Raw genomic sequence first — 121,896 nt, 5'->3', positions numbered from 1 at the left:
GCTCCTGCTTTTTTTCCAACCAACGTGGCTCCTTCAAATGTGGAAACGGCCGTGGAGGCGCGCCAGGGTTGGGGGGGAGAGAGGGGAGCGGGACGGCGAGTGGGATCGAGGGAAAAAAAGGAAAAAAGATGGAAAGCAGGGGACAAAAAAAAAGCAAACGAGGGGTTTTGTGGAGTTTTGAGGGTGTCTGTGGGTCGGGTCCCCCGTGGGATGCACTGGGGGCCTGGTGCTCATGACCTTGGCCTTTGAGCCGTGTTGGGGTTTGGTAAAACCATCTTGGGGTCCTGGTGGGGCGGCTGGGTGGGCGCTGGGTGCAGGGATGGGTGATGGGATTTGGGGTTCACAGGTGGGGTCAGGCGCTCGCGGTGCCCCCCGACCCCTCGGTGCCGCATCAGGCGTTGCGTGGCACCGGGGTCCCCGAGGTGCCACGTGCCACATCGCTCATCCCCACCCTTCCCAGCCACATCCAGCCCCCCAAACACCTCAAGATGTGCAACACCCCCTCCCCATAAACCCCCAAGCCACCCCTAAGCCCCCATCCCACCCACCCCAGCATCCCTCGCCCACCCACCCCCCAGCCCCACTGCGTGTGCAGGTCTGTGTGTGCGTGTGCAGGGATGAAGCGGGCGGGGAGGGGGGGTTCGAGGGGTGCCCCCCGACTCTCCGGGTGCCGCTGATTGGCCAAGGGGCTGTCCAAAATTCCCCGGTCGCGATGGGTCCCACCTCTCGCCGCTGCCGCATCGTATATAAGGGGAGGCGAAGGAGTGGGCAAGGGCAGTAGGAAGTTTCTGCTGGGGTCTGGGTTTGGAGCTCCAGAAGTCGGATCGGCCCCGTATGACCCCAACCTAAGAACAAAAAGAGACCCCAAAGAGTCTACATGTCTAATATTTAGACATGTTCAGCTTTGTGGATTCTCGGTTACTGCTGTTGATAGCAGCGACTGTACTACTCACCCGTGGGCAAGGAGAAGAAGACAGTAAGTGCTCGGCGATGGTCTCACTGCTGGTGGGATGGGGGGTGGTGGGCAGGGATGGGTCTGGTGGCATCTTCGATGCTTGGTCCTGCTGCCATGGGTTGGGTGAGGATGAAGGGGTGGTTGGCATCTGGAAAAAAAAAGAAATCGAGTTAGGTGAAATTATAGGGGGAAAAAAAAAACCCGAGGAAAAAGTGTGAGGGGATTTGGGGTGGGGGGTGAAGGGTCTTTTTTGGGGGGTTCTGTGCTGGTGTGGAGAGTCGGGGCGCCCTGCCAAGAGTGGGGAGGGAGGGAGCGAGGAAGGGGAGGAGGAGGCAGGGAAAGGGGGGAAAGAGCGCGGGAGAGAGAGCGGCGAGGGGGGGAGAGGAGGGGGGGGCCCAGCTCTGGGCTCTGCAAAAGCCATCAGGAAAGAATTAGAAAAGTCTTGGATGATTCATAAGGAAAATGTTTCGGCAGCCCGTAAAGCCGGGGCTGCCAGACGGCCCAGCTCGGCCACTGCGGGACAGGGATGCGCCCCACGGCCTCCCCGCGGGCACAGGGGATGGGGGGCTTAGCTGGGGTCACCCCCCTGCACCCCACAGGCGAAGGGACGTGGGGGACCCTGGGGAGCCCTTGGTGGTTTGTCATTCGTGGGGCAATAGGTTTTGTGCATTTTTCTTTTCGTTTGGTATTTGATGACATACTTTCTGCATTTTAGACCTTTTACATTCTGCGTTTAGCATTTGAAATCCTGCATTTTGCAGTTCATATTTTTGCTTTTTTCCACCCTCACCGAGGGGCGCTCCAAGGGCCGGGACTGCCCCGCGCCCCCTCCAGGACCCTTCCCTCCACGAGGCAGCCCCAGCCCCTGGCGTGCTGCCCTGCCCTCTCCACGTCACCCTTGCCTGCCTCCTGTCTCCCAGCTCTTACTCCCCTTCCCATCTGGCTCAATCCAGCCCCATCCCGCAGCTGCCTGGATTTAATTTCAACCTTGACACTGGGGCAAATCCACCCGGCTGCTCCTCAGTCCCAGCCATCCCATTCCCACCTTCATCCCCGTCCCATCCCATCCCATCCCATCCCATCCCATCCCATCCCATCCCAATCTCATGTCCATCTCATGCCATCCCATTCCAATCTCATGTCCATCTCATCCCATCCCACACCATCTCATATCCATCACCACGCCATCCCAATCTCATGTCCATCTGATCCCATCCCATTCCATCCCAATCTCACATCCATCCCATCCAATCCCATCCCAATCTCATGTCCATCTGATCCCATCCCAATCTCATGTCCATCCCATCCCGTCCCAATCTCATCCCATCTCATCCCACACCATCTCATATCCACTCCACTCCATCCCATCCCATCCCATCCCATCCCATCCCATCCCATCCCATCCCATCCCAATCTCAATCTCACATTCATCCCATCCCACACCATCTCATATCCATCTCATCCCACACCATCTCATATCCATCCCATCCCACCCCATCCCAATCTCAATCTCATGTCTATCCCATCCCATCTCATCCCATCCCAATCTCAATCTCACGTCCATCCTATCCCATCCCATCCCATCCCATCTCATCTCATCCCATCCCAATCCCAATCTCATGTCCATCCCATCCCATCCCAGGCACCGCCGAGCCCCACTCCAGCCCCCTGCCCTCCGCGGGGGCTTCTCCTCAGCCCCGTCCGCCGCAGGACGCAGCGCCTGGCTGGGGCGTTTTGTTTAAATTCCAGTGTATGTGGGAAGAGTTTATTGTGGAACTTTTCCTGTGTCACTGCGACGGGCTGATGAGAAACAGATGAAGGGAGAGAGGCTGCAGGAGCAACGGGGGGAGCAGAGGGGGGAGAGCAAGAGAAGGGCTGCGTGCGGGGCTGACTCCCTCACGCTTCCCTCCACCCCGTCGCTTTCTCCCAGTCCAAACTGGAAGCTGCGTACAGCATGGACTAACATATAACGACAAGGATGTGTGGAAACCCGAACCCTGCCAGATCTGCGTGTGCGACAGCGGCAGCGTCCTCTGCGACGATGTGATCTGCGAGGACACCTCCTCCGACTGCTCCAATGCCGAGATCCCCTTCGGAGAGTGCTGCCCCGTCTGTCCTGACACCGATGGTACCGTCTCGACCCCCTCGTCCCCAGCCTGGGGGTCCTTGGGGAGCAGCGGGGTGGGACCCTCCCCCGGCTCAGCATCCTTGGGTGTCAGGGTGTCACGTCCTTGACACGGGGTTGGGTGGGATGGTGGGCGATGCTGGGCTCCTCTCAACACGCATCCTTTCTCCCGCAGAGTCCCCTGTCTACTTAGAAAGAACTGGAGTAGAGGTAAGGGCCCCCTTGCCCCTCCAAGACCCCTGACATCCCCCACCTATTTTTGGAGAACCCCTTTTCTAACCCCCCATTCCACCTCTCCCTCGCAGGGTCCCAAGGGAGACACCGGCCCCAAAGGAGACAGGGTGGGTATCACCCCCACAGAGTCCACTGGTCCACCAGGATCTCCATCCCACTGGGACTCACGCTCTTCTTCTCCCCCTCTAGGGACCCCCCGGCCCCCCTGGCAGAGATGGCATCCCTGGACAGCCTGGCCTCCCCGGACCCCCAGGCCCTCCAGGTCCTCCAGGCCTTGGCGGAGTGAGTATGGGGGGGGTCCCGGTAGGGCAGACCCCCATGGGGATGCCCGTGCCCCGCTCACCCCCTGCTCTCCCTCCTGCCCACAGAACTTCGCTCCTCAAATGTCTTATGGCTACGATGAGAAAGCTGGTGGCATGGCCGTGCCCGGACCCATGGTGAGCATCGGGGTGGCACCGGTCCCCGAGGGGGGGACACAGTGGGGACAGGGGGAGGTGTGAAGCCAGGAGAGACACTGGAAGTGGTTCCAGGGCTGGTGATGCTGAGGATGCTGCTGAGTGCTAGGAGGGATGGGGAAGGAGGGTGGTCCTGCAGGTGATGGGGACAAGGATGGGTGGCCATGGGGACAGGGATTGGGTGGTGATGGGGACAGGGATGGGGTGGCCATGGGGACAGGGATTGGGTGGTGATGGAGACAAGGATGGGTGGTGATGGGATGGTACTAGGGTAGCAACGGTGTGGACAGGGATGGGATGGCAGTGGGGACAGGGAATGACTGGTGATGGGGACAAGGATGGGGTGGTGATGGGGACCGGGATGGCAATGGGCACAGGGAATGAGGTGGTGGTGGGGACAGGGGCAGGGAGGTGATGGGGCAGCAATGGGATGGTGCTGGAGTATCGATGGGTAAAGCAATGGGGCAACGGTGGGGACAGGGATGGGGACAAGGTGACATGACAACCACTCATCTCCTCTTTCTCTTTTCCTTGCCAGGGCCCAGCTGGTCCCCGTGGTCTCCCTGGCCCTCCTGGTGCTCCTGTGAGTAACCCCCTCACCCCAACTTTCTGGGAGTTCCCTTGGGTGGGAGAGGCTGGGTGGATGGGAAGGGGTGAGGGCACGATGGGGCATCCCACCCTTCCTGATGAGGGCAGGAACATGATGGGCCATGCGTCCTCGTGCCACCGTGTGGAGCTGCCATTGCCAGGGGGGGCTTCAGGCCCAATCTGCTCATTTTCTAATGTGTCTTTTCCCTTTTTTTTTTTTTTTCTTTTCTTTCCACACCAATTCACAGGGTCCTCAAGGTTTCCAAGGTCCCCCTGGTGAACCTGGAGAGCCTGGTGCTTCTGTGAGTCCTGCCACCTCCTCCTCCAGCCTGACACCCTGTGCAGATGGGGACAAGGCTGCGGGTTCCCAGCCCAGGCCGTGCTGTCCCCTCTCCGGGAATCTTATTTGGGAGCTGTGGGAATGGGGCAACCGGACCCTGCCCAGCCCAGGTGGCAGGTGACAAGGGACAACCGTCACCCACAGCATCCTCATCCCTGCCCTGCCTCTCTCCTAGGGTCCCATGGGTCCCCGTGGTCCTGCTGGCCCCCCTGGCAAGAACGGAGATGATGTAAGTGGCCTCAGGATGGGGTCTCCCCCTGACTTTTGGGGCATGGTGGCCCTGCCAGCCCCCAGGTGAGCAGCAGCCACCCGGCCTGGGAACGTGCCACCAAGCTGGTGTCCTTCTCCTTAGGGTGAAGCTGGAAAGCCTGGTCGTCCTGGAGAGCGTGGTCCCCCTGGTCCCCAGGTGAGATGCTCCCTGCCAGGATGCCCTCCTTGGGTGGGCAAAGAAGGGACACCCCCAGAGTGGCCTTCAAGAATGTGATACCCGCTGTCTGCCCCCCAAGCATCTCCATCACCACCTCTCCTTTTCTCCTAGGGTGCCCGTGGTCTTCCTGGAACCGCTGGTCTGCCAGGCATGAAGGGTCACAGAGTGAGTCCCCCCTCCTGCGCCTGCAAGATTTAGGGGGTGGGGGAGCCCGACCTCCCTGTGAGGTCCCCTCTTGACACCCCCTTTCTCTCTCCTTGCTCTGCAGGGCTTCAGCGGTCTGGATGGTGCCAAGGGTGAGCCTGGTCCTGCTGGCCCCAAGGTGAGGAGTGGTGGATAACATCACCGCTGTCCTCCAGGTAAGGTCCCCATGGAGCAGGTCCCCCAACGCTGTCCTCTCTCCTAGGGCGAGCCCGGCAGCCCCGGTGAGAACGGTGCCCCTGGGCAGATGGTGAGTGTGGGGTCTGGCTTTGGCCACGAAAAAGGGACAGGGATTGGAGGGGCAAGGCTTGATGAGGAACAGCTAATCCTCAGGGATGCTTCCCCAGGGAATGGGGCAAGGAGGGGGGTCAACCCCGTGGAAATGTTGCTGCAGGCAGGAGCAGAAGGAGTGGGGGGACACAGGGATGGGGCGAGGCCACAAATAGGCTCTACTGGTAACCAAAACATGTCTTTTCCCTTCCCCAGGGTCCTCGTGGTCTTCCCGGCGAGAGAGGCCGTCCCGGTCCATCTGGCCCTGCTGTGAGTCTCTGGTTTGGTCAGGGCTCTGCATCCCCTGCCCTGGGATGCAGGGGTGCTGGGGGCACCTCTTATGCCACCAGGCATCGCTAACGGGAGCCTCCTCTCCTGCAGGGTGCTCGTGGTAACGACGGTGCTCCTGGTGCTGCCGGTCCTCCCGTAAGTAACCCCCAAACCTGCTCCCCAGCACCAGCTCCAGCTTCTCCAAAGGCTGAGCCCCTCCTGGCTCCACCACAACCAGGAAATCCTGGCCAGGGGCCAGAGATCTGCTGCCCGGAAAACTTCTCGGCGCCAGATGTGCGAGGTGGGATCTCTCCTCTGACGTGTGCCTTCTCTCCCTTCTAGGGTCCAACTGGCCCCGCTGGTCCCCCTGGCTTCCCTGGTGCTGCTGGTGCTAAGGTAGGACCTGCCTGGCCATCTCCTTCCAGGTGGCATCTCCCAAGCTGGGATAAACTGGTGGAAACTGGGAGCTGGTGAGGGGAGCAAGACTGAGTATCCAGTGGCTTCCAAAATATGGCCCAGAAATGAGAAAACCTAAAGTGCTGCAGGCTCTGGGCTGTCCAGGGCAGGTGGGGACATCCCCAGCCCAGTCCCATGGGCATCTCTCCTGGCTTTGCCCCCGCAGGAAGGGAGCTGCAGGCAGAGGGAGCGTCAGCAACATCAGAGTTTCAAGGCAGACTCTGTGCTCATGGCTCTTCCTCCCTCCTCTTCCTCCCCAGGGTGAAACCGGTCCCCAGGGTGCTCGTGGCAGCGAAGGTCCCCAAGGTGCCCGTGGCGAGCCCGGTCCCCCCGGCCCTGCTGGCGCTGCTGGTCCTGCTGTAAGTGGCATCTGATGCCTCCCTGCCCTTCGGCCTCACCTCTCATCGGCCCTGGTGTAACCCTCCTCCTCTTCTTTCTGCAGGGAAACCCCGGTGCTGATGGTCAACCCGGAGCCAAGGGCGCAACCGTGAGTGTCACTCGCCCCTGACGGGCTCTGATGAAGGTCCGTGCTGCTCCCTCACCGCCTCCTCTGCCTCTCTAGGGTGCTCCTGGCATTGCTGGCGCTCCCGGATTCCCCGGTGCCCGAGGCCCCTCTGGACCCCAGGGTCCCAGCGGCGCCCCTGGTCCCAAGGGTAACAGCGTGAGTATCCTGGGACATCCCCATCCGCCTTCTCCTGGGGTGGGATCTCTTCTCCTTCACCAAGCTGCTGGTCCGCCTGGAGATGTCTCCTCTAGCATCCCCTGTCCTCTCCAGCCCTGCAAGTGCAGGATAGTGTGGGATGGGCTCACAGATGCTGAGCATCCCCCGTTCCTGCTAAGGGGCCAGGCAGGATGTGGCTCAGGGCTCCCTTTGCTCATCAGTGTGGTGTAAAATGGCTTTTCCTCCTTCTTCCACTTCCAGGGTGAACCCGGTGCTCCAGGCAACAAGGGAGACACTGGTGCCAAAGGCGAACCCGTAAGTGACCCCCATCTGTCTCCTTGGGGGCTCAGCCCCTCCTGGCTCCCACACGCCCCATGGATGCTCATCCCTTCACCTCCATCTGCAGGGTCCTGCTGGTGTCCAAGGTCCCCCCGGCCCAGCTGGCGAGGAAGGCAAGAGAGGAGCTCGTGGTGAGCCCGGCCCTGCTGGGCTTCCTGGCCCCGCTGGCGAACGTGTGAGTAGGATCAGTCCCTGTCCTCATCCCCAGCCTCCTGCGTCCTGACATCCTTACAGGTGCTTGGGGCAGGAACCCACTGTGACCACCTCCCCTGCCCCTCGCAATGACCCACCGAGGTCTCCAGTGGAGCAGGGACCCCTGGATGCTCCCACTGGTGGCCAGGTCCAACCTGGGAGCATCCATCCCCTGCATCCCAAACTCCCCAAGCTCACCCCTTGTCTCCACACTCACCTCTCACCTGTCCCCCCTCGCAGGGTGCTCCTGGCAGCCGTGGCTTCCCTGGCGCTGATGGCATCGCTGGTCCCAAGGTAGGTGCCACTTCTCCCTCCTGCCTGTCTGGGCCAGAAAAACATGTCCTCAGTGGGGTGATGGGGACACCGTGTGTGTGTCACCCGTCCCCACATGGTGGCGAAACCAGTTCAGTGCCACCACCACCAAGTGTCCCAGCTCTGGTCCCCATCCCTACATGATGTCCTGCAGCTGGGGTGACCTCTGTCTCCTCTCCCCAGGGTCCCCCAGGCGAGCGTGGTGCCCCCGGCCCCGCTGGCCCCAAAGGATCTCCTGGTGAAGCTGGACGTCCTGGTGAACCTGGTCTCCCCGGTGCCAAGGTGAGCGCAGCAGGGTGAGGAGCCACAAGCCACCGTGCTGGTGTCCCCCCCTGCAGCAATAGACACTATCTCCTGCGCTCTCTGTGGTGGTGAAGATGATGCTCTCCAGGATGCTCTCGTTGGCTGGAGCATCTCCTGGAGCCCTGACCTCCTAACTCGCCTTGCAGGGTCTGACTGGAAGCCCTGGAAGCCCTGGTCCTGATGGCAAGACTGGCCCACCTGTAAGTTGCACCCGCTGATGCCGCGTTGCTTCCCAGCTCTCACGGGCTCTGCTAACGGGACACTCGTTCCCCCCTCCCAATAGGGTCCTGCTGGTCAAGACGGTCGCCCTGGCCCTCCCGGCCCCCCTGGAGCCAGAGGTCAAGCTGGCGTGATGGGTTTCCCTGGTCCCAAAGGTGCTGCGGTGAGTCTGAATGGGAGCCGTAAACCCTGGGAGCTACTGGAGCAGGGGGGCAGAGATGATGCTGCCTGGTGGATGCAGGAGTCCTGGTCCATGAGGGATTCTGGCCCGCTGGCCACTGCCACCACCCAGAAGAGTGGGCTGTGGGCACCCATGGAGCAGGCACCCAATGAATCATAGAATCATAGAATCACCAGGTTGAAAAAGACCCACCGGATCATCAAGTCCAACCATTCCTATCAAATACTAAACCATGTCCCTCAGCACCTCATCCACCCGTCCCTTAAACCCCTCCAGGGAAGGGGATTCAACCCCCTCCCTGGGCAGCCTCTGCCAGTGCCCAATGACCCTTTACATGAAAAATTTTTTCCTTATGTCCAGTCTAAACCCCCTCCAATGGAGCTTGAGGTCATTCCCTCTCGTCCTGTCCCCTGTCACTTGGGAGAAGAGCCCAGCTCCCTCCTCTCAACAACCTCTTTGAGGGGTGGCTTGGGCCACATGTCCCCCCAGGGAGAGCTCTGCTGCTGTGCCTCCAGCCTGCAAAAGCCCACAGGCTCGTGCTCATCGCTGTCAAGGTCCCGTGGGTCTCATCCTGCTCTCTTGCTTTCAGGGTGAGCCCGGCAAACCTGGCGAGAGAGGTGCTCCTGGTCCCCCCGGCGCTGTTGTGAGTATTCGCCAGAGCTCAGCCAGCGTCACCCAGCGTGGGGTGGCAGGAATGGGATGTGGGGCAGCAGGGATGGGGTTGGGGAAGGCTCTAAGGATGAGGATGGCAGGTGGAGGTGGCTGAGACTCCTGTGCCGTGGCTGCCAGCAGCTTTGGAGCATGGACAGCGGGGAGATGACGTGGCTGTGGGCAGCTCTTCCCGTCCTTCGAGGGATGCTGGGGCTGCATCCAGCCTTGCACCCTGTCTGAGGGGGCACCAGGTCCCACGGGGACACCGCTGGGCTGCAGGTTGGGGCCATGCTCTGAGCACCCTCTTCTCCTTCTCCCACAGGGTCCTGCTGGCAAAGATGGTGAAGCTGGTGCCCAAGGTCCTCCTGGCCCCACCGTGAGTATCAGCGAGCCCTTGGCCACAGGTAGCCACACTCGGTCGCTGGAGAAGGGGCTCAGAGGCCGACTGCCCCCACTCACGCTTGTCCCCTCTCCCTCAGGGTCCCGCTGGAGAAAGAGGTGAACAAGGTCCTGCTGGTGCTCCTGGTTTCCAGGTGAGGGATGTCGCCTTCCCTCGCAAGGGGACAGACCAGCCAGGCTAGGGGTGGTGTTGCCCCTTTGGTCACCCACCTCGTGGTCTCTCATGGCTCCTCTTCTCCCTCCCCAGGGTCTGCCGGGTCCCGCTGGCCCCCCCGGTGAGGCTGGCAAGCCCGGTGAGCAGGTGAGTGTGGATAAACACAGCTACGATGCGGGTCCATCCCTGTCCCCCACCATCCCCTCTCTCCCAACCAGGGTTGGGGGCTGCTGATGGGGCCCCCTCAGAGCACAACGTGGCAACGTGCTCTGCGCAGCCTCTACCCTGGGTGCAGCAGGGACCCCAGTCCTGCTCCATCCCCCCAGGACCCCTCCTTGCCCACCCCTGGGGGAACTCAGGGACCCCCTGCCCATCCCCAGGGCCACCCCCTCCCGCACTGACTCTGTCCCCTCTCACCCCAACACAGGGTGTCCCCGGAGATGCTGGTGCTCCCGGTCCCGCTGGTGCCAGGGTAAGTTGAACCCCTCTTGCTCTCAGCTGGTTTTTGGCTCCCCTTGGGTGTCCAGCACCCCCTGACGGCCTTGGCCCCTCTCCTGCCTTCCCTCCCCAGGGTGAGAGAGGCTTCCCCGGAGAACGCGGCGTCCAAGGTCCCCCCGGTCCCCAAGGTCCTCGTGGTGCTAACGGTGCTCCCGGTAACGATGGTGCTAAGGTGGGTGAAGCTCTTGGCTCCTGCAGCCTTGGGTTGTGATGGGTGACAGGTGACTGTCCCCAGCCGGTGGCTCTTGGATGCAGATGCAATCGGGACTGGTTTGGCTTCACCTCCTTTTGCTGGGGGTGGGGAGCGATTTGCTGTGCGGTCGAGGTGTTGGGTTCTCTCTAACACCCACTTTCTCTCCTGCCCAGGGTGATGCTGGTGCTCCCGGTGCCCCCGGTGGCCAAGGGCCCCCAGGTCTGCAGGGAATGCCCGGAGAACGCGGTGCTGCCGGCCTGCCAGGCGCCAAGGGTGACAGAGTATGTGTGCCCCCCAAATTCTGATTATGTCCCCTCCGGTTCTCTGCTCCTGACCATCCCTTTCCCACCCCATCACCCCTTCAGAGCTGGGTGTGCTCTCCTGAGCCAGGCTGGTGGGTGGCAGCTGCGGGAGGGGGTGCTCTGGTGCCACCTCTGTCCCCATCCAAGCGTGGCCCTTGGGGATTGTCCCTCGCCACCAGCTGGGAGCTGAGCTCAGCTCTTCCCCTGGAGCCCGGCAGGAGGAGGATGGTCCTAACCTTTCCCAGTGAGGATGAAGAGCCAGGGATACCTCGATGCTGCTGTGCAAAATGGAAAGGAGAGGGACCCTCCTGGAGGGGACCTCCCCAGGTAACCCACCATCCTCCTCCTCTCCCAGGGTGACCCAGGTCCCAAAGGTGCTGACGGCGCTCCTGGCAAGGATGGTCTCCGAGGTCTGACCGGCCCCATCGGCCCCCCCGGCCCTGCTGGTGCTCCTGGTGACAAGGTAGGGCTGGACCACATGTGTCCACATACCCATTGCCACCTCCATGCACAACCTTGACCTGTATTTTTGGTTTTCCTCCCCTTTTCCAGGGTGAAGCTGGTCCTCCCGGCCCTGCTGGTCCCACTGGTGCCCGTGGTGCTCCCGTAAGTGTCCCCCCACCCTGGCTGATGGTCCTGCCACAGGTGGCTCTCCTTTGGTGGCCACTCCTGGCTTGAGGTGACACCGTTCTTGCCATCTCTCCTAGGGTGACCGCGGCGAGCCCGGCCCTCCCGGTCCTGCTGGATTTGCTGGTCCCCCTGTAAGTGCGATGGCCTCGCTCCTCCCTGCTCTGGAGGCCTGATTCTGATCTGCTGGGGCATCTCTGTGCCCTCCACTCTGGCTCACTGAGTTCTGCTCCCCCGCAGGGTGCTGATGGCCAGCCTGGTGCTAAAGGTGAAGCTGGTGATGCTGGACCCAAGGGTGATGCTGGTCCCCCCGGCCCTGCTGGCCCCACTGGTGCTCCTGGCCCTGCTGTAAGTTGTCCCCCCACCCCAAACCCAACCGTGACCTGCTCAGGGTCCAGCCCCACAGCACAGCTCACCCCTCTCCTCCTCTTCCTCCTCCACAGGGCGCTGTTGGTGCTCCTGGTCCCAAAGGTGCTCGCGGTAGCGCTGGACCCCCTGTAAGTACCAGGTTTAGGATGGGGAGGGGGTCTGGGGACTCCAGGATATCCCCTCATACACGAACCCCGGGTGGTTTGACCCCCTTCTGTGATCCATCCTGACGCCATGGGGCAGAGGGAGCTGCGGGTGTTTCCAACCCTGCACCCCCAAAACCATCTGAGGGGAACGGCATCAACCGGGGGATGGAGCAGAGGGGAAAAGGCAGGGTTTGCCGTTACCCCCACCCCAAATGAGCCCTGGACAGATGCTTCCCTCCTGGCCACCAGCCCCGGGGCTCCCTGTGGTGCCCCCGCCCCGGCCCAGCTCCATCGGAGTGGCGGTGATGCCTGGATGTGGCCCCTGCTGACCAGTTTCCTCCCCTCTAGGGTGCTACTGGTTTCCCTGGTGCTGCTGGAAGAGTTGGTCCCCCCGGCCCCTCTGTGAGTACCTGCGCTGGGGCGAGATGCGGGGGGCTGAGAGGGTGGTGATGGAGGGGGGGGACACGGGATGGGAGGTGCTGGGCACCCCTCCAGGCAGCTCTGCGTGGCCACCCTGTCCCAGTTGGCACTGGGCTCCCCTGGCCGCCCTTCAGCTGGCAGCTGGGGGGGTCCTGACGGCATCACCTCCCCCTCGCCCAGGGAAACATCGGTCTCCCCGGCCCTCCCGGCCCCGCTGGGAAGGAAGGTGGCAAAGGACCCCGCGGTGAAACCGGCCCCGCTGGCCGCCCCGGTGAGCCTGGCCCTGCTGGACCCCCCGGCCCCCCTGGCGAGAAAGGATCTCCTGGCGCTGACGGCCCCATCGTAAGTGCCCCCCCAGCCAGACACCCTCTGCGGAGCCAGGGACGCTGGGCAGCATCGCTGCCCCCAGCCTCGCATCCCTCGCCATCCCCTCCATCGCCCCCACCCTGAGGTGCCGCTTGTCCCCACAGGGCGCTCCTGGCACCCCCGGACCCCAAGGTATCGCCGGCCAGCGCGGTGTCGTCGGTCTTCCCGGACAGAGAGGCGAGAGAGGCTTCCCAGGTCTTCCTGGCCCCTCTGTGAGTACAGTGGGGGCTGAGATGATGCTGGGACCCCCCCAGGGTTTGACTCACCCGTATGTGGTGTCCGACACCTCCTGTCCTCTCTCCTCCACAGGGTGAACCTGGCAAGCAAGGTCCCTCTGGTTCCCCTGGCGAGCGGGGTCCTCCCGGCCCCATGGGCCCCCCTGGCTTGGCCGGACCCCCCGGTGAAGCTGGACGTGAGGTGAGCAGCCGTGGGCGACCACTGGGGTTTGAGGGGAGCAGATCCCCCGATGCCAGCGTTGTGTTTGCTGTGCTGAGGACTGTCCAACTCGTGGCACTCACAGATGTTGCCGCAGCCAACGGGCTGAGTGGAGATGGTGCCATCCAGGCTCTCGTTAGCCCCTGACTGTCCTAACGAGGGGGTCTTTGCTCCTCCACAGGGCGCTCCCGGTGCTGAAGGTGCCCCTGGTCGTGATGGTGCTGCTGGTCCCAAGGTGAGTGGGCTGGGGAGAGGGCTGTGGGAGGGGGTGATGGGGCAGCACTGGCTCACTCTGACTGCTCCTCCTCCTTTTCTTCCTCCTCTTCCATCTCTTCCTCCTCCTCACAGGGTGACCGTGGTGAGACTGGCCCTGCTGGCCCCCCTGGTGCTCCTGGTGCCCCCGGTGCCCCTGGCCCCGTTGGTCCTGCTGGCAAGAACGGAGACCGCGGTGAGACCGTAAGTGATGCTCAACTCAGCGCACCCAACCTCACCTGCCCCCAGCTCAGCCACTTACAGAGCAAGGACTGAGCCTGCAAACCCGCACGAGGGAGCTTCCCTGGGAAGACACACATCCCACCACCCTGCTCGGGTGATACTTCCCCCTGACAGGGGCAGCAGAAGGTGGAGGATGCTCTAACCTGTCCCCTTCTCTCCTTCCCAGGGTCCCCAAGGTCCTGCCGGCCCCCCTGGCCCTGCTGGTGCTCGTGGTCCTGCTGTGAGTTGATGTTCTCCTCCATCCTCCTTGCTGCTTCTGCATCCCTGTTGTCACAGGGACAGTAGCTGCCCTGGACCCCGCTCAACACATCTTCCTCCTCCAGGGTCCCCAAGGTCCTCGTGGTGACAAAGGTGAAGCCGGTGAACAGGGTGACAGAGGCATGAAGGGTCACAGAGGCTTCTCTGGTCTCCAGGGTCCACCTGGTCCTCCTGTAAGTCCCGTGGGGTGACGGTGGGTGCTGCCACATGTCCCGGGAGCAGAGCAGGATGCTGATGGGACCTTTTCTTGTTCTTTGCTTTGCACAGGGCTCTCCTGGTGAACAAGGTCCTTCTGGTGCATCTGGTCCTGCTGGTCCAAGAGTAAGTTCCCAGCTGAGCCACGACCTTCATCCAGGGCTGGAGCATCCTCGGGGGAGCCAGGGGAGAGGGTCCCCACCGCAGGGCTGTGTCCTGCTGGCACTGGGTTTCTCACGGGGACATGGATTGGGGCTGAAGGGGATGACTCTGCCCAGGCAAGGTGGCCACGCTCACCCCTTCTCCTCTCCCGCAGGGTCCTCCTGGCTCCGCTGGTGCTGCCGGCAAAGACGGTCTCAACGGGCTGCCCGGCCCCATCGGCCCCCCTGGCCCCCGCGGTCGCACTGGTGACGTTGGCCCTGCTGTACGTATCGGCCCCTCTGCCTCCGCCCGCCCAGAGCCAGTTGCCTTCATCGCCTGCTCACCATCCTCCTCCTCCTCCCACAGGGTCCCCCCGGCCCACCTGGCCCCCCTGGTCCCCCCGGACCCCCCAGCGGCGGCTTCGACTTCAGCTTCCTGCCCCAGCCACCCCAGGAGAAGGCCCACGACGGCGGGCGCTACTACAGAGCTGATGACGCCAACGTGATGCGCGACCGGGACCTGGAGGTTGACACCACCCTCAAGAGCCTGAGCCAACAGATCGAGAACATCCGCAGCCCAGAGGGAACCCGCAAAAACCCTGCCCGTACCTGCCGGGACCTGAAGATGTGCCACGGCGACTGGAAGAGCGGTCAGTGTCCCCCTTCCCTCTGGGATGCTTTCACCTTCATCCCTCTGTCCCCTCCACCTGCTCCTCACCTCTATGCTTCGTCCACCCCTCCCAGTTAATCCTCACCTTCATTCCTCCGTTCTGGCTCTCATGGCTGCTCCCACCTCCATTCTCTACTTCTGGTGGCTGCCCCTCACCTCCAACCCTCTTACCTGCTCCTCACCTTTGAATCATAGAATCATAGAATCACTAGGTTGGAAAAGATCATCGAGTCCAACCATTCCCATCAATCACTAAACCATGTCCCTCAGCGCCTCGTCCACCTGTCCCTTAAATACCTCCAGGGAAGGTGACTCAACCCCCTCCCTGGGCAGCCTCTGCCAGGGACCAATCACCCTTCCCGTGAAAAATTTTTCACTGATGTCCAGTCTAAACCTCCCCTGGTGGAGCTTGAGGCCATTCCCTCTCATCCTGTCCCCTGTCCCTTGGGAGAAGAGCCCAGCTCCCTCCTCTCCACAACCTCCTTTCAGGGAGTTGGAGAGAGCAGTGAGGTCTCCCTTTGTCTTCCATCCGTCCCTTCATCCTCTATTTTTCACAGTTGCTCCTCAATTCCTTCCTCTGTTCCCCATGTCTGTTGCTCCACTCCATGCTCCATACACCAGATCCCTGATCACTTTCCTCCTCCACCTCTTGTGGCTGCTCCTTGCCTCCCCCTCCATCTGTCACAGCTTTCCCTCACCTATCTCTCCATCCTCCATCCCTCCCACCTGCTCCTCACCCCATCCTCCGTCCGCCCTTCGCAGCTACCTGCCTGCCCCCTCCCTGATCCCCCTCCTTCCTTCTTCTCCACAGGTGAATACTGGATCGACCCCAACCAAGGCTGCAACCTGGATGCCATCAAAGTCTACTGTAACATGGAGACGGGCGAGACATGCGTCTACCCGACCCAGGCCACCATTGCCCAGAAGAACTGGTACCTCAGCAAGAACCCCAAGGAGAAGAAGCACGTCTGGTTCGGCGAGACGATGAGCGACGGCTTCCAGGTAAGCAAAAGGATGATGAGGGGAGACGACAGGGGTGGACAAACGGCTTGTGCGGTGCCTAACAACCCTTCTCCAACAGTTTGAGTACGGTGGTGAGGGCTCCAACCCCGCCGACGTCGCCATCCAGCTGACCTTCCTCCGCCTGATGTCCACCGAGGCCTCCCAGAACATCACCTACCACTGCAAGAACAGCGTCGCCTACATGGACCAGGACACCGGCAACTTGAAGAAGGCTCTTCTCCTCCAAGGAGCCAACGAGATCGAGATCAGGGCTGAGGGCAACAGCCGCTTCACCTACGGCGTCACCGAGGACGGCTGCACGGTGAGTGGTCTGGGTCCACGGTCCTTGGTCGTGGTGGTCGGTGGGGTTGATGGGGACGTGTTATGAGGATGGGGCTGATTCTGATTCCCTGCAGAGTCACACCGGCGCTTGGGGCAAGACAGTCATCGAGTACAAGACGACGAAGACCTCTCGCCTGCCCATCATCGATTTGGCTCCCATGGACGTTGGCGCTCCAGACCAGGAATTCGGCATCAAGATCGGCCCCGTCTGCTTCTTGTAAACTGGACGCCCCACGCGTGACAGGAGAGAGTAATAATAATAATAATAATAATAAAAAAAAAACAGCCAAAAAAAAAGGAGAAAATTTTCACATGGACTTGAATTTGTGTCGGTTTCTGTCCAGCGCCTCCGAACCATTCGCGTTGCCGGAAAAGAAAAACCAAAAAAATCTCCCCAGAAAAGCATTAAACAGAAAAAAAATAATAAAAAATAAATGACTTTTTCAAACAATATCAGTGGGAAGTGGGTTCGCTTGCTTGCCCCCCTCTCCCCACGGGGTCGGGCGCAGCTTGGCTCCCCGAATGCACCCGTGCCGACCCCCGGTGCCGAGCCCCTCACTCGCTCCTCTGCTTCTCGCATCTCATGAGCACATGAATTTTTAGCTGCAAGGAAGATGTTTGACCCACTCTAACCCACTTTGTGTTGTCGCCCTCTTTCCCCCCACCCTCTGGTTTTGGTTTATTTTCCCTCTTTTCTCTCACTCAGGCAGCGAACCCCGATCCCCCAGCGCATCGGGAGCCGCTGCCGCCGCAGAGCAGACCCTCACTCCCTTGCTGGAAGGCTACCTCACCGCTGCGCTTTGGGTTTTGATTCCTTTTTGTTCATTTTGGGGTTATTTTTTTGTTCCTTTTCCAGTAGTTCTAGCTCCGTTTGGGGTTTTTCAGCCGTGCCGGGACTTTCCTGCCAGGTTCAGAGCAAAGGTGCTAATTTTTTTTCTCTTATAACCCCCCCCTCCCTCTGTTTTGTTGCTCTGTTGATCCCTCGTTTGTGTTTTCCTCCGTTCAGGGTCCCTCGGGCCTCGCTGGGGTTTCTTCCCTGCAGGATTTTTACCCTGCAGGGGTGTTTTATAATCTTTTATTTTGGTCCCGCACCACCCGAGTCTGGGACCGCCTGGTGCTACAGCCTCCGCTGAGGCAATTCAGCTTCATTTAGTTGAATTTCTCCCTATTTTGTTGATTTTCCTCTCGCTTTCCTTCGCTGCCCAGCTCCACTTGTGAATTTTCTAAAGGTGCTATTTACCCCATCCTCAAGCAAATCTCAGAGCAAACGCAACGCAGAACCCAAAGAACTAAAAGCCTCGAAAGAGGAGAACAGCCCCGCTTTCCAGGTGGAACTTCAACTCTGCTTTCATCCATCTTCCAGCAGCTTTTTCTCTCTCCATGCATCATCCATCCATGCATCCCATCCCTCCCTCCACCTCTCCATCCCTGCATCCCTGTCCTGGCACCGAGAGGCGCGAACCCACCCCACCATCCCGGCGAACGCTCCGGGCTCCGAACCGAGTTCGTGTGTGTATAAAATAATTAGAAATTGTGGGTTATTTGGGTTTTTTTTTTTTTTAATTATTTTTTTTCTGACTGCTGAAATAAAGCATGTGAAACGATCCAACAAACCTGAGGTGCTCTGCGCCGGCGGCTCTTGCTCTCGGGGTGCGGGGGGTCCTGGGTGGATGGGGGGGTCGCTGGGGTTGGGAGTCCCTCGTCCTGCTCTTGTCCCTTCTGCTCCCTCTGAGTGTCTGCGCTTGGGTTCTCTCCGTCCTCCCACCCCAATGCATCCCCCCCCTCCTCCTCCTCCTCGCTCAGCCCCCCTTGCCCATCGGGGGGTGGGGAGGAAGGAAGGGGGGAGCCCTCCCCCCCTCAGCCACGAGCTGAATGGTGAAGGGGACTTTGTTGTGCGTCGCCTCCCCAAACTGGAGAAGAAGAGGAGGGGGATGTGGAGGGGCAGCAGGAGGAGGGGGTTGGGGGGCACTCGGGCTGTGCCAGGCTGAGTGCAGGGTGCTCCCTCCCAAAGGGAGATGTGGGGAGGGACTGAGGGCATGGAGAGGGACACAGAAATTGGGGAGCGGGGGAGTCGTGCTCATCCTGGGCTGCAGGAGGGGTGCATGGTGCTGCGGTGCATGTGCCGCGATGCGTGTGCCATGGTGCATGTGCCATGGTGCATATGCCACGATACGTGTGCCACAACACACGCCCATGTGCCACAAGCCCCCTGTGCCCCAGTGTGTGCCCCCCACCCCGTGCCAGTGCCATCCAGCCCCAAAACCCCCTGCACCCCTCGCACCAAGGGCACCGACAGCCCCTGCGTGCGCCCAGGTTGGGCTATGTCACCATGTGCCACCCTCACCCAGCCCAGGGCACCATGGCGGGGGGCACAAGTGGGACCCCAAAGCGTCCAGAGTGCGCTCGGGCAGCGGGATGGGGCCTCAATGCCTCTTTTCTCCTCGCCCATCAATGGGTCCCCTTGTTCCGCCAGGGCCCCCGTGTTTTCCTAACCCCCACCCTGGCGCCTGCCCCGTGCGAGAAGGCGGGGGGGGCTCAGTCAAAGAGGTTCTTTCTTTGGAGGCGAGGGGCTGGGATGGGCTGGGGACCCCCCGGTGGGGCGGGGAGGGGTTAGGGGGTGCTGAGCGGGATGCTGAGAGGGATGCCCGGGTCTGCACGGTGGAAGGGGTGAGTGGCTGGAGCAGCCAGGGGATCCGGGAGAGACCCAGCCAGACACAGGCACCCAGGTGAGCCGGGGGGGGATTGGGGTGCCCTGGGGTGTCACTGCGAGCCCAGGGGACTGAGCTATTGCTCCTGGCCCCCATCCTCAAGCTCCTTCCCCTCCGTGAGGCTGAGGGCCAGCAACAGGGTCAGCCCAAGCCCCTCTGGGGGTGCAAGTCTTTGGGGAAGGGGGGCATGTATGGAGTAGGGTGGGAGTGGGTGCAAGCGGGGTGCCCAGATGGAGCAAAGCCGCTGAGGAGGGGAGCGGGACACCCCAGCAGAAGGAAGTGCTCCCCAGTAAGACCCCTGCCCCCCAGTAAGACCCCAGCTCCTCAGCAGGACCCCAGCCCCCCAGCACATCCAGCTTTGGAGAACTGACAAACTCAATGCAGTCTTTACATCCAGAAGGAGCCCAGCACCCCAAAACCTCCCCTATCCCCACCCCGACCACCACAGCCACCAGGTCCAGGCTGGGACGCTTGCAGAGGACAAAAAAATAAAGTGGAATACAGCACAGCTCACTGAACAGCCACTTTATCAGCCCCAAGCCACCCTGCAGCCCCCTCCCCACAGCAGGGATCTCAGCAGAGTCACCCCTGAGGGGAGGGCAAGACACACTATTTGGAAAATAAGAAGAAAAGAGCTTATTCCACCCCAAAAAGAGGTTTTATCGGGGCAGGTGGGACAGAGGAGAGGAAGGGAATTGGATGGAAGTGTTCTGTGTTGTCCCACTGATGCACACGGATGCTGATGTCGCACAGAGACACAAAACCACACACACACTATTTGTACCCCCAAAATATTCCAAGCAGAGCAGCCGGCAGAGCCCAGGAGGATGGGAGGTTGCCCACTGTTAGGCTTTGTCCCCTGCCAAGTGTCCCCAAAGAGCCTTGTGACACGTTTTTCCCATCCCCATCCCTGGGATTCTTCCCCTCGGTGTCATCGCGGTGTCACCTGGGTCCCCCCTAGCCGGGTCACTGTGGGAGAAGGGGGACGTGGGCACCGTCCGAGGGACCGGGCATGGGGTTGATGCGCTGACCCGTGCGGACGTTGAACATGGGGAGGGTGGAAAGGGGCCGTGGGACATCGCGGCTGCCGGCCATGTGCCTCAGCTCCTCCGTGTCGCCGTGGATGGTGGTGTGGTGGACCAGCTGGATGCTGAGGGGGAAGGACAGGTGGGTGTTGCGCCCCGCGTTCCCACCCGCATCCCTTTGCGGAGGAGCTTGGGGGGGTCTACACCCCATTGTTAGGGTCTGTCCTCATCATTGGGGCTGCCCACCCATCACTGGGGTCTGCACCCCATCATTAGGGTCTGTTCCTCATCACTGGGGGTTCATTTGCACCCTTATCATGATGGTGTGACCCTCATCATCAGGGTCTGCTCCCCATCTCAGGGGTCTCTCCCCCATCTCAGGAGTCTCTCTCCCATCATGGGGTCTGTCCCCCATCTTTGGGGTCTGCTCCCCATCTCTGGGGTCTCTCCTTCATCTCTGGGTTCTCTCCCCCATCTCTGGGATTTGTCCCCCATCCCTGGCCTCTCTCCCCCATCTCTGGGCTCTGTCCCCCATCTCTGGGGTCTATCCTCTATCTCTGGGGTCTGTTCCCCATCTCTGGGGTCCTCCTTGCTGTCTCTGTGTCCGACTGAGAACTAAAATCAGCTCTTGTGCTCCAGTTCCATCTGAGCAGGGTTACTGGGGGGCACTCAGGTGTGGGGAAGGGAGGAGGGGGGCTGAAGGGGGGCCCTCTGTGGAGATCTTTGGGCTCCATCACCTCTGTAACAGCTGAGTGCTCACTGTCCCCCTCTCTTTCCCCATCCCTGCTGGTCCACCTCGTCCTTAGTCACGACCAACCTCCCCCTCCAGCAGCCCCCCAGCACCCCCACATCTCGACCCAGGTGTGGGGACTCACTCAGATGTTGCCAGGTCCCGTTTTTCCCTATGAACCAGAGGAAAAAACATAATAAAGATGGTGGGAATAGCTCTCGCCACCCCCAGGGTGCCCAGGGCCTTGACAGCGTGGGGAAGGGGCACCCCATGTGGGGTTCCCATGCCCTGGTTGGGGACTCCCACCCTGATTGTGTCCCCCCAACTCACACTCCCTCCCTGCGGCAGCACATGAGGTGACCCAGGAGCAAGCAGAGCAGCGCGGCCACCGCCAGCGGCACCAGCAGCGTCACCAGGTACCCGGGCAGCAGGTCCAGGGCGGGGGCTTGGGTGGGAGGCTGGAAATCTCCTTCATCCTCCAGCACCCCAGAACCCCACACCAGCCCCGGCATCGTGGGGCTGGGCCAGACCTGCAGCTGCAATGGGGAACTGGTTAGGGGGTCCCCACGGTGGCGTGGGATGTGGGGGGGACACACGAGGGTCTCACCAGGGTGAGGTTGCACCAGCGGATGGTGAAGCGGGGGGCGAAGGTGTCGTAGCAGGAGGCGAGGGGCTGCTGGCCCAGGCTGCAGCGGACGCGGCTCTGCGGCGAGGCAGCTGATGCCAGGCACGGCGAGAAGGCTCCCCAGGACCCCACCTTCATGTACACCCTGCAAAGGTGTGGGGAGACAGCTAGAGGTCACCCCAAACTCCATACCTAGAGGTTGGGGGGAGCAGACACAACACCCCAGCTCTGCCCGTACCCCTCCTTGCGCCCCTCGATGGGCAGTGGGACGCGGCCACCGCGGTCCAGCGCAGAGGTGATGTTGATGACACGGAGGTCATCTCGCTCCCAGACGCCAGCCGTGTCCTGGAGGAACATCTCCTGCGTGGCCACTGGCAGCAGCTCCTCCACGTTCCGGTTGCCCACCAGGAACTCAGCCTGGAACGGCGGCTCCCCACCTTGGGGTGGGGGGGGACATGTGGCACCCGTGGGGACCCCTAGTGCCCATCTCAGGGGGCCCCGGGGCAGCTCGGTGTGATTTGGGGTGCACAGCCCCTACCTGGAGCAGGGGTGATGGTGATGATGAGGCTCTGTGCTGCTGTCCCGTAGGTGTGTCGGTTGTACGCCAGCACCTGCAAGCCGAGGAGACCCCCAAGATGCAAGTGTCCATCCCCCCCACCCCTCACTCTGTGTCACCCACTGGCTTGGGATCAAAGAATCATAGAATCCCCAGGTTGGAAAAGACCCACTGGATCATCGAGTCCAACCATTCCCATCAATCACTAACCCATGTCCCTCAGCACCTCGTCCACCCGTCCCTTAAACCCCTTCAGGGAAGGTGACTCAACCCCCTCCCTGGGCAGCCTCTGCCAGGGACCAATGACCCTTTCTGTGAAAAATTTTTTCCTGATGTCCAGCCTAAACCTCCCCTGGTGGAGCTTGAGGCCATTCCCTCTCGTCCTGTCCCCTGTCCCTTGGGAGAAGAGCCCAGCTCCCTCCTCTCCACAACCTCCTCTCAGGGAGTTGCAGAGAGCAATGAGGTCTCCCCTCAACCTCCTCTTCTCCAGGCTAAACACCCCCAGCTCTCTCAGACGCTCCTCTTGTTCTCCAGCCCCTTCACCAGCTTCGTTGCTCTTCTCTGGACTCGCTCCAGAGCCTCAACATCCTTCTTGTGGTGAGGGGCCCAGAACTGACCCCAGGATTCGAGGAGCGGTCTCACCAGGGCTGAGTCAAGGGACAGAATAACCTCCCTGGACCTGCTGGTCACGCCGTTTCTGATCCAAGCCAAGATGCCATCGGCCTTCTTGGCCACCTGGGCCACTGCTGGCTCATGGTCAGTCGCTGTCAACCAACACCCCCAGGTCCTTCTCCTCCAGGCAGTTTCCAGCCAGACTTCTCCTAGTCTGGAGCTGCTCGGGGTTGTTGTGCCCCAAGGGCAGGACCCGGCATTTGGCCTTGTTAAACCTCATGCCGTTGGTCTCAGCCCAGCGGTCCAGCCTGCTCAGATCCTGTACAGATCCCATGAGGGTGGTCACCTACCTCAATGACGTGGGTGCCCACCTCGGTGGCCGTGGGGCAGCCATAGAGGTAGCCCGGCTGGTGGGGGTCGCGCTGGATGAACCGCAGCCACCGGGGCAGGTCGGGGTGGTCCCGGAGGTGGGTGTGGAAGGTGATGGGGGCAGCCACTGGGTGCCGGGACACACAGACAGGTTGGGGATGGACACAGGCATGGGAACGCAGATGGCACCAGGCCACCCGCCCAGCTCTTCCCCAGCCAACTGGTCCCAACAAGGAAGCGTGAGTGGTCCCCGCACTGGCTGCGCCACAGGTGGGTCCTGTCCCCCTGGATGACCCCAAGTGGAGGTGACCCCAATCAGTGACTCAGCAGTGGGGAATGAAGGGATCTCGCTCCCAGGTGGGGTTAACAGCGTGATGGGAAAGGGGTTTGGGGCTCCCCACATGGGTGGAGAGGTGGGCGAGGGGATGGAGGGAAGGATGGAGAAGAGGATGGATGGAGGGATGGATGGATGGATGGATGGATGGAGGGATGGATGGATGGAGGGAGGAAGGGAGGGAGGGAGGGAGGGAGGGAGGGATGGAGGGAGGGAGGGAGGCAGAGAGTACAGAATCATAGAATCATGGAATCACTGAGGGTGCCCCACCATGCCAAGTGAACCCCATCTTGATGTGCCACATCTGCACGACCCCTCCCGGTGTGGAGACTCCCCTATTGCCCCCGGCAGCCTCTGCCAGGGCTTCCCCACTTGGTCAGTAAAGACATTTTTCCTGATATCCAGTTTAAGCCTTTCCTGGTGCAACTTGAGGGCACGGAGGGATGGAGGAAGGGACGGGAAAATGGCCCAGCTGTGGTGGTGCCCGGTGGGGCAGGTGTTAGCCAGCACCCCCAAACAACCCCAACAACAACAACCCCAGCCCAGTGCTGCTCACCCCTCGTCCCCGCTCCCCTCCGCCCAGCCCTCACCATCATCATCCTCGTACTCGTCAAGGAAGGCCTCCTGGAACAGCTCCTGCTCCAGCTCGTGGACGAATACGGCTCCCATCTCAGAGGAGACGCGGTGGTCGGGGAGGACACGGTGGTCGGGGAGGTTGGCCCAGGATCCCCCTAGGGCCACGGCTGCAGCCAGGCACAGGGCTAGAGCCAGGGCTGGGGAGCACGGCTCCTCCCTGCCTCAGTTTCCCCTTTGCCCAGAGCCCCCGGGATGACTCACTGGAGCCCACAGTCCCCTAGACACCCAGCTGGGACAAAAATGTGTCCCCACCAGGTGTCCCGAGGCAGCAGGGTGGGTTTTATGTAGGAGGAGGTGGGGATGGAGACAGAGATGGGGACAGGGATGGGGACAGCAGCGGTTCCTCTAGGTCCCCCCTGTCTCTGCTGGCACCAAGAACGGGACGGGACGGCTATATTTAGCTGGGTCACGTCTCAGCCCTGTGCCCCCTGTCCCCTCCTGCCAGCACCCCCTGTCCCCACCCCTCCCTGGGGTCCCCCATCCCCTCCCCACCAGCGGGTCCCCCAGCCTGTCCTTGTCCCCCCGGGGGTGACGCGGGTGCCACTCGCCTGCCAGCACCCAGGCTCGGAGCAGCGCGGGGGCCTCCATCTTCGCCAGCGGGAGCGGGGCCAGCGCTGACTGACGGAGACAGCGGGGCTGGCCAAGAGGGGGGGCCCTGGGGGGGCCCCACGGGGACACGGGGTGGGGACAGACCTCGCCACAGCCACCTCCTGCCACCAGTGCCCCATGGCACCCATCGGTGCCAAGGATTCCCGTGTCCCTGGGGGGGTTGGTCCTGGTGTCCCCTTGGAGGGGGTCTCACTGGGGACAATGGGGGGGGACATCTCACTGGGGACACGGGGTGGGGACATGACCCCACCATGGCCACCTCCTGCCACCAACGCCTGGTGGCATCGAGCAGCAGAAGTGCCGAGGGGCTCCCGTGTCCCCTGGGTGGGCTCATCCTGGTGTCCCCTTGGGGGAGTCTCACTGGGGACAACTGGACGGGTCTCACTGGGGACTATGGGGGGGGATATTTCACTGGGGACAACGGGGGGTGGGGATGTGACCCCACCACAGCCACCTCTTGCCACCAATGCCTGGTGGCACCAAGCAGCAGAGCTGCTGAGGGGCTCCCGTGTCCCCTGGGGGGTGCAGTGGGGTCTCTCTGGGTGGGCTCACCCTGGAGCCCCTACTCGTGGTCATGGGGGGCACAGATGGGCACAGAGGTGTGGGGGGACACGTGGGGACAGCTGACCCCCCCCTCCCCTGTCTGGTGTGGCACACACACACCAGTGCCTTCGTGCGGCACGGAGATGGGGGGAGATGGGGGGATATGGGGGGATGCAGGGGGAGCCGGGGGGGATTGGGGGGGCGGCCAGCAGGCCCTGCAGTGGGGTTCGGGGAGGGGGAATGGCGGCGGTGGAAGGAGAAGGGGGTGGCCATGGGGGAGACGTCGTGCGCCACGTCACATCACGTCACGCCTCGTCACGCACAAAGGGCCAGGAGGCTGAGTCGGGCGACATGGAGCATCTGCAGGGTCCTGGTGACTGTGTCCCCCCCAGCTTTGGGTGTCCCCCAACCTGTCCCCCACCCCCTCGGGGTGCTCCTCCCACAGCAGGGACCCCAGCAAGGTCCCAGGCAGCCAACTCTGCCCCCCGGCATTGCCTCATGTCTGGAGGGGAGACAGCAAACCCCCATAGAACCCCCCAAAACATCCCCTGCAGGCACAGGGAGGAAGGGGTCCAAGCACCTCGCCCCCCCCCAGTCATCCCCCTGCCTCAGTTTCCCTGCCTGCTGGCCCCCAGGGGGAGGCATTTGGGGGTGCTGGGCCTATTTATGGGGACAGAAAGTAAATAGGGGACGTGTGGGAACACCCCGAGACACCCCAGGACAGAGAAAGCCTGGGGTACACATGGAGAGGAGGGGCACATGGGGGTAAAACTGGGGGGATACAGGGAGAGGAGCAGGGGGACATGGGGACAGAGCCAGGAGAGGTGCAGGGACAGGATGGGGGATGTGGGGACAAACCGTGGGGGGACGCGGGGACAGGATGGGGGGGAAAGAGGGACAGAGCTGGGGGAGATGGGCAGAGGGACAGAGCTGGAGGGGGATCTGGGGACAGAGTTGAGGGGGACATGGAGACAGAGCTTGGGGGGAGATGGGGATGGACATGGGGGGGAATGGGGACAGGGACTGGGGGGTTGAGCTGGGGGGAAATGGGGACAGAGCTGGGGGAGAGATGGGGATGGAGGTGGGGGGAGAGGGGCAGGAGCAGACAGGGATGGGGACACAACGACAGAGGCTGGGGAGAATGGGGACAAAGCTGGGGGTGACAGGAACAGATGGGGATGGAGACGGGGGCACAGGGGTGGGAGCAGGTGAGTATGGGGGGGATAGAGATGGGGGAATTGAGGACGGGGGGAGAAGGGCAGGAGAAGGCGGGGATGGGGGGACAGAGCTGGGGGGAAATGGGGACAAAGCTGGGGGTGACAAGGACAGGAGCAGACGGGGATGGGGGGGGACAGAAATGGGGGAAATGGGGCTGGAGATGTGGGGCAGGAGCAGACAGGGATGGGGGGGGACAGAGCTGGGGGGAAATGGGGACAAAGCTGGGGGTGACAGGAGCGGATGGGGCTGGGGATGGAGACGGGGGCGCAGGGGCAGGAGCAGACGGGGATGGGGGGGACAGAGCCGGGGGTCCGTGAGGCCGGAGCCGGGGGCTCAGGGAGGGGGTCCCCGCGGCGGCGGCGGCGGAGGAAGAGGAGGAGGAGGAGGAGGAGGAGGAAAAGGAGGAGGAGGAGGAGGAGGAAGAGCGAGCGCGCCGCTAAGCCCCAGCGGGCTCTGCGGGCAGCGGGGCGGGCGCAGCGGCTCCATCGCCGCGCGGGGAGCGGAGGGGAGGAAGGAGAGGAGGGAGGGGAGGAAGGAGAAGCAGGGGAGGAAGAGGAGGAAGGGGAGGAAGGGGAGGAAGAAGGGGAGGCGCGGGGGAGAGGAGAGAGAAGAGGAAGAAGAGGCAGCGGCTCCATCGCCGCGGAGAAAGGAGGAAGAGGAGGCGCGGGGCGTAGCGGCTCCATCACCGCGCGGGGAAGGGGAAGAGGAGGAAGAAGAGGAGGAAGAAGAGGAGGAAGAAGAGGAGGAAGAAGAGGAGGAGGAAGAGGAGGAAGACGAGGAGGCAGCGTCTCCGCGGAGGAGGGGCCCGGGCATGGCCTGAGCATCCCCGCGGGATGCGGTGCGGGATGCGGCGCGGGGCGGGATGCTGAGGGCAGGGGCCGGCGGGGGGGGGGGAGGCGCCCCCCCCGGGGGGCTTCGCAGCGCCTCCCCCCACCGCAACGCCTACGAGGCCTCCATCCAAGCCCTGGCGCCCACAAAGGAGGCGGCGGCGGCGACGGCGGACGGCGAGGACGCGAAGAAGAGCGGCCGCGGCAAGAAGTATGGCTCCAACGTCCACCGCATCAAGAACATGTTCCTGCAGATGGGGACCGGGCCTGAGGGAGCCTGCGACCTGGCCAAGGGCAAGGAGAAGCCCGTCCGCCTCTCCCTGCCCCGCGCCGGCAGCCTGGGCGAGAGCGTGGACCAGGGGCACCTCCTCAAGCTGGGCACCAGCGTCTCCGAGAGGGTCAGCCGCTTCGATTCCAAGCCCGACAAACCCTTCTCCAAGCTTCAGGAGACCCGCAAGATCTTCGAGAGGAGCCCCCAAGAGAAAGCCTCCAGCGCCAAGCTCCTGCTGCGCAAGGAGCGAGCCGGCTTCCAGGACCGCAAGCTGGACGTGGTGGTGAGGTTCAACGGCAGCACCGAGTCCTTGGACAAGCTGGACGCCGAGGCCGTCTCGCCTACGGTCAGCCAGCTCAGCGCCGTCTTCGAGAAGGCCGATCTCCGCAACAACCTCCACAAGGCGCCGGGAAGAGCAGGAGGGCCGCTCAACGCCAAGGTGGTGGGCAAGCGGCCGCGGGTCTTCGTGCCGAGCACCGAGGCTGGACGGGTGGGCGATGGCCACGCTGCCCCGGCGCGCGCCAGGCCAGCCGAGGAGGAGAAGGCGTCGGGGAAGAGCGTCCGGCCAGCGGAGAAGGAGGCGGCCACGCCGCGGGTGCAGGAGGTCTGCAAGATCAAGCCCGTAGAGGTGGAGGAGAGCGGCGAGGCCGAGGAAGAGGAGGAGGAGGAGGCGACGGCGGAAGCGGTGCCCGCGCCTCAACCGGCCAAGGAGGCTGAGGGTCCAGCGCCTGCCGCCCCCCGGCTGGACGGGGACTCCGGGGCGGCCGCGGGCGAGGAGGGCGTCAAGGGTGAGCGGGCGGAGGAGAGCGATGCCTGCGAGGAGGCCAAGAAGGAGGACTTCTCCGAAGCGGACCTGGTGGACATAAGTGCCTACAGCGGGCTCGGGGAGGACTCGGGGGGCAGTGGGCTGGAGGAGGAGGAGGAGGCCGAAGGGCTGTACGAGCCCGAGTCGGGGTGCGTGGAGATCCCCGGGCTGTCTGAGGAAGAGGAGCCTGTCCCCAACCGCAAGATCCAGTTCAGCACGGCCCCCATCCAGGTGAGAGCGCCTGGGGATGGGGGGCGGCTGGGACAGGGGTGACCCCAGTCAGGGGAGTGCAACCCCAAAACCAACCCCTGCCTGGGGCTGGCAGGGTTTTGGGGTGTCTGTGCCCGCTGCCCCCCGCCGTGGGACATGGCATCCCGCTTGGCCGTGCCCTTGTGGTGGGGATGGAGCTAACGAGCCAGCTGACGAAGGGCCCTGCCTTAGCACGGCCTGGACCCCGTGGGGACAGAGTGATGGTGGCACTGGGACCCACTGGGGTGTCCCCTGCACAGCACCCAGTGCCATCCCACCACCCTGCCGGACACGGGTGAAGACCCTCCCCGTATTTTTGGATGGGGATGCCCAGAATATCCGGATACGGGGTGCTGGGTGCGGCACCCGCGCTAACACCCTCTCCCCTTGGTCCCCAGGGGTCCCTTGGTGCCGGGGTCCCCTCAAACTGGGGGGTCTCGGGGATGAGATGTCGCTGGGCGGGGAGGATTTTCTCCCCACCATGGGTGCCCAGGACCGTTTGGGGAAGTGGAGGAAGGGAGGAAGGGGAAGTGGCACAGCCGGGTGTGGGGTGGCATCGCTCGTTCCCTGCTCGTTCCCTGGTGGGGACCCCGCTGGGTTTGGGGTCCCCATCTGGGACACGTCCCCGAGGACAGTGCGAGGGGAGACAGGGCCGTACAGCTATTTCGGGGTGCTCTCCTGCTCGAGTCCCCCCAACCGGAGCGGCAGCGGTTGCTTTGTGCTGGAGCTGGGTTATTTTTAGCGCCCCGGCCTATATTCTGGCTCTGAGTCAGAGCGGGTGGGTGGCCCCACCTGGGACGGGGGGACAGGGACTGTGGTGGCCGGGGCAGGGGACAGCGGTGGCAGCGTGCCGGGGGGGCTGGGCACTGGCGGGGGTCACGGTCCCGCGGGAATCTGCCCTGAGAAGAGTGTCCCCCCACCCATGGAGAGGCAGCTGGGCTTTTTGGGGGGCTCTGCTCCCCCCAGCACTGCCCTTAGCCTCTCCACAGGGTGATGGGGAGGGTCTCAGGTGCGTGGGTGGGGAGGGGATCCCAGTGTCCCAGCGCCCCAGCTCCTCCCTGGGTGCACGGATGATGCTGAGACCCCCTACCTGCTGTAGGGGTTGGGGCTGGAGCGCTGGAGACCCTCACCCAGCCCCAGCGTGGACCCCGAAGCGGGCACCCTGTGCCCAGGATGGGAGCCTGTGCCAGCACACACTGGCTCCAGCTGCTTCTCCCTCAGAACCCAATCCAGGTCCCCAGCTCATCCCCGATTCCTCAGGATCTGGGAACAGAGGTGGGGGCCACAGCAAGGCGAGCCCAGCCATGCACCCGCAGCCCTCCAAAACCACGTGTAGATGGGAGGATGGAGGCTCGTCCCTTGCCCCGCTCGCCCCTGGCACCCCTAGGTGCCACCCAGGAGGGTCCTGCCCATCTGTGGGTGTCACCGGGCTTTGTGCGATGGCCCCTGACACTCATCCCTAATACTCTTTGTTGCGAGGTTTAGTGCTGTGGTGTTAGCCCTAATCCCCCCGCCCCGGCGGCATCGCGGGATCAGGGCCCCCCCGGGACATCTGCCAGCCCAGCTCCATAGGGATAGGAGTGCTGGCAGCCTGCGGGGGGCAGGGACACGGCACCCCGATCCCACTGGGGACACCGTTTGGTGGCACATGCGCCTCAGTGCCTGGTATGGGGGCATCAAGCCCCAGGGGGAGCGTGGGGCTGCCCCCAGCCTCTCCTGAGCTAGAGGATTTGGGGCTGCCCTGGGCTGGGGATCAGTGTCCCTAGGGATTTGGGGCATTAAGGGACCAAACATGTGTGGTCCCAACCTCCTCTGCCTCTTATCATCCCACTCCAGGCAGCTGCTCCCGCTCGGGTTCCCTCCCCGGGGGCTGCCACGAGGCCCCAGTGATCCCAGCGCTCCCTGTCCCTGCTTCCATGGGACTGGAGGTGGCTGGGGACCTCGGTGTCCTCAAACCCACAGGAGGACAGGGCAGCCCCGGTTCCGAGGCCAGGCAGTTTGGACCACGAGAGGGTGGTGGGATGAGAGTGGAGGAGCCTCTGCCTGGGGAAAGATGAAGGGAGCCCTCCCTAGACTGTGTGACTCAGAGCAACCAGTGCTTGTGAAGCCCATCCATCCGTCTGTCCTTCTATCCATCCATTCATTAGGGATCTGAGCAGGCTGGATCACTGGGCTGAGACCAATGGGATGAGGTTTAACAAGGCCAAAAGCCGGGTCCTGCACTTGGGGCACAACAACCCTGGGCAGCTCCAGACTAGGAGAAGCCTGGCTGGAAACTGCCTGGCGGAGAAGGACCTGGGGGTGTTGGTTGACAGCGACTGACCATGAGCCAGCAGTGGCCCAGGTGGCCAAGAAGGCCAATGGCATCTTGGCTTGGATCAGAAACGGCGTGGCCAGCAGGGCCAGGGAGGTTCTTCTGTCCCTTGACTCAGCCCTGGTGAGACCATTCCTCGAATCCTGGGTTCAGTTCTAGGCCTCTCCCCGCAAGAAGGATGTTGAGGTTCTGGAGCGAGTCCAGAGAAGAGCAATGAAGCTGGGGAAGGGGCTGAATAACAAGAGGAGCGGCTGAGAGAGCTGGGGGTGTTCAGTCTGGAGAAGAGGAGGCTGAGGGGAGACCTCATTGCTCTCTGCAACTCCCTGAGAGGAGGTTGTGGAGGAGAGAGAGCTGGGCTCTTTTCCCAAGGGACAGGGGACAGGACGAGAGGGAATGGCCTCAAGCTCTGCCAGGGGAGGTTTAGGCTGGACATCAGGAACAAATTTTTCACGGGAAGGGTCCGTGGGCACTGGCAGAGGCTGCCCAGGGAGGGGGTTGAGTCACCTTCCCTGGAGGGGTGGACGAGGTGCTGAGGGACATGGTTTAGTGACTGATGGGAATGGTTGGACTCGATGATCTGGTGGGTCTTTTCCTACCTAATGATTCTATGATTTCTCCATCCTGCCATCCCTCCCTCCAACTTCCCTTCAATCCATCCTTCCTTCCATCCACCCCTCCATCCCTCCTTTTATCCATCTGTCTGTCTGTCCTCCATCCCTCCCCCTGCCATTCCATCCCTTCCTCCCTTCATCCACCTCTGTCCATCCACTCCCTCTCCCATCCATGAAGTGCCGGGCACGATGCTCTCTCTGCTCCCAAACCTTCTGTGCTTCCTCGCCCTCCCTCTCACTCCATGACATGAGGGGATTCTCTGGTGTCTCGTAGGCTCAGTAACCTCCCCCTGTGCCCCTGCCCGGGGCTCCTCCAGCCCTGGGATGCCCCCTCGGCCACAGTGTTGCCGGTGCCAGGGTGGTGGGTGCCCAGGGCGCGTTCTCAACCCATTGCTGAGCAGCTCCCTCTGTCCCAGCAGGTCTTCAGCACTTACTCCAATGAGGACTACGACCGCCGCAATGAAGACGTTGACCCCATGGCTGCGTCGGCTGAGTATGAGCTGGAGAAGAGGGTGGAGCGGCTTGACCTCTTCCCTGTGGAGCTGGAGAAAGGTGGGTGCTCACCCTGTCCTTCATCCGAGGGCTCCATTGTTGCCTTGGGGATGGGCTGGAGGGGATCCCTGTGGTGCTGGGTGGCTGCTGCCACCCCTCCAGGATGTGGCTTTGTCTCCGCAGACTCCGAAGGGCTGGGGATCAGCATCATCGGCATGGGCGCAGGGGCTGACATGGGCCTGGAGAAGCTGGGCATCTTTGTCAAGACGGTGACGGAGGGGGGTGCAGCCCACAGGGATGGCAGGTAAGGGCCCCGAACGCCCACCTGGATCCCCCTGCTTGGTTGGTGATGGAGGAGCCCGTGCAGGAGCAGGCAGATGTGTCAGATGTTCCTCAGGGTGGGAGATCATGGAATTATAGAATCACCAGGTTGGAAAAGACCCACCAGATCATCAAGTCCAACAATTCCCACCAATCACTAAACTATGTCCCTCAGCGCCTCGTCCACCCATCCCTTAAACCCCTCCAGGGAAGGGGACTCAACCCCCTCCCTGGGCAGCCTCTGCCAGGGACCAATGACCCTTGCCGTGAAAAATTTTTTCCTAATGTCCAGCCTGAACCTCCCCTGGTGGAGCTTGAGGCCATTCCCTCTCATCCTGTCCCCTGTCCCTTGGGAGAAGAGCCCAGCTCCCTCCTCTCCACAACCTCCTTTCAGGTAGTTGTAGAGAGCAATGAGGTCTCCCCTCAGCCTCCTCTTCTCCAGGCTAAGCACCCTCAGCTCTCTCAGCTGCTCCTCTTGTTCTCCAGCCCCTTCCCAAGCTTCGTTGCTCTTCTCTGGACTCGCTCCAGAGCCTCAACATCCTTCTTGTGCTGAGGGGCCAGAACTGACCCCAGGATTTGAGGAGCGGTCTCCCCAGTGCCGAGTCCAGAGGGAGAAGAACCTCCCTGGCCCTGCTGGTCACGCCGCTTCTGGTCCAAGCCAAGATGCCATTGGCCTTCTTGGCCACCTGGGCCACTGCTGGCTCATGGTCAGTCGCTGTCAACCAACACCCCCAGGTCCTTCTCCTCCAGGCAGTTTCCAGCCAGACTTCTCCTAGTCTGGAGCTGCTCAGGGTTGTTGTGCCCCAAGTGCAGGATCCGGCATTTGGCCTTGTTAAACCTCATGCTGGGGAGGTGGGTGAGGGGTGACCTTACTGTGACGGCCCCTGTGTCCCCAGGATCCAGGTGAACGACCTCATCGTGGAGGTGGACGGCACCAGCCTGGTGGGGGTGACGCAGAGTTTCGCTGCCTCTGTCCTCAGGAACACCAAGGGACGCGTCCGGTAGGGCATTTGGGTGGGGGCTAGGGGACTGGGAGACCCCCTGCAGCACCCCATAGCCTGACCCAGAGCACCCAGCTCCCAGCCCAGGCTGTCCCCCTGCCCCAAACAAACCCACTGCATGCCCTCTGACCCCCAAAATGCCCCCACATCAGCCCAAGACCCTTCTGATCCCCAGCTCATCCGTGAGCTGCATAACATCCCCCCAGATTTGCCACTCCCCAGGAGCACTGCCTGTCCCAGTAGGGATGTCACCTGTCTGGGCCACCTCGGTTCCCCTCCAGGCTCCCCTCGTTGGAGCCTCATCCCTGGCTGCACCCCCATCCCTGGCTGAGCCCCCCCATCCCTGGCTGAGCCTCCCCATCCCTGCTTGAGCCCCCCATCCCTGGCTGAGCCCCTCATCTCCAGCTGAGACCCCCATCCCTGGCTGAGTTCCCGCATCCCTGGCTGAGCCCCCCATCCCTGGCTGAGCCCCTCATCTCCAACTGAGCCCCCCATCCCTGGCTGAGCCCCTCATCTCCAGCCGAGCCCCCCATCCCCGGCTGAGAGCCCCATCCCTGTCTCAGCCCCCCATCCCTGTCTCAGCCCCCCATTCCTGGCTGAGCCCCCCCATCCCTGCTTGAGCCCCCCATCCCTGGCTGAGCCTCCGCATCCCTGGCTGAGCCCCCCATCCCTGGCTGAGCTCCCCCATCCCTGAGTGAGCTCCCCCATCCCTGGCTGAGCCCCACCCCGATCCGCGGCTGAGAGCCGCATCCCTGTCGCAGCCCCCCATCCCTGGCTGAGAGCCCCATCTCCAGCTGAGCCCCCCATCCCTGGCTGAGCCGCCCCATCCCTGGCTGCACCCCCTGTCCCTTGCTGACCCCCCCATCCCCACAGGTTCCTGATCGGGCGCGAGAAGCCCGGGGAGCAGAGCGAGGTGGCGCAGCTGATCCAGCAGACGCTGGAGCAGGAGCGGTGGCAGCGGGAGATGATTGAGCAGCGCTACACCCAATACACCGAGGACGATGAGGAGGTGAGGGCACAGCACCCACCCAAGAGGGAGCAGATTGGATTCTCCCCCCCAAACCAGTATGGGACTGGGGGCTCAGTTTCCCTGTATGGGACGGGGTGGGGGTGCCAGGCTGGGGGCCGCCGTGAGCCAGCACCGCTCCGTGCCCTCTGCAGACGGGCGAGTACGCCACGGATGAGGAAGAGGAGATGAGCCCCATGTTCCCCAGCAGCGAGATGGCCATCGAGGTCTTCGAGCTGGCCGAGAACGAGGACGCGCTCTCCCCTGTGGAGATGGACCCCGAAAAGCTGGTGCACAAATTCAAAGAGGTGAGAGGGGACGGGGTGGGGTGCCCGGGGAGCGTGGCCGCCCGTGGTTATGCGTGTGCCCCATGCCAACGCCCGGTGCCTCTTGCAGCTCCAGATCAAGCACGCCGTCACCGAGGCTGAGATCCAGCAGCTGAAGAGGAAGGTGAGTAGGTGCCTGGCTCCCTGCGGGCACGGGAGCCCCTTCCATCTCCCCACGACCCCTGGGTCTCCTTCTCCCCCATCCCCTCCTGGGTCCGCACATCTCCCCATCCCCAGACCCCTCATCAAACCATGCTTTACCGTGCCCTGATCCTCTGTCCCCAGCTGCAGTGCCTGGAGCAGGAGAAGGCGCGTTGGCGAGCCGAGAAGGCCCAGCTGGAGCAGAGCGTAGAGGAGAACAAGGAGCGGATGGAGAAGCTGGAGGGTTACTGGATGGAAGCGCAAAACCTCTGCCAGGCGGTGGACGAGCACCTCAAGGAGACGCAGGCGCAGTACCAGACCTTGGAGCGCAAGTACAGCAAGGCGAAAAGGCTCATCAAGGAGTACCAGCAAAAGTGAGGGCAGCGCCGGGGGTGGGCACCGATCCTCCCAGGGTGTGGGGTGTCCCCCGGCACAGGGCCATCCCTGGGGCACCGACCCATCATAGAATCATAGAATCACCAGGTTGGAAAAGACCCACCAGATCATTGAGTCCAACCATTCCCATCAATCACTAACCCATGTCCCTCAGCACCTCGTCCACCCGGCCCTTAAACCCCTCCAGGGAAGGGGACTCAACCCCCTCCCTGGGCAGCCTCTGCCAGTGCCCAATGACCTTTCCCGTGAAAAATTTTTTCCCAATGTCCAGCCTGAACCTCCCCTGGCGGAGCTTGAGGCCATTTCCTCTCGTCCTGTCCCCTGTCCCTTGGGAGAAGAGCCCAGCTCCCTCCTCTCCACAACCTCCTTTCAGGGAGTTGTAGAGAGCAATGAGGTCTCCCCTCAGCCTCCTCTTCTCCAGGCTAAACACGCCCAGCTCTCTCAGCTGTTCCTCATAAGGCCATCGCGGCATCCCTGTGCCCTGGGCACAGAGCCTGGCACCAGGCATGGGATGTGCCTTTGCATAGACCCACTTGTGGGGCACCGATCCCTTCCTGGGCACCCTTCGTGCCTGGGCACGGACCCTCCTCTGGGCAGAAACTCACCCCTGGGGCACCAGATCCTTCCTGGGCATCGTTCCTGGGCATGTGCAGGGACCATCCCAGGTCCAAGGACCTTCTTGATGTGAACTCCCTGAAAGGAGGTTGTGGAGAGGAGGGAGCTGGGCTCTTCTCCCAAGGGGCAGGGGACAGGACGAGAGGGAATGGCCTCAAGCTCCACCAGGGGAGGTTTAGGCTGGACATTAGGAAAAAATTTTTCATGGAAAGGGTCATTGGTCCCTGGCAGAGGCTGCCCAGGGAGGGGGTTGAGTCCCCTTCCCTGGAGGGGTTTAAGGGACGGGTGGACGAGGTGCTGAGGGACATGGTTTAGTGATTGATGGGAATGGTTGGACTCGATGATCTGGTGGGTCTCTTCCAACCTGGTGATTCTATGAACACATCCCAGCTCGTTCCTGGGGATTCCTCATGCCCTGGGATCACCAGCCCATGGAGCACAGTCCCTCCCCAACACCCGAGTCCCAGGATCCCCTTGGTACTGGGCAGGGGGGTGACGTGCTCCTACATTCTGGCCCCGCAGGGAGATCGAGTTCCTGAAGAAGGAGACGGCGCAGCGGCGGGTGCTGGAGGAGTCGGAGCTGGCGCACAAGGAGGAGATGGAGAAGCTGCAGGAGAAGGTGGGCACCAGTCGCCGGGACGCGGGCTGCCCCTGAGCCCCGCCGCGCCGCTCGTGGGATCCCGTCGCCGCTGGATCCCAGATGGATCGCAGCAGATCCACTCGTGCCAGCTGCAGAGCTGCGTGGGGCGCTGGCTCCGCTCCGGACTGAGCTCTGGCTGTTGGATCCCACACCGGATCGTGGTGGATCTGCTCCCACCGGACTGCGCTCCTGCCACGGTGCCAGATCGTGCTGGATCTGCTCGGGTGCTGGCACATCCCGATCCTCCTGGTGCCGGATCCCACACTGGATTGCAGTGGATCTGTCTAGGATTTGGGTCGCAGTGGATCCTGCGGCAGGCTCTGACATCCCATAATGGATCGAAAGAGACCTTCCTGGGTGCTGGATCCCGGCTTGCCTGCTGAGGATCCCGCCGTGGCTCCCAGTAGATCGAGGGTCGCACTCGATCCCCTCTTGGAGTGGATCCCGTGCTGGTCATGCTGGATCCCACCGGGGATCACTGATTCCGCTGGCTCGCAGCAGATCCTGGCGGCATCACCGGATCCCGCAGCGCCCGGGGTTGTGGGGGAAAACGGCACGCGCCGGGCTGGGGGGCACCAGGGCGCAGGCGGGGGTCCCCTGGCACCCAGGCACCCCCTTGCATCACCCCCAAACACCCCACAGAGACCCACGCCTGCCTGCACCCCCTTCTCCATCCCTGTACCCCCTGCCCCCCACCCCCAGCCCCACGTCTCCCCCCCCCGTGTCCTGCCCCTCTGTGTCTTGTCCCCCATAGTCCAGTCTGATCCCCACATCTCACCCCCCACCCCCGTTACGTGTCGCCCCCCCCCGTCCCCGTGTCCCCTTGTGTCCCCCTCGCCCCCCCTCTGAGACCTCTCCCCTTTCCTGTTTTTCAGATCTCCGAACTGGAGGCCAAGCTGCAGACTTTGAAAAATTCCAACCCGACTTAAACCACCCTCAAACCGCAGCGATTCGGGGGTGGGGGACCCCCCCCCTCTCCCCCAGACTCATTCTCCCCCCCCTCTCCCAGCACCCCTGCCCCACTGGGGAGGGGGCGCGACCCCTGCCAAGGCGTCCTGGTGCCCCCCCTGCCCCTCGGGGGGTGCAGAGAGCAGGGTTGGGGGGGGGGTGCAGGGTGCATCTCGGGGGCTTTGGGGGGTCGGGGACCCCCCCGTTCGTGTCTGTGTCCAGTGTGAGTCTCGTGGTGACGTGATGGACTGACTGGGGGGGGGGGGAGGCTCCCCCTTCCCCAAGCGCCCCCTCCCTTCGATGTGACCCCCCCCTTCTGCACCCCGACACAGAGATGGCACCCCGGTTAGACACTGGGGGGGAGGCAGAAATGCCCTTGCCCCCCAAATGTGAGCCATATTTGGGAGCAAAGAGGGAGGGGGGGCACTCTGGAAGCCCCCCCACCCCCAGCTCCTCCTCCTGGGACTCTCCTGGAGCCGCAGCGTCGTTGCGGGGGGAGGGGGGGCAGCCGCCTTTGGCCCCCCTGGACTCAACCCCAGTTCAATGCCATGGAGGGGGACCCCAAATGCCCCCCCAGTGCCACCACTGCCGCCCAGGAGGGACCCCTCAGCCTTTGCCAACCCCTGCGGCGGGTGTAGGGGGGGCATTGCTACCCCCCTCCCCCCGGGATGGGGGCTGCCTGGCACCCCACTGCGGGGACACAGCTTAGGGGGGGCACCCCCAGTGCCCCCCAGCACCCACCACTGCCCTCCCCGAGCCCAGGGCTTTTGCCTTCCCTGGGCAGACGGGGGGCACACGGGGGTTCCCTTTTCAGGGTGGGGGCCATGCCCTCACCCCCCCTCTGTAAATATTCCCCCCCCCTCATAAATCACAGTATTTCTCTGGGGCTGGGACACCCCCCACTCGCCAACCCCAGCCGGGTCGGGGGTCCCAACCCTTTGGCTCGGGGCCCCCCACTTTAGTTTTTGTTTCTGTTTTGCTCCCCCCACCCCGCCCCGAAATTCCGAGTCTCCGACAGTAACTGGATGTGGGGGCAACTGGGAGCCAGAGCTGGTTATACTGGGAGGGGGAGGAGAGGGGCACGCGGAGGGGTGGGGGGGATGGGGAGGGGGGGTCCGACTGGATTGGAGCCACTTGGGGGTGGGGAGGGGGGTATTTAAGGGGGGGCGGAGCGGGAGCCCCGGGGGTGCTGGGTTATTTAATCTCACCCGTGTACCTGTGCTGTATATACTATACATAAATGTACCTATGTACCCCCGCGCCCTGCTGCCCCCCGCGCCCCCCGCCGTGTGCCGGCCGGGCACTGGGGGTGGTGGGGGGCACTGGGATGGATTGGGGGCACTGGAAGGAGTGGGATGGATTTAGGGACACTGGGGGGAGTGGGATGGATTGGGGGCACTGGGGGGAGTGGGATGGATTGAGGACACTGGGGGGGGTGGGATGGATTGGGGACACTGGGGGGGGTGGGATGGATTGGGGACACTGGGAGGTGGGGGACACTGGGGGAAGTGGGATGGATTGGGGACACTGGAGGGAATGGGATGGATTGGGGACATGGGGGAGTGGGATGGATTGGGGACACTGAAGGGAATGGGGTAGATTGGGGGCACTGGGGGGAGTGGGATGGATTGGGAGCACTGGGAGAGTGGGATGGATTGGGGACACTGGGGGGAATGGGGTGGATTGGGGACACTGAAGGGAATGGGATAGATTGGGGGCACTGGGGGGAGTGGGATGGATTGGGGACACTGTGGGGAGTGGGATGGATTGGGAGCACTGGGGGAGTGGGATAGATTGGGGACACTGGGGGGAATGGGGTGGATTGGGGACACTGAAGGGAATGGGATAGATTGGGGGCACTGGGGGGAGTGGGATGGATTGGGGACACTGTGGGGAGTGGGATGGATTGGGAGCACTGGGGGAGTGGGATAGATTGGGGACACTGAAGGGAATGGGATAGATTGGGGGCACTGGGGGGAGTGGGATAGATTGGGGACACTGAAGGGAATGGGATAGATTGGGGGCACTGGGGGGAGTGGGATGGATTGGGGGCACTGAGGGGAGTGGGATGGACTGGAGTCACTGGGAGGTGGGGGACACTGAGGGGAATGGGATGGATTTGAGGGCACTGGGGGGAGTGGGATGGATTGGAGACCCTGGGGGGAGTGGGATGGATTGGGGACACTGGGAGATGGGATTGATGGGGGACACTAGGGGGAGTGGGATGGATTGGGGGGCAGTAAGGGGAGGCGAAGGGGCTAGGGAAACTGGGAGGAGTGGGAAGGATGGGGGGCACTGGGAGGCAGATGTAATCATCGGGCTGGGGGAGGCTGAGTGTGCTCACGCATGTTTGCACGGGGGTTGTGCGTGTGCAGTGGGTGCCGTGTGCACGTGGAGTGTCTACATGTGTGAGCACGAGTGTGCATTGAGGGGGGGTGCAGTGTGCGTGTGCTTGGGGGGCGGATACATGCACTGTGAGCATGCACAGGGGCTGTGTGCATATGTGTGTGAGTGTGCACAGGTTGTGTGTGTGCATGGAGGTACGTGCACAGCCTGTGCGTGTGCACACAGTGTATATGTGTATAGGTGTGTGCACAATGTGTGAGCACAGCCTGCGTGTGAGTGTGAAAGCGCATGAGGGTGTGTGCACAGCCTGTGTATGAGTGCACAGCTTCTGTGTGAGTGTGCATGAGGGGGTGTGTGCACAGCCTGTGTGTGAGCATGCACAGAGGTGTGTGCACAGCCTATCTGTGTGTGTGTGTGCGCGGGAGTGTGCACAGCCTGTGAGTGTGTGCACAGGGCTGTGTGCATGGGTTTGCAGAGAGGTATGTGCACAATGTGTGTGCGCACAGGGGTTGTGTGCATGGGTGTGTGTGTGCACAGCCTGTGTGTGAGTGTGCACAGAGTTGTGTGCACAGTGGGTGTGTGTGCATGGAGGCGTGTGCACAGCCTGTGAGTGTGTGCACATGGCTGTGTGAGTGGGTTTGCAGAGAGGTGTGTGCACAATGTGTGTGTGCACAAGGGCTGTGTGCATAGGTGCGTGTGTGCACAGCCTCTGTGTGTGTGTGTAGGTGCGCACGGAGGTGTGTGCACAGCCTGTGTGTGAGTGTGAAAGCGCATGAGGGTGTGTGCACAGCCTGTGTATGAGCGCACAGCTTCTGTGTGAGTGTGCACGAGGGCGTGTGTGCACAGCCTGTGTGTGTGCATACAGTGTGTATGTATGGGTGCACTGGGGTTGTGTGTCTCTGTGTGTGAGTGTGCACAGAGGATGTGTCTGGGGGTGCACATGGCGTGTGTGTGTGCACAGGGGCTGTGTGCACGGGTGTGTGTGTGCACAGCCTATGTGAGTGTGCATGGGTGTGTGTGCACAGCCTGTGTGTGAGCATGCACAGAGATGTGTGCACAGCCTATCTGTGTGTGTGTGTGCATGGGTGTGTGCACAGCCTGTGTGTGTGTGTGCACAGGGCTGTGTGCATGGGCTTGCAGAGAGGTATGTGCACAATGTGTGTGCGCACAGGGGTTGTGTGCATGGGGTTGTGTGTGCACAGCCTCTGTGTGTGTGTGTGTAGGTGCACACGGAGGTGTGTGCACAGCCTGTGTGTGAGTGTGAAAGCGCATGAGGGTGTGTGCACAGCCTGTGTATGAGTGCACAGCTTCGGTGTGAGTGTGCACGAGGGGGTGTGTGCACAGCCTGTGTGTGTGCACACAGTGTGTATGTATGGGTGCACTGGGGTTGTGTGCTTCTCTGTGTGTGAGTGTGCACAGAGGATGTGTCTGGGGGTGCACATGGGGTGTGTGTGTGTGTGCACAGGGCTGTGTGCGTGGGTGTGCAGAGAGGTGTGTCCAGTGTGTGTGTGTGCGCACAGGGGCTGTGTGCATGGGGGTGTGTGCGCAGCCGATGTGAGTGTGCATGGGGGAGTGTGCCCAGCCTGTGTGTGTGCATGCACAGAGATGTGTGCACAGCCTATCTGTGTGTGTGTGTGCGTGGGAGTGTGCACAGCCTGTGTGTCTGTGTGCACAGGGCTGTGTGCATGGGCTTGCAGAGAGGTGTGTGCACAATGTGTGTGTGCACAGGGGCTGTGTGCATGGGTGTGTGTGTGCACAGCCTGTGTGTGAGTGTGCACAGAGTTGTGTGCACAGTGTGTGTGTGCATGGAGGCATGTGCACAGCCTGTGAGTGTGTGCACATGGCTGTGTGAGTGGGTTTGCAGAGAGGTGTGTGCACAATGTGTGTGTGCACAAGGGCTGTGTGCATAGGTGCGTGTGTGCACAGCCTCTGTGTGTGTGTGTAGGTGCGCACGGAGGTGTGTGCACAGCCTGTGTGTGAGTGTGAAAGCGCATGAGGGTGTGTGCACAGCCTGTGTATGAGCGCACAGCTTCTGTGTGAGTGTGCACGAGGGCTGTGTGCACAGCCTGTGTGTGTGCACACAGTGTGTATGTATGGGTGCACTGGGGTTGTGTGCTTCTCTGTGTGTGAGTGTGCACAGAGGATGTGTCTGGAGGTGCACATGGTGTGTGTGTGTGCACAGGGCTGTGTGCGTGGGTGTGCAGAGAGGTGTGTCCAGTGTGTGTGTGTGCGCACAGGGGCTGTGTGCATGGGGGTGTGTACGCAGCCGATGTGAGTGTGCATGGGGGAGTGTGCACAGCCTGTGTGAGCATGCACAGAGGTGTGTGCACAGCCTATCTGTGTGTGTGTGTGCGCGGGAGTGTGCACAGCCTGTGTGTGTGTGTGCACAGGGCTGTGTGCATGGGCTTGCAGAGAGGTGTGTGCACAATGTGTGTGCGCACAGGGGTTGTGTGCATGGGTGTGTGTGTGCACAGCCTGTGTGTGAGTGTGCACAGAGTTGTGTGCACAGTGTGTGTGTGTGCATGGAGGCGTGTGCACAGCCTGTGAGTGTGTGCATGGGTGTGCAGAGAGATGTGTGCACAGCCTCTGTGCATGTGTGAGTGTGCAAGGAGGGGTGTGTGTGCACAGCCTGTGAGTGTGAGCGTGCACAGGGTGTGCATGGGGGCTGCGTGCGTGGCTGCTGTGCGTGCAGTGAGTGTGTCCGTCTGTCCGTCCGTCTGTCCGCCCGGCGCTGTCCGTTCAGCACCGACCCCCCCTCCATCCCCCCCCTCCCCGGTCCCGGTGCCGGGGGAGCCGCGCCCGGTCGGCTCCGTTCGGGGCGGGGCGGCGGCTGCTCCCGGCTCCCCCCGCCCCCCCCCCACCCCCTTCCCAGTCGGTTTCCGGGTTCCTGTCGCCCCCCCCCGCCCACCCCCCAACCCCCCCCCGAGGCCCCCGGCCCGGCGGGGCGGCCCCGGCTCCGCAGCGCCCGGCGAGAGCGCAGGATGCCCCGGGAGCGGGGTGAGTGCGGGGAGGAGGGGGGGGTGGCGGGAGGAGGAGGAGGAGGGGGGGGGGCACCCACCGGAGAGCGGCCCCACCCCGGGCATCCCGGATCCGGGACAGGCCCCCGCCCCCCAGGGCAGAATCCCCGGTACGGACCCGTTCCCGGTACAGCATCCCGGTCCAGCTCCCCCTCCCCCCCGGTCCAGCCCCGTTCCCGGTCCAGCATCCCCGGTCCAGCATCCCGGTGCAGCCCCCACCCCCGACCCAGTTCAGCATCCCTGGTCCAGGCCCCCCGGGCCAGCCCCAGCATCCCCGGTCCAGCCCCCACGCTGCCGGTCCAGCATCCTGGTTCAGCCCCGCTTTCCCCCGGTCCAGCATCCCGGTCCAGCTCCCCGGTTCCCGGTACAGCATCCTCGGTCCAGTCCCGCCCCCCCCGCCCCGATCCAGCATCCCTGGTCCAGCCCCGTTCACGGTCCAGCATCCCGGTCCAGCCCCGCGCCGTTCCCGGTCCAGCTTCCCCGGTCCAGCCCGCACTGTTCCCGGTCCAGCATCCCGGTGCAGCCCCCACCCCCACCCCGGTCCAGCATCCTCGGTCCAGCTGCCCCACGTTCCCGGTCCAGCATTCCCGGTCCAACCCTCCCTGCTCCGGTTCAGCATCCCCGGTGCAGCCTCCCCTCCCCCCGGTCCAGAATCCCCGGTCCAGCCCGCCCGGTTCTACGGTCCAGCATCCCGGTCCAGCCCCCACCCGTTCCCGGTTCAGCATCCCCGGTCTAGATCCCCCGCCCCCCGGTCCAGCATCCCGGTCCCGCCCCGGTCCAGCATCCCTGGTCCAGCCGCTCCCGTTCCCGGTCCAGCATCCCGGTCCAGCCCCTCCTCCCCCCGGTCCAGCACCCCTGGTCCAGCCTCCCCCCAGTTCCCGGTCCAGCATCCCGGTTCAGCCCCTCCTCCCCCCGGTCCTGCATCCCTGGTCCAGCCCCCCCGGCCCGGTTCAGCATCCCCGGTCCAGCATCCCTGGTCCAGCCCCACCCCCGCATTCCCGGTCCAGCATCCCGGTCCAGCCCCTCCTCCTCCCGGTCCTGCATCCCTGGTCCATCCCCACTCCCGGTCCACCCCCGCTCCCGCCCTCCCGGCCCCGGTTCAGCATCCCCAGTTCTATTCCCACCCCTGGAGGGAGGGAGGGGCCGGGGGGGGGGTGCAGCTGCCTTAGCTCTGCTCCCCCTCCCCCACAGCCCCCCCCCCCGTTCGGATCGACCCCCCCACCCCCAAACGAGGGAGGGGGGGTTGGGAGGGAGAGGTGTTAACCCCTTCCTGGCTGCCCTGCGAAGAGCATCCCCAGTACCCCCTGCCCCATTCTGCTGACCCCCCCACCCCCGGGGGACTGACACCCCCCCCCCCAAATGTGGGGGGTGATGGGTGCTGTGCCTGCTCCCTCCCTCAAATCCTGCCCCCCCTCCCCACCCCCCATTGCTGCAAAGCTGAGGGTGTGGGGACACTGGGATCCCTGGGAAGATGGGGGGACACCCGCGCTCTCCCCCCGTGCGTTGGGTCTGGGGGGGCTGGAGTCGGGGTCCCCCCCCTCCCTGACCCCCCCCCCCCCCTCTGTCCCCAGCTCTGTCCCACCATGTCGGTCTCCAAACTGCAGGACGGGGATGAGGTTTTTGGTGAGCGCGGGGGGGCCATGGGGTGCAGACACCCATGGGTGCAGCCCCCCCGGCCCCATAGCAGCTGAGCCTGCGGACACCAAGGGCTTGGGGACACGGGGATGGGCGTGGGGGATGGAGACACCACAGAGGGACACGTGTGGGGTGGGGGCAGGGGGGGTGGGGACAGACAGAGTGTTGGGGGACATGGGGACACACATGGGGACACATATGGGTACACGCAGGGGGGAGATGGGGACACCCAGGGGGACATGGGGACACCCAGGGGGACACCCATGGGGAGATGGGGACACACATGGGGGTAGATGGGGACACAGATGGGGACACCCAGGGAGGAGATGGGGACACACATGGGGGGAGATGGGGACATGGAGGGAGATGGGGACACATGGAGGGAGTTGGGGACACACATGGGGACACCCAGGGGGGAGATGGGGACACACATGGGGACACCCAGGGGGGAGATGGGGACACACATGGAGGGAGATGGGGACATGGGGGGAGATGGGGACACACATGGGGACATGGGAACACACAGGGGGGAAGATGGGGACACCCAGGGGGAAAATGGGGACACACAGGGGGGAGATGGGGACATGCAGGGGGGAGATGGGGACACCCAGGGGGGGAGATGGGGACATGCAGGGGGGAGATGCGGGCACACATGGGGGAAGATGGGGACACCCAGGGGGGGAAATGGGGACACACATCGGGGTGACCCCTGGTGATGGAGATGCTTGGGGACACCCCACTGCCCTCTCCCCATGCCGGGGCAGCTCTTTGAATGCTTCTCTCTGTCCCTCTGTCCCCTGTCCCGCCCCACCGGGTGCCCCATCCGCCCATGTCCCCAATGCCCTCTTCTCCCCATCCCCCTCTCCCATCTCCTCTGGGACCCTCACCCTTTGACGCCTGCCCCGTCCCTGCGCCCCCATCCCTGTCCCCTCCCCACCGCGCTGGCCTTCTCCTCCCGCCCACCTCCCCTTCCCTGTCTGTCTGTCCCTCTACCTGGTCGTATCCCCTCTCCCCATACACCTGTCTGTCCTCCCTGCCTCCTTTTCCCTCCCTGTCTGTCTGTCCATCCATCTGCCTGCCCATCCATACACCCCTCCCTCCTGTCTCCTTGTCCCTACCCTTCTGTCTCCTTTTCCTTACCTGTCCATCCGTCTGTCCGTCCATCCATCCATCCACCCACATCTTCCCTCTCCTTACCTGTCCATCTGTCATTCCTTCCCTCCCTTGCATATCATTGTCCATCCCTCCATCCCCATCTCCTTTTCCTTACCTGTCTGTCCATCTACCTGTCCGTCCATCCATCCATCCATGCACATCTTCCCAACCTGAACGTCCATCCATCCTTCCAACCATCCCTCCCGCGCATCTCCTTCTCCTTACCTCTCCATTTATCTATCCATCTCCTTTTCCCTGTTCCCATCCATCCATATCTTCCTTCTCCCTGCCTGTCCATCTGTCTGTCCGTCTATCCATCCACATTTTTCTTCTCCCTGCCTGCCCGTCCGTCCGTCCATCCATCCATCCATCCATCTCTTCCTCCTCCTTTCCTGTCCATCTATCCATCCATCCATCCACCTCTTCCTCCTCCCTGCCTGTCCATCTGTCCGTCCATCCATCCATCCATCCATCCATCCATCCATCCATCCATCCATCCACCCACCCACCCACCCACATTTTCCTTCTCCCTGCCTGTCCATCCGTCCGTCCATCCATCCCTCTGTTCATCCATCCATCCATCCATCCATCCATCCATCCATCCATCCATCCATCCATCCATCCATCCATCCATCCACCCACCCACCTTTTCCTCCTCCCTGCCTGTCTGTCCATCCCTCTGCACCTCCTCCTGTCCTGTCCGTCTGTCCGTCTCTCTCTCTCTGCCCCGGTCTCTCTTTCACCCCCAGATTTTACCGCTGTGGTTCCAGAGACGCCGCGCCTGGACAGCAGCCTGCAGAAGGCCCGCGCGCGGCTCCTGGCCAAGGGACGGCGGCACCGGCCATCGCGCTCCCGCCTGCGAGACAGCGTCAGCTCCACCGAGGGCGACGAGGGGCCCGAGGCTGGGGTGAGACGGGGGGCTGGGGGGAGCTCTGGGGCCCTGAGAGCGGTTTTGGGGGGACGCCGGGGTGGGAGAAGGGTTTGATGCTGAGGGGAGACCTCATTGCTCTCTACAACTCCCTGAAAGGAGGTTGTGGAGAGGAGGGAGCTGGGCTCTTCTCCCAAGGGACAGGGGACACGACGAGGGGGAATGGCCTCAAGCTCCACCAGGGGAGGGTCAGCCTGGACATTAGGAAAAAATTTTTCATGGAGAGGGTCATTGGGCACTGGCAGAGGCTGCCCAGGGAGGGGGTTGAGTCACCTTCCCTGATTTCTCCATCCTGCCATCCCTCCCTCCATCTTCCCTTCAATCCATCCTTCCTTCCATCCTTCCATTCTTCCATCCACCCTTCCATCCCTCCCCCTGCCATTCCATCCCTTCCTCCCTTCATCCACCTCTGTCCATCCACTCCCTCTCCCATTCATGAGGTGCCGGGCACGATGCTCTCTCTGCTCCCAAACCCTCTGTGCTTCCTCGCCCTCCCCCTCGCTCCATGACACGAGGGGATTCTCTGGTGTCTCATAGGCTCAGTAACCTCCCCCTGTGCCCCTGCCCGGGGCTCCCCCAGCCTTGGGATGCCCCCTCGGCCACAGTGTTGCTGGTGATGGGTGGATGAGGCGCTGAGGGACATCGTTTAGTATTTGATAAGAATGGTTGGACTCGATGATCCAATGGGTCTTTTCCAACCTGGTGATTCTATGATGCCCCCCGTGCCCCCAGCGAGCCGAGGGTGATGCCCCCCCGGCCCTCTCGCCCTTCTCCTTGGAGGCGGGGGCGTCGCGGCGGGCGCTGGGGGATCCCCTGGCCCCCTCACCCCCCCTCAGCCGGTACCGGCCCCTCACCGAGGCCTCGTCCCAGGAGGGGCTGGCGGGCACCCCCTCGCCCAAGTCCTGCCACAGCTCCGACAGCTCCCCCGGCTTCGCCCGCCGCGACGCCTGGCCCCAGCGGCACAGCGAAGGTGAGACACCCCCTCCCCAAACCCCAGGGACCCCAAACCCTTGGGAACGGTGGGTGACAACACCCCCATCCTCATCCCGCAGACGACAGCCGGGATATGAGCCCCCCCGAGCCGGCCAGCCCCACCGTGGGGCTCGACAAGAAAACAAGGAGGAAATTTTTGGATTTGGGGTGAGACGCGGTCCTGGGAGGGAACGGGGAGAGGGATGGAGGGGATGGAAGGAGCAATGAAAGGAGGGATAGAGGGAGAACAGAGGGAGGGATGGAAAGAGGAATGGAGGGGAGAAGGATGGGGATGGAAAGAGGAATGGAGGGGAGAAGGATGGGGATGGAGGGAAGGATGGAGGAGAGAAGAAAGGATGGATGAGTGTCAGAGGAAGAGGCTGGAAAGGTGATAGAGGAGTCTCAGGACACATGGAAGGGGCACTGGAGAGAAGAAAGGATGGATGTGTCAAAGGAAGATGCTGGAAAGGTGATAGAGGAGTCTCAGGACACATGGAAGGGGCACTGGAGGGAAGAAAGGATGGATGAGTGTCGGAGGAGGAGGCTGGAAAGGTGATAGAGGAGTCTCAGCACGCATGGAAGGGGCACTGGAGGGAAGAAAGGATGGATGAGTGTCGGAGGAGGAGGCTGGAAAGGTGATAGAGGAGTCTCAGCACGCATGGAAGGGGAACTGGGGGGACTTGGCCATCAGGACACCCCGCTCCCCCCTTGAATCCATCCCTCGCTGCCAGGGTGACCCTGCGCCGAGTGTCCTCCAGCAAGAGTCGGAAGGAGAAGGGCACCAACCGCTTGTCCATGGGTGGCAGGTGAGGGTCCCGCTGGGCTGGGGGGCTGCTGGGGTGGCCCATGGGCCCTGACGCGGCTCTGTCCCCAGGGAGGTGGCCGAGGGTCCCAGCCGCCCCTCGGGGTCCCCTTTCCTGCCCTTCTCCTGGTTCTCGGACAGCGCGAGGGGCTCGGCGTCCCCCGGCTCTGCGTCACCTGCCGGCTCGCCCCGGCACGAGGGGCTCAGCCCTGCCAAATCCGCCTCCCAGGTCAGTGCCTGGGACGGGGGTCCCGGTCCTGTGGCAGCGGGTAGGGGAGGGCATGGGAGCCCTGTGGGGCCAGGGGCTCCAGGGAACGAGGGGGTGCTCTAAGCTATGCACCTATAGGGCCAGGGGACACAGCCTCATGGATCTGGGGGTCTATAGTGGCAGGGGACACAGCCCCATAGATCTGGGAGTCTATAGGGCCAGGGGACACAGCCCCATAGATCTGGGGGTCTATAGGGCCAGGGGACACAGCCCCATAGATCTGGGGGTCTATAGTGGCAGGGGACACAACCCTATGGACCTGGGCACCTATAGGGCCAGGGGTCACAGCCCCATAGGGTCAAGATAGCTTTAGGGGGCACCAAGGTCTGGTAGCCCCCCTGAGGAGCCTGATGCCCATGGGGAGGGTGGCTATGGGGCGGGTGCGGGGGCTGCCATGGGGCAGCGGGGCCAGCCCTGCCCTCGCCCTCCCGCTGCGCCAGGACTCGACGCTGAGCGAGGACTCCCCGCCGCCCAGCGCCAGCCCCCGCCTGCCCGGCCCCACGGCCACCAGGTGCTCCTACCCCTACCACACGCTGTCCCAGTCCTCGGACGAGGTGAGTTGGGGCGCGGGGTCGGGGTCCTCCTCCCTGGGCACCAGGGGGACCCCGTGATAACCCCCAGCTCCCCATTCCCAGTTCCTGGATGAGCCGCCCGGCGCCGCCATGGGCTGGACGTGCCAGCAGGTGGGACAGTGGCTGGAGAGCCTCAACCTGGAGCGCTACGCTGAGGAGTTCTCGGCCCACGGCGTTGATGGTCCGCGGCTCCTGCACCTCGATGGCGCTAAGCTCAAGGTACGGGGCTGGGGGGCTCTTCTGCTGGGGAGCAGGGGTCCTGGGCACCCCAACAGGCTCAGTTGTAGGGTAAGAGGTTCTAGGTACCTTGCTCCATGGGGCAGGAGGTCTAGGTACCCCAAGGGGCTTGTCACGAACCATCTAAAACCTCATGTCCTAATTGGTAGCTCCATGTAGCAGGAGGTGGGAAGAGGTTCCAGATATCCCAATGGAGACAGATGGAAGGTTCTAGGTACCCCAAAGGGATGCCTCATGGTGGGACAGGAGGCCTGGATAGGTTCTAGGTACCCCAAAGGGCTCGTCACGAACCATCTAAAACCTCATGTCCTAATTGGTAGCTCCATGTAGCAGGAGGGTGGAAAAGGTTCCAGATATCCCAATGGAGACAAATGGGTTCCAGATATCCCAATGGAGACAGATGGGAGGTTCTAGGTACCCCGAAGGGATGCTCCATGGTGGGACAGGAGGTCTGGGTAGGTTCTAGGTACCCCAAAGGGATGCTCCATGGTGGGACAGGAGGTCTGGGTAGGTTCTAGGTACCCCAAAGGGATGCTCCATGGTGGGACAGGAGGTCTGGGTAGGTTCTAGGTACCCCAAAGGGATGCTCCATGGTGGGATAGGAGGTCTGGGTAGGTTCTAGGTACCCCAAGGGGCTGTGTGGGTACCTCAGCAGGATGATCCTCGTGCCGGGGAGGACAGGGTGGTCCAGGTGAGCCAGTTCACACGACAGGGGGTGCTGGTGCCCCATGGCTGGGGGTGTGTCCCACGGCCTCGCTGCCAGAGCCCGGCTGTGCCAGCAGGCGCTGGGCGTGGGCAGCTCGCAGGACCGCGCGGTGCTGAAGCGGAAGCTGAAGGAGCTGAGCTTGGCCGTGGAGAAGGAGCGCAAGGCCCAGGAGAAGGCGGAGAAACAGCGGGAGAAGCAGAAGAAGAAGGACCAGGAGCAGCGGCGGAGCTAAGGGGGGGCTGGAATGCCCCTGCACCCCCTCCCCACCCACAGACCCCAGACGAGCACCCGGCACGGGATGCGGTGCCGCGATGGCACTGCCAGGCTGGGATGGGCACGGAGAGGCATGTGCCCCCCCACCAGCCACCCCCTCCCCACCTGCACCCCCACACCTCACGGGCACAGTCTGGGCCCCCCAGGCCCTCCCTTTCTGGCTGCAAATGGCACGGTGGATCCCTCCTTGCTGTCCCGTCCCCCCCTGAGGGGGTCACAGCCACCCCCAACCTCGGCCCCCAAGCCTGGGGAGCACACGGCCTGACCCCCCCGACACGCACAGCCCCCCGGCGGGGTGCAGGGAGTAAATGCTGACCCCACCCCCAGCCCCACAGACGGCGCCCCAGGGGACCCCCCCAGGAAATAAAAGGGTATTGAGGGCCAGTGCAAACGAGTGCCACCAGTGTGAGCCTGAATGGGATGGAGCTGGGGGACAGGGTGGGGTGGGGGGAGCTCTGTGCCAGGCTGGGGGGCAACCAGAGTGCCCCCCTCACCCCAGGATCCAGCCCCTCCATCCCCGACCCCCTCTGTGTCCCCAGCTACCCCCTGTGAGTGCGCTGGGGTGGGTAAACTGAGGCATGGAGGGGTGTGAAAGGCAAGGAACCTCAAAGCAGCACACAGGGAGGTCAGTCAACATCCACTTTACTGACTGGGGGGGCCCGGGGGAGCGGGAGGTGCTCCTGAGCATGTGGGGACCCCTCCGGGGTGCAGGGAGCTGAGGGGCACACGCGGTTGTGGGGCGGGCACACGTGGGTGAGAACAGCTCAGTAGTGCAAGACCGGGGATGGCAGCAGCAGTGGGGGCCGGGGGGAGCGTGCTCAGGCCTGGTGTCCCCCCCCCGACCCCATCAGGGGCTGGGAAGTGCTACTGGTCGTACTGGGAAAGGACCAGTCCCTGGTTGCCCTGGGGCGCTCCCTCCTGGGGTGGGTGCCAAGGCAAGGGGGGGGACAACATGGGCTCTGCCCGCTCCCTGCTGCGCCAGTGCCACCCCCAGCTATGGACCTAAGTGCCACCAAGGTGCTGGGACCCCCGCAAGGTGCTGGGACCCCCCCCACCATCTCCCACACTTCCCAGTGAACCGTAATAGCAGCAGGGAGGGTAGAACTGGGGTGCTAAAAAACCCCACACCGGCATAAAAACCCCTCACTCTGGGGTGCTGGGGGACACCGGGGGGGGCAGGGTCTCCTGTCAGGCTTGGGGGGGCTGCGAGCCCCCGGGGGGGGGCCCTAGGGAACGCGGTAGGTGGAGGTGTTTTTGGGTTCGGTGCTGGGGACGCACCAATCCCCTGCCTCCTGGCTGGCCTGGTAGTGCCGCCACGCCGACTTGTTGTAGACGGGCAAGCGCTCCACCGAGTCCGTGGACAGAGCCTGGGGGAGAAACGGTGCTGGGGAGGGCCCTGCGCACCCCCCACTTGGGGCCATGGAGTCCCCCAGCCCCACGACGCAGACCCACCTTCAGGTAGATGACGGCATCGGTGCCGAAGCCCTCCATGGAAAAGAGCTGTAGGTCCCCTTGGAAGTACTTGGCGTAGAGGCGTGAGATAGGCAAACCGTAGCCAAAGCCGGCCTGGAGGGGGGATCATCACTGGGGTTGGTGACCCCAGGGCAACCCATGCCACCCCAAAGTGGCCCCAAGCCACACCAAGAAGCACCATGTCCATCCAGCAGTGTCCACAGGCCACCTTGAGGCTCCTTCAGTGGTCCACACGCTACCTTTGGACCCCCATGCCACCCTAGCACACCCAAATGTCCCCATGCCACCCTAAAGTGTCTCTGTGACACCCCTAGGCACTCCCAAAATGTCCCCAGGCCACACCTAAATGTCCCCAAATGCCCCCATGCCAAGCCCAAACCTCTGCAGACCACCCCCAGGCATCTCCAAACCTCCACACGCCACACCCAGGCACCTCCAAACCTCTGCACACCACTCCCAGGCACCTCCAAACCTCTGCACACCACTCCCAGGCACCCACAAATCTCTCCATGCCACCTCCAGGCACTTCCAAAGCTGTGCACGCCACACCCAGGCACCTCCAAAGCTGCGCATGCCACCCCCAGGCACCTTCAAACCTCAGCATGCCACCCCCAGGCACCTCCAAACCTCTGCACACCACCCCCAGGCACCTCCAAACCTCCGCACGCCACACCCAGGCACCCACAATCTTCCCATGCCACCCCCCAGGTGCCTCCAAACCTCAGCATGCCACCCCCAGGCACCTTCAAACCTCTGCACACCAGCCCCAGGCGCCTCCAAACCTCCGCACGCCACCCCCAGGCACCCACAAATCTCCCAATGCCACCCCCAGGTGCCTCCAAACCTCAGCATGCCACACCCAGGCACCTCCAAACCTCCACACGCTACCCCCAAGCACCTCCAAACCTCCATACGACACCCCCAGGCACCTCCAAACCTCCGCACGGCACCCCCAGGCACCTCCAAACCTCTGCACACCAGACCCAGGTGCCTCCAAACCTCCGCATGCCACCCCCAAAGCACCCCCTATGCCACTCCAGCCACCCCAGAATGTTCCCATGCCACCCCCAGGCACCCCCAAATGTCCCCACACTCCCCTCGGAGCCACATCGTCATGCCCCTTGCCCCGAGGGGTCCCCACGGTGCGTCCTCAGGGGTTCGGTTCATACCAGGGGGGCCCCGCCGGTGCCGAGCTGGGGGGTGGGCGCGGTGGAGTACATGTAGCTGAAGAGCCGCTCGATCTTGCGCAGGGGGACTCCCATGCCACGGTCGCTCATCTGCAAGACGCCATGGAGTGATCCCCCCATCCCAAACCACACATCCCCCTCAGCGGGCTCGGGGACCAGATGGAGCCGGTGGTCCCTCACAAACCTTGATGGAGAGGTCCTCCTGGCCCAGGGCCACCATCACCTTGATGGCCGGCAGACGCGGGCTGTTCTCGTGGCTCTCCACCGTGGCTCGCATGGCGTTCTGCGGGCACGGAGCGGCTGCGGGTTAGCGGAGCCCCCTGAAACCTCGCTCCCGTCACCCCCCTGCGATGGGGCTGGGGTTACCTTGAAGAGCTCAAAGAGCATGTGGTAGAGGTGCGAGGGGACGTAGACGATGCTGATGGGCTGCTGGGCGTTGCTCGCTGCGAGGAAAAGAGAGCGGCTGTCAGCATCGTCACCCATAGAATCATAGAATCATAGAATTACCAGGTTAGAAAAGATCCATCAGGTCATCGAGTCCAACCATTCCCATCAATCACTAAACCATGTCACTCAGCACCTCGTCCACCCATCCCTTAAACCCCTCCAGGGAAGGGGACTCAACCCCCTCCCTGGGCAGCCTCTGCCACTGCCCAATGACCCTTGCCGTGAAAAATTTTTTCCTAATGTCCAGCCTGAACCTCCCCTGGTGGAGCTTGAGGCCATTCCCTCTCGTCCTGTCCCCTGTCCCTTGGGAGAAGAGCCCAGCTCCCTCCTCTCCACAACCTCCTTTCAGGGAGTCGTAGAGAGCAATGAGGTCTCCCCTCAGCCTCCTCTTCTCCAGGCTAAACACCCCCAGCTCTCCCAGACGCTCCTCTTGTTCTCCAGCCCCTTCCCCAGCTTCATTGCTCTTCTCTGGACTCGCTCAACATCACCCTCCCGAACCCCAGACAAGCCACCTGAGAACCCACCTCCTCCCAGACCACCCCTTCCACGGCCTCACCGTTCACCTCCTCGATCTCCAGGTCAGGTGAGGACATGTAGTACTTGTCACACAGCAGCTTGGCCATGTTGTAGGCGTCTGGGGGGGGCAGCAGGGGGGTCAGCACCCCTGGCATGAAGCCCCGAATGTCACCCCCCTGCCCCCAGTGTCCCCCACCCCACCCCAAGGTACCCCAAAATCTCCTAGTTGGATCACACGTCTCTTCACACATGTACCCCACCGCTCCCATCCCACCTCACGAAGGGAAGGGGAGGGTTTGGGGGTCCCTTTCCACCCCCCCAATTTTTTTTTTATTCTTCCAGATCCAGGTAGTTTTGGGATCACCTGGAATTACCCCAAAGCCCAGGACATGGGTTCTTGGCTGAGCACCCCTGAACTCGTGACACGAATGGCTCCCTAACAGTGATATCCCAGGGCGAGGGAAAGATCAGGGGGGTCTCCAGCCTCTCCCTCGCACCCCCACAAACCCTGCACCCCCCCAATCCCCACAGACCTCTGACTACGTTGGACACGTTGCAGTGGGGGTCGATGCTCCCGATGTGCTTGGGGTGCGCGGGGTTGGTGCTGCCATCGAAGAGCAGGGCTGGGGAGGGGACGGGGGGACAGCGAGCGGTGGGGACCCCACCCCAGCCCTGGTGTCAGCTGGGGACACCCCCCCCACCTCCCCCAGGCTGTGTGCAAGACCGGGCTTAGTGTCACCCCGGGGGGAAAAGGGGACACGGGGGTTAGAAACATGAATAGAGGCAGCACTGGGGGGTGATGAGGACAGGGGGTGCCAGGGGGACACACACCAGGGGCTGAGGCAGATCCCCGGGGCTGGGGGGGAGGGTATTAGGGCTGGGGCAGATCCCCACAGTTGGGGGGAGGGGGGTATTAGGGCTGGGGCAGATCCCCAGGGCTGGGGGGGTGGGGGTATTAGGGCTGGGGCTGATCCCCAAGGGCTGGGGCAGATCCTGGGGGCTGTGCAGGGGTTGGGGGGGATCAGGGCTGGGGCAGATCCCTGTGCTGGGGGTAACACTTGGGGTTGGGGAGGATGCTTGGGGCAGGATGCTCGGGTTGGGGAGGGGGGACATTTGGGACAGGAACCCTAGGATTTGGGGGGACATTTGGGGCAGGGGGATGCTCAGGGCAGGTTCCCTGGGGCTGGGGGGGGACACTGGGGGCAGAGAGAGGAACCCCCAGGGTTGGGGGGGACACTGGGGATGGGGGCAGGATCCATGGGGTGGGAACCCTCAGGGAATGGGGCTGCTCAGGGGCAGGAGCCTGGGGCTGGGGGGATGCAGGAGGATGTTCAGGTGGTCGAGGGGGACGCTCGTGGCTGATGGGGACCCCCCAGGACAGAGCAAGGGACGCACCTGGGGCCCCGGGGCAGGGCAAGGGACGCACCTGGGGCAGGTAGGGACCCCAAGGCAGGGCAGTGGGGCACCCAGGGTTGGGAGGGCCCCCGCACTCACTGTGCTGGTTGATGAGCATGCGGATGGAGATGCGGCTCAGGTAGAAGCGGTCAAGGAAGTACTGGATGTTCTGGTTGGAGACGGGGTCGTCCCCGTAGGCCTCCTTGTACTCAATGACGCCCTGGGCCATGGTGGGCACCACATCGTTGTGCCGGTTGCGGATGGTGACAAGGGCGTTGGTGAATCTGGGGAGGGGAACGGGATGGAGCTGGGGGGCACCTGCTCTGCACAGAGCCCTGATCCAGGACAGGTTCCCACAGGAGCTGGTGGCACCAGGGAAAAACCCCCAAGCAGAATTCGGTGGCCCAGGACACTTGGAGGACACCATGTGGGGATGGTCTGGGGATGATGTGGGGTGCAGTGATGCCAGCACGAGGTCACAGAATCATAGAATCACCAGGTTGGAAAAGACCCACCGGATCATCGAGTCCAAGCATTAAGGTCAGGAGGAGGTGACACTGTGATCAGGGACAAGAGGCGTCACAGACCCACTGTCACCCCAACTTACTGTCCCAGGGTGGCCTGGTCCTCGGGGTCCCGCTCGAGAAACTCCATGATGTCCAGCAGGCTCTGAACGTACCTGAGGACGGAGCTGGTTACCCACACCCAGCGCCCCCCACAGTGAGGGGACACCCAGGACCCCACACCAGGAGCACGGAGGGCGCGTCACGCAGGGAAAGGGGTTCAGCACCTCCTAACTAGGACCCCCCCACCAAAAGCTGCCGCCCCACAAAACTATCCTGTGCTTAGCAGGGGCCCAAGCTTATCCCACCCCCCAGAGGTGGCCCCTGGGGACACTTGGGGACGCAGCCCAGCAGAGTTGGGGGCAAAGAGGTCCCTGCCAGCCAGGGTTCCTGCCCACAGGTTGTGGGAGCGCAGCACGCAGGACCTGCTGCCACCGGCGCTGGCCGAGGATGCAGCACAAACAACATCACGTGGTGGCAAAGGAGAAGGTCCAGGCTGGAGCTGGCAGGGGACCCGACGCTTAAAGGGACACCCAGAACCTAGGGACAACGTCCCCGAGGTCAGAGACCCCCAGATATCGGGGCTGGCTTGGGCCTTTCAGGGGCTGGGAGGTGGAAGTGGCACTAGTGACCTCTAACAGCTGGGGACACTGTGCTGGCACTGCCCCAAAGGGCCTCCTGCCACGCAAGGGCACGTGTGGCACCAGCTGGTGCTGCCCTGCCAGCTGTCCCTGTCCCACCCGGCAGCTCCTCTGGAGCAGGACCTGCTGGGGAGGCAGCCGGTGGTGGCAGTGGCACCTATGTTGGGAGCAGGACACCTCAAGCCATGGCAGAAGCCATAGTAGCAACAGGAGCCACGCAGGTGACAGTGGCATGACCTACGGTGACGGCAGTGGGACCCCTCTAGGTGACAGCAGTGAGACTGGCAGTGGTGGGACCTCGGGAGCAGGACCTGTGGTGGCAGCAGGACCTGTGGTGGCACCAGGACCTGTGGTGGCACCAGGGATTGGGCAAGTGCCAGAAGTGGGACCCCCAGCACCAGAACCCTTGGTGGCAGCAGGAACCCCAGGCAATGGCAGAAGCCATGGTGGCAATGGGAGCCACACAGGTGACAGTGGCATGACCTACAGTGATAGCAGTGGGACCCCTGTAGATGGTGGCAGTGGGAGCTGTGATGGCAGCAGGACACCCCAAGCAATGGCAGAAGCCATAGTGGCAACAGGAGCCACGCAGGTGACGGTGGCATGACCTACGGTGACAGCAGTGGGACCCCTCTAGGTGACAGCAGTGGGACTGGCAGTGGTGGGACCTCGGCAGCAGGACCTATGGTGGCACCAGGACCTTTGGTGGCACCATGGAGCCCAAGTGCTGGTGGTTGGACCCCCATAAGTGACAGAAATAGGACCCCAGCAGCAAGACCCAAAAGAATGATGGTGGCAGCACATCCCCACCCATCGCCATGTGGGACCGGGTGGTCCTGGAGGTGACAGGACCCCTGGAGGTGACAGGACCTCCCTCCATCTCACCAGCTCTGCACCAGCTGGACAGAGGGCGTGCGCAGGACGCGGTCTGGCAGCAGGTTGATCTCCTTCATGATGTTGGAGAGGCGGACGGGGAGCTCCTGCCGCAGGAAAGCGAAGGAGGTCTTCTCGCAGGCATTGGTGGATCCTGGAGGAACACAGGCTGAGCCCCTGCTCCGTGTCCCCCCAGCCCCAGGGCTGCCTCTGCTCCTGCTCCGCTGCTGGGAGGGACTGGTGGGGACTGGGAAGACTGGAGCAGGTCCCTACCCTTGGCTGGAGGGGTAGCCGGACGGGCTAGGAGGGTGGGGGGTGCACGGCTCAGCCTGCTGGGGAGACAGGAGGGGTGTCCAGTGCAGCCCAGTACAGCCCAGTAGAGTCCTGTATGGTTCAGCGCAGCCCAGATGGAGGCTGGAACCCCCTCTGCCAGGCAATCTGGGCACCATCAGAGCCGGGGACATTGCAGAGGAGCCCCCTCCCCACCCCGATGGGGACACCCTGCAATGTCCCAGGACAGGGACACCTCCAGCCAGGAGCCCCGGGAGGGAAGGAGGGGGGCACAAAGCTGCCCCACGCCCCCCAGGGGGGGATCCCTGGGGCTGGGGCTGAAGTGTGGGGAGAGCTCGGGGGGGGCACTTGGTGCTGGGGGCCAGGCAGGGACTGGGGACTCGCAGGCACAGCCACCAGCTCAGTCATGGGTAAATATAGCAGTGACATTAAACACCGCAGGGAGAAGCCGGGGGGGGGACACTACTCCCTGGGGCACCTACTGGGGGGGATGCCCAGGGGGGACCCTGTCCTCACCCTAGGGGTGCTGGGGAGGAAATGAGGGACACTGATCCAGCTGGGGGGTGCAGGGATCCCCCAGCTGGGGGTCTCACACAGGGGATTTTACCTTGGAGACAGGGACCCCATGGAGGTTGAGGTTCAGGGACCCCAGGGGGATGGGGGACAGGGACCCCAGGGGGGTTTTAACTTGAGGGGGACCAGGGGGTGCACGGAACCTGCATCCAAGGGTCCTGCAGAGGGATTTCTTGCCTGGGGGAGCCCGGAGGAGGTAGGGGGGGTCCCACACATCCAGAGGGGCCGGAGAAAGTAGTGTGGGGGGGTCCCACATCCCCGGGGGGGGCCAGAGGAGGTAGTGGGGGAGTCCCATATTCCGGGGACCCCGGAGGAGGTACGGGGGGGGTCCCACAGCCCCAGGGGGGCCGGAGGAGGTAGTGGGGGGGGCCCACAGCCCCAGGGGGGCCCGGAGGAGGTAGTGGGGGGTCCCACAGCCCCAGGGGGACCCGGAGGAGGTGTGTGTGGGGTCCCACAGCGCCGGGGAGGCCCAGAGGAGGTAGTGGGGGGGTCCCACAGCCCCAGGGGGGCCCGGAGGAGGTAGTGGGGGGGGTCCCAAGGCCCCGGGGGGCCGGAGGAGGTAGGGGCGGGGATCCCAGGGCTCCGGGGAGGCCTGGAAGAGGTGTGTGTGGGGGGTCTCACAGCTCGGGGGGGGGGCCCGGAGGAGGTTGGGGGGGGTCCCACAGCCTAGGGAGGGGGGCGGAGGAGGTAAGGGGGTGGTCGCATGACCCGGGGGGGCCCTGAGGAGGTGGAGGGGGAGCCTGGAGGTGGTAGGGGGGGGTCCCGCAGACCCGGGGGGGCCCGGAGGAGCGGGGAAGGGGGTCTGGGTATTTACCGAAGTCCAGGAACTGCTTCATAGAAAGCGGCGAGGGGGAGAACTTGCTGAAGTGCTCGATGTAGGTGGGGACGCCGGCCAGCGCCGCGCGCTTCGCCAGGCTCCGCAGCAGCCGCATCGCCCCGGGACCCCCGGGACCCCGGCCCCGTCGCCCCCACCAGTCAGCGCCGCCCCCGCCCCCGCCGCGGCCAATCAGCGGCCTCGCTCTCCCCCTTAGCCCCGCCCCCCGCCCCGCCCCCGCCGCGCACAAACAACTCCAGCCGCGGCCAATCAGCGCCCGCCCCTGGAGCAGGCCCCGCCCCTCGGAGCTGCCAATCATCGCGGCGGCCAATCATCGCCGCGCTTTTTGCCGGCCCCGCCCCCCGCGCCCGCCTATCAGAGACCGCGCTCGCCCTCTGGCCCCGCCTCCCCGCCCCACCCCCGCCGCGCGCAAAGAACTCCAGCCGCGGCCAATCAGCGCTCGCCCCTGTGGGCGGCCCCGCCCCTCGGAGCTGCCAATCATCTCCACGGCCAATCAGAGCCCGCTCCCTCGCTGGCCCCGCCCCCGCCGCGTACAAACAACTGGAGCAGCAGCCAATCAGCGCCCAACCCCGCTCCCGCCCCTCGTAGCCGTCAATCATCTTCCCGGCCAATCAGAGTCCGCTCCCTCCTCTGGCCCCGCCACCAGCGCCGGCTCCGCCGCGCGCAAACAACTCAGCGCCCGCTCCCGCCCCTGCCCCTCCTAGCTGCCAATCAGCGCCCGCCTCCGCCTCTGGCCCCGCCTCTCGGAGCTGCCAATCATCTCCACGGCCAATCAGTGCCCACTACAGCCGCTGGCCCCGCCCCCAACGCTCACAACCAACCCAACCCGCGGCCAATCAGCGCCCGCCTCTGTCGCCGGCCCCGCCCATTCCGCTGCCAATCATGGCCCCGGCCAATCAGCGCTGGGCCCTGCCGCTAGTCCCGCCCCTCGGAGCTGCCAATCATGGCGCCGGCCAATCAGCGCCGCCCCCGCCGCGCCGAAGCGACACAACCCGCCTCCCGCCGCCACTCAGCGCCGCGGCCAATCAGCGAGCGCTCCCGCTCCTGGCCCCGCCCCCAACCCGCGCTCCGCCAATCACCGCCGGCGCTCGCCTCTGGCCCCGCCCCCCGCCGCTCACCTCTGCCCCCTTAGCCCCGCCCCTTTTAACCCCTTCCAGCCCAGAGCAGACCTGCTGCGCTTAACCCCTCGCTGCCCGGGGCGCCCCATTAACGCCTTCTCAGGGGGGTCTGAGCCCGCCGCGGTCATTCCCCCACGCCCCCTTCCCAACCCCCTGGGACTGGGGCCGGCTCCCCCCTTCCCTCCTTGCCCACGACCCCCTCATCAGCCACTAGGCGTGGTTACAAATCCCAGCGTGAGGCTTTATTGGGCCCCAGCGAGGGGGGCAGGGGGGGCACGACCACCCCCCAGCCCCCAGTACCGACCGCACACAGAGACACGGAATAAGTTAACCCCGGCCAGGGGTGGGGACCGAGCCCCCCAGAGCCAGGGCTGGGGGGCTGACAACCCCCCCAGAGCCAAAACTGGGTCCGGGGCAGGAGGAGGAGGTGGGGGAGGAAGGAATGAGGCCTCAGGACCCCCAGAGCGAAGGGGGAGGAAAAGGGGGAGGAAAGGGGAAAAGAAATGAAGAAAGATGGGGGAAGAAAGGGAAAAAGATGGGGGAAGAAAAGGAGAAAGAAGGGGGAAATATAGGAGAAAAGAAGGGGGGAAGGAAAAGGGGGAAGGAAAAGAGGGAAGGAAATAAGGAGGAAGGAAAAGGGGGAAGGAAATAAGGGGGAAGGAAAGGGGGAAGGAAAGGGGGAAGGAAAGGGGGGAAGGAAAGGGGGGAAGGAAAGGGGGGAAGGAAACAAGAGGGAAGGAAAAAAGGGGGAAGGAAAAAAGGGGGAAGGAAATAAGGAGGAAGGAAACAAGGAGGAAGGAAAAGGGGGAAGGAAAAGGGGGAAGGAAATAAGGAGGAAGGAAACGAGGAAGGAAAGGGGGAAGGAGAAAGGGGGAAGGAAAAAGGGGGAAGGAAACAAGGAGGAAGGAAAGGGGGAAGGAAAAGGGGAAGGAAAAGGGGAAGGAAAGGGGGGAAGGAAACAAGAGGGAAGGAAAAAAGGGGGAAGGAAAAAAGGGGGAAGGAAAAGGGGGAAAGAAAAGGAGGAAAGAAAAGGAGGAAAGAAGGGGAAAAGAAAAGGGAAAAGAAGGGAAAGAAAAGGGAAAAGGGGGAAAGAAAGGGAGAAAGGGGAATATAAAGGGGAAAAGAAGGGGGAAAAGAAAGGGAAAAAGAAGGGAGAAAGAAGGGATAAAAAAGAGGGAGGAAAGGGAGAAAGAAGCGGGAAAAGAAGGGGAGAAAGAAGGGGGAAAGAAAGGGAGAAAGAAGGGGGAAAAGAAGGGGAAAGGAAGAGGGAAAAGGAGCTGGGAGGCATCAGGGATGCCAGCCGTCAGCCTTGGCAGAAGCCAAGGGGAGTCCCGCACCCAGCATCGAGGGAGAAAGCAGCATGAGGGGGCAAGCGTGTCCCGGCGTGCAAGGACGTGTCGCACGGGGAGGACGTGTGCGGGACACGGGAGTGTCAGCGCGGGGAAGGCACTCGGTCACCCAGGCGGACGGGAGAGCTTCATCCCTGTGAGCGTGCGAGGCACGAGCGTGCGAGACGAGTGCTCAGAAGCCAGAGCCGGGATGCGGCCGCATCCGAGGCGGATGGGGCATGGGGGAGGATGCGCTTGTGCAAAGTCAAAGGGGGGGCTGCGGTGCCCCCCACGCGGGTCGGGGTTGGGGGGTCAGTAGTTTTGGTCCGGCTCCTGCCACCTGGTCACCCAGAGCTTCTTGCAGCGGCGGCGAGGCAGGAGAGCACCGGGCTGGCAGCGCTGCTCCTGCCGGATTCGCACCGCGTGGTACTTGGGCATCAGCCGGTAGTAGCGGCTCCGCTGGAAGAAGTCGCACTGTGGAGAGAAAAGAGGGGGCAGAGGGTCAGTGCGGAACCGGGGGGAGCGAGGGAGGGACCCCAGAGCTGGCGGAGAGCAGAAGCAAAGGCAGTCCTGGAGCCCCCAGCATCCTACAGGGTCCAGCGGGAGAGATGAAGAGAGGAAGACAAGAAGAAGCCAAACCAAAGAATCATAGAATCACTAGGTAGGAAAAGATCATTGAGTCCAACCATTCCCATCAATCACTAAACCATGTCCCTCAGCACCTCATCCACCCGTCCCTTAAACCCCTCCAGGGAAGGTGACTCAACTCCCTCCCTGGGCAGCCTCTGCCAGGGACCAGTGACCCTTTCTGTGAAAAATTTGTTCCTAATGTCCAGCCTGAACCTCCCCTGGTGGAGCTTGATGCCATTCCCTCTCGTCCTGTCCCCTGTCCCTTGGGAGAAGAGCCCAGCTCCCTCCTCTCCACAACCTCCTCTCAGGGAGTTGGAGAGAGCAATGAGGTCTCCCCTCAGCCTCCTCTTCTCCAGGCTAAACACCCCCAGCTCTCTCAGACGCTCCTCTTGTTCTCCAGCCCCTTCCCCAGCTTCGTTGCTCTTCTCTGGACTCGCTCCAGAGCCTCAACATACTTCTTGTGGTGAGGGGCCCAGAACTGACCCCAGGATTCGAGGAGCGGTCTCCCCAGTGCCGAGTCCAGAGGGAGAAGAACCTCCCTGGACCTGCTGGCCACGCCGTTTCTGATCCAAGCCAAGATGCCATTGGCCTTCTTGGCCACCTGGGCCACTGCTGGCTCATGGTCAGTCGCTGTCAACCAACACCCCCAGGTCCTTCTCCTCCAGGCAGTTTCCAGCCAGACTTCTCCTAGTCTGGAGCTGCTCAGGGCTGTTGTGCCCCAAGTGCAGGACTCGGCATTTGGCCTTGTTAAACCTCCTCCCGTTAGTCTCAGCCCATGGATCCAGCCTGTTCAGATCCCTTTGGAGCCTCACTGCCCTCCAACAGATCGAAGCTTCCACCCAGCTTAGTATCATCCACAGACTTGCTAAGGGTGCACTCGATGCCGTCATCCAGGTCCTTGATAAAGACATTGAACAGGGCTGGACCCAGCACTGAGCCCTGGGGACACCACTTGTCACTGGCCTCCAGCTGGAAAGAAGAAGAGGAGGAGGAGGATGCTGTTGCAGCCGGCCCCGCGGGGCTTTACCAAGCGGGTGATGCGGGTGCCCGGGGGGGCAGCGGGGCTGTCCCCCCCGTCACTAGTAGTCATCCGTCAGCCGCTTCGTTTCCGACGGCTGGATCCTCATCTCCGCCTTCTGCCCCTTGGCTTCGTACATGGCCCGCGTGTTGGCCCGACGGAAGAACCCGCACTGCGAGGAAGGAGGCGAGAGGGGTAAGGGGGGGCTGGGAGAGGGGCCGGGGGGCGACGGCCACCCCTGTGTGGTCAGGGGAGGGGGGCGGTGAGCTGGGAGTGGGTGACCCTGCAGCCCCACATAATCCCTCCCAGCCAAAGATGGGGTGTCTGCAGGGAGCTGGGGGTCCCCAGGGATCTGGAGACACCCCCCCCAGACCCTGCAGCGCGAGGAGGGGTGGGAGCCACAGGGTTTTTGCAGCTCCCCAAATATTTCTGCACCAGGGGCTGAGTCAGGATCCTCTCTGCTCTTCTTCCTCATCACTTGGCAGCTGGACACCTTCCACGGGGGGCACATTCCCGAGCGCCCCACAGGCAGGGGCCGGGGAGGCCAGTAGCCACCGGTGACACGAGCCCGTCGGGCCTCAGCGCGAGCTTCTGTGCTCCCTGCCCAGGGCTGGGATCGGGGCTCCCCTCACCTTCCAGAGCAGCAGGATGATCAGCCCCAGCAGCAGCAGCCCGGCCGCCACCGCCACCAGCACCAGCCACAGCGCGATCTCAGCCGGCTGCTCCTCCGTCAGCTCCGAATCCACGTCCACGGAGAACTGGAATGGCCGAGAAAAGCCTTGTTAGGGCTCCCCAGTGGCTCCGGTCCCTCCCAGTTCATCCCAGTTAGAGGCTGTGGCATCGCTCACCCGCACCGTGTGGTTCCTCATGTTGATGGTGGGGACGTGGGTCCGGAGGAAGAGCGTGGCCGTGCCGTCCACCTTCACCCGGTCAAAGCTGCTGAACTCCTGGGGGGACACGGAGGACGGAAACTCATGGATGAGGGAGGGCACACGCGCACAGGCGGGTGATGGAGGGAGAACGGGGTCCACGGTGGCTGCTGAGCTGAGACCTGGCAAACTCAGTGCCCTGCTCAGTGCCAGCCCTGGGGGAGCAGCCCAGCCTCGTCCCTGCCCCACAATCCCAAAGCTGACCTCGATGAAGGTGCTGTTCCAGACCCGGGCGCGGACCCTGAAGGTGGTGGGGTGCTGGGTGTGGAGGAGGGGGCACTCGAACCAGATGCAGCGAGCTGTGCCCTTGGAGCAGCTCTGGGAGACAAGCGGAGGTCAGAGGAGAGACAAGGGGAGGTTGGGGGACACACAAGGGGAGGTCAGGGGGGGATCCAGGGTCCCTAGAGCACCGTGCTGGTGGTGAGAGACCCCCACCCCAAGATCCCCACTCACCAGCACCACCTCCGACTTGGCTTTCTTGGCAGCAGCCAGGGTGATGGGGGGCTCTGCCAGCTCGGGGGGCTCCGGCTCCCGTCTCCGCCGGGATGGAGCCTGGTTCTCCAGGAGCTGGGGAGAAGAAGGAGTCCCATCACCAGGCAGCTCTGCCGTGGGGCAGGAGGGGCTGGAAGCAGCTGCGAAGCCGGGCAGGGCTGCATCCTGCATCCACCGTCACTCACGGTGAGGTTGAGGGGGTTGATGACCCCCCCGGGGGGCTGGCAGGTCTCATTGCTGTTGACGAGGATCTCGGTGGGATAGAGGAGCCACTTGCCGTTGGGAATCTCATAGGGCCACTCGAAGCCCAGCAGGATAGTGCCCAGGGAGCCCAGCGACTCGCCCTTGGTGGTCACCTGCGAAGCAGAGCAGGGGGATGGAGACCAGCGCTCCTAACCCCCCACCATCCCGAGCACTGGCCGCCCCCCAGCTCACCTGGAAATCGAAGGCGAGGGGGCTGCCCACGTCCTGCTCCTTCCGCATGGCCGACTCGCCCACCACCGTCCCGCTGAAGTGCGACTGGGAGTGCGAGGAGGCTCTGGGGACGGGGGGACAGGCATGGCGAGGGGGACAAGCAGGACCATCCCCTGCCCCAGGTTGGGGACACAAGGGCTGTGCCAGCTCCCAGCGCAGCCAGATTCAGGTGGGGTGGATGGAGGGGACACAGAGGGATGGGGACGGGAAGCAGCCTCGCTGCACTCACATGGTCAGCGAGGACTGGATGCTGTAGTCCACCAGCAGCTTGGCCAGCACAGGCTGCAGGTCCTCCTGGGTGCTTTGCCTGCCAGGCGTGAGGTCAGTGTCTCAAACTCTTCAACAGCCCCCACGCAGCACGGGGTAGCTCCCACCCCCACCCCAGTAGGAGCTGTGGGGTCCCCATCCTGCCCCCACCAAACCCTCTGCCTGCTTTGCCCTCCTTCCCAGAGCAGCAACGCTGCTGGATGCCATCCCTCTCTGCTGCTGCCTTCCCAGCCAGCAAAGGAGAATCATAGAATCATCAGGTTGGAAGAGACCCACCAGATCATTGAGTCCAACCATTCCCCTCAATCACTAAACCATGTCCCTCAGCACCTCGTCCACCCGTCCCTTAAACCCCTCCAGGGAAGGGGACTCAACCCCCTCCCTGGGCAGCCTCTGCCAGCACCCAATGACCCTTCCCGTGAAAATTTTTTTCCTAATGTCCAGCCTGAACCTCCCCTGGTGGAGCTTGAGGCCATTCCCTCTCGTCCTGTCCCCTGTCCCTTGGGAGAAGAGCCCAGCTCTCTCCTCTCCACAACCTCCTCTCAGGGAGTTGCACAGAGCAATGAGGTCTCCCCTCAGCCTCCTCTTCTCCAGGCTAAACACCCCCAGCTGGCATCGCTCCAAGCCCCCCATTCCCACCCACCCACGGACACTCACGTGGACAGATCCAGCCACACCAGGATCTCCCGTGTGTCCAGCATGATCCCAATGGCCTCGAAGGTGATAATCAGCTCTGCCTGCAGCACAGAGGAGCTGTGGAGCGCTCGGCTGGACCCCTGCCCGCCTGCGGAGCCCCCAGAACGGCTGGCAGAGAGCACTCACCCTCTGGTTCCTCTTGAAGGGGTTGCCCAGCTCGCACAGCACCGTCTCTGCAAAGGTGCAGGCTCCGCTCTGAGGAGGGATAGAGGATGAGGGATATCCCACCGAGGTCTCCCTGGTCCTCATGCCTCCAGCCAGGGAGGGGGTTGCCATCCTTACCGGGCGCACGGAGGAGGGCAGAAGGCTGTCCGGCACTGTGATGTTGAGCAGCGCCTCGTGGGCATCCTCGCCGTTGGAGGGGGTGGTGGGCACGTTAGTGATGTTGATGCTCAGGTAGAGCTTCCGCACGTCCCGGCTGTACTGCAGCACCTGGGTCCCGTTCACCCTGCGCAGAGACCGGCCCTGCTCAGCTCACAGGTGGCTGCCCCAAAAGGATGGGGACCCCCGACTTGCTCAGCCCAGAGAGAGGCGACCAGGGCCAGGGAGGTTCTTCTCCCTCTGGACTCGGCACTGGGGAGACCGCTCCTCGAATCCTGGGGTCAGTTCTGGGCCCCTCATCACAAGAAGGATGTTGAGGCTCTGGAGCGAGTCCAGAGAAGAGCAACGAAGCTGGGGAAGGGGCTGGAGAACAAGAGGAGCAGCTGAGAGAGCTGGGGGTGTTTAGCCTGGAGAAGAGGAGGCTGAGGGGAGACCTCATTGCTCTCTGCAACTCCCTGAAAGGAGGTTGTGGAGAGGAGGGAGCTGGGCTCTTCTCCCAAGGGACAGGGGACAGGACGAGAGGGAATGGCATCAAGCTCCACCAGGGGAGGTTCAGGCTGGACATTAGGAACAAATATTTCACGGCAAGGGTCATTGGTCCCTGGCAGAGGCTGCCCAGGGAGGGGGTTAAGTCCCCTTCCCTGAAGGGGTTTAAGGGATGGGTGGACGAGGCACTTAGGGACATGGTTTACTGATTGATGGGAATGGTTGGACTCGATGATCCAGTGGGTCTTTTCCAACCTGGTGATTCTATGATTCTAAGGGGATGGCACAGTGGAGAGATGGGTATGCGGGGGGACGCGCTGTCACCTGGGCAGGGGTTGGTTCTGGTCGGTGACAAAGCTGCTCTGGAGCTGGAGGTTGCTGTAGCACTTGTTGTCGGAGCCACACTCCTTCTGGAACTCGATCTGGAGGGACAGGGATGCCCCCGTTAGCCTTCTCCCACCCCCAGGGGAGAAGTGGCTACCCCAAGGCTTGCTGCTTGCAGCCCAGCGTCACCATCACCCCCAGCACCTTGGTCTCGTTCTCATGGGACTGGTCCTGGTTGAGGACAGGGAAGGCATCGAGGGAGTGGGGACCCAGCTGGAAGGTCCTGGGCTTCTCCACCAGCGAGTAGTTCAAGGAGAGCACGATGGGGTGCAGCTTGTCCCGGATATTGTCCTGCAGGGTGGCAGAAATCACAGCGAAGCCTCGAATCCCTCCTCAGTCCCCCCTCCAGCTGCAGCCAGGCAGCCCCTGGCCACATCCTGGGTACCACAGCTCCTGTGCACCCTCTGCGTGCGAGACCCCAACTCACCCCAGGAGGGGAGGATTCCCACCTCTTTTCCTGCTCATGCTGTTCTCAAGACCCTCTGTCCCCCAGCATTCCTCTCCCCATTCCGAGGAGTCGGTCCCCCAGCTCCAGTGCCACACACAGAGCAATTCACAAGGCAAACGTGCACACGCACACGTGCACTCACACACACACACACACGTGTGCCCCCACACACGCTCACCAGCAGCAGGAGCTCCTTGGATTCACAGCGGGTCTGGGGCATGAGGAAGATGCCGTGGTAGGTGGCAGAGTGGGTCCCCAAAAACCTGACCCTGGGGGGGTGCCGGTCCTTGTCCGCCTCCAGGATGTATTCCAGGGCTGCAGGGAGAGCAGAGAGCGGTCGTGTTGCACACGTGTGTGCCTCCAGCACAACCCCTCTCGTGCATGTGTATCCCCTGCACACACACGTGCATTTTGATAGGAATGGTTGGACTCGATGATCTGGTGGGTCTTTTCCAACCTAGCGATTCTATGGTTCTATGATCCCCACGTTCCAACACGTGTGTGCCCTTCCCAGATGTGCTAACCCCCTCCTGCACACACACACACGTGTGCACACTCCCTTGCACGAGGGCTGGTGGACCTCCCACACCCACACCTCCACCCCAGGCACTCACTGATCTCCTCCTGGTACTTGGGGTCTCCAGCACTCTGGTTGTAGGAGAAGCAAACGGTGATCGTGATGCTGGAGGAGGAAAAGGGGCCATGAACAGAGCTGGGGCACAACAACCCTGTGGAGCTATAGACTAGGAGAAGTCTGGCTGGAAAGCTGCCTGGAGGAGAGGGACCTGGGGGTGTTGGTTGACAGCGACTGAACATGAGGCAGCAGTGGCCCAGGTGGCCAAGAAGGCCAATGGCATCTTGGCTTGGATCAGAAACAGCGTGACCAGCAGGGCCAGGGAGGTTCTTCTCCCTCTGGACTCGGCACTGGGGAGACCGCTCCTCGAATCCTGGGGTCAGTTCTGGGCCCCTCCCCACAAGAAGGATGTTGAGGCTCTGGAGAGAGTCCAGAGAAGAGCAACGAAGCTGGGGAAGGGGCTGGAGAATAAGTCTGATGGACCTGGGGTTGTTTAGCCTGGAGAAGAGGAGGCTGAGGGGAGACCTCATTGCTCTCTACAACTCCCTGAGAGGAGGTTGTGGAGAGGAGGGAGCTGGGCTCTTCTCCCAAGGGACAGGACGAGAGGGAATGGCCTCAAGCTCCACCAGGGGAGGTTCAGGCTGGACATTAGGAAAAATTTCTCACGGAAAGGGTCATTGGGCACTGGCAGAGGCTGCCCAGGGAGGGGGTTGAGTCCCCTTCCCTGGAGGGGTTTAGGGGACGGGTGGACGAGGTGCTGAGGGACATGGTTTAGTGACTGATGGGAATGGTTGGACTCGATGATCCGATGGTTGTTTTTCAGCTTGGTGATTCTATGATTCTATGATCACTGGGACGGGGTCTCACCAGGAGTCGGGTGTGCACCGGGCAGGATCCACTTTGCTGGGTGTCACCGTGAAGGTCTTGTCCAGGATGTTGATCACGGGCCGAGCTCTGGGAGGAGATGGGGGTCGGATGAGCCCCCTGCCACGGTGCAGCTCCCCTCCAGTGCCCAGTGCCAGCTCCTGGAGCCGGGCATGTCGCTGCCCCAGGGCGCTGGCAGAAGCAGAGGGTGCAGGACGCCTCCGACCCTGCTCTCTCACCTCAGCAGGACGACCCTCTCGGCCAAGCTGCCCACCAGGAGATCAGGGTAGGAGTTGCCATCCACATCCAGCCCCCCGCTCAGTGAGTACCCGAAGGTCTGCATGCTGGCGGGGCCCAGCTCCGACCCGCTGACCACCTGGGGGGCACGGATCCCACTGCTCATCAGCCCCATGGATCTGAGGACCCCTCGCTGCATCCCACCCCGGAGGAGGGGATGCTCGGAGTGGACCCAGAGCTCCGCTGCCCCATGGGGCTGGTACCTGGCGGGGTTTTGCTAGCAGCCCCTCTGCGCTGCTGTGGTAGATGTAGACCTTGCCGGGCCCCTCAAAAGGAGCCCCCACGGCGATATCTGTGGGGAGAAGAGCGGGGTCAGCCCCACAGCAGGTCCATGAGTCCTCCTCAACCCCTCTTCAACACCCCCTGCGCCCAACTCATCTCCATGAATGCCCCCAAATCAAGACCCCCCATCTCCTTCTCTTTATCCCAAACCTCTCCAGAGATCCCCCATGCCCCCATTTATTTAAGACCCCCCACTCCCAAAAGGCAGCCCCGCTCTCCCCCTCAGTGGTCCCTGTCTCTCACCCTGGAAGCCATCCTGGTTGATGTCCCCGATGCTGGCCACGGCGAAGCCGAACGCAGAGTAGCTGGGGCCAGTGAGGACCAGGCTGGGGTGGGGCTGGAAGACCCCCCCCTCGTTCATGTAGACGTAGACTGCACCCCCCACCTCCTCCTTCCGCTCGAAGTAGTAGGGGGCTCCCACCACCAGGTCCTGCCACCTGCGGGGTGAGCAGCGGTCAGGGCTGGGGGCTGTGGCTCCCAGACCCTGACACAGTGCAGTGGTGGGGACCCCCTGACCCCTCCAACACAACCCAGAGCAGCGCTGGGGACCCCCTGACCCCCCAACCCAACACAGCCCACCAGTGGGGATCCCCAACCCTGACACAGCACAGCACTGGGGACCCCCAACCCTGACACAGAGCAGTGGTGGGGACCCCCTGACCCCAACAACCCAACACAGTGCAGCGGTGGGGACCCCCTGACCCTCCAACTCAACACAATACAGCACTGGGGACCCCCTGACCCCCCCAACCCCGACACAGCACAGCACTGGGGACCCCCAACCCTGACACAGCGCAGCGGTGGAGACACCCTGACCCTCCAACCCCAACACAGCACAGCACTGGGGACCCCCTGACCCCCCAACCCAACACAGTGCAGCAATGGGGACCCCCTGACCCCCCCCAACCCAGCACAGCGAAGGGGTCCCCCCGACCGCCCCAACTTGACACAGAGCAGCAATGGGGACCCCCTGACCCCCCAACCTTGACACAGCACAGTGCTGGGGACCCCCTCAACCCAACACAGCACAGTGGTGGGGACCCCCTGACCTCCCCAACTTGACACTGAGCAGCGATGGGGACCCCCTGACCCCCCCAACCCAACACAGTGCAGCAGTGGGGACCCCTTGATACCCCAACTTGACACAGAGCAGCGCTGGGGACCCCTTGACACCCCCGACCCAGTCCAGCCTAGTGGTGGGGACCTCCTGACCCCCCAAACCCAACCCAGCACAGCGGTGGGGACCCCAAACCCCGACACAAGAGAGCAGTGGGGGATCCCCCAAGCCATAAAAAGATGACTCTCCCCAAAAACCCTTCTCCTCCCCATCTGTGCCCCCTCCCACCCATGCTACGGCCCCTCTTGAGCTGCAGGACACCCCAGGTGAGCCCCCCACTTCTGAAACAGTGGGGGGTCACAGCCCCCTGCCCTCACCCGTCATTGTTGAGATCCGCCAGGGCCACGGCGCTGCCGAAGTAGGAGCCCACCTGGTGCCCAGGTAGGAGGAGGCTCCTGCGCAGCGTCTGCTGGGCGCTTCGGCTCAGCAGGTACACGGCGCCCGTGTGATTGTACCGGGGGGCGCCCGTCACCAGCGTCACCGCGTCCGGCTGCAGCACCGCGCTGCCCACCTCCGCCGTGTACCCTGCCGAGACCCCCGGTGAGGGGCACAGCGTGGGACCCCCCAGCACCCCAGAGCCTGTGCCACCCCCCGCAGGCACCTGAACACTGGGTAACCACACACCCCACGTCCCCCCCTAATCCCCCAAGTGCTACAGCAACACCACAGCCCCCACATCCCTCCCGCGTGCCCCCTAACCCCACAGCCCCCCTGTGCCCCCCGTGAGCCCTACAGCATCACCACTGACCCCCTGCTCACACCATCCTTGGGTTGCGGTTGGTCTCCAAGCCTCCCTAAAGCCCCAACCCCTTTAACACCCACCCCCAAGGTTCCCCCTGAATCTGCACCCCCAAATTTCCTCCTCGCCCCCCCTCGCCGCTGCCCTTACCTATGTAAGTGTTGCCGTTCTTGGTGTTGGGGTAGGAGAAGTCGTGCAGGTCCCACATCTCCCGCTGCAGCATGTAGTCGGTGCCTGTGCCAGGGTGGAAGGGGTTAATGCCGTAGCAGTGGTTGGGGGGGGCGCAGCACCCACTCCCCGTCCCACACCTGCAGCACAGGTGAGCACACGCAGAGCCGCTCGCCCACACGCAGAGGGCTTGCACGGGCCCGTGGAACAGCACGTACAGAGCTGCACACCGGCGATGTGCAGAGCACAGTCACACAGGTTATAGAATCAAAATCATAGAATCACCAGGTTGGAAAAGACCCATTGATGTCCCCTGTCACTAGGGAGAAGAGCCCAGCTCCCTCCTCTCCACAACCTCCTCTCAGGGAGTTGGAGAGAGCAATGAGGTCTCCCCTCAGCCTCCTCTTCTCCAGGCTAAACACCCCCAGCTCTCTCAGATGCTCCTCTTGTTCTCCAGCCCCCTCACCAGCTTCGTTGCTCTTCTCTGGACTCGCTCCAGAGCCTCAACATCCTTCTTGTGGGGAGGGGCCCAGAACTGACCCCAGGATTCGAGGAGCGGTCTCCCCAGGGCCAAGTACAGAGGGAGAAGAACCTCCCTGGACCTGCTGGCCACACCGTTTCTGATCCAAGCCAAGATGCCATTGGCCTTCTTGGCCACCTGGGCCACTGCTGGCTCATGGTCAGTCACTGTCAACCAACACCCCCAGGTCCTTCTCCTCCAGGCAGTTTCCAGCCAGACTTCTCCTAGTCTGGAGCTGCTCAGGGTTGTTGTGCCCCAAGGGCAGGAGCCGACATTTCATCTTGTTAAACCTCATGCCATTGGTCTCAGCCCATGGATCCAGCCTGTTCAGATCCCTTTGGAGCCTCCCGACCCTCCAGCAGATCCAGCTTCCACCCAGCTTAGTGTCGTCCACAAACTTGCTAAGGGTGCCCTTGATGCCTTCATCCAGCTCCTTGATAAAGACATTGAACAGGGCTGGACCCAGCACTGAGCCCTGGGGACACCACTTGTCACTGGCCTCCAGCTGGAGTTAACTCCATTTCCCACCACTCTCTGGGCCCTCCAGCCAACCAGTTTTCCACCCAGGAGAGTGTGCGCCTGTCCAGGCCACAGGTGACAGTTGAAGGGCCCAGAACTGAACCCAGGATTCAAGGAGCGGGCTCACCACTGCCAAGGTGTTCAAACACATGCACCTGTGCTCTGGTGCACATGTGGAAGCGCTGCCTTTGGCTGCCTCCTCCCCACCAGCACACACGAGCGTGTGCACATCACACTACCCCAGCAGAAAGGGTCATTGGGCACTAGCAGAGGCTGCCCAGGGAGGGGGTTGAGTCACCTTCCCTGAAGGGGTTTAAGGGACGGGTGGACGAGGCGCTGAGGGACATGGGTTAGTGATTGATGGGAATGGTTGGACTCGATGATCCAGTGGCTCTTTTCCAACCTGGAGATTCTGTGACTTTATGATTTGCACACTCAGATGGCCGTGCACGCACGAGGGGATGCCCCGCAGGTATCCCAGCACCAGGCACCCCCAGAGGAAGAGCTGCCCACCCAACCCTCCCTGGCACACGCACCTTGCCAGTTGTAGGCGCCGGGTGCTCCGAAGTAGATGCTGTTGGCGGTGAAGCCGGCGCTGGTGCCCATCTGGCACATGCCGGTCTCGTCGGTGTCGGTGTTGGAGTTGCACATCTCGTTGTGGTAGGTCTGCCACTCGTCGCTGATGTCGAGGCGTAGGTCGTTGCCCCGCACGTAGCACTTGCCCACCATGCGCCGCTGGTCCTCGCTGCCCGACCACAGCACCTTGGTGTAGCGGTGAGCGCAGGCCTGCGGGACAGCCCCAAATCAGCACCCCAAAACCACGCAACCAAGCGACAGGTTGGGTTTGAAGGGATCCTGAAGCCCATCCAGTTCCACCCCGTGCCATGGGCAGGGACACATCCCACTGGATACGGTTGCTTCAAGCCCCATCAAACCTCCATCTCCCTAGTCAAGAGCCCCTCCCCATCTTTCCTGGAGCCCCTTTCAGCACTGGAAGATGCTCCAAGGTCTGAATTCCAGCACTTAATGAGGAGCTGCAGCCCCCTCCGTGCTCGGGCTGCCGGTCCCTGCCCCGCGTGCTGCTCTGGGCACTCGGCCCTAGAGATGCTGCCCTAGAATCATAGAATCACCAGGTTGGAAAGGACCCAGTGGATCATCGAGTCCAACCATTCCCATCAATCACTAAACCATGTCCCTCAGCACCTCGTCCACCCATCCCTTAAACCCCTCCAGGGAAGGTGACTCAACCCCCTCCCTGGGCAGCCTCTGCCAGGGACCAATCACCCTTTCCGTGAAATATTTGTTCCTAAGGTCCAGCCTGAACTTCCCCTGGTGGAGCTTGAGGCCATTCCCTCTCGTCCTGTCCCCTGTCCCTTGGGAGAAGAGCCCAGCTCCCTCCTCTCCACAACCTCCTTTCAGGGAGTTGGAGAGAGCAATGAGGTCTCCCCTCAGCCTCCTCTTCTCCAGCCTAAACACCCCCAGCTCTCTCAGACGCTCCTCTTGTTCTCCAGCCCCCTCACCAGCTTCATTGCTCTTCTCTGGACTCGCTCCAGAGCCTCAACATCCTTCTTGTGGTGAGGGCCCAGAACTGACCCCAGGATTTGAGGAGCGGTCTCCCCAGTGCCGAGTCCAGAGGGAGAAGAATCTCCCTGGCCCTGCTGGCCACACTGTTTCTGATCCAAGCCAAGATGCCATTGGCCTTCTTGGCCACCCTGGCCGTGACGGTCCATAGGGTTGGACACTGTCCCACACCCCTAGAGCTCCATTCCCACCCCATCACCCCCAGGAGAGGGGTCCAAGCACCCAGGGGACAGAGGAGCCTCTGCAGTGCCCCTGCCTGGTGCCACCACGCCAGGGACGCGGGTAGAGCCCACATAGAAGCACCAGTGGCTCCCGGGTGCCCTTCTGCAGGCATGCGAGGCAGCAGCTCAGCACTGGCACACGCGCGTGCGAGGAACAAGGGTGCGCGTGCACTCACCAGCACCCTCCCGGCCGGCTGCCGCTGGCTGGCCACCGTCACCCCCAGCCACATGTCATCGATGATGGCTTTGTCTGGCTCATCTGGGTAAAGAAGAGAGAGCGTGAGAGTGGGGAACCCCCACCCAGAGCCCCCACATCCTACGGGGAGTGGGTGTGGGTGGGTTGGGGTGTCCTGAGGTGCTCAACGCACTCTTCAGCTCGATGTCGAGGGGCTGGCAGTCGCTCGTAGAAGCGGAGAGGGGGCAAGCGTAGACGGTGCCCGTCCGTGTGCCGTTCACCGGCTCCGTGTCTCGGGGGGCTCCCACCAGCAGCCTGGGGGGGGGCACAGAAATGGGGGGCAGGTTAGCGATGGGGGGAACGGAGGGGGGCACCTCTCTCCTTGGGGTGCCATGGTGACCAGGAGGCACTTGGAGGGGTGGGAGCTGCTTCCCTGGAGCACGTTGTGCCCCAAAAGCCTGAAGTAATGGGGGGCTGGGACCCCACCCAGCTCCTTCTCCAGCTCTGGAGCAGGAGGAGGGGGGGGTTCCCCTTGGGTGGCAGCGACCAGCGCCTCGCCCAGCGCGCGGGTGCATGAAACCACTGATAAGTCCCACAGAGCAGCGAGCGAGACCCCCTCTGGATGGGGGACAGACAGACAGACACGCTACTTGCCCCCAGGATGCCTCTATGACCCCCAAGAAACCCTCTAGGATCCCCAGGACCCCTTTGGGGACTCCAAGAATCTCTCTAGGACACCCAAGACCCCTTTGGGGACCACAAGAATCTCTCTAGGACACCCAAGACCCCTTTGAGGACCACAAGAATGTTTCTAGGACCCCCAGGACCTCTTTGGGGACCCCAAGAATCTCTCTAGGATGCCCAGAACCCCTTTGGGGACCCCAAGAATCTTTCTAGGACCTTCAGGACCCCTTTGGGGACCCCAAGAATATCTCTAGGACCCCCAGGACACCTTTGGGGACCACAAGAATGTCTCTAGGATGCCTTTGGGAACCCCAAGAATCTCCCTAGGACCCCCAGGACCCTTTTAGGGACCACAAGAATCTCTCTAGGATGCCCAGAACCCCTTTGGGGACCCCAAGAATTTCTCTCGGACCCCCAGGACCCCTTTGGGAACCCCAAGAATTTCTCTAGGACCCCCAGGACCCCTTTAGAGACCCCAAGAATCTCTCTAGGATGCCCAGAACCCCTTTGGGGACCCCAAGAATCTTTCTAGGACCTTCAGGACCCCTTTGGGGACCCCAGGAATATCTCTAGGACCCCCAGGACACCTTTGGGGACCACAAGAATGTCTCTAGGACGCCTTTGGGAACCCCAAGAATCTCCCTAGGACCCCCAGGACCCCTTTAGGGACCACAAGAATCTCTCTAGGATGCCCAGAACCCCTTTGGGGACCCCAAGAATTTCTCTCGGACCCCCAGGACCCCTTTGGGAACCCCAAGAATTTCTCTAGGATCCCCAGGACCCCTTTAGAGACCCCAAGAATCTCTCTAGGATGCCCAGAACCCCTTTGGGGACCCCAAGAATTTCTCTCGGACCCCCAGGACCCCATTGGGGACCCCAAGAATATCTCTAGGACCCCCTGGACACCTTTGGGGACCACAAGAATGTCTCTAGGACCCCCAGGACCCCTTTGGGAACCCCAAGAATCTCTCTAGGACCCCCAGGACCCCTTTAGGGACCCCAAGAATCTCTCTAGGACCCCCTAGACCAATTAAAGACCTCACTGGAGCCCCCCAGACTCCCCCTAGAGACCCCCAGGACTCCTGTAGGGAGCCCCTCGCCAGACCCAACCCCAGCCCAGGGCACTGGGGTGCAGAAGGGGGGTCCGGCCGATGCTTTCACCCCGTGCTGGATGTGCAAGGGAAGCAGGGAGTCGCTTCGCACGACGGCTGCCGGCTCAGGGCCCCCCAGCCTGTGTAAACACACGTAGCCCTTCCCGGGCAACCTTTGAGCCGTGGCGAGGCCGCGGCACAGCTGCGGCGTGTCCGGTAGACAGGGACTCGCCGGGAGCGCCAGGCATGGGAGAGACCCCAGAGTGGGGGGAGCTGGGAGGAGCACACGGGGTGCAGGGTGGCTCCCCATTCTGGACATCACCGGGGGGGTCCAGGGAGGCAGCCCCCTCCTCTCTGGGGTAACTCAGGTCCCCGAGGCGCTGGGATGCCCCGGGTGCCATGCGACAGCGAGGAGGGGTGGAGAGGCGACACCCCCAGCCCAGCTCCATGCACCCCCCCAGGGGCCCTAAGGTGACACCGAAAAGACCCCAGCACCCACCCGAGACCCCCACCCCGAGGGAAGAGCCCAGGTAGCACAGGACCCACAGCCGCGCCGTGGGGCTGGGGGCTGCCAGGAGGACACGGGTGGGGGTTCCGGAAAGGCCAGGCTTTCCGCCGGGAAGTCCTTCGGGATGGCGAGGACAATGGTGCGGAGGAGGCACGACTGCCCCGTGCCAGCGGAGGAAGCGCGTCCCCCATCGCGGGCGGACGAGGGGGACAGGGGCACCCAGGTAGCAGCCCCCAGCCTCCGAACCACTCGTGTAACGAGCTGGCCAGTCCTCAGCCCCGCTGCTGGCGAGCAGAGGGGCGATTCCCGACGCCCCCATCCCGCTGCCACCGGCAGCAGGAGCACGAGGGGGAGGCTGCGGTGTGCAGGGCTGCGCGATGCGAGGCTGGGAGCGCGGGCGCGTCCGGGCAGAGCAGGGGCGGCTGCTGACTCAAAGCCCAAGCGCAGGAGGAATGTGGGGCCGCAGGCAGCCCCCGTCCCGGCACGTCGGGCCCCCCGCGCCCGCTGACGGGCATCGCCGGCGGCATCGCTCCACTGACTCAGCCGGATGCCGCAGGTGCGGGACGGCATCGCTCGGATGCAGAGGAGCCCCCAGAGGGGGAAAAAGGGGGTTCGCTCCCCCCACTCACGGGAATGCTGGGCTGGGAGTGCCAGCGGCATCTGCAGCCCCTGAGAATGTGAAGGATTCTCATCCCGACTCTTTCCAGCGGGCACGAAGGAATTTGCCCCCCTAATTCCTCTGGGATGACAAGGGGCACCATTGTCCTCGCTTACCTGGGGGGGGAAATGACTCAGTGCGGCTGCTGTGACTCAGAGCTTTGGGGAGAGGCTGGGGGGGGTCCTGCACCCCCCTCCAAACCCCAGCAGGACCCGCAGCCCTCCGGGTGCTGCCCTCCTGTCAGCGTGGCTCTGGGACAGGGACCTGCCCCCCCACCTCCTCGGGTGGTCCTGGCACAGCCGGACCCCCGCCCCAAGCCAAGCTCTTCCCAACCAGCATCATCGCTCCTTGCCGCTGCCCCACACGTCCTGGGGTGGGAATTGACCCCAGCCAAGCAGTTCTGGTGTCTCGACGCCTCCAGCCAAGACTTCCCGCGCGGCAGCCCACCCGCAGGCTCCTCTGGGGGGGGGACACACAGACTCTGGGGGCTTCAGAGCCCACCAGGGCATCCCCAAAGGTGCCACATGGAGCCCAGCAACCTCAAAACCCCAGGAAAACCAGGAGCTGGGACACTGGGGCTCCCATCTCGGGGCAGCAGAAGCAGTTTGTGGCACTGGTCCCACCGAGATGGAGGGGAAGAGAAGAGGGGGCTCAGCCCAGACCTCGTGCTTGGCCAGCAGGGAGAAGGCAGCAGCAAGAGGAAGAGGCCGGGGAGGGAGGAGGCAGGAATGCGAGGCCGTGCCCCCATCCTAATCCTCCCTGGCAAACGCGGGGGACGACGGCAGCGTGGGGGCTCCCCGCCAGCTGCGGGGTGGTCGCCCGAAACGCAGTCACCTCGCATGGGGAGAGAGCTCTGAGGAGGATGGCGAAGGGGGGATCCCACCCAGCTGCAGGCTGGGCTCACCCCGAAGGGCTACGCATCGGGGGCCACGCGCCCCACAGCCCCCCAGATGCACCAGGAGGGGCAGAGCTGCAGCCCCTCATCCCTCTCCCGATGCGCCAGGGGGGCTCTGGCACAGCACCCCATCCCTGGGCACCCGCAGCACCCGTCTTGGGGCTGTGGGGACCCTCCCCACGGTTTCCCCCCCCCAAAACCTCGCCTCACATCAGGGCTGGAAGATGCTCCAGGGTTGAGAGCTGAGCTGTGCGATCAGGCTGGCTGCGGGGGCCCCTCAAAGCCTTAAAGGTGGGGTTTGCTGCCCCCCCCACTCCAGTTGCCCATCTCCCTCGGTGCTCCGAGCCAGCCCCAAACCAGAGCCCCCCTCCCCAGCGCAGCGATGGAGCCCCCCGGGAGCGCGGAGAGGGCAAATCTGCTGATGCCCAAGCAGAAATGAGGCAGGAGAGGGGGAGGACGGACGGACGGACGGATGGACGGATGGATGGATGGATGGATGGATGGATGATCCCCCAGGCTCTGGTCCTGCTGCAACACATCCGTCTCCCCAACGACTGCCAAGAACCCTCAGCCCCACAGGACCCCACGAAGCTTTCGCAGGCCGGCGGCCAAGGCGGGGGGAGGTCGGCCAGGCAGGCTCTGGCAATCGGCAAAACACCAAGCGAGGGGGAGGGAAAGCAGGGAATTCAGCTGGCCCCGCTGCTGGCTACGCTCCACCAAGGCTGCACACGCGGGGCCTCCAGCCTCCTCGCATGGACACACCGTGCCTCAGTTTCCCCATGTGGCTCGGGGACGCTCAGACCCGCACGGGGCGGGATTCCCTGGCGCTGCCAGGTTCTCCCAGCACAGCCACAACCCAAACCACCTCTCAAGCCTGAACAGGAGCGCCTGGACCCAGCGCAGGCAGCAGAAGGAGTTTCCTAATCTCAGATAACGCCACCACTTCCACCTCGCCTCCACCTGGACAGGGAGGAGCGAGCAAACAAACTTTTGCATGGGCACAGCTCCGGGACACGAAAAAAAACATCGTGAAGGGTGTGGAAGCTCTGGTGTGGTGGCAGCTGTGCCGTGCCCACCTGGACCCCCGCCAGCGCCCAGCCGGGAAGCGGCTGTGCCCACCCTGCCCAGAGCATCCCCGCTGCCCCGGAGCCAGCGAGACCCCAAAAACCACACAGGACATCGCTTGGCGGGGACGAGGGTGGCAGGAAGAGTCGCTTTCCTGTCCCCACCCTTGGTGCGGCCAGGCTGCACCTGTGAGGAACGGGGTGCAAAAAGCAGCAGGGTCACCCCAGCTTAGCACCCCAGCACCCGTCCCACCTCTCCGCGTTGCACCAACACCCGTATCTGCGGGCATGACACCCCACGGATCCCCAAACCCTGCCAGCCTTCTCCCACCGGCACCGTCCCCCCCGGACAAGAGCGAGGGGGCTGCTTCCAAGACCCACCCCCCCCCCCCAAGACCTGCTCGCATTCATTCGGACCCCCCTGCCAGCCAGGACCCCCATCTCGATGTCCCCCTGCCAGCAGCTCCGATGCCACCAGAGCTGGGGGTACCCGGCTCTGGGTGGGAGCTGGGGGGGTTGTTGAGGGGTCCCTGCGACACTGGAATGGCTCTGCTCCCCCCCAGGTGATGCTGCTGGGGACCTGTCCATGGATTGGAGCCACTGGGGTGGGTTGAGGGGTCTCCAGGACACCAAAATGACTCCTGTACCCCTACAGCTGTTGGGGTACCTGGCAGCGGGGGGGGTTGAGGGGTCCCCAGGACACCAGAACAGCTCCTGCATCCCCACGGCTGCTCCAACACCACCGGAATTGGGGGGACCCCAGAACAGCTCCCGCACCCCTACAGCTGTTGGGGTACGTGGCCATGGATGGGAGCCATCAGCGGGGGGGTTGAGGGGTCCCCGGGACACCAGAACAGCTCCTGCATCCCCACAGCTGCTCCAACACCATCGGAATTGGGGGGACCCCAGAACAGCTCCCGCACCCCTACAGCTGTTGGGGTACGTGGCCATGGATGGGAGCCAGCAGAGGGGGGTTGAGGGGTCCCCGGGACACCAGAACATCTCCTGCATCCCCACGGCTGCTCCAACGCCATAGGAATTGGGGGGACCCGCTGGGGAGGAGGGGTCCCCAGGACCCAGGACCAGCTCCTGCACCCCTACAGCTGTTGGGGTGCCTGGCCATGGATGGGAGCCAGCAGAGGGGTGGGTTGAGGGGTCCCTGGGACACCAGAATGACTCCTGCACCCCCAAAGCGGCTCCGTGGGGAGCAGCCTCGCGCCCCCCAAACCGGAGCAACATGAAGGCGTCTCACGGCGGGGCAAGAGGCTGAAATGCATCCCTGGAATGCGGAGCAGCAGCTGCCTCCGTCCCAGCTGCCGCCGGTGACCCCGACGCGGAAAAATAAAAAAAAAAAAGAAAAAAAATAAGGGGGACCCCGTGGGGTGACGGAAAGGAGGGGAGTTCCACGGGAGGGTGAGTCGGGAGAAAACCTGAGCCCTCGAGCGAGAAAAAACCAACCAACCCCAGCCCTGAAGCTGCTCCCCAGCACGAACAGAGACCGAGGGAGGGGAGGGGGGCACAGGGGGGGACACGGGGGGCTAGGGGAGGGGGGGGACAGCAGGGGAGACAGCGGGGGACACGGGGGGGACAGCGGGGGGGGTCTGGATGAGTGAGGGGACACGGGGGGGGGACAGTGAGGGACACTGGGGGACAGTGAGAGGCTGGATGAGTGGGGAGACAGTGGGGGCATGGGGGGGACAGTGGGGGACATAGGGGGGACATAGGGGGGACAGTGGGGGGGACAAGGGGAGTGGGAGGACAGTGGGGATCTGGATGAGTGGGGGGACAGCGGGGGGGACAGCTGGGGGACACGGGGGGGACACGGGGGGGACAGTGAGGGGCTGGATGAGTGGGGAGACAGTATGGGACACGGGGGGGACAGTGGGGGACATGGTGGGGGGACAAGGGGAGTGGGAGGACATCGGGGATCTGGATGAGTTGGGGGACACCGAGGGGACAGTGGGGGACACGGGGGGGACAGCGGAGGTCTGGATGAGTGGGGGGACACGGAGGGGACAGCGGGGGACACGAGGGGACAAGAGGGTCTGGATGAGTGGGGGGACATGGGGGGGACAGCAGGAGAGAGAGTGGGGGACACGGGGGGGAACAATGGGGGTGCCATGTGAGTTGGGGGGCAGCGGAGGACAGCAGGGGTCTGGATGAATAGGGGGACACAGGGGAGACAGTGGGGGACACGAGGGGGACAAGGTGGGTAAAAAAGGGTCTGGATGAGTGGGGGGACACGGGGGGGACAGGAGAAGAGGGTGGGGTTGGGTCAGGATGGGACCCCGCGCCACAAAAGGGGGGTGCGAGAAGCCACAACGAGCGCCCCGGGAGCTCAGGGGGTGTTGCCTCCCCCGAGACCCCCGACCCCTAAACCGCAACAGCCCCTCCTCCCGGGGTGGGGGGGGTCACCCGGTGCATCCTCGGGACCTTCGCCCCCAACGGGGACACTCAGACCCCCCCCCAGCCACACCGGGGGACCCCGATCCCCACCCCGGGGGATCCCGAACCCCATCCCGGGGGATCCTGCGCTCCTCTCCGGTGACCCCGACCCCCATCCTGGGAGAATCCCGACCCCCATCCTAGGGGATCTCGACCCCTACCCCATCCCGGCGGATCCCGTCCCCCCCTCCCGTGACCCCGACCCCCATCCTGGGGCACTCTGCCTCCTCCGGTGACCCCGACTCCCATCTCGGGGGACCCCGACCCCTACCTCGGGGGATCCTGTCCCCTCCGGTGACTCCGACCCCCATCCCGGGGGATCTCGCCCCGCTTTCCGGAGACCCTAACCCCCATCCTGGGGCATCTTGCCCCCCTCCGGTGACCCTGACCCCCATCCCGGGGGATCTCGACCCCTACCCCGGGGCATCCTGCCCCCTCCGGTGACCTCGACCCCCATCCCGGGGGACACCCCCCTCTCTCGTGATCCTGACCCCCATCCCGGGGGATCCTGCCCCCTCTGGTGACCCCGATCCCCATCCTGGGGGACACCCCCGTCTCTCGCGATCCCGACCCCCATCCCGGGGGATCTCGACCCCTACCCCGGGGAATCCTGCCCCCTCCGGTGACCTCGACCCCCCCCCCGGGGGACACCCCCCTCTCTCGCGATCCCGACCCCCATCCCGAGGGGTCTCTCCCCCCACGCCGGGTGCCCCCCCCTCCAGCCCCCAGGTCCCGCACTCACAGGCATCGCTCCCTCCGCTCGGTTTGCCGGTGCAGCGCTACCGAGAAGCCGAAGAAGCCGCCGGGGGTCGCTCCCTCCTTGAGCACCGGGAAGGTGCGGTCCAGGTTGAAGGCGGCGGCGGGGAGGGGGCCGGGCAGGAGGAGCAGCAGCAGCCCCGGCAGGAGGAGCAGCAGCAGCAGCCCCGGGACCCGCCGCCCGAGCCGCTCCATGTCCCGCAGCCGCCGGGACCGGGGCCGGTGAGCGGGGCGGGGCCGGGGGGGGCGCCCGGTGCGCGGGGCGGGGCTCGAACCCTTCCGGGCCGCCCCCCCCCCCCCTCCTCCTCCTCCTCCTCCTTAAAGGGGCCGCTTAAAGGCACCTGCGGGGATGGGGGGGGCGGGGCGCTGAGATAGACGGACAGAGAGACGGACGCCCGACCACACCCCCACGCAGCCACATCACAGACACCCCCCTCCTGGGACCCCCCCCGCCCCAAGGAGAGGAGCCCCCGACATGGGGTATCTGTGGATGGGACACCCCCCCCCCCCCACCTCGGATACCTCCCCCATTTGATGGGAACCCCCCCATGTGATGGGACCCCTCCCCATGTGATGGGACCCTCCCCAAAGGGATGAGACCCCTATGTGATGGGACCCCCCATGGGATGGACACCCCCCTTGTGATGGACACCCCCCTCAAAGGGATGGGACCCCCCATGGGACGGGAACCCCCATGTGATGGGACCCCCCCATGTCATGAGACCCCCCAAGGGATAGAACCCCCCATGGGAGAGGAGCCCCTGACGTGGGATATCTGCGGATGGGACCCTCCCACACACACCTCAGATCCCCCCCTAATGTGATGGGACCCCCCATGTGATGGACACCCCCCATGTGATGGACTCCCCCCAAAAGGGATGGGACACCCCATGGGATGGGAACCCCCACGTGATGGGACCCCTCCCCATGTGATGGGACCCTCCCCAAAGGATGAAACCCCCATGTGATGGGACCCCCCATGTGATGGACTCCCCCACAAAGGGATGAGAACCCCCATGGGATGGGATCCCTCATGTGATGGACACCCACCATGCGATGGACTCCCGCACAAAGGGATGAGACCCCCCATGTGATGGGACCCCCATGGGATGGGAACCCCCATGTAATGGGACCCCTCCCCATGTGATGGGACCCTCCCCAAGGGATGAGACCCCCATGTGATGGACACCCCCATGTGATGGACTCCCCCACAAAGGGATGAGACCCCGCATGTGATGGGACCCACCCCAAGGGATGAGACCCCCCATGTGATGGGACCCCCCATGTGATGGTCTCCCCCCCAAAGGGATGGGACCCCCCATGTGATGGGACCCCCCCCATGTCATGAGACTCCCCAAGGGATGGGACCCCCCCATGGGAGAGGAGCCCCCGACATGGGATATCTGAGGATGGGACCCCTCCAAACACACACCTCAGACCCACGGGATGGGGCCCCCTATGTGATGGGATCCCCTATGTGATGGGACCCCCCCCAAGGGATGAGACCCCCCCCCATGTGATTGGGACCTCATCCATGTGATGGGATCCCCCCCCCAAGAGATGAGACCCTCACATGTGATGGGAACCCCCCCAAGGGATGGGAACCCCCATGATAGGACCCCCCCCCCCCAGGGTGAAAACCACCACGTGATGGGAACCTCCTTGTGATGGACACCCTCCTCCAAGGGATGGGACCCTCGTGTGGTGGGACACCCCCCATGATAGGACCCCCCCAGGTGATGGACCCCCCCCCACGGGATGGGACCCCCCATGTGATGGACACCCCCACAAGAGCCCCCCCGACAGGAGAGTACGGGAATCGGTACCGGGCAGGGAGCCCTCGGGGATCGGTACCGGGCAGGGAGCCCCGGGAATCGGTAGCGGGCACGGAGCCCTCGGGAATCGGTACCGGGCAGGGAGCTCTCGGGGATCGGTACCGGGCAGGGAGCCCCGGGAATCGGTACCGGGCACGGAGCCCTCGGGGATCGGTACCGGGCAGGGAGCCCCGGGAATCGGTACCAGGCACGGAGCCCTCCGGGAGCCGGTACCGGGCAGGGAGCCCTCGGGGAGCCGGTACCGGGCAGGGAGCTCTCGGGGAGCCGGTACCGGGCAGGGAACCCTCGGGGATCGGTACCGGGCACGGAGCCCTCGGGGATCGGTACCGGGCACGGAGCCCTCGAAGATCGGTACCGGGCACGGAGCCTGCACATTCCCGGCGTTCCGGGGCGTCGTGGGAGGCCGGGGATTTTCGCTCCTCTCGTCCCACCCCGGAGGCTCGGAACGCCCCACGGGGCACGGCGGGGGCTGAGCCGGGAGCGGGGGCATCCTAGGGGGCTGATCCTCGGGGGTCCTTCCCGGGATGGGGGGGGTCCCATCCCTTGAGGGGAGTCCCATCCCTTGGTGGGGGGATCCATCACATGAGGAGACCCCACCTCAAGGGGGTTCCCATCACATGGGGGGTCCCATCACATGGGGGTCCCATCCCTTGGTGGGGCTCATGACATGGGGGGGGGTCCCATCACATGGGGGTCCTATCATGGGGGGTCCCATCTCTTGGGGGGAGTCCCATCACATGGGGGGAGTCCCATCACATGGGGGGGGTCCCATCACATGAGGAGACCCCATCACAAGGGGGTTCCCATCACATGGAGGGGTTCCATCATACGAGGGGGTCCCATCATGAGGGGGTCCCATCCCTTGGGGGGGTTCCTATCACATGGGGGGGGATCCATCACATGAGGAGACCCCATCACAAGGGGGTTCCCATCACATGGGGGGTCCCATCACATGGGGGTCCCATCCCTTGGTGGGGCTCATGACATGGGGGGGGGTCCCATCACATGAGGAGACCCCACCACAAGGGCGTTCCCCATCACGTGGGGGGTCCTATCATGGGGGGTCCCATCACATGCGGGTCCCATCCCTTGGTGGGGTACATGACGTGGGAGGGATTGTCCCATCACATGGAGGCTCCCATCATACGGGGGTCCCATCCCTTGGGGGGAGGACGAGGATGGGAGGACGGGGGGGTCCCCGGGGCTGGGGGCAGGGGGCGGCTGGATGGATGGACGGACAGACACTCCCCACTCGCCAACCCCGAGGGTCTGTCGGGGTTAAGGACGGACCGAGGAGGGGGGAACCCGTGTCCCCAACGCCAGCAAAGGTCACTGGAGCCATCGTGCCGCTCCCACCCGTGCCAGGAAACCCGTGGGTGGGGGCAGGGGGTGCTGCAGGATGTCCTGTGTCCCCCGCCCTGGTGTCCCTGTGTCCCTGCCTGGTGTCACTGGAAAGAGTGATGGCACGGGGGACAGCCCGATGACAGCGGCAGGGCCTGTCCCCTGCCCCCCATCCCCTATTCCCCATCCCTTGTCCCCTATCCCTATCTCCTGTCCCCCATCCTCATACCCTGTCCCCCATCCTCATACCTTGTCCCCCATCCCTGTCCCCTATCCCTATCTTTGTCCTGTGTCCCTCATCCTCATCCCCTGTCCCCCATCCCTTGTCCTCTATCTCTATCCCCTGTCCCCCAACCTCATCTCCTGTCCCCCATCCCTTGACCCCTATCCCCTGTCCCCCATCCCTTGTCACCTGTCCCGCATCCCCTATCCCTATCCCTATCCCTATCCCTATCCCTATCCCTATCCCTATCCCTACCCCTATCCCTATCCCTATCCCTATCCCTATCCCTATCCCTATCCCTATCCCTATCCCTATCCCTATCCCCTGACTCTATCCTTGTCCCCTGTCCCCCACCCCTTGTCCCCTGTCCCCTGACCCCCTCCTCTTCCACTGTCCCCCATCCCTTGTCCCCTATCCCTATCCCTATCCCTATCCCTATCCCTATCTCCATTCCCTGTCCTCCATCCTTGTCCCCTGTCCCCCATCCCTTGTCCCCTATCCCTTGTCCCCCATCCTCATCCCCTGTCCCCCATCCCTTGTCCTCTATCCCTGTCTTCTGTCCCCCATCCTCGTGCCCTGTCCCCCATCACTTGTCCCCTATCCCTATCTCCTGTCCCCATCCCTCGTTCCCTGTCCTCTACCTCCTGTCCCCAGTCCCCTTTCCCCTGTCCCCCACCTGCTGTCCCCCGTCTTCATCTCCTGTTCCCCATCCTCCTCTCTGTGTCCCCTATTCACCCTGTGGCCTTTGCTGCCTTCAGGAGGGGGGACAGCACCTCAGGAAGGGGGTTTGCACCTGGGCAAAGGGGTTTGCACCCAAAAAGAAGGCTGCTTGCACATGAAGGGTGGATGTTTGCACCCAAAGAGAGGTGTTTGCACCAAAAGGAGAGTGTTTTCACCCAAAAAGAGGGGTGCTTGCACATCAAGGGTGGATGTTTGCACCCAAAAGATGGCTATTTGCACCCAAAGACGGGTGTTTGCACCAAAAGGAGAGTGTTTGCACCCAAAGGATGGGTGTTTGCACACAAAGGATGGATGTTCGCCCCTAAAAGATGGGTATTTGCACCCAAAGATGTGTGTTTGCACCAAAAAGAGAGTTTTTTGCACCCGAAGACAGGTGTTTGCACCCAAAAGGAGAGTGTTCGCACCCAAAGGATGGGTGTGTTCATCCAAAATACAGGTATTTGCACTCGAAGACGAGTATTTGCACCAAAAGGAGAGTGTTTGTGCCCGAAGGATGGATTTTTGCACCCAAAAGATGGGTATTTGCACCTGAAGATGGGTGTTTGCACCCAAAAGGAGAGGGTTTGCACCCAAAGGATGGGTGTTTGCACCCAAAAAGTGATTGTTTGCACCCCAAGGGTGTCATTGCGCACGACGACCACTAGATGGCGCCACACGCCCAGGTATATTTGGGGGTTCAGCCCAGTCCCCCCCAACCCCGGCTCTGGCAGAGATGGGGATGCGAGGGAGGAGGGTGGGGGTGGCTTCCAACTGGGACATCTAGAGGTGACACCCACCCCTTCAGCCTTGGGGGGGCACCGTGGGGTGAACCCCGGTCTTGTGAGGGGGCATAGATGGTCGGGGTGGGGGGTGCAGGGGTCACCCCTCCTCGTGTACCCACAGAGGTCCCCCCCCGAGTTCAGCCAAACTGGACACCCCTCCCCCCCCGCCCTCCCCCGTTTGGGGTTCGGCTGGAGCCAGCCCGACCGAGCCGCAGGCACCAGTGCCTCCCAGTCCCAAACTGGTTTAGGACTGGCCGGACCTGCTCCCCTGCGTGCGCTCTGGTCCCGGAGCCAGCAGGGCTGGGGACAGCCAGCCCTGGGGACAGCCCCAACCCCGGGGACAGCCAGGCTGGGGACAGCCCCAGCCCTGGGGACAGACACCCCTGGGGACAGCCCCAACCCCGGGGACAGCCAGGCTGGGGACAGCCAGCCCTGGGGACAGCCCCAGCCTTGGAGACAGACACCCCTGGGGACAGAAGGTTGGGGACAGCGAGTCCTGGGGACAGCAGGGTTGGGACAGCCAGCCCGGGGGACCCCCTGCTCCCGCCTGCTGCCCTGTGGATCTGATCCCGAGTTCCATTCCGTCTAGTTCCAGCATTTGTGTTTGCATTCCTATTTCTGCCCTTTCTGATTCCAACTCCTATTTATCTGCATTCCTATTCCTATTCCTATTCCTATTCCTATTCCTATTCCTATTCCTATTCCTATTCCTATTCCTATTCCTATTCCTATTCCTATTCCTATTCCTATTCCTATTCATCTCCATCCCTATCCCTATACTTATTCCAATTTATCCCTACCCCCATTTATTCCTATTCCTCTTCTGATTCATTCCTGCCCCTATCCCATCCCTGCCCCCATCCCTAATCCTGCCCTTATCCCTTTCCCATCGTTTCTCTTCCCATCCCGATCCCATTTTTCCTTCATTCCACCCCCCCCCCCACCCCCGCCCCGTTGGTGCTGGCGGGGCCGGGACTCGAACCCGTGTCCCCGGTGTAGGCGCAGTTCCCAGCGCGTCCGCCAGGGGGCGGTATCGCCCCGCGCCGCAGTGCTGGGGGCAGTGGGGGGGTGCAGGGGGGCGCAGGGGGGCGGGGGGGGGACACACAGAGGGGCGGGAGGGGAAAAGTCCCAGCCAGGTTGAAAGTTGAGCCCCCAGCCCCTTCCCACCCCCCCCAGCCCCTCTCAGGGCTCAGCACCCACCAGCTGAGGCAGAGACACCCCCAATAAAATAGAAGCCCCCCCTCCCCGGTGAAGGAGGGGTTCGGGAGGGGTCGCAGGGGCTGGTGTGGGGCACGATTGGGTGGGGGTCAGGGCCTGAGGGGAGGTAGGAAAGGGCACAGAGGCCAAGCGGGGGGTGAGGGAGCCCCAGAACCAGAGCTGGTCCCCTCCCCGAGGTCCCCGCAGGGTGGATGGGGGATGGTAAAATCTGGGGTGCGTGAGGTTCCCCCCGTCTGTGACACCAGGAGGGCTTTACCTTGGGGACTGTGTTAAACTGGGAGATACTGGTAACTACTGGGAGAAGGTGGGAGCGGGGGGCTGTCTAACACAGCCCCCTGTAGTCCCCCTGACCGGGTCCAACCTATTCCGTAACCCCAAACTTCTTTGCTCCAACCCCCCAGCACTCCCTGGCCCCAAATGTCCCCTCGGCACCAAGAGTCCTGGGGGGTTTGAGTGCCAAAAGAACCCCCACCAATTGCGCTGCGTCCCCAGAGGCCCTGCCAGCCCCCCTCCTGCAGACAGGAGCTTTATTTATCCCTTCTCCCTCCTTCTCCCACTCTTTGTTGTTTCTTGAGAGAGGGAAAGAGGGGAAAAAAAAAAAAAAAAAAGAAGGAGGAAAAAAAAAACCAAAACCAACCACCCGGCCCCGGCGAGGAGGCAGGAGCTGTTTTGCCTCCCAGGCAATATTTCTGGAGCCAATCGGAATGCGCACCCACCCTGCCCTGCTCCCTAATTAAAGGCTTTAAGCAGGCGCCCGGCGCTGGAGGTTTGGGCACAGTCAGTGGGTCGCTCTCGGCCAGCGCGGGCACGAAGGAGCTGGCTTTGGGCACGCGAGGCCGGCTGCCGGGGTGGGGGGTCCCCAGCCAGGAGGGCAGCTGCCCCCATCCCCAGGTCCAGCAATGAGCAGCTCCTTCGATAAGAAGCTCACCAGCATCCTCACCGACCTCTCGGGCTCGTTGAGCTGCCATGCAGCCTCCAAAGACTCTCCAACCCTACCCGAGTCCTCGGTCACCGACCTGGGCTACTACACCGGCCAGCACGACTACTACCCGGGCCAGTCTTACAGCCAGCCCGTGAGCCACTATCCTTACCATCAATTCAACCTCAACGGCATCGGCACCGCCGGCACCTACTCTCCAAAATCCGACTATTCCTACAGCCCATCCTACCGCCAGTACGGCCACTTCAGGGACCAGCAGCTCCCGGCGCAGGATGCAGGTAGGATGCTCGGAGAGAGGTCTCCATCCCGCTGTCCCCCCTGGGATCGCCGTGGGAGCTTCGCGAAGTCGCACCCCACAAGTTGGGGATGGAGCGGCCGCGGGGTTGGGGATCGTGCCCACCGAAGGATGTTGGGATGCTCATCAAGCACCCCCGGTGCTGCTGGGGGATGAGGTGGGATGCAGGTCTGAGGGGGGTCCTGGGAAATGCTGCTGGGGTGACCCGGAGCTGGGGGTGTCAGCGCGGAGACCCCGTCGCCCTCACCGACCTCACGCCTTTGCTCTCTGCCCAGTGTCGGTGAAGGAGGAGCCGGAGCCGGAGGTGCGGATGGTCAACGGGAAACCCAAGAAGATCCGCAAACCCCGCACCATCTACTCCAGCTACCAGCTGGCTGCCCTGCAACGCCGGTTCCAGAAAGCCCAGTACCTGGCGCTGCCCGAACGGGCTGAACTGGCCGCCCAGCTGGGGCTCACCCAGACCCAGGTAAGGGCTGAGCCCCCGACACCCCAATTCCCAGCGCGGGCAGGAGGGATCGGAAAAAGGGGGAGCTGGAGCTGCACCCCCTGCAAACCCCGGTTTAGTGGGTTTGGGAGACGGGTGCGATCGCAGCGGGATGGTGGGAGCTAGGAGGGAGCTGGGTGTCCCTGGGGATGGATGATTTCCCTGCCACCAGCTTTCCCCATGCAGAGCAAATTTGCTTCGATGAGGTGGAGAAGGAAGGAGTAGAGAAAGGGGACGGTGTCCAGCCCTGCCCCGCTCCCTAGGTTTCAGGATTTATCCCCCTTCTCCAGAGTCTTCTCCAGAGCCTTCCCAGACCTCACTGCCGTGAGGGTCCTGGGTCAGCAACACACTCGGCTTCCTAGGAACATGGAGTGCAATTTCCCAGGCAGGATGGAGCACCCAGGATGGGGAGCTCAGGATGGGTCACTTGGGATGGGGAGCTTGGGATAGGGACACCCCATCCCAGCAATGGGTTCTGGATCTGAGTCTAGCCAGAGCATGGGGTCTTTGATGCCAGAACCTGCTTCCCGCAGCCAGGCTTCTTGGGGCTCCCCTTGGGTCTGTGCTCCTGGTGCTCCAGTTCCATATCCTGCTTTGTCTGGGCAGAGAGAAGGGATTTGGGGACAGGAGCCATGTCCCCAACAAGGACACTGGGCTGGGGTGGCAGTCGTGGCTGAACTGGAGGAGCAGGACTGGGTGCAATGGGCTTCTCCTCGCTCCTCTCCCCACCACCACGAGCCACCTGGATTTGGAGCTAAGCCCTCACTTTTGGGGTTTACCTGACGTGGGGACATGTTGTCCCTGCTGGTGTGGGGGCGAGTGGGTTGTCACCGCAGTGCACGACTCCCCCGCGCCCCATCCCATCCCCGGTGCCCTCCCTGCCCACGGGCCGGCCCCGGCGCCCTTGTGCCGCCCTTGGCATGGCGCTCCCCAGCCTTCCTCCTCCTCCCTTGGGCGATGAAGCAATCGGGACACTCGGCAAAGGGCTGACGGAGCGCGTCACCCGCTCCCAGAGGGACATCCTGTTTGGGTGACAACCACCCCCACCCCTTCCCTGGGGGCCAAGGGCGTCCAGCGCTGCCACCTCACCCAGTGCTGGCGACGCTCCTGACGCCCAGTATGTTGGGCTGGAGTCCCGCGCTGGCCTTCCCGTGATGCCCACGTCCCCAGGGTCCCCATAGAATCACCAGGTTGGAAAAGACCCACCGGATCATCGAGTCCAACCATAAACCATGACCCGTGCGCCTGTGGTGCGTGATTCCTCCAGGCTCCCTATGGCTCCCACATCTCAGGTGCCTTCCCGCAGTGTGTCCGGGGCTCCTGGCTCCGTGTCCTGGGGGGCTTCCCGCGATGTCTGGGTGCCTCCCCATGGCGCACGGCATGTCCAAGCTCCCCATGACGCCCGTGTCCCTGGTCAACTTCCTCCATGGCATCGTGCAGTTGGTTTAGTGTTTGATGGGAATGGTTGGACTCGATGATCTGGTGGGTCTCTTCCAACCTGGTGATTCTATGATTCCATGTGCTCGTGGGGTCTCCGTGACACCCATGTCCTTGCGTCCCTTCCCATTTTCCAAGGTCCTCATGTGGGCTCCAACCCGGGTCACCTTCCAAACTCTTGATTGCCTGCTCAACCCAGGCACTGGGTTTTGGTGGCGGGGCGCTAACCCGTCTCCCTCTCCTCCAGGTGAAGATCTGGTTCCAGAACCGGCGCTCCAAGTTCAAGAAGCTCTACAAGAACGGCGAGGTGCCGCTGGAGCACAGCCCCAACAACAGCGACTCCATGGCCTGCAACTCCCCTCCTTCCCCGGCCGTCTGGGACAGTAACTCGCACGGCAGCGCGCCGGGCAGGACCTCGCTCCCGCAGCCGCTTCCCTACAGCTCTTCACCTGGATTTTTGGAGGAGCACAACCCCTGGTACCACCCGCAGACCCTCAGCGCGCCCCACGGACCCCACCAGCCGCCACCAGCCACCTCGATGCATCACACCTCCCCGGGGCCTCCTCCTAACACTGGCGCCGTCTACTAACAACCGGGGCGAGACAAGGCACGAGAGACAGTGGCAGAGCTCCTTGGCCTCCTTTTTTCCCCCCTACTTTTTGGTTTTTCTTCTTTCTTTTTTTTTTTTTTTAAAAAAAAAGGACACCCCTGTACACGCGCCCCTAGATTTACACTCACATATCCTATCGTCTCCCAGCTCATCTCAGGAACACGAGGACTGCAAAGGGTTAAACTCCTTAGCTCCCAGGAGAAGGTGGCAAAAATCTTCTTATGCAATTTTTTTTTTTTTTCCTTCTTTTTTCCATCACCCGGGATCCCATCGGCCGAGGAGCCTCGCCGGGATCCCTCGCTGGAGCTTTGCTTTTCGGGGCCACCCCAGTGAGTCGCCCCATGCCAACCCCCCAAAGCACGGGGGGGCACCCAGGAGGGGTCCCCGCACCCCGGTGGGGACAGAGGACGCGGTGTCACTGTCACCGGTGCCCAAGGAGCGGGATGGGACACGTTTTGCCCTCGCAGGGCTCGGAATCCCAGGCCACGGACGCCCCAAAACCGGGACCCCCAGCTCGGCCGCTTGGGTGGGAGCTTCGCGGGAATCGCCCGGGACGATGCTCAGACCAAAAGGTGGTTTATTTAAAAAGAAATTAAAAAAAAAAAAAGGGGGGGGAAGGGGGGAGAGAAAAAATATTTTAATATTTAAACCGTTTGGGAATTGCTTAAGTTATTTTTTAAAGAGGAAAACCGGGCCGGTGTCCGTTTTCTGACAGTGCCTCCCTCTGTGCCGGCTCAGCCAACGCGGAGCAGAACGCCTGTTTTTTAAAGAAATCGACAACACACTTTAAAGGAAAATAAGAAAAACCAAAAAAACAAACCTCTTCACTATTTTTTAAGAGAACGACGCTATTTTTTTAAAAGCAGAAAGCGCAGCTTTAAGGAGTGTTCGCCTGTGTTGTACAGTCCCGGGAATCTTATTTATGTTGCCTTATATAAATAGGGGTGTTTGGGGGAAAAAAGAGAGTGTACATAAGGTTCGTTTGTATAAAGCTGATCCAAACCAAACAGGGTTCGGTCTGGTGTTTTGTTCAATTTTCTTTTTTCAAGGATCCCCCCTCCCCAGGTGCCGGGAGCCCCTCTGGGGTCGGGGAACCTCCCAGCGCCCTTCGCTGCTCTCCGGAGGAACAAAAACCTCATCTAGAAGTGTTAATAAAAGCGCTTCGGATTTAAGGCTCCAAACATTGGTTTTTTTGGGATGTTTTCAGAGGGCAAAGAAGAGCTCAGAAGTTTTCCAGGTTGGGAAAAGCAGAGTTAGACGCCACATGTTGCATTTTTAGGGGGCAGTGGGGGTGGTTGGGGGCTGCTGCCGGCGCACCCCGAGTACCCAATTTGCTGAGAGGAAAATTGAAGGGTTTTATTCCTGGTTTACAGTCTCTTCCGAACCGCCACAAAGTCCTGCCGCTTCCCTCCTGCTTCTCTTACTGGGATCCAGTAAACTCCCACCTGTGCAAACTGGAGCAGTGGCCAGGGCTGGTGGGGGGCAGAATCCTGCCCCGTAACGACCCCACAGGCTCGACCCTCGCTGCGACAGCAACTTTCCCCATAGCACTATGGGGCTGGGGGAGCTGGAGTGACCCCAAGACACCCAGATGTGGGGCTCGGGAAGGTGATGAAGATGATCCCTGTGCCTGAGCCGTGCCAGCCCCCTGCCCTGCTGTCCCTGGTGCCACTAGGGTGGGAGTGACATCAAAGGGTTGGGGGCTGAAGCCCCACTGCCCACTCCGGTGCTGTCCCCATGGATCCTCTGGGACAGGGGACCTGTCCTCGCCCGTGGCTCCCATCCCTGATGGCCACGGGGTTCCCAATGGCCATGGGGGGAACCCCACGCCGCTCCCCATGCAGCCCCAGCCCTTGGTGAGGTGGCTGTGGGGACGTGTCCTCTGAGCCATCTGGGGGCACCCCGGCAGGGCCAGGATGCTGCAGTGTCCCCATGTCCCTGCTTCCCAAGTCCATGTGGGGCCAACCTCACACTCTGCACCCATGGGGGTTTCCCCAAATCCCCACCATGGGCTGCACCCAGCGGCTCCCCATCCCGTCCCATCCTACCCCATCCCGTCCCATCCTACCCCATCCCGTCCCATCCTACCCCATCCCGTCCCGTCCCGTCCCATCCCATCCCATCCCATCCCCATTCTGGGCTCCCCGAGTGCCAGCGTCGGGCACAGCCGGACCCCCGGGCACCTCCGTGCGGCGCCTGCATGGCCAGACTGGTTGCAAAGCCTCGAGGGGCACTGCCAGCCCCTCCGTCCCCAGTGCCCAGTGTGGATGGCGTTGGGGTTGAGTTGGGGTTGGGTTGAGGTTGGGTTGGGGTTGGGTTGGGGTTGGGTTGGGGTTGGCGGCTGCGTGCGAGCCGGCCCCGAGCCGGCCGGCGGGCAGACACGCTGGAGACACGGGGGTTATTAGGGGAGGCTGCCAGCGAGAGCGAGGAGGCGGCGGGCTGGGAGAGGTGGAATCCGAGCGGCGTTGCCTGCAGAGAGAGGCCCAGTGCGAGCTGGCACTGGGTTATTTTATTATCTTTTTTTCTTTTGTTTTTGATTTACGGGGGAAGAAAAGAAAAAGTTCAGAAGATTACATATCCGTGGATTATATAAACGCCGGGTGCATCACGGCTTCAGACGGGTGCTAATCCCGCTGCCCTCCAGCAGCACCACCTGCGAGCTGGGCTCCCCCGCAGCCTGTGCCACCAGCCCTGACGCTGCGGGGATGGGCTCTGGGAGGACACTGGGAGGACACTGCGCTCACGTAGCCCCCAAATCCCTCTGGTCCCACTCCTCTGCCCCAGCCCAGGAGGGTCTGTGGATCCCGGGGGTCCCAGCACCCACAGCCCTGGGGGTGGGCTGGGGGCCGGGAGCCCTGGACGGTGCAGGAACCCTTTGAACCTGTGCGATGAGCCTTGGCAGAGCCGGGCATGGCCTCTCTCGGCTGCCTCCCCCCACTCCTCCTCCCTTGGCCCCATCTCCAACAGCCATTGGGGCTCAGCACCAGCATCGCTGGCAGCTTTTCTAGCTCAGAGGTCCCAAGACCCCCAGAACCCCCCAGAAGTGGTTGTGGGACATAGATAGCCCTCCCCATCGATTCTCCCCATCTCTTGCTCGTAAGAGCCAGGGACAGGAGCCCCCGGGGTGGGAACATCATCCCACCACCCCGCTCCTCCCAGCATCTCTTGTCCAGCCGTAGCATGGGAATAAAATAAGGGACCATTCTTCCTTGCACCAGTTATGCTGGTTATTCCCTGCTGGCACTGGAGATGGAGAGCAGCACCAGTGGGACCAGGATGGGGATGCTGGGGACACCTCAGAGGGGGTTTCACCAGTGACTCTGGGCAGGACAAGGGCTCAGGTGTGTTTTCCAGCCCTGGTGGGTACAAGGTCTTAGAACAGGCCTTATGAGGAGTGGCTGAGAGAGCTGGGGGTGTTTAGCCTGGAGAAGAGGAGGCTGAGGGGAGACCTCATTGCTCTCTCCAACTCCCCGAAAGGAGGTTGTGGAGAGGAGGGAGCTGGGCTCTTCTCCCAAGGGACAGGGGACAGGACGAGAGGGAATGGCCTCAAGCTCCACCAGGGGAGGTTCAGGCTGAACATCAGGAAAAAAATTTTTCACGGAAATGGTCATTGGGCACTGGCAGAGGCTGCGCAGGGAGAGGGTTGAGTCCCCTTCCCTGGAGGGGTTTAAGGGACAGGTGGATGAGGTGCTGAGGGACATGGTTTAGTATTTGATAGGAATGGTTGGACTCGATGATCCAGTGGGTCTTTTCTAACCTGGTGATTCTATGATTCTATGACTCTAAGATGCGGGGCGACAGTGCCCGGTGTCCCACTGGCATCCCCACAAGGCTCTGCCCCGTGCGCACAAGCCCCGGCGCGCAGCCCTCCCAGGGTGGCACATTTCCTGCCCCGTTGCAACACGCCGTTTGCGTCACGCCGCTGCCAGCACAAAGAGCGGGGGCTGCTGCCCACCCACGGCCAGCCCGGCATCCACTGTGTCCTCATCCCCGTGCCAGCTCTTGGCTAACCCGGCACGCGGCAGTTGGAGCCAAGGAGCAATGCCAGCCAGCCAGGTCTCCGTCAGCGCGGCTGGCTCCGGAAAACAAGGACAGAAACGCTGCCGAGCAGCCTCAGCGACCTCTCTGCTCCCTGTCTGCCCGGTCCATGTCCCGTCACCCTGCTGGGAAGGGGAAACAAAGCCTCCCGACCACCCAAACCCACCCTGGTGATTCCAGCCTGTGCGAGTGGGGGGAACAAGCCCAGGGACATCTCTGTCCTCAGTGGGATTTAGAATCATAGAATCATAGAATCACCAGGTTGGAAGAGACCCACTGGATCATTGAGTCCAACCATTCCTATCAAATACTAAACCATGCCCCTCAGCGCCTCGTCCTCCCACATAGCCTGGAAAATCTTATAATATGAGGATGTTCTTGGCCTTTTCTGAGTGTCCACAACTGCTTTTGGCCGGTGGCGAAGAGCCCAGACCAGCTTCAGCGATGCTGTGCTGGCAACACTTCCAGTTCCCCCAGTCAGAGAGGAAAGCAAGGTCATATCAAATTTGGCTGCAGAGTAAAGGACAGAACAGCCCTCAGGTCCTATCCTCAGGGCTGCCCTGGGTGTCTGAGAGAGGGGCTGGGGCAGGAATTTCCCTGCAGGTCTCCCAGGAGGGCGGCTGGGTGCAGGGGGAGCCGTGGGCGAAGGTGGCCCCTTCGCACAGTCCGCGCACCAGCCGCCGTCCCGGCCACAGCGCGAGTGCCAGGCCCCAGGAGCGAAGGGCTGCTGCTTCCCTCCTGCTGCAAGACAGGACCTGTGAGCAGCTCTGGCTGCAGGTCCTTGGCAGCACATCCATCAGGGAAGCCAAGCGGGCTCCGCGGCCTCTGCCTCCTGCTTTCCCCATCACACCAGATCCTTCCCTGCCAGGCTTGCCATGCTGCCAACCCCCTCCAACCCTGCTGCTGGCTCTGCAGATCATAGAATCATAGAATCACCAGGCTGGAAAAGACCCAGTGGATTATCGAGTCCAACCGTTCCCATCAATCACTAACCCATGTCCCTCAGCACCTCGTCCACCCATCCCTTAAACCCCTCCAGGGAAGGTGACTCAACCCCCTCCCTGGGCAGCCTCTGCCACTGCCCAGTGACCCTTGCTGCGAAAAGTTTTTTCCTAATGTTCAGCCTGAACCTCCCCTGGTGGAGCTTGAGGCCATTCCCTCTTGTTCTGTCCCCTGTCCCTTGGGAGAAGAGCCCAGCTCCCTCCTCTCCACAACCTCCTTTCAGGGAGTTGCACAGAGCAATGAGGTCTCCCCTCAGCCTCCTCTTCTCCAGGCTAAACACCCCCAGCTCTCTCAGACGCTCCTCATAAGGCCTGTTTCTCCAGCCCGCTCACCAGATGAGCCCCAGTGAACACAGCTGGGATGCTGCTCAGCACCTCGATAGCGATACCTGTGTGATCCCAGAGCTGTTAGTGGCCAGGACCACGCATTTCACCCCCAGTCCTTTCCCACGCCCACTGCTGATCTCCAGCCCTGCCCATCTCAGCTGTCAATTTTCTCTCAAACCCTCAACTCATCAGGTGGGAGCCAAGTTCTCAGAAAAAACTCTGGTCCCGTGTGATGCCGAAGGGGCAGAGACGCACACAGCATCACTCCCTCCCCAAACCTCAAAGAAAAGGTGGAAACATCTGGAGCAAAGATCATGGATGTTCGTGCAGTGGAGTTAACCTCAGTAGCGCCCCAGCACATGGGGGTCTCGTGCCCATCGTGGGTGACAAACACTGAACAGGACTAGGAACAGTAGGAAATAACAATAATGTATTTTCTAGCCAGGTTCTGGCCTCTGAAAAGCACACAGGGAGGGGTTACCCGCTGTCAAACCCGCAACGGGAAAATACCCCCCTCTCCCAAAACGCCCTCGCTCCTAGGGATTCACGGGGGCTGCGGGAGACTCGGGGCAGGGACCCCGGGCTCCCCCCAGTCGCCCCACATCCCCCTGCCCTCCCTCTCCCACCCCGTTCAAGGAGACATCTTCAACAGCTCCAAATTGCCTGTAATTACCCGCGAAGGATGAGAAGCCCCTCAGCAGGGGCCCAGGCCCACAATTACTGTAATTGCGCCTCCGTTTCGGGGCTGCACGGCTGAAAGCAGCAGCGGGTCCTGCGCAGATGGTGGGGGGAGTAGCCCCTGCCCCTGCGCTGTGTTCCCAGGGGTGTTCGGAGACAGGAGCCCCCGAGGAGCGGGATTGAAGTTCTCCCCCAAAACCAGAGCCAGCCCCAAAGAGGGAGCAGCATGGAGGGAGGAGCAGTGTTGACAAGCGTAAAGCCTCTTCTAAAGGCTTACATACAGTGTAAGGGAGGTATTTATAAATAAAAACAGGCATGGGGTCCCCCCAGTCCATGAAGGGAGCGACCTGGGGCTGTGCCCGGGATCCTGTCCTGTCCTGCTGGGATGGACGCACCGGGCATTGTGCCGGAGCTGCCTTGCTTGGGACCGCGATGGAATAGGTGATGCCCAGGTTCCTGCTGACCGCAGTCGCCTTCCTCCTGCTCTTCCTCCTTCTCCATTCGCTGGGGTCCCATAGGGCTACGCTGGGCTCCCCGGTCCCTCGGAGGTGGCACCGAGCATTCCCCCTCTCGCAGAGCCGTGGCAGCATCACATCATGGGGGCACGGGGCACGGCGTCCTGCAGGTGTGGCTGGTACCAGGCTCCGAAGCTGTTGATGTAGCTGCTGGGGGCCAGCGGGGGCCCTTTGCCCGGCACAGGGATGTCCCAGAGTGGGGGGATGTTGGGGGAGCAGGGGGAGAGAGAGGCGCTGGGGTGGAGGTGCTCCCCTTCGGGCATGCTTGAGCCCTGCTTCATGATCTTCTTGTACTTGGACCGCTTGTTCTGGAACCAGATTTTAACCTGTTGGAGAGCGAGGGATGAGTAGGGACGAGGGGGTCTGTGGCCAATGCCCACCCTAAGCCCCTGGCATCAATAATTACAGACCCTGCTGGGCTCCCTCTTTTCCCAGCTCCACCAGCCCTTCCCCAGGGGCTCAGCTGATTTCTCAGGGGGCTTTGAGAGAGGTGGGCTCTGCCCCCAACCCTTTACAAGCCACCAGAGACTCCACTCAGGGTGGCTGGAGGAGACTGTGGGAAGAGGAATGGGAAGCTCAGACAAAGGTTTGATAAATGGAGCCCAAGCCAGGAGTCCCCAGCCATGCGTGTCCCCATGTCCCCCCCACCCGGCTGCGCCCCCCAGCCCAACCGGTGCCGGGGCTGGGTCGGGCGCGGTGCAGCGGGGCCCGCTGAGCTGGGGTGGTGGCCCCACTCATACCTCCCCACGGTTCCCCCCGCGCTGTCGGCAGGTTCCCACTTGCCTCCTCTTCCCCGGCTTTATGAGCTCGCTTCGCCCCTGGCTCCGGGCTGCACCGCTGCCGCCTGCCTGTCTCTCCCCATCGCCTTCAAAAACCCACTCGCCCAGCGCCGGGCACGGCTGGGCCAGCAGCCAGGCTCCAGGGCTGGGAAAGTCCCGGTGCCGCTGGGAGGTGCAAGCAGGGGCGCCCCAAACCCTGAGCCCCGGGGCCCACCGGCGCCAGCTCTCCCGCCGCAGCACGGTTCGGCTCGGCACGCTTCCAGTTGCACCCCGTCATCGCCATGCAACCCCGATCCGGAGTCGCTCCCAGAGCAGCCACAGGCACGAGCTCCCCGCATGGCGCATCCTTGAATCTGGGGTTCAATTCTGGGCCCCTCATCACAAGAAGGATGTTGAGGCTCTGGAGCGAGTCCAGAGAAGAGCAACGAAGCTGGGGAAGGGGCTGGAGAACAAGAGGAGCGTCTGAGAGAGCTGGGGGTGTTTAGCCTGGAGAAGAGGAGGCTGAGGGGAGACCTCATTGCTCTCTCCAACTCCCTGAAAGGAGGTTGTGGAGAGGAGGGAGCTGGGCTCTTCTCCCAAGGGACAGGGGACAGGACGAGAGGGAATGGCCTCAAGCTCCACCAGGGGAGGTTCAGGCTGGACATTAGGAAAGAATTTTTCATGGAAAGGGTCATTGGTCACTGGAACAGGCACCTTCCCTGGAGGGGTTGAAGGGATGGGTGGATGAGGTGCTGAGGGACATGGGTTAGTGATTGATGGGAATGGTTGGACTCGATGATCTGGTGGGTCTTTTCCAACTTGGTGATTCTATGATTCTATGATCCACGGCCTCGCAGGGGACATACCTGGGTCTGGGTGAGCCCCAGCTGGGCCGCCAGCTCGGCGCGCTCCGGCAGCGCCAGGTACTGGGTCTGCTGGAAGCGCTGGTTGAGCGCCTGCAGCTGGAGGCTGGAGTAGATGGTGCGGGGCTTGCGCAGCTTCTTCCCTTTCCCGTTGACGCGCAGCTCCCCGTTGGCCATGGCGAGGGGCTTCTCGGGTTCTTGGCGTGGGAGAGGAGCAGGGAGTTAAACCGACATGCTGGGAGGTTACAAAAACCCAACAACAACCCCCAAACCATCCCACCCCGGCCCTTGGGCTGCAGCGGGTTTGGCTTTTCAGAGGTTGCTTCGGGAGGGGAATAAGTAGAGGGGTGCTGTTTCTGCTTTTCTGGCTTGTTTGAGCCTCAGGTGAAGCAGAGGGGAAACAGGAGGAGGAAGAGAGGGATGGGATTACTCATTCAATATCCCTATCCGAGTCCCAAAGTGGAGAGGTCATGGGTCCCTCTGCTGTGCACCCAGCTGGGGGGTGGTCAGAGGGTGCAGGATGAGGGCAGTCGGGGGTCTCGGGGTGCAGGATGAGGGCGGTCGGGGGTCTCGTGGTGCAGGATGAGGGCAGTCGGTGGTCTTGGGGTGCAGGTTGCGGGCAGTCGGAGGTCTCAGGGTGCAGAATGCAGGCAGTTATGGGTCTTGGGTTGCAGGATAAGGCCCATCGGGGTCTCAGGGTGCAGGATGCAGCCAGTCAGGGGTCTCAGTGTGTAGGATGAGGGCAGTCGGGGGTCTTGGGGTGCAGGTTGTGGGCAATTGGGAGTCTCAGGGTGCAGAATGAGGGCAGTTAGGGGTCTCGGGGTGCAGGATGAGGGCAGTCGGGGGTCTCAGGGTAAAGAATGAGGGCAGTCGGGGGTCTCAGGGTGCAGGATGCAAGCAGTTATGGGTCCTGGGTTGCAGGATGTGGCCCGTTGAGGTCTCAGGGTGCAGCATGAGGGCAGTCGGGGGTCTCGGGGTGCAGGTTGCGGGCAGTTGGGTGTCTCGGGATGCAGGATGAGGGCAGTCGGGAGTCTCAGGATGCGGCCAGTTGGGGGTCTCAGGGTGCAGGATGAGGGCAGTCGGGGGTCTCGGGGTGCAAGATGCAGCCAGTCAGGGGTCTCAGGGTGCAGGATGAGGGCAGTCGGGGGTCTCGGGGTGCAAGATGCAGCCAGTCAGGGGTCTCAGGGTGCAGGATGAGGGCAGCCGGGGGTCTCGGGGTGCAAGATGCAGCCAGTCAGGGGTCTCAGGGTGCAGGATGAGGGCAGCTGGGGGTCTTGGGGTGCAAGATGCAGCCAGTCAGGGTGCTCAGGGTGCAGGATGAGGGCAGTCGGGGGTCTCGGGGTGCAAGATGCAGCCAGTCAGGGTGCTCAGGGTGCAGGATGAGGGCAGTCGGGGGTCTCGGGGTGCAAGATGCAGCCAGTCAGGGGGCTCAGGGTGCAGGATAAGGGCAGTCGGGGGTCTCGGGGTGCAGGTTGCGGGCAGTTGGGTGTCTCGGGATGCAGGATGAGGGCAGTCAGGAGTCTCAGGATGCAGCCAGTCAGGGGTCTCAGGGTGCAGGATGAGGGCAGTCGGGGGTCTCGGGTTGCAAGATGCAGCCAGTCAGGGGTCTCAGGGTGCAGGATGAGGGCAGTCGGGGGTCTCGGGGTGCAAGATGCAGCCAGTCAGGGGGCTCAGGGTGCAGGATAAGGGCAGTCGGGGGTCTCGGGGTGCAGGATGAGGACAGCTGGGGGTCTTGGGGTGCAAGATGCAGCCAGTCAGGGGGCTCAGGGTGCAGGATGAGGGCAGTCGGGGGTCTCGGGGTGCAGGATGAGGGCAGTCGGGGGTCCAATGCTCCCACCCTGGGGTCTCTTGCAGCCGGGTCCCCCCCCCCGCGCCCCGACGGGGCGGATCAGCCCCAGCGCTCCGGTGTCCCTGGGGGCTCCCGCGGGGCAGGGAACCCCGGGGGGGTCCCAGGGTGGGTTCGCAGCGCCGAGCCCCCCCCGCCTCCCTTACCTGAGTCCTGCATCCCAGCTCCGAGGGGCGGCCCGGCCGGGGGGAGGTGCGGGGGGCCGGGGGGGCTGTAAGGCAAGAAGGGGCGTCCGGGGGGCTGCGGGGGGGCCCCGCCGGGGTAGGGGAACGGCCCGGGGCGGTTGTAGGAGGCGAAGGGTCCCGGGTCGTGCTGGGGGGGCTGGATGCCGTGCAGCGGGTAGTGCGGCGGGGAGGGGGGGGGGGCAAGCGGCACGAAGGCGGCTTTGGGGGGGTGGGGGCTCAGCAGGGTCTCGGCCACGGAGCTCATGGTCATGGCCGGGGGAGGTTTGGGGGGGTGGGGGGGGTCGGGCCGGGGCCGCAGCCCCCGCAGCGCCCGCCGAGCCCCGCGACCCCCCGACGGCTCCGCGCTCGGGGATCCCCGACGGCCCCGCCCCGCCCCGCCCCGTGACGTCACGCACCGGGGCACCCCCGCTACCCACGGGGCTCCCCCGGGCCCCGCCCCCTCTGGGTGCCCCCCATCCCCAAGGGCACCCCTATCCCCGAGGGGAGCCCCCTCTGTGCCCCCTCGTCCCCTAGGGCACCCCCACCCCCGAGTGGAGCCCCCTCTGTGTTGCCCCCCCGTTTCCCAGGGCACCCCAAACCCCCAGGGGAACCCCCTCTGTGTCCTCTCCACTCCTTCAGATCTCCATCCCGCGAGGGGATCCCACTCTGTGTCCCCCCCGTCCCTCAGGGCACGCCCACCCCTGAGGGGAGCCCCCCGTTCCCCCCCCAAATCGCCCAGGGCACCCCCACCCCCGAGGGGAGCCCCCTCTGTGTCCTCCCCCCATCCTCCAGGGCACCCCCAGACCCAAGGGGAGCCCCCTCTCTGTTCCCCTTGTCCCCCAGGACCACCCCTGCCCCGAGAGGAGCCCCCTCTGTGTCCCCCTCCACCCCTTCGGATCTCCATCCCCCGAGAGGAGCCCCCTCTGTGTCTCCCAGGGCACCCCTACCCTCCAGGGGAGCCCCCTCTGTGTCCCACCCCGTCCCCCAGAGCACCCCCAGCCCCAAAGGGAGCCCCCTCTGTGTGTCCCCCTGTCCCCTAGGGCACCCCCATCCCCGAGGGCAGCCCCCTCTGTGTCCCCCCCAACCCTTCGGATCTCCATCCCCCGAGGGGAGCCCCCTCTGTGCTCCTCCCCAGTTCTCCCAGGGCACCCCCACCCCCGAGGGGAGCCCCCTCTGTGTCCCCCCTGTCCCCCAAGTCACACGCGACCCCTCGGGGAAGGGCTAGGGGGGTGTCCCGGGGCCATCCCCGGTCCGGGGGGGGGGCAGGGGACACCCGGGGAGGAGGTGGGGGCCCCCAGCCCCGACGGCGCCCACCCCGCAGACGGGGGGCCCCATCCCAGCGGCTCCGTTCCCCTCGGGGCCCCGTCTCGGCAGCAGGCGCCGACCTGCCCGGCCCCTCCCTGAGCTACCCGGGGGCCCCGACCCCCGCCTGTGGGGTGACCCCCCCCCCCCCCCGCTGGGGCTGGGGACACCGCCACCGCCTGGGGACAGCCCTGGGGACAGCCAGGGGACAGCCAGACGGAGCCCCGACAGCGCTGGGGGGCAGGATCTGCACCCGCTGCAACAGCAGGTCTTGCAGCCCTGGATGGGGTTGGGGACACTGGGATAATGGGCTTGAGACACTGGGGTGATGGGCTTGGGGACACTGGGGTGATGGGTTTGGGGACACTGGGGTGATGGGTTTGGGGACACTGGGGCAACAGGTTCAGGGACACAAGGTTGATGGGTTTGGGGACACTGGGATGATGGGTATGGGGACACTGGGGTGATCGATTTGGGGACACTAGGGCAACGGGTTTGGGGACACTGGGGTGATGGATTTGGGGACACTGGGTTGATGGGTTTGGGGACACCGGGGCGACAGGTTCAGGGACATGAGGTTGATGGGTTTGGGAACACTGGGATGATGGGTATGGGGACACTGGGGTGACAGATTTGGGGACACTAGGGCAATGAGTTTGGGGACACTGGGGTGATGGGTTTGGGGACACTGGGGTGACAGGTTCAGGGACATGAGGTTGAAGGGTTTGGGGACACTGGGGTGATGGGGACACTGGGATGATGGGGACACTGGGATGATGGGGACACTGGGGTGATGGGTTTGGGGACACTGGGGCGACAGGTTCAGGGACATGAGGTTGAAGGGTTTGGGGACACTGGGGTGATGGGGACACTGGGATGATGGGGACACTGGGATGATGGGGACACTGGGGTGATGGGTTTGGGGACACTGGGGCGACAGGTTCAGGGACATGAGATTGATGGGTTTGGGGACACTGGGGTGATGGGGACACTGGGATGATGGGGACACTGGGATGATGGGGACACTGGGATGATGGGTTTGGGAACACTGGGATGATGGGTATGGGGACACTGGAGTGACTGATTTGGGAACACTAGGGCAATGGGTTTGGGGACACTGGAGTGATGGGTTTGGGGACACTGGGGCTACAGGTTCAGGGACATGAGGTTGATGGGTTTGGGGACACTGGGGTGATGGGGACACTGGGATGATGGGGACACTGGGGTGATGGGGATGGGGACACTGGGGTGATGGGTTTGGGGACACTGGGATGATGGGGACACTGGGGTGATGGGGACACTGGGATGATGGGGACACTGGGATGATGGGTATGGGGACACTGGGGTGATGGTTTTGGGGACACTGAGGCGACAGGTTCAGGGACACAAGGTTGATGGGTTTGGGGACACTGGGGTGATGGGTTTGGAGACACTGGGATGATGGATATGAGGACACTGGTGTGATGGTTATGGGGACACTAGGGTGATGGTTTTGGGGACACTGGGGTGATGGGTTTGGGGACATTGGGGTGATCAATTTGGGGACACTAGGGCAACGGGTTTGGGGACACAGGGGTGATGGGTTTGGGGACACTGGGGTGATGATTTCAGGGACACTAGGGTGATGGTTTTGGGGGCACTGGGGTGATGGGTTTGGGGACACCCATGAGGGGAAGGGAGCAGGGTGGCCCATGCCAAGCTGAGCACCAGCCACGAGGTCCCCGCTGCACCTGCTGCAGGGTCTGCCCAGGAGGAGCAGAGGAGGGCTCAGCAGCGGGGGACGCTGGCCGGGAGGGTCCCCATCCCCACCCTCCCTTTAGAGCATCTTCCAAACATGTTCCCATCTGGCCATTGCGCTGGGGCTGAGTCACTCCGGGCAGGGGCCAGGAGCTCCCATATAAATAGACGATGCCCTGGCTACCCCCAGGAACCACGGGCTCCATGTCCTGCCCCAGAGCCACGATGCGACCCCACCTATCACCCATCTCCATCCACAGCTGATGGCTCCTGCCCTCTCTCCCCATCCCAACCCAAACCTTTGGTGGTGACACCGTAAGGATCATTTCCAGCTCAGCCCGACACACAGACTGGCCCCTCGGTGCTGGGCACAGGCTCTGGGGTCCCCATGTCCCTCCATCCCAGAATGGAGAGCGCCAGCATCCCTGGGTCTGTCCTTGGGGACAACACGGGCGAGCCCTAAATTTGGGCACGGAGAGAAGCCGTCCTGCACCAAACTCCGATGTGGAAAATCCCCCAACTCCACCCAGGCAAAAGCGGGGGCGAAGCAGCAAATAAAAAGAGGCACAAGGAGAAATCCAGATGTTCTCCAGCCCTGCCCGGGCCAGCCAAGGCATCCCCAGGGAGCCCAGCTTGGCCAGCACTGGGGCCGAAGCGAGGCCTCGGCGAGTACCGCAGGAAAACTCCACTGCTCTGCTTTTCCCCCTGCTCCTCACTTTCCCTCAGCTCTCACCAGCTCTGGATGCTGGCTTGCACCTCACCCTGGTGAGGGTGGGAGGGAGATGCTGGGTGGGAGGGAGATGCTGGGGCTCAGGTCTGTGTCCCCCCCACCGCAGAGACTGCCCAGGGTGGGATGGATGCTCCCAGGATTGGATCCGGAGGTTCAAATGCTCAGGACACACAGAACCCACTTCCCAGCCCCTTGTGCTCTGCTGCGCATCATCAGAAATACCCATAATTAGATGTGAGCACCCCAAAATATCCACCAGGTAACAGAGGAGTCAGGGTGCCTGTGCCGTGTGCAGGTGAAGGACAGTGCTCCCATGAGTTTGAGGACAATATTGGACTTCTGGCAGGAGGAGGAGGACCCTCAGGGTCACATCCCCTCTGGGGCACGGGCTCGCAGTTCTGGTTCACTGGTGATGCCAAGGAGGGATCCCACCTCTCCACGCTGAGGGCTGGAGAGCGCATGGATCTCCCCAGTTGGGGATCTCGTGAGATGGAGCAGCCCAGGGTGAGCAACAAGGCAGTGGTGGCACCAGGTGAGAGGCAGCTCATCTCCTCCTTCTCTTCCCTGACCCCAATCCAGCCTTGCACAGGTGGAGTTTCGGGTCGGGGGTCTGAAGCTGTGTCACGGGTTAGCTATCCATCTCAGGAAAAAAAATTTCATGGAATGGGTCATTGGGCAGTGGCAGAGGCTGCCCAGGAAGGGGGTTGAGTCACCTTCCCTGGAGGGGTTTAAGGGACAGGTGGACGAGATGCTGAGGGACATGGGTTAGTGTTTGATGGGAATGGTTGGACTCGATGATCCGGTGGGTCTTTTCCAACCTGCTGATTCTATGATTCTATAATTCAGCGTCCCCGAACCCCACGCTGACTGGGATGCCCCATCTCCGAGCACACCTGGGTGAGCGCAGGTACAGCACCTCCTGCTCCACCTTCCCTTGGGAGACGGGTGAGAAACTGGCACCAAACCTTCAGGCTGCAAAAATCTCCCAGCTCGCAGCCAGCGCTCACCCGGGGGCTGGTTCCCAGCGCCCTCGGAATCTTGAAGCCGGGAGCTGGTGCCACCCAGATCCTGGGATGAGCACAGGGCTCAGTCCCAGCCCTCCTGATGGTGCCACGCGGGCTGGAAGGGACGGAACGCGCCGCTTCAGCAGGGTTTGGGGGTTGCCAAAGCAAATACATCGAGTCAACTCGTATTAAATTAAAAAAAATAAATCCAGGAGTCAACTTGACGTCTCAGTCTCGGGGCTGGAAGGTGCCAGGACCCGGGTGCCACGTCGCCACCGTTCGCCCACCCGGTGATGCTCTCGGATGCTGCTTCACCCGCACAACAACAAGTAGATGGAGGCTCTGGGATTTTAGCTGCCAGCACGAGGTGCTGGGGCCGATGAAAGCAGGAAGGATGAAAGGGGTGCAGGGAAGGGCGCAGAGGGGTTGGCAGAGGAGCATGTGCCAGGTAACAAACCTACAAGATCCTCCAAGATAAAGGGAGATCCCAACAGCTGTAATTATGCACTGGAGATAGAGCGGCGCGCGGGGAAAGCCTGAAGCCAAGTACAGGAATTCTGGGTTAATGGCAGCCCAAGGAGAAGTTAATAACAAGCCAAACAAAGTGGGAGCAGACAGCCTGGCGTCTGCCCTCCCACACGCCACCGCTGCCACACTAACGAACAACCGCGCTATCTCCAGCCCAGCAGAAATCCCGGGGAGCGCAGGGAGACGGGGTGCTGGGGTGAACCAGGCTGCTCTGAGCACGAGCTGCGGCACTGGCTTCATCTCCCAGGGCTGTTTTGGGGGGTCAAGACCAGCCAGGGGGAGAAAAGAGGATAAGAGGTTGTTGGGGAGCATCTCCTGGAGGGGCTGGAGCAGGTACGGGTGCAGGGAAAAGGCTGTGCTGCCTGACACTCTCCTTTCCCAGGGCCTGATCCTGCTCCACAGGGGAGCACCAACATGAGTGGGAGCAGGATTTATCTCCTGGATGGTGTCAGACACCCCCAAAGCACCCAGGATCTATTCCCCCAGGCAAGGTGAGTGAGGCCAGGTGGGAGCCACTGATGGGGAGGTGACCTGAAGCACAGAGGTGGCCCTGGGGACACTGGGAGGTGACAGCAACGTGGCCATCACAGGAGTGTCTGGAACCCAGCTTCGACGGGGAGGTTTCAGAGGAACACGAGCAAAAGTTCACATTAATATTTCCTCTCCTTTTAACTTCATAGAGCTCCGACATCTCCAGGAGGCAGTTGGAAGGGGTTTTCTGCATAAAGATGCTCAGAACTGGTTGTCCCAGTGGCTGCAGCCCCAGCTGCGGGTGGCTGTGGGGCTGGTTGCAGAATCCCCAGCCTGGGTGCGGGGAGTTTCTCACTTTCCAGCCCCCAGAGGCCCCGCAGCAGGCGTGGATCACCCTGGGGCCAGCAAAAGCACCGGCCAGTGGTGTAAATCTATGTTTCCCCAACACGTCTGTGGGCTGAGCCAAGATTTGGGCCCTGCTTCATCACCAGTTTGAACTGAGATGAAATCATATCGATGTTAAAATCCTTAACCCAAGCAATCCGCTCCCCCTCCCAGCTTCAGCCCCCTTCCATGCAGCAAATATTTTGGTTTGAAGTATTTTCCAGGACATGGATTTGGTCTGGGTTTGATTTTTCGCAGCTGGAAATCAAAGGAATGAGAGGACCCTGGTGTAAATCAGCAGCGATCCACAAAGGGGCAAACGGTCCCCCTGGATTTACATCACTTCAGCCCTTGGTCCCCGTTGAGGTGAACGAAGAAGCAAAGGAGCAAGGAAATTCCCCCTTCTTGCACCTCGTTTGGAGAGGAGCAAACCCACCACTACCCCATAAATGCGCAGGGGCTAAAAATTTCCACCAGCACCCGGCGCTGGGGGCCAGAATTGAGAGGGTCTCTCCCCACCCCTGCTATTCTGCGGTGAGTTTATTAAGTGCCTGGGATTAATTGTGGGAGCAATTTTCTGCTGTCTAAATTCCCCATGTCACCGTTGCTCCCCTTGTGCCCTGGCGTGTGAAGCCAGTTCGGGGGGATAATTACGCCCCATCTGGAAACCTTTGGGGAAGGTGTGAATGTGCTAGGCAGAAATACAACATATTTAATCAATTATTCCATTCATTAGCGTCGGCCTCAGCGCCTTGCCCTGCTAATTTGACAAGAGCACCAGTTAAAAAGATTTTTAAACCCTCATTGCCTTCCCATCACCTTTAATGCAGCGAAGAGCTGGCTTTGCTAAAGCATCTCTGCGGATGCAAAAATCCTTTGGGGTGCTCCAAAAAGTATTAAACGCCGAGTAGCCTTTCTTTTCTTTCCATTCACCTGAAACTCCATCTCTCAGATTTTGGCTGTGGGTCGGCACCAGGATGAAAATCCACTTGGCTTTTCCAGCTTGATGCTCTTCCCATCCAGTCCTGTCCCTGGTGTGGAGCAAAACTTCCTCTCCTCAAGGATAATTTGAATTTATCGTGTTTAAATGCAGAGCATTTAAATAATAGGAGATACTGGTTTGGATTTCATTTTTAAGATAGCTTGACTTTATTGTGCATTTAAATAAGGAACAATATTGGTTTGGATTGGGTTCTTTAGGAAACTGTTTGAGGTTGTTTTCCCCCTCAGGCTGAGCCTCTCAGTTAAGATCTCACTTGGGTTTTCCACACTGTTTCCAGGCGGTGCTTCCCTGCATAAATGAACTTTTCCTCTTGCAGGATCTTTGCCTGAGATGCTGTTTTTTTCCCCTTTTGTGAGACCCGTTCAGGGTTTGCAGCTCTAACACCAAAACAAGGCAGTCGGGGATGGCTGGAAGCAGCTTTTAAACACCAAGATCATCGGGCACTGATCTCTCCATGGAAAATTTGACCCAATAAACCCTGATTTATTTGGCTTAAAACAATCTTGCGCGGGCACAGGTCTCTAAAGGAGAAACTTTAGAAACTTTGGGATTAGGACTGAAATGGGCACCACCAGTTTCACCACCTGAGTTGCTGCCAGCCCAGAAAATCAGGATGGGGAGAGGGTTTAGCGCGGCACATGCAGGGGGCTGAGGTGCTTGGTGAGGTTTGCAAGCCCTTCTCATTGCTGAGGGCAGAAAATTGCATTGCTGCTCAGGTTGTGGGAATTGAGCGATGGCAAATCTGTGATGCTCATTCGAGTTGGTGAACAGGGCTCCTAGGTGGCAGGGGGAGCCCAACTCGCCCCTGCATCCACTCTCTGCTGAAAACAGACATGCGATTTAATCATCCTGGGATTTCTATTCATCCAAAGATGCTTTCGGTCAAGCTCTTTGTCAGCCCCAGCTCAGGGTGCAGTTTGTGGCTATGGGAGGTGCTTGCAGGTGAGCCAAGTGTGGCTTGTGAGGAGCCCCGTGGCAACAGCCCGTGAGCAGAAAGAGGCTGGGGGAATCACTTCAACATTTCACTGATGGAAGAGAAGCTTCTCAACAAAGGCTTGTAGAGGAAAGCAGATTTTCTTCTGACATTTCCCACTTTTGGTGAAATCCCAAGCCTTCTACCAAACCCCTAAATGCCCACACGGAGCAAGTCCCTCAGTGCTTTAACAAAGAGCAGCGTCCCATAACGTCCTTTTCTTTTTGGTGGTTAAGGCTCTGGGAAAAAAAAAGTACTTCAGGAATTTTTAAGAGGGGAAGGAGCAATAAATCGAAAAAGCTTCAACAGCTCTGGAGAAATGGGTGTTTCTGACCCATCCCAGTGACTTGCTCACACAGGTTTGCTGCTGGAAGGCACCAAGGCTGGTGGCTTCATGTTTCGCTGTGGTGAAGAAGATGCTCAGCTCACCCCTCAGCCCGAGAACAGTGATACAGGAGTGGGAGAAGCTCCCCAGGTTGGACCCACCGTGCTCTCTCTATTCCAGATCCATGTTGGAACATTGATGAGAACGGCTGTGTTGGCCCCTGCAGCCAGCGAGAAGCTTCCGAGGGAGCAGATTCAGGACAAGGAGATCCAGGACACCCCAGAGTCCTGGATTTATACCTAGAAGAGGTGACACCAGGGTCCAGCCCCAGATTTCCTCCTGCACCCAAGATGCTGAGGCTGCACGGCTACTCGCGGTCCCCAGCCAGGACACGTGGGTGTGGAGAGATCATAACAGCGTTATCGTCTATGACCCCGTATTCTTGCTAATTAACAGAGAGAAAATTAGTGGTCAAGGAAATTGTTCCTCTTCCATTGCTCTTCCTGGTTTGCTTGGGTTTGGGGTTGTTATTTTTGGTTCGGGTTTTTTTTTTTTTTGTTTTGTTCTCTGTGTGTTACCATGTAGAAAGAATTACTTCAGCCTCTGGGGACAAATTCCCAGGCTCGACGTAAGTGAAGTTCTCAGTGGGAGTTTTTGCCTGAATAAAGGATTCAGGGTCCTGCCCTAAAGCAGAAAAGGGCAGAAGCCAACCCGGCCCTTCCTTCAGAGCTGGTTGAGCCTGTTGCACGTTCACAGAGCGGAGCGGGGCCAGGCGATGCTTGACCCCACCAAGGGTCTCCCCTCAGCACTGGTGAGACCGCTCCTCGAATCCTGGGGTCAGTTCTGGGCCCCTCACCACAAGAAGGGTGTTGAGGCTCTGGAGCGAGTCCAGAGAAGAGCAACGAAGCTGGGGAAGGGGCTGGAGAGAAAGAGGAGCAGCTGAGAGAGCTGGGGGTGTTTAGCCTGGAGAAGAGGAGGCTGAGGGGAGACCTCATTGCTCTCTGCAACTCCCTGAAAGGAGGTTGTGGAGAGGAGGGAGCTGGGCTCTTCTCCCAAGGGACAGGGGACAGGACGAGAGGGAATGGCCTCAAGCTCCACCAGGGGAGGGTCAGGCTGGACATTAGGAAAAAATATTTCACGGAGAGGGTGATTGGTCCCTGGCAGAGGCTGCCCAGGGAGGGGGTTGAGTCCCCTTCCCTGGAGGGGTTTAAGGGCCGGGTGGACGAGGTGCTGAGGGACATGGGTTAGTGATTGATGGGAATGGTTGGACTTGATGATCCAGTGGGTCTTTTCCAGCCTGGTGATTCTATGATTCTCTGTGAAGGAGGGTTCTGTCCCTGCCAAATCACATGTGTCTCTGCCGAAGGAAAGCCAGGCAGCTCGGAAAAGCAACCAGACAGAGCCCTGGGCACCAGGCAGGCTCTGAGGCAAGAGGGATGGCTCTGGTAAAGATGCCACTGGACGGACACGGTGGTGTGACATTTGGAGCTCGGATTCCCCCCTGGGTTGGAGATGTGGCCACCTCACCCCATGGCTGGCCACTGCCTGGGGCGAACAGCCACCTCATCCCATTGTCCTGCTGCACAGAGTGATCCCAGGGACGACCCTGCATCCCAGTCCCCTTGAAGGACTGGACCTTTCCTCTCCTGGTACACGACCAGCAGCTCCCCAGCTCCCAGGGTCACTTGCCCTGGGGCTGTGGGACACCACCTCGGAGCCGGTCAGGGCAGTGTCACCTCACATGTCCCCACGCCACCATCCTCCCTCCGCAGCTCGCAGGTGGTCATTATCGGAGCTGACATCCCTGCAGCATGTGCCAGGTATTTACATTTCTGGGGAAGCTGAGCTCCAGAGGGAGAGAGAGGGAGGAAAAAAAATGGTGACGGTAAATGTATAATTAAAGTCCTATTAAGAGGCGCCTCGGAGTCTCCTGGGGAGCAGGGTGTACGAGATCGCTGCCTCCCTGATGGCTCTTGGGTGCAGAAGTCTTCCCAGGCACGGCCAGGAGGGCCCCGGGCACTTGCCCTGGGGGACGTGGCTTCACCGGGGTCTCTGCGTTGCTGGAGCATCCCTCCTCCGGCCAGGTTGTGGTATGAGAAGACCTTCCTGTCCCATCCCCTGAAGCCTTGTTCTGACTCCAGAGCTGCTGGGAGCAGGCATCCATCCTGTCTCTAGCTCCCCTGGCACCTTTGTAGTCCCAGATGGCTCAAACCGGAGGGCTGGGTGCCCAGCGCAGGTGGAGGGTCCTCCCTGAGGACAAACCCTCGCACCGGGCTGGAACAAGGGGGCACCAGCCTTGGACGAGCAGCAGGTCCAGCCTGCATCCTCAGCTTGGTGAGGCAATGCCCAGCAGATCCATGTGGCTCAGCAGAGCTTTTGGAGGAGATCGGCATTTTAACCGTCAAAAAGAGGGAGCCACTATCAACTGATCTGCATTAGCTCTAACAGGGACTCCGGGTTTCACCATCTCCTGTACCCTCATTACTCCCTCTCTCTCAGTCATAGAATCATAGAATCATAGAATCACTAGGTTGGAAAAGACCCATTGGATCATTGAGTCCAACCATTCCCATCAAACACTAACCCATGTCCCTCAGCACCTCGTCCACCCATCCCTTAAACCCCTCCAGGGAAGGTGGCTCAACCCCCTCCCTGGGCAGCCTCTGCCAGGGACCAATCACCCTTGCCGTGAAAATTTTTTTCCTAATGTCCAGCCTAAACCTCCCCTGGTGGAGCTTGAGGCCATTCCCTCTCGTCCTGTCCCCTGTCCCTTGGGAGAAGAGCCCAGCTCCCTCCTCTCCACAACCTCCTTTCAGGGAGTTGGAGAGAGCAATGAGGTCTCCCCTCTGCCTCCTCTTCTCCAGTACTTTTGGGTACCAGCTCCTCGCCCTCACTCAGAGGTCTATGTCTCCCCTAGAGACCTGCCCACACCCCACCACGCTCCCCAGCACCACACAGCTCAGGTTCAGCCCCTCTGTGCCCACCTCTAGCCATGCCCAGGACTTAGCTTGGCTCTGACCCAGCTTCATGATCCACCTGCACTGGGGGATTGTTTTTCCTTTCCCTGGACTCATCCCCATTAAGGAGGTGACACGTGAATCCACCACCCTGCTACCTTCGCCCAGGGCTCTGCCTGGCTGCCCCCCATTCAAAGGTGAAAAAAAAAATAAAAAAAGCAGGTTGTGGCCGGGTTTGACAGTAAATTACACCGTTTCCTCACTGCCTGCTGGATTCCAGCATCTAGGCTCCCATCGCCCTTCCCTGCAGGTGCCTTTCCCATTCAAAGCCTCCCACCTTGCCTGCCCCTGCTCTTTACAGCTCCCATATTAGTTGTGCTTCGCTGGGCACTGAATGGGGATTGGAATTCCTTAATCCACCTGCGACCTGCCGAGGAGCTTTCCCAGCCCCAGCCCCGTAACCCAATCCTGCTCAGCACAAAGCCGCGAAGGCTTCGCCGGCGTTAACCAGCCGTTGGGTCTCACCTCCTCCTGGTCGCAGGAGGGTGGGAGGCACCGTGGGCATCGCTCCCTTTGAAGAGCCCCAGTGGAGATTTGCTGGCGCTGGGGGTCAAACTCAGCTTTTGTCTTGCTGTTGGTTTGGAAAATTCCACCTGGTCGCAGCCAGGGGTCCCGTTTCATCCAGTTTGTAGCCCGAGATGTGTCTGCGGGTTTGAGCCCAGCTGCCACCTCGCCTTACGTCGAGCAGCGAAAGGGATGAAGGGAGGGTCTGGAAGAGTTTGGTTTTGGTTTATTTTAACAGGAAAGTGCTGATTCATCGGAAATAACGATTTTTGCCAGGAATGTATCTGCTCGCTTTGACCTGGGCAGAATTTCTCATTTAAAAATTGCAGAGATGTATGTGTCCATTCCATAATAACCAGCAGTTTGAGCATTCACGGGGGATATGGGATCCCCATGGCTTGCAGCTCCCCTCTCACCACCTGGATTTGTCCTCACTTAGAGATCTTGAAAACTGTGAGGGTCCGCGTCTCGCACCCTCTTGGAGTCAGCCCAAGCCCTTCACGTCACAAGATTTTTCTTGGATGATGTATTTTCTGTAAACATACATCGCTTCAAGGAAGATGTCAGCGTCCCTGAGCTCTCCAGCCTCTGGTCCTTCGTCTCCCATCTCCGGACACCCTCATGGAAACTCCGCTTGGGTTGGAAAATCCACCTTTCAGCACAGGAGAAATTTTGATCGCCAACATCACAAAACGAGGTGCTCTGAAGAGCATTTAAAGTGGGAGGTGGACCTTTCCCCAGTCTGCAAAGCAGGATTGGGAAATGATTTGATACATGACCTCCAAATTCATTTGTAGGGTCTAGCCATCACGCCAGAAAGCCCCGTTGCTGGGAAATACGGATAATAGAGTGGGTTTGGAAAGCTTGGGGTGGGTGATCATCATTATGGGCTGTGGGTGGGTTTGGTTTCAAGGTGACTTTGTACCAGCCTAGCTGGAGAAGGGCTGAGAGCACAAGAGGACGCAGGGGTGGCAGGAAGATTTTCAGGCAACCGCCAGCACGAGTAGGGCACATTTTCCTTCACCTTACCTTTGGGGTTTTGTCATCACGGGATTCTGAGAAGCAAGAGCCCTTCCATGGCAGAGGGATGGGTGGAGAGACTGAGGGGGAATCCCATGGCATAGGGTGAAGACGTGTTGTATAGACACCTTGGAAACTGTCCAGAAGAGAGCTTCAGCCAGTTTCCAGTGCAAACGGCAGGGAAATGTGGTTTATCCCCATTGTAACTTGGATTCAGACCCCTGTCTTTCAGCTCCTGTGCCCCATCGCCCTCCTCTTTGCAGCATCTCCCCCCTTCCCAGGAGTTGGCTGAGGTGCTGGAGCCATGAGAACCTCTCTTGGAGGGGGCAGAGAACCCCACCAGTGGGTGCCAGTCACCCAGGCAGCATTGAACATGATCATTCGAGCACAGCTCAGCGTGGGCTGATGTTGGAGGCACTGCATCTGCTGCACGTGTGCGTGTGCATGCACAGAGTGGTGCATCTGCTGCACGGGTGCATGCAGAGAGCTCTGCATCTCGGGCACGGGGGTGCACACGGGGCCTGGGGGCTGCACGCTCGCTCTCACCTCCGTGTCCCCCCGCAGCTGCTCCTGGCCCAGGATCGAAATGCGCGGCTGAGCGCCGTGTCCCCTCGCCAGCCACCTGCCACCCGCGGCCTCGCGCCGGGGGCGTCTGGCTGAGCTCAGCTCCAGCTGCGCCGATGGGAGGACGAGGTCAGAGTCGAGTGCCCGCTTTCCATTGACTGTGACTTTCCGCCCCTGCATCCCCCCACATCATCCCCATGAGTAATAGGGAGCGGTCGTTCCCGCCTGAGCCAACGGGAGATGGGGCCACCCAGGGCCACCCCTTGGCCCGGGAAGGCAGCTGGCAGGTGGCAAGGAGGAGAAGGAGGAGGAGAGGGATGAGGAAGGAGCCTCTGGGCTTTCCTGTTCCTCTTGGCTCCCTGGGGTTGTTTGGGGTCCCGAACTGACACCCCTGGGAGCCAGCCAGCCCTCTTAGTCACACCGGGAAGCGTGGAGGCTGGAAAGACCTGCAGCCCTGCCAGGGTGGTGGAGAGGGCAGAGCGGGCAGGACTTCATGGATGAGCATCATCACACGCTCAGCTGTGAAGAAGCCATGAAGAGGCACTGAGACTTGAGATCTCCGGGCCAGAGACACTGCCTCCACTCCCCTTCTTTGGCTCAAATGTCACTTTTCCTGTCTGTGGTGTTGGCATCTCTCCTGGGACCAGCTCAACGCGTGGTGTCCCACCCTCCGGGCTCTTCAGAGGCACACGGGGTGGAGGTTTGTGGCTCAAAGAATACAGGTGATTTTTGTGACAAAGGCTGGTTTCCAAGCTTGCAGTTTGCAGAGCTCAAATGGCTGCGGATGGAGACTGAGGAAGGACAAAAGCCCTGAAAATAAAAGGAAAATAATATGGAACACCTGGAGGCATCGCACTGGAGACTAGAGGACGTCAGAGCTATCAGCTGGGCTCCTAATCTCCTCCTGCCTTGCTCCTAGTCCACCACGGTCCATCTCCCCTGGAGAAAGACACAGTGATGGCTCTTGCTCCCTCATACACGCTGTCGTCTGGTGTTTATTGTATTCCCTGCACTACATACTCTGACTCAGGACTCCCATAAACCTTTCCCTGGGTGAGCAGCATTCCTGTTTTCTGTTCGGGGCTGTTCTTCCACACCACACTGTAGTTCCCTTTCCTCGTGCACTGTGGCCCCAGTGCGATGGATAATTCATTAGCATTCCCAGTCAGATCAGCTAGATGCTTTGGAGAAGCTGTTCCTCCACCTCATCCTCTTCCTCATTTTAGGGGAAACAGGGAAGGATCATCACATGAGGAAACTGAGGTACGCAGAGGTGCAGGGTGAAGGTCAGCAAAGGTGGCCAAGAAGGCCAATGGCATCATGGTTTGTATCAGGAACAGTGTGACCAGCAGTGCCAGGGAGGTTCTTCTCCCTCTGGACTCGGCACTGGTGAGACCGCTCCTCAAATCCTGGGGTCAGTTCTGGGCCCCTCACCATAAGAAGGATGTTGAGGCTCTGGAGCGAGTCCAGAGAAGAGCAACGAAGCTGGGGAAGGGGCTGGAGAACAAGAGGAGCATCTGAGAGAGCTGGGGGTGTTTAGCCTGGAGAAGAGGAGGCTGAGGGGAGACCTCATTGCTCTCTCCAACTCCCTGAAAGGAGGTTGTGGAGAGGAGGGAGCTGGGCTCTCCTCCCAAGGGACAGGGGACAGGACGAGAGGGAATGGCCTCAAGCTCCACCAGCGGAGGTTCAGGCTGAATCAATGACCTGGAATTGAAGAGGGTTTAACAGGCTGCCCAGGGAGGGGGTTGATTCACCTTCCCTAGAGGGGTTTAAGGGATGGGTGGATGAGGCGCTGAGGTACATGGTTTAGTGTTTGATAGGAATGGTTGGACTCAATGATCCGGTGGGTCACTTGCAACCTGGTTATTCTATGATTCTATGAAACTCATTTTCTTTCCGTGCGGATTGCCTCCCCCCGAGCCCCCCGTCCCACTCCCACTGGGCTGCAGGTAACGTTGCCATCTAGTGGCTTCCCCACCCTAGAGAGATGCTTTCGGGTCTGGTTTTGGAAGAGGATGGGGAGTGAAGCAGCACAGGTGTGTTGGTCCCCAGTGATGCCCCGGTGGTACCCGGTTACATCCCGGTGGCACCCAGAGACATCCCGGTGCCACCCACACCAGGGCACAGGGAGCAGCAAGGGCTTGGCTCATCTGAAGATGATGGGCAAGCTTCGGTCTCTGGGCTCAGGCAGCAGCATCCCATCCTCTTCCTCAGCAGCTTGGACCACGCAGCAGCTCCTGCCCCTCAGCAGCAGGTTGGTGTTGGCACAGCCAGACCCAGGGCTCCGGGGGAGCAGTGTCAGCTCCTCCAACTCGTGACAATCATAGAATCATAGAATCACCAGGTTGGAAAAGACCCATTGGATCATTGAGTCCAACCATTCCCATCAATCACTAACCCATGTCCCTCAGCACCTCATCCACCCGGCCCTTAAACCCCTCCAGGGAAGGTGATTCAACTCCCTCCTTGAGCAGCCTCTGCCAGGGACCAATGACCCTTTTAATGAAAAATCTTTTCCTAATGTCCAGCCTGACCCTCCCCTGGTGGAGCTTGAGGCCATTCCCTCTCGTCCTGTCCCCTGTCCCTTGGGAGAAGAGCCCAGCTCCCTCCTCTCCACAACCTCCTTTCAGGGAGTTGCAGAGAGCAATGAGGTCTCCCCTCAGCCTCCTCTTCTCCAGGCTAAACCACCTTGAAAATGCTTGAAAGCAGCCAAGGCCCCTGAATTCTCCAAGCAGAGGAGCAGGGAGCCCTGAGCTTTGGCTCAGATGGAAAGGAGCCTGTTTCCAGCCCGAGGGCAGAAGGTGGAGGTTTGGCTTAACCCTGGCAACACCTCAGCTCCTGGAGCTGTCAGGGCTTGGTCACAGCTGTGACACTGCAGCCGCCTGTGGATGGTACCTGATGGGCCAGATTCCTGCCACAGCATCTTTCTTGACAAAGCTGAAGATCAAAGGCGGATGGGGCTCATCTCGGCACCCGAGCCGGATTCGAGACAGCCTCAGCAGGTCCCCAGCTGGGGATCAAACAGCGGGGCACGCACAGAGGTGTGGATGCTCCCCTAACACACGAAAGGACTGCCCGCTCACCTCTGAGAAACACAGAAAAGTTTTGCCAGTCTCCTCAGCTCCTCTGGGATGGCAGAAGAAGGAGAAAGGGTCCTGCTCCCTGTGTTATGGGATCAGACAGATCCTTGCCCCGTCCAGGGGTGTAATTCGAATACTGACACAGGAAAATCTCTCAAAGGAGCAGAACTACTGCAGGATGACACTTGGGATTCCTCTAGATCTTCCTCTGGGAACCCTAAAGGAGGTGTTTTGGGGATTACCTGGCCCCAGAATAAGCTCCTGCCTGTCCCTTCCTTTTCTGCATTGCATGAAGATTTTATCTTCAGCCCCTTTATCTTTTTACAAGTTACTGTTTTAAAACTTGACTGTTCTCACCATCTGGGTACCTCTCTAACATCCTTGTTAACCCTGCTCACCCATCAGTAGCAACAGTGTCTTGCGGCAATGAGTTTTGCACTGCATTCAGGTTATTCCTTTCTGGATGGAGATGCTGGGACTGCCCCTTCCTCTCCCCTTGCAGGAGCTGGTATCGCAGTTGTGCTGGCGAAAGCGTTTTGCACCTGTTCCTCTACCTCCTGGCTGCATCTCCCACACGCACGGAGCCTGTGCCTGCATTCCTCGCAACGGAGTCACCGTCCTTGCCTGGTCTCTGATCCATCATCTTGGTTTCTCTCTTGCTCTGGAAAACACACCCATAGGAAGGCAGCCACCTCCCCTTTTCCCGTCATCTCCTTGTCCCCTGTGGTGCCCACGGGGAGAGGCATCGCTTGATGCCTGCTCTGATTGTGGCACAGGACGCAACACAGGGTGTTCACCCATGCGTGCCCAGGATCTTTATCTCGTCAAGGGAGAGAGGAAGTGCAGAGGATGTAAACTGGGAGCTGGGAATTAGCAGGGACCAAGCTCATCCTGCACAGCCTTCCCATGGCTGTAGATATCGCTTCATCTGCCATCGTCCTCCCCTTCCCACATCCTGCAGGAGCTCTCCTGGCCTCACTTGGCGGTACCCGGGCATCCTCTGGGGGAGAGTGCAGGCAGCTCAGACTGTGCTGGTCCAAAGCCACATCCCCGTAAGAGACCCAGGTGTCTCCTCTCCCCTTCATGGCCCTCAAGACCTGAGGGATGTGCCGCACGACCCTTGGGCTTCGCTGACTGCTCCTTCTGTACTTGGCACTGGTGAGACCGCATCTCAAATCCTGGGGTCAGTTCTGGGCCCCTCACCACAAGAAGGATGTTGAGGCTCTGGAGCGAGTCCAGAGAAGAGCAACGAAGCTGGGGAAGGGGCTGGAGAACAAGAGGAGCGTCTGAGAGAGCTGGGGGTGTTTAGCCTGGAGAAGAGGAGGCTGCGGGGAGACCTCATTGCTCTCTACAACTACTTGAAAGGAGGTTGTGGAGAGGAGGGATCTGGGCTCTTCTCCCAAGGGACAGGGGACAGGACGAGAGGGAATGGCCTCAAGCTCCACCAGGGGAGGTTTAGGCTGGACATTAGGAAAAAAAATTTCACAGAAAGGGTAATTGGTCCCTGGCAGAGGCTGCCCAGGGAGGGGGTTGAGTCCCCTTCCCTGGAGGGGTTTAAGGGCCGGGTGGACGAGGTGCTGAGGGACATGGTTTAGTGATTGATGGGAATGGTTGGACTGGATGATCTGATGGGTCTTTTCCAACCTGGTGTTTCTGTGATTCTACAATTCTCCCTGCCATGGCAGTCACGTTGGAAATCACCAACTCTACCCCATCCCTGCTAACTGCCATAAGGTCCTTCCTCTCCATCCTCAGACTGCCTTGAGCCAGTGGACATCATCACATCTGCTCAGCCTCACACCCACGGCATCTCCTTTCTCTCTCACAGCCTGCCCCCCTTGCAGCTTGGCCCCCGCAGGTCGGTGCTGGGTGTTAAGCAGCCGGGAGGTCACGGGGACCCGTGTTTTAGGCTGCCAGCTGGGGCCACGTTTAGGGAGCTGCAATCCCAGCCCTGCTCCCTTGTGTTTACTTCCCCTCCCAGCTTTTTGCAAGCTCCATGGGGCAGTGCCTGTTTCTCAATCCAGAGCCCTGCTCTCTCTCGGGGCTTCGTTCTGCAACTGTGAGCTAATGCTTTTGCCAGAGATGATGCGCAAGATTTAAAAATACCCAGGCTATAATCCCACCCAAACCAGGATCCTAACGCTCGTCTCCCTGCGCATTTCTGCATGTGCAGGGACAATCTCCAGGAAAACCCCTGACCTAAGTCCACGCTCTGAGTGAAATCCAGCTTCCTCCATCCTGCAGCATCGTTGCTGCCACAGGAGGCTCTAGAAAAGGCCATTTGGTAGAGTGAGAATCGAGTTCCACCCAAACCAACCCAAGCAAAGCCCCTGGGTCACCTCAACACCAGCCCATGCCCTGGCAGCAGCTGCAGTTAATGAAAAGATCCTCGCTTCCATCTAGACACAGTTTTGGCTCCCAGTTCTCATTTGCTGAGGGTACAAACACAGCCCATATAAATCTTTGGCAGCATAGGGCTGTCCCCAGCATGCAGGCAGCTCCCAAGAGTCCTCTCTGGATGCCAGCCCCTCTGCAGAGACTCCACTCTTCTCCAACGGCTGCTTTAAGCCTCTTCAGAGCGGCCAGCGAGCCGCTGGTGCTGACAGC

At 62.1% G+C, this 121,896-nt stretch overlaps 8 protein-coding genes across 13 annotated transcripts; 4 read left to right on the top strand and 4 right to left on the bottom strand.

Annotated features, from left to right (window-relative positions):
• The first annotated feature begins 666 nt into the window (after positions 1–666).
• Positions 667–16,674, top strand: COL1A1 (collagen type I alpha 1 chain). Its single transcript, XM_069877255.1, has 51 exons — positions 667–976; positions 2,886–3,083; positions 3,256–3,290; positions 3,386–3,421; positions 3,504–3,596; positions 3,683–3,751; positions 4,308–4,352; positions 4,606–4,659; positions 4,873–4,926; positions 5,050–5,103; positions 5,236–5,289; positions 5,393–5,446; positions 5,531–5,575; positions 5,812–5,865; positions 5,977–6,021; positions 6,208–6,261; positions 6,582–6,680; positions 6,764–6,808; positions 6,884–6,982; positions 7,244–7,297; positions 7,389–7,496; positions 7,754–7,807; positions 8,009–8,107; positions 8,275–8,328; positions 8,412–8,510; positions 9,118–9,171; positions 9,502–9,555; positions 9,659–9,712; positions 9,826–9,879; positions 10,160–10,204; positions 10,304–10,402; positions 10,597–10,704; positions 11,081–11,188; positions 11,278–11,331; positions 11,433–11,486; positions 11,593–11,700; positions 11,796–11,849; positions 12,216–12,269; positions 12,468–12,629; positions 12,758–12,865; positions 12,963–13,070; positions 13,270–13,323; positions 13,437–13,544; positions 13,750–13,803; positions 13,907–14,014; positions 14,109–14,162; positions 14,353–14,460; positions 14,544–14,826; positions 15,658–15,848; positions 15,928–16,170; positions 16,265–16,674. The coding sequence occupies exons 1-51, from the start codon at positions 895–897 to the stop codon at positions 16,409–16,411; spliced, it is 4,365 nt and encodes a 1,454-aa protein (XP_069733356.1). The 5' UTR covers positions 667–894; the 3' UTR covers positions 16,412–16,674.
• A 2,734-nt stretch (positions 16,675–19,408) lies between these two features.
• SGCA (sarcoglycan alpha) lies at positions 19,409–24,413 on the bottom strand. 2 transcript variants are annotated; one of them, XM_069876745.1, is made up of 9 exons: positions 24,334–24,413; positions 23,740–23,892; positions 22,797–22,942; positions 21,817–21,889; positions 21,517–21,715; positions 21,261–21,423; positions 20,984–21,189; positions 20,799–20,825; positions 19,409–20,048 (listed from the first exon to the last, which is right to left on the bottom strand). In XM_069876745.1, exons 1-9 carry the CDS (start codon positions 24,371–24,373, stop codon positions 19,865–19,867), a joined length of 1,191 nt encoding a protein of 396 aa, XP_069732846.1. In that variant the 5' UTR covers positions 24,374–24,413; the 3' UTR covers positions 19,409–19,864. The 2 variants fall into 2 exon arrangements, with proteins under 2 accessions (XP_069732846.1, XP_069732847.1); XM_069876746.1 differs by having other exon boundaries at positions 20,984–21,183.
• A 2,528-nt stretch (positions 24,414–26,941) lies between these two features.
• PPP1R9B (protein phosphatase 1 regulatory subunit 9B) lies at positions 26,942–37,243 on the top strand. The gene is made up of 10 exons (XM_069876739.1): positions 26,942–28,289; positions 31,652–31,784; positions 31,908–32,028; positions 32,942–33,046; positions 33,920–34,055; positions 34,208–34,360; positions 34,449–34,502; positions 34,664–34,893; positions 36,053–36,149; positions 37,046–37,243. Exons 1-10 carry the CDS (start codon positions 27,018–27,020, stop codon positions 37,097–37,099), a joined length of 2,355 nt encoding a protein of 784 aa, XP_069732840.1. The 5' UTR covers positions 26,942–27,017; the 3' UTR covers positions 37,100–37,243.
• Positions 37,244–42,377: 5,134 nt separating this feature from the next.
• On the top strand, positions 42,378–50,161 carry SAMD14 (sterile alpha motif domain containing 14). 5 transcript variants are annotated; one of them, XM_069876742.1, is made up of 10 exons: positions 42,378–42,461; positions 44,053–44,104; positions 46,021–46,178; positions 46,932–47,169; positions 47,252–47,339; positions 47,903–47,977; positions 48,046–48,202; positions 48,682–48,795; positions 48,877–49,032; positions 49,833–50,161. In XM_069876742.1, exons 2-10 carry the CDS (start codon positions 44,065–44,067, stop codon positions 49,986–49,988), a joined length of 1,182 nt encoding a protein of 393 aa, XP_069732843.1. In that variant the 5' UTR covers positions 42,378–42,461; positions 44,053–44,064; the 3' UTR covers positions 49,989–50,161. The 5 variants fall into 5 exon arrangements, with proteins under 5 accessions (XP_069732843.1, XP_069732844.1, XP_069732842.1 ...); XM_069876743.1 differs by having other exon boundaries at positions 46,042–46,178; positions 49,833–50,160; XM_069876741.1 differs by having other exon boundaries at positions 42,392–42,472; positions 46,042–46,178; positions 49,833–50,160.
• A 493-nt stretch (positions 50,162–50,654) lies between these two features.
• PDK2 (pyruvate dehydrogenase kinase 2) lies at positions 50,655–58,954 on the bottom strand. The gene is made up of 11 exons (XM_069876912.1): positions 58,803–58,954; positions 57,137–57,278; positions 55,655–55,726; positions 55,147–55,331; positions 54,186–54,275; positions 53,693–53,770; positions 53,056–53,132; positions 52,874–52,972; positions 52,672–52,779; positions 51,482–51,595; positions 50,655–51,396 (listed from the first exon to the last, which is right to left on the bottom strand). The coding sequence occupies exons 1-11, from the start codon at positions 58,918–58,920 to the stop codon at positions 51,256–51,258; spliced, it is 1,224 nt and encodes a 407-aa protein (XP_069733013.1). The 5' UTR covers positions 58,921–58,954; the 3' UTR covers positions 50,655–51,255.
• Positions 58,955–61,651: 2,697 nt separating this feature from the next.
• On the bottom strand, positions 61,652–82,791 carry ITGA3 (integrin subunit alpha 3). The gene is made up of 26 exons (XM_069876915.1): positions 82,559–82,791; positions 74,665–74,786; positions 74,473–74,555; positions 73,031–73,280; positions 71,438–71,521; positions 70,866–71,073; positions 69,675–69,868; positions 69,353–69,441; positions 69,092–69,228; positions 68,856–68,942; positions 68,029–68,096; positions 67,593–67,729; positions 67,111–67,257; positions 66,907–67,004; positions 66,058–66,223; positions 65,902–65,970; positions 65,737–65,816; positions 65,042–65,119; positions 64,774–64,876; positions 64,524–64,694; positions 64,300–64,413; positions 64,051–64,164; positions 63,766–63,864; positions 63,550–63,675; positions 62,927–63,089; positions 61,652–61,743 (listed from the first exon to the last, which is right to left on the bottom strand). The coding sequence occupies exons 1-25, from the start codon at positions 82,765–82,767 to the stop codon at positions 62,979–62,981; spliced, it is 3,144 nt and encodes a 1,047-aa protein (XP_069733016.1). The 5' UTR covers positions 82,768–82,791; the 3' UTR covers positions 61,652–61,743; positions 62,927–62,978.
• A 6,665-nt stretch (positions 82,792–89,456) lies between these two features.
• DLX3 (distal-less homeobox 3) lies at positions 89,457–92,529 on the top strand. The gene is made up of 3 exons (XM_069876813.1): positions 89,457–89,909; positions 90,202–90,392; positions 92,095–92,529. Exons 1-3 carry the CDS (start codon positions 89,591–89,593, stop codon positions 92,434–92,436), a joined length of 852 nt encoding a protein of 283 aa, XP_069732914.1. The 5' UTR covers positions 89,457–89,590; the 3' UTR covers positions 92,437–92,529.
• Positions 92,530–99,082: 6,553 nt separating this feature from the next.
• Positions 99,083–102,918, bottom strand: DLX4 (distal-less homeobox 4). Its single transcript, XM_069877038.1, has 3 exons — positions 102,630–102,918; positions 100,641–100,834; positions 99,083–99,342 (listed from the first exon to the last, which is right to left on the bottom strand). The coding sequence occupies exons 1-3, from the start codon at positions 102,916–102,918 to the stop codon at positions 99,091–99,093; spliced, it is 735 nt and encodes a 244-aa protein (XP_069733139.1). The 3' UTR covers positions 99,083–99,090.
• Positions 102,919–121,896: the final 18,978 nt, after the last annotated feature.

Source organism: Phaenicophaeus curvirostris, chromosome 26 (assembly GCF_032191515.1).
Source record: "Phaenicophaeus curvirostris isolate KB17595 chromosome 26, BPBGC_Pcur_1.0, whole genome shotgun sequence".
Lineage (NCBI taxonomy): Eukaryota > Metazoa > Chordata > Aves > Cuculiformes > Cuculidae > Phaenicophaeus > Phaenicophaeus curvirostris.
Note: the sequence above shows the minus strand (reverse complement) of the source record. Positions and strands in the feature narration are given on the sequence as shown.

Excerpts from the sequence above, each read along its gene's own strand:
- COL1A1 (XM_069877255.1), top strand. The coding sequence starts at position 895 with ATGTTCAGCTTTGTGGATTCTCGGTTACTGCTGTTGATAGCAGCGACT. Across the intron at positions 13,071-13,269 it reads CCGGTGAAGCTGGACGTGAG|GGCGCTCCCGGTGCTGAAGG; the intron begins GTGAGCAGCCGT and ends GCTCCTCCACAG. Across the intron at positions 13,545-13,749 it reads ACGGAGACCGCGGTGAGACC|GGTCCCCAAGGTCCTGCCGG; the intron begins GTAAGTGATGCT and ends TCTCCTTCCCAG.
- SGCA (XM_069876745.1), bottom strand. The coding sequence starts at position 24,373 with ATGGAGGCCCCCGCGCTGCTCCGAGCCTGGGTGCTGGCAG. Across the intron at positions 21,890-22,796 it reads TGGGCACCCACGTCATTGAG|GTGCTGGCGTACAACCGACA; the intron begins GTAGGTGACCAC and ends CTCGGCTTGCAG. Across the intron at positions 21,190-21,260 it reads GCTGGTGCAACCTCACCCTG|CTGCAGGTCTGGCCCAGCCC; the intron begins GTGAGACCCTCG and ends TCCCCATTGCAG.
- PPP1R9B (XM_069876739.1), top strand. The coding sequence starts at position 27,018 with ATGCTGAGGGCAGGGGCCGGCGGGGGGGGGGGAGGCGCCCCCCCCGGG. Across the intron at positions 32,029-32,941 it reads GCAGCCCACAGGGATGGCAG|GATCCAGGTGAACGACCTCA; the intron begins GTAAGGGCCCCG and ends CTGTGTCCCCAG. Across the intron at positions 34,894-36,052 it reads ATCAAGGAGTACCAGCAAAA|GGAGATCGAGTTCCTGAAGA; the intron begins GTGAGGGCAGCG and ends CTGGCCCCGCAG.
- SAMD14 (XM_069876740.1), top strand. The coding sequence starts at position 42,446 with ATGCCCCGGGAGCGGGGTGAGTGCGGG. Across the intron at positions 47,340-47,902 it reads AGGAAATTTTTGGATTTGGG|GGTGACCCTGCGCCGAGTGT; the intron begins GTGAGACGCGGT and ends CCTCGCTGCCAG. Across the intron at positions 49,033-49,832 it reads TCGATGGCGCTAAGCTCAAG|GCGCTGGGCGTGGGCAGCTC; the intron begins GTACGGGGCTGG and ends CTGTGCCAGCAG.
- PDK2 (XM_069876912.1), bottom strand. The coding sequence starts at position 58,920 with ATGCGGCTGCTGCGGAGCCTGGCGAAGCGCGCGGCGCTGGCCGGCGTC. Across the intron at positions 52,973-53,055 it reads TGCTCTTTGAGCTCTTCAAG|AACGCCATGCGAGCCACGGT; the intron begins GTAACCCCAGCC and ends CCGTGCCCGCAG. Across the intron at positions 51,397-51,481 it reads ATGCCGTCATCTACCTGAAG|GCTCTGTCCACGGACTCGGT; the intron begins GTGGGTCTGCGT and ends TTTCTCCCCCAG.
- ITGA3 (XM_069876915.1), bottom strand. The coding sequence starts at position 82,767 with ATGGAGCGGCTCGGGCGGCGGGTCCCGGGGCTGCTGCTGCTGCTCCTC. Across the intron at positions 67,258-67,592 it reads CCAAGGAGCTCCTGCTGCTG|GACAATATCCGGGACAAGCT; the intron begins GTGAGCGTGTGT and ends GCCACCCTGCAG. Across the intron at positions 66,224-66,906 it reads CAGAACCAACCCCTGCCCAG|GGTGAACGGGACCCAGGTGC; the intron begins GTGACAGCGCGT and ends GTCTCTGCGCAG.
- DLX3 (XM_069876813.1), top strand. The coding sequence starts at position 89,591 with ATGAGCAGCTCCTTCGATAAGAAGCTCACCAGCATCCTCACCGACCTC. Across the intron at positions 89,910-90,201 it reads GCTCCCGGCGCAGGATGCAG|TGTCGGTGAAGGAGGAGCCG; the intron begins GTAGGATGCTCG and ends CTCTCTGCCCAG. Across the intron at positions 90,393-92,094 it reads TGGGGCTCACCCAGACCCAG|GTGAAGATCTGGTTCCAGAA; the intron begins GTAAGGGCTGAG and ends CCTCTCCTCCAG.
- DLX4 (XM_069877038.1), bottom strand. The coding sequence starts at position 102,918 with ATGACCATGAGCTCCGTGGCCGAGACCCTGCTGAGCCCCCACCCCCCC. Across the intron at positions 100,835-102,629 it reads AGCTGGGATGCAGGACTCAG|AACCCGAGAAGCCCCTCGCC; the intron begins GTAAGGGAGGCG and ends TCCCACGCCAAG. Across the intron at positions 99,343-100,640 it reads TGGGGCTCACCCAGACCCAG|GTTAAAATCTGGTTCCAGAA; the intron begins GTATGTCCCCTG and ends GCTCTCCAACAG.